This window comes from Notothenia rossii, assembly GCF_949606895.1.
Source record: "Notothenia rossii genome assembly, chromosome: 1".
Lineage (NCBI taxonomy): Eukaryota > Metazoa > Chordata > Actinopteri > Perciformes > Nototheniidae > Notothenia > Notothenia rossii.
This window is the reverse complement of record NC_136912.1, coordinates 31,593,885-31,738,063: the sequence shown is the minus strand read 5'-3', so window position 1 is coordinate 31,738,063 and position 144,179 is coordinate 31,593,885. Positions and strand designations below refer to the sequence as shown.

The following is a 144,179-nucleotide window of genomic DNA, read 5'->3' as shown; positions in this document are numbered from 1 at the left end:
CGAAGTAAAAACAATAAGTGTGGCTTGATATTGAGTAAGAAAAAGGTTTATAACGCTGTGAGCATGGGTCTGCGGAGAGCATTTCTCCGCGATCCCAACTTAGTAGTCCGAAAAACGTTTACCCATTTAAACAGTCGTGGTAGATACCTTTTTTGTTTTAAACATCATAAATACACAAACAACAATGAATACTTACAGGTTGTGTACCCGAATCTCCCGCTGGTCCAAACAAAGTAGGAACAGCATCGTTCTTCAGTGACCTACGCTGTACATATCCGGCATGAATCGCTGAAATGTTTGTGAAGCTTTGTTTCGTGAAATGTGGGTGTTCTGGGTATTCCCACGTCACAGTACCCAGGAAGAAAATGAGAAATCTCCAACGAGGCTTTTTGGGTAGTATTTTCTGTGTTAGAGTTTTACTCGCTACAGGGTGTACTTTGAGGGTTTTTGACTCTGCAGACCGTTTACATGCATTAAAACCTTCATAACACACAAGGGGACGAGTAATAACCGGAAAAGCATGACATGGAACCTTTAAGATTTTAGCTCATTTAAATATAATGCACCAGCATAGTTCGGCTTATTGGAACCGGATACATCTGCATTGTTGTTGTTGTACTCTGTAAACTAGTTAAAAGGGCTATCGAGAGAGAGGCTCTTCAGAATTGATGTGGCAACTCTCCGGGGAAGTCAGAACCTCTGGCTGCTTTGAATTGTGATGTGAATTCTCCGGCCGATACTCGTAATAAACCATCAGTGTTTGACATCATAGCTCCAACTCTCCTCGTGTCTCTCTGAGTCCAGACTCTCCATTGCTACAGAAGTTTCCCTTACAAATTGGCGTTGTCGGCAGGATACCAACAAATCTTCAGAACTGGTAAGTGTAATTTCAAATCCACATTTGGATATTGCCTTATCTGCATATTTGCCTTATCAATCTGTGATTGACGGTGTCCTAAAATTACCTGTGAAACTGAGCGGCTGTGTTTCGTTTTTGGTTAATGAACATTTGGGGATAAAAAAAACCCAGGGGATCAGTGTCTGGGGACTCTGTCCTGACTGATTTCCTCTGTGTATGCTGCTCGGGACGGAAGTGGGATGTGGGATGTAGGGATGAGGGATGGAGGGATGTAGGGATGAGGGATGGAGGGATGGAGGGATGAGGGATGTAGGGATGAGGGATGGAGGGATGGAGGGCTGTAGGGATGTAGTGATGTTGAGGGAGGGAAGAAGGGATGGATGGATGTATCGCTCGGTGTGAGTCGGAAGGGGAACTGTATGGGTAGAAGGGAGAGGGAGGGTGGGTTGAAAGGATGGAGACAAGCAGTGACCGGAAGTTTTGCCGGATATATAGGGGTGGCAGTGGGTCGAGGCAGAGTTTTAGGCGTGGCCATGCTCCTGAACCTATGTTAACAATTGAACCTCATTTCACTAGCAGGAACCACGCCACAACAGTGGGATGGTTGTATGTTTATTGAAGTAACATGTGAATGATATGAGGCGGGTGAAGGGATGATCTGGGAGGACGAGCTGTGGTCCGTGCAGTGGGAGACTCAGAGTGGGGGTTCCGTCTCCGGCATGATCTGCGTGGGGTGATTACGGGCCCCCAAAAGAGTCGGATTAAAAGCAGCTGACTTGAGCGTGTGCCTGTCTGAGATCATTGAGATTGTTGCGGATGTAAGCGTGGTACGCTTGGGATGACGAGCGGCCGAGGGCCTAGATGGTTGGATAAGAGATGCCCGGTCTAGTTGCTGTGGACGCTGCGCCAATGCGGAAGGACTGGCTCGAATAGTGTTCTGAGCATATCCCCAAAAATAAGCGACACATTGTGGAAGTGTTTCTGGAACCAGAAACATGTGGCTATTTCCCTGTTTCGGTGAGAAAGAGTGGGTGTTGAGGCGTTGCGTGTGCATCGTACCTTGCGCTGAGGTATTTGGTTAGTGGCTCGTATGGGCTGGGATACGAGTTCAGGCGGAAGATGTGGATGGGGAAAGAAATTCCCAGCTGATCCGTTTTACTCCTTCGGAGTGTGAATATGAGAGAGTTGTTTGCAGTGGAGGGCTAACAGCTGCCGTTTCGTGCATCTGTCTGCCTGTAAGTAGTTTGACAAGAGGAGAGTGATGCGCTGTACTTTCTCTGAGGGTAGAGAAGCCTGGAAAGACATTGAGTCCAGGGTGATGCCTAGAAACTCAATGGAGGTTGTGGGCCCTGAGGTTTTCTCTTCAGACAGAGGAATGCCAGGGTCTGAAAAATGTTTGTATGAGTGTGCTCAGCCCGTGGCAGGGGGGTGAGGATGGTGGAATGACAGTGAGAAAGTCGTCGAGAAGATGGAGCACATAGGGGAGTCTGTGGTTGTTTGTCGAGATCCGGCACAGAGCTTCTGAAAGGGAATCAAAGATTTTGGGACTGCTTCTGCAGCCGAATGTGAGGCGTACTGAGAAGTAATAGGTTCCCTTCCAGTACGCTCCAAAGAAACGCCAGAAGTCTGGGTGAATAGGCAAGATCTTGAGTGCACTGGTGATGTCTGCCTTAGAGAGCCATGCTCCACGGCCTGCTGAGCGGATGAGGGTGATGGCGTGGTCGATGTTTGCGTATTGCATCGAAGAGTCTGGGCTTGGAGTGACGCTGTTAATGCTCGGGATGGCTAAGCCGTGTGGAGAAGACAGATCTATTATGAGCCTCTTTTCCCGGAGTATTTCCGAGTAGCTATGCCTACTGGACTGATGCGGACACTGGAAAGGGGGGACTATCGAATGGCCTATCATGAATCCTTCTTTGACTTGGTGAGAAAGTAAACAAACTATCTGGATGATTCACTGAGGCGGGAACTAAATTGCTTATCTTGACGGGTGTGCTGAGGTGCCGTGCTAGTCAATCTGCTGGTGTAGTAGAGTAAAAGAGCAGATGTGCATGAGGCGGCAGCTAGAAAGAGAGCAGTCTAGTTCATTGAAATTGTTGCACACCATCCTGCCTCCCTGGTAGAGGATTGGCCTTCCGCGTCTGTCGACGCCCTTTGAAACGGGGGCGTTGGCTGGTGAACGTTTGTTTGCGGGCCTGGAGATGATGGGAGGTGGGGGTGCGGCAGGTGACAGGTGGTTGAAGGTTGAGGCGTTGCCTCTTGAAGGAAAGGGGAGTGAGCGGGGTGGCTCGGGTGGTGGGGCGCTGACTAAGCACGCTGAGGCCGGGTGGGAGGGGGCTCCGCATAATTGGCAAGAGAGGGATGCGCGTGCTGCGAAGATGCGGCAGTAAAGCTCGGAGTCCAGAGCGCCCCAGTATGTTCCCTGGTTGAACTGGTTGAACTGCTTGATGCGGGCGGCGGCTTGGCTAACAAAGTGGACATGGTCTAAGGCTCAGTCAGTATCTGGTGTGACCACCATTTGCCTCACGCAGTGCAACACATCTCCTTCGCATAGAGTTGATCAGGTTGTTGATTGTGGCCTGTGGAATGTTGGTCCACTCCTCTTCAATGGCTGTGCGAAGTTGCTGGATATTGGCAGGAACTGGAACACGCTGTTGTATACGCCGATCCAGAGCATCCCAAACATGCTCAATGGGTGACATGTTAGGGTTAGGGTTAGGGTTAGGGTTAAACTGACTGGTTTTCGGATCCCCCAGACCCCCCCAATAAAGCAAAAATGCATGTTTCAGAGTGGCCTTTTATTATGGCCAGCCTAAGGCACACCTGTGCAATAATCATGCTGTCTAATCAGCATCTTGATATGCCACACCTGTGAGGTGGGATGGATTATCTCGGCAAAGGAGAAGTGCTCACTATCACAGATCTTTTCAGATTTGTGAACAATATTTGAGAGAAATGGTTATTTTGTGTATATAGAAAATGTTTTAGATCTTTGAGTTCATCTCATGAAAAATGGGAGCAAAAACAAAAGTGTTGCATTTATATTTTTGTTCAGTGCATGTTCACAATTTAACCTCATATCAGTCCATAGCCAGGGTAAAATAAACTAAACTTTAGTTAACTCACCAAAAGTAAATGAATTGAGAAAAATAAATAATATAAAGATGTAAAGCAAAATTCTGGTAGTATAAATGTGCTGCACAATGAAAATAAATAGCAAAATAGTGTTTTTATGTCCTGCCTCTGAGTGTGCAGAGGAAAATGTAAACAAGAAGCACACTGTTCAGTGTGTGCACTGTAGGTGTTAGAAGAAAATAAGATTACAGTATATTGCTTTAAGAATACATTCTTAAATTGTATTGCTGGTATGTTAAGATATGTTTGTGACCTTGTATAAACCCTATGCCCCTCCTTACACCCTGAGACCCTCAGAGGCATCACTGCTGGTCGTAAACAACCTGCCTGAGGAGATCAGGGTTGCAAAATCTGTCTGTTCTTTTAGGTCAATGTTGTATTATTTGTTTCATTTATTCTTAAATCTATGTATTATATGGTAATAATGAAAATAAAAAAAACATAATGTATTGAACACCTTCCGAAAGAAAAGCTGATAAGAGAGAACTAGACTCAGACATAATACGAATTATTGTAGAAACATTTTGCGCTGTTGCTGCAAAATGGAAACTTTGTTGATTATCTATTCCAACTGGCCACTGGATTCAGATAATTAATATAAATTGAAGTTCAATTACAGTTTTAAATATAGTTTAACACTCTTTATTAAACTGCTTCAAATTATTTCTCGTATCAACCAATTGGTCTCCATAGACATTACTAACATTCTAATAGTTGTTAAACTGCTGACAAGTTTTCTGAAACGAAGCTTCTGAACAACAGAGTAAAGGTCTCTGTTAAGCCAGGATCAATATATTTGTTGAAGTTTTTATTGTGTGCATAATAAATGTGTTAAATGAATTGAACAATTCTTTAAAAGGTATAATGTTGCAATCTCTTTAAAATAAGTAATTACCGTTAAAAGAGAGATGTTGTTTTCCATGGGCCTCTCCTTCACAGGCCCACACAATAAATCATGAGACTTTCAAACAGACAGAGATCAGTATCACTTTGTGTTGCAAGCCAAATCCATGTAGGGGTTCTACTTGAGCCCAATTTGAATACCATAAAGAAAGTATTGAACCCAGCTCAAGCTAAATGTGAAATGTATTTAATTAATGTACAAGTATTTTGATTTATTTAAAATGTTCCACTCTAGCTTCCTTCAAGTTCAGTCTAAGCAACAAATTGTTTCTCATAACATTCTCACTGCTGTCCCAAATGTTTTAACCTTGGGCAGACAAGCTGTTCACACACATAAGCATACACACATCCACATACACACACACACACACACACACACACACACACACACACACACACACACACACACACACACACACACACACACACACACACACACACACACACACACACACACACACACACACACACACACACATATGCAACACCACAAACACACACACACACACATACACACATACACACACCTCATCCACATTGTAAATAGTTGCCTTCTTTAAAGTTATTAGCCATTCAAGATTAATTATTAAATTAAATATGGTACATAGGATAAAATAAATAAAATAACTTTGACTTGTTAATTTTGTTCACAACATTAGACCTGTTCTCTAATCTCTACTAGAATGAGATAAATGTGCATGTTGTTTTAACACTCCTGCAATGTAATCTTGTTATCCTTTTCATTACAGAGCTGGGAAAATGGTGTATTGATTAGATTCTGATGCGTGCACGTCCGATTTTGACTGACTTTAGTTCTAATGTTAATGTTAATTTGACTTCAACCCATAAGTAATTATTTAAATTAACTCTAAATTACACGTGATGATGGATTAGTGTTCAACATTTCTTCCACTAATTTGTTTTACAATTAGGCCAAAGGTAAAGAGAGACATTGATGACCTTGTGTCCCTTTTGTTAGTACGTGGTTCCATTTTGTCTATGGCCTTGGACGGCTTCACTAGTCACCCAGTTCTGCCCTGCTTCAGTCCGGCTGAGTGCAGTCACAGAGATGCTATGGCTGCTCAGCCTGCTCTACATGCAATGATATTAATGGTCTGGTCCGAAAATGGTCACCATTTCCTGCTCCCAGAGAGAATGACACTCCTCAAACTGAACATTACAGCCGTTGATACTGTCTCACGTGGGTCTGCTCCCCCCCACGAGCCATGGACTGAAAGCATGACATCTGCTTTAAACACTTGGAAGCCTCCCTGTCACACCAGCACCAACCCTTGGGTCAGTCAGATGAGACTAACGGCTTCACTTAGGGCATTTGGTTCAGATACATGACTCTCGTTACCGCAGAGTGTTTTTTTTTTTTTTAAGGCTATTCGTACTGCTATGCAGAGGATGCCTGTAAGTTGGCTAGCTGTTAAAAGCCCCTATTATTGTTTAAAATAGGCCTAATGTCAGGGGCCTCTTAATGTCTAATTCTACATGTATTCACATTATATAGACAATGTTTCCACCTGGTAAAACAAGAGGCTGCACGAAACTCAGGCTACAATACAACCATTCTGTTCTGCTCTGACGATTCGATTTATAGATTCTACATCAAAACAATTAGCTTTTATTGTTTCCAATGATAACGTCACCTTAAGTGGAGGAATGCAAACCTGTTTTCAAATTTAAGGTTTTCATTTTGTTTGACGTTTCTCAGTAATGACATCCTCAGACACCCAATTCCATTCATGCTATGCCTTCGGTAATAACACGGATGTTAAGGGGATGGAGCTTTTCCTCCCTACTCAGATATGCTCAACAAACGTCTCAATTTCCTGCGTAATATATGTTTCTCAAAATTGTTTTTTGTAAGCTCCACACAGGTGATACTGAGTCTTCTCGATTAATAGATTATAAACTGTACCATGCCTAAATAGACTCCTAAATTATTATTTCATATGTGACATATGTAAGAAAACAGGGGGGAGAGTCAATTCTATTGAGTAATTGATTTCATATTGGAACATTTATTTCTCAAACCTATGTTTTATGGAAGAGGAAATGTATTTCTGATAAACTAATCTTTTATCAAACGGTAAATGGTGAATTAATATAACATTTAGAATCATTGAGAAGGGGTTATATCCACAGGGACAAGCTCACCTTTAACTTAAAATAACATTTCTCTGCTATGGACTGATGAGTATATGATTTTTGCATGTTAAATGACTAACAGACCTCCTAATGCTAACCTTGCTTATTTAGAAACAGTATGTCAAATGTTAGATAAAGTTTGTGATCTTGATAGAGAGATTTATTTTACAGGTGATTTAAACATAGACTGGAATATGTCGCACTGTGCCCTAAAAAATAAGTTGCTGACAATTACTAACACATGTAACTTAGTACAAATGGTGACTAAACCTACTAGGATAATCAGAAAGAAAGATGGATCAAATAGTGCAACTTGTATTGATCATATATTTACTAATTTCAGCCATTTATGTTCACAAGCAATTTCAATCCCGGTAGGGTGCACTGATCATAATCTAATCATCATTGTGAGAAAGACAAAGGTGCCAAAACCAGGACCAAAAGTAATAGTTAGAAGATCAATGAAATATTTTTGTGAAGAGTCATTTATAAAGGATGTTCAAAAGATATGTTGGAAACAAGTTCTTGAGAAACTAAACCCAGATGATGCTCTTGATGGCTTTAATTTCTTATTCAAGCAAGTGATTGATAAACATGCACCACTTAGAAAGCAGACTGTAAGGAACCTTAGAACGCCCTGGTTAGATGATGAGCTAAGAGAACTAATGAAACAAAGAGATGATGCAAAACTTGTAGCTATCTCATCAAGTTATGAGTCAGACGGGCACATTTATAGAAAATTGAGGAATTATGTTACAGCATTAAATAAAAAGAAAAAACGAGTGTATTATGGAAATAAAATGAAAGCTATTAATGATGATAAGAAGAAGATGTGGGATTTAGTCAATGGCATGATGGGCCGTAAGCCCAAATCCACCTCAACATATCTTGAAGTGGAAGGGAAATTTTTGACTAAACCGGTACAAATTGCTAATTATTTAAATGATTATTTTCTTGATAAAGTGGATACTTTGAGGAGAGATATGAAGCAACCTATTAACAGGAACTCCACTTTTCTAATAAATGATTTAATCATGGAAAATAAGAATTGTAAATTTAAAATAGAGAAAGTGTAAATTGCAGATGTTGAATGTCTACTAGGTAAATGTAATGATAAACCACCGGGTGTTGATAATCTAGATGGTAAATTTCTTAGATATGTTGCTAATTTGGTTGCGGAGCCTATCTGCCATATCATCAATGTAAGTATTGAAAAGTGTATTTGCCCACAGGCATGGAAAATAGCAAAAATTATTCCACTTGCAAAAAATCCAGCTGGATCATTTTCTGGAACAAATAGTCGCCCGATAAGTTTATTACCAGCGTTAGGAAAGATAATGGAGAGAATAATGTTTAATCAAATACAGAAATACTTTGAAGGTAACAATCTTAATACTGCTTATCAACATGCCTACAGACCGGGCCATTCCACATGCACTGCTTTAACACAAATGACCGATGACTGGAAGGTGGAGGTAGATAATAGGAAGTTAGTGGGAACGGTACTACTTGATTTTAGTTCTGCCTTTGATGTCATCGATCATCCATTGTTGTTGAACAAGCTAGAGCAATATGGTTTTCATCTGAATGCACTGAGGTGGATAGAAAGTTATTTGACCAATCGATGTCAAACTGTTTTTTTCAATGGAAGTCTGTCAACTATTAAGAAAGTCAGTTGTGGAGTTCCTCAGGGGAGTTGTTTGGGACCACTTTTATTTTCTATTTTCACAAATGATCTACCATTGGTCTTACAGGAATCCAAAATTGTTATGTATGCAGATGACTCGACAATATATGGAGCAGGTTCATCTACAAGGGAGCTGAGTCACTGTATAAATAAGGATCTACAAATGATTTCAGAGTGGGTAATAAATAATAAGTTGGTACTTAATGCAGGAAAAACTAAATCTTTAATAATTGGGTCAAATCATCAGTTAAAATGTGAACCTAAATTGCAGTTACATTTAAACCATATTGACATTAAACAAGTCAAGGAAACTAAGTTGTTAGGGATAACTCTAGATCAAACACTGTCTTGGTCTAAACAAATTGATAATGTTGTGTGTAAAATGGGAAGGGGTGTGTCACTCGTTAAAAGAATTGTAAAACATTTGCCAATAGATGTCAGGAGACAAGTCTTGGATGCTTTGGTGCTATCACAGCTTGATTACTGTTTTGTTGTTTGGTCTAGTGCTTCAGAAAACGATTTAAATAAACTACAAGTAGCACAGAATAAGGCAGCACGATGTGTTCTGCAGTGCTCCTACAGAACCAGAGTGACTGAAATGCTGGAGACACTGAAATGGATGAGTGTTAGACAGAGGTCCATTTATTCTCTGTTAAATTTTGTAAAGAATATTACAGTGACACACTTACCACATATATTGTCACAAAAGTTCATAGCACAGTACTCTACACATAACTATCAAACCAGACATGCAATAGAAAAAAGGTTCATTTTACCCAAATCAAGATCAAATATCAGACAGAAAACAGTACTATACAGAGCAATGGTCAGCTGGAATTCGTTACCGGTCCATATCATTCAAGACAACTCAAACATACATTTCAAACATTTGCTAAAACAATATCTGAGAACTACAAATTAAATTTGAACTGTACTTGTGGGTCAATTAGTAATTAGTAATTAGTATTATCATGTAAATTATATTGTTGGTAAAATTTTGTTTAGGTTTTGACTTGATGATGGCTAAAATGTGATGACTATTTTTTTCTGTTTTGTTTTTGCTTTCACTTCCTTACCATGCACTTTTCATGAAATGATGAGTTGTTCCGTTCTGGTTTGTATTATGTATGTTTTGTGTGGGTGAGGACCCCAGGAAGAATAGTCAATGCTCATGCTAGTGCTAATGGGGATCCTAATAAAAACTAAACTAAACTAAACACATGCACAAATGTGCATGTGTCAGGAAGGCTCCCAAATAATTCTGAGGGGTCTATCCTATTTTTGTAATTAAATGATGAGGTGCTAATCCATTACTTTGAGTTGTCTTCACTCAGAAAAACATCCCTATCAGTTGTTAACACAATAACTAGGACAGCTCTCAAGGCCAAGGGTCAGAGAGAGAGGGTCACACTCTCCGGCTGCAGAGAGCACTCCCAGCCACGTTCAAGGAAGCACGAGGTTGTTCGAGATGAGAGGATTCTACTCTTCAACTTTCTGATGATATGGGATGCTTCACTTCACCATTCTGCTAAGAGGGGACTCTTCTCTTCACCTTTCTGATCAGATGGGATGCTTCACTTCACCATTCTCCTCGGTGGGCTCAAGCAGACAACCCTGCAGGACGAGCGAGGGTTTCAGAGGCTTCTATAATACAAGGTTCCTTGTTTCTTGGAGGAGTTTGATGTCTTCCTAACCTCTCCCATCACGGGGGGACACCTGGATATGCCACTAGGAATACGCAGTTGCACTGCTCTCAAGCAGATAGCAGAAGGAATGCAGGCAGATGAGCCACCGTTTCACTGGGGGATTAACTACAGTGCTCACTGAATGAGCCACACAAAAGCAGAGAAATTGGGGGGGGGGGGGGGTTGAAATATGGCGCTCTGATGAAGAAGAGTTTGAGCCAATCAGTACCTCAGTGCTAATCTATACAGTATCAGGATGCCTTGCCCTTTACACACCAGACCTTCTGTGTCATAAAGAGAGGAGGAAAACGCGTCAGCAGGACATGTTCTTCCAGCTCTCATACAAAGATAACATTTGAATTGAATGACCAGATGTTTACAGATGTACAATTAATGATTGTTTTTTATATTTCCAATGAACAGGCATGTGTTAAATAGTGGTGACAAATATATTTTGTCAGATCAGATTACACTTTCGCACTAAACAAAATAAATAAATATTTTCAGATTATAAAGTATTGAATAAGATATTTCTAATATAACAGAAAATGTTAATATCCCTAATTTTCCAGCAATCAGTCTTAACAACACTACTCTTCAATGTATTACCCATGCACAGACAGATCTAATAAGAATAATTGATAGACTTAATATGGTACAGATCAGTGGTAGCATTTACAAATGTATGAATTGAAGTTTTAGGAATGTTTAATCCTTCCTTTCCAAAAGTCTTTGACTATTTGCCTAACTTCTCCTTTTCAGGTTGTTAAACATTTTGAGAATTGTTTGATTTTTCCCTTCAGATTTTGAAATGACATAATGATTGATAGTTGAAGTAATGTAATTATGTTATCATGCCATAGTCTTTTGATTTAATATGTAATGAAGTAAACGTAAAATAATCCTAAATTGAAGACACTGCAATTTGCAGATTACAGATTGATCAAATCACAACTGTGAATTTGATACCTTAGCTGGATCTTGTTACGACTGATTAAACGGGTATGAACTCAAAATGCACAACTCACAGAATTTAACAAAAAAAAAGGTTTTATTCAAACCAAAGCTCAACGATAGTGGTACAAAATCACTCTTAAAAAGGAAAAACACTAGGAGCATGAACAACAAAAATACTTAAACAAGACGTGGCTCAAAGCTCTGCTTGGGGTTAATCCTGGATTGCTAATGCTGGTGGTAGTCACAAGGAACGAAACGAACTGGCACAGGACAAAGGGAGACGAGGACAATAAATACACCAGGTAATGGAGAACAGGTGGAAACAATCAGGGGCGGGGTCGACAATCACAGGAGTGGGAGACACACAAGGAAGGGAGGTCAGAGTATCTGAAACGAGAGGGAAGGTTACTATTCAAAAATAAAGGGGAAAATCACTAGACCAAGACAAAAACTAACTAACATAATTTGCGAGACATGACAGTACTCCCCCCTCTAGGGACGACTCCTGACGGCCCAGGAACCTGAGGGTGCTGGCGAAAAAAGTCATTCATGAGAGTTTGATCCTCAACAAATCTTGATGGGATCCAGGAGCGTTCCTCTGGTCCATAACCCTCCCAGTCAACCAGGAACTGTCTCCCTTTGCCTCTGTTGCGGACCGCCAACAGGCGCTTGACCGTATAGACCAGGCCGCCGTCGAGCATTCGGGGGGGTGGAGGGGGTTTGGCCGCGGGAACCATGGGGCTTTCCTTTACCGGCTTCAGTCGTCCCACATGGAAGGTGGGATGAACCCTCAGAGACCTGGGGAGACGAAGGCGAACAGAGACAGGGTTAATTACTTTGGCCACTGGGAATGGGCCTACGAACCTAGGTGCCAATTTTCGTGACACCACATGAAGGGGAAGGTCCCTGGTAGAGAGCCAGACCCTCTGGCCGGGCCTGTACTCCGGAGCTGGCCGACGCTTCCGATCTGCCGCCACCTTCATGCGTTCCCCACTCCTTAGAAGAGCCCTGCGGGTGGCGGACCAGATCCGGTGACAACGCCGAACCAGGGCATGGGCGGACGGGACTGTGACTTCCTTCTCGAGGTCCGGGAAGGTAGGAGGTTGATACCCATAGGCAGCCTGGAAGGGAGTCAACCCAGTAGGGGCCGTGGGGAGCGTGTTGTGGGCGTACTCTACCCATGTGAGATGCCTGCTCCAGGAGGAAGGGTTCTGGAAGCTGAGGCAGCGGAGCCCAGTTTCTAATTCCCGATTAAGGCGTTCGGTCTGGCCATTGGACTCCGGATGGTACCCGGATGACAGGCTCACCGACGCCCCGATGAGGTTGCAGAACTCCCTCCAGAAGCGTGAGATGAACTGCGGACCCCGGTCTGAGACAATATCTTTGGGGAAACCATGGATACGGAACACATGAGTCATCATGATCTCTGCCGTCTCTTTGGCAGATGGCAGCTTGGGTAAGGCAATATAATGAACCATCTTAGAAAAACGGTCCACCACCGTGAGTACGGTGGTGTTACCTTCTGACATTGGGAGCCCAGTGACGAAATCCACGGAAATCTCAGACCAGGGCCGGCTGGGAACCGGAAGCGGCTGGAGCAGCCCCATCTGTGCCCTGGAGGATGTCTTGTTGCGGGCGCAGACAGGACAGGCCTCCACATACTCCCGGACCTCACGCTCCATGGATCTCCACCAAAAACGTTGCTTGATAAAGAATATGGTCCTCTTGACGCCAGGATGGCAGGTGAGCAGCGATGAGTGAGCCCAATGGACGACCTGTGGACGTACAGTAACAGGCACAAACAGACGGTTTGGCGGACAACCACTAGGTGCTGGGCTCTCACCGTTAGCTTGCTTCACCACAGATTCTATTTGCCAAGTGACCGCCCCTACCACACGGTTCTGTGGCAGGATGGATTCAGGCTTCTTGGCAACCGGCTCGGGGTCAAACAAACGGGACAGGGCATCCGGCTTGGCGTTCTGGGACCCCGGCCTGTAAGACAGAGTGAAGTTAAAACGGTTAAAAAACAGAGGCCATCTTGATTGGCGAGAATTTAGTCTTTTAGCCTTCCTAATGTACTCGAGATTATTGTGGTCGGTCCACACTATAAAAGGGAGCTGAGCCCCCTCCAACCAATGTCTCCATTCCTCCAGAGCAATTTTTACCGCCAACAACTCACGGTTCCCCACGTCGTAGTTCCGCTCTGCAGAGGAGAGTTTCTTGGAGAGAAAGGCACAGGGATGAAGTTTGTTGTCTTCCTTGGACCGCTGCGACAGGACAGTCCCCACCCCTTCATTTGAGGCGTCAACCTCTACAACGAAATGACGAGTTGGGTCGGGGATGATGAGGATGGGGGCTGAGGTGAACCTCTCCTTGAGACGGCGGAAAGCCTCCTCGGCCTGAGGAGACCATACAAAAGGCACCTGAGGGGACGTGAGAACATGAAGGGGAGAAGCAATGGCGCTGAAACTTCTGATGAAGCGCCTGTAAAAGTTAGCAAAGCCTAGAAAACGTTGCACCCCCTTGCGGTTGTCTGGCGTAGGCCACTTAGCCACCGCACTGATTTTGGCCGGGTCCATCTGGATCAGACCAGGAGCTATGATAAAGCCTAGGAAGGATACAGTCTTAGCATGAAACTCACATTTCTCTGCCTTCACATACAGTTTGTTCTCCAGGAGTTTTTGGAGGACCTGACGTACATGGTGAACATGAGAGTCTTTGTCAGGTGAGTATATTAAAATATCGTCAAGATATACAAACACAAAACGGTTTAAAAACTCCCTTAAAACATCGTTAATGAGTGCTTGAAAAACTCCTGGAGCATTGGTGAGACCAAATGGCATGACGAGATACTCATAGTGCCCTGTGGGTGTGTTAAAACCAGTCTTCCACTCATCCCCCTCACGAATTCTCACCAGATGGTAGGCATTACGCAAGTCTAACTTGGTAAAAATGTTAGAGTCTTGAAATTGTTCAAAAGCAGTAGCCATGAGGGGGAGAGGATACCTGTTCTTTACCGTAATGTCATTTAAAGGAGAATAATCAATGCATGGCCTAAGGGACCCGTCCTTTTTTCCCACAAAGAAAAAACCCGCCCCAGCCGGGGAGGAAGACGGGCGGATCAGACCTGCACGAAGAGAGGTGTCAATGTACTCCTTCATAGCCTCCTTCTCCGGACCCGAGATGGAGTATAACCTACCCTTCGGAATTGGAGCCCCAGGTAATAGATTGATGGCACAATCATACGGCCTATGAGGAAGAAGGGAGGTGGCGCTCACTTTACAAAATACCTTGGCCAGGTCATCGTAACAGGGGGGAACAGAAGTTAAATCTGGGGTTTGATTCTTGCGGTCCAGGCTATGTTGAGTATTAGTAACCCGATCGGTACTACATTCCCCAGAAACCCCTCCTACTGCCATGTTTCCCACACACTTAAAACAATCCTGTGAACACTCCTGCCCCCACCCCTTAATTTTACCTGACCGCCAATCAACATAGGGGTTATGCTTGGTTAGCCAGGGAAAACCTAGGATGAGAGGATGTTGAGCAGAATTAAACAGGTGAAACGACATGAGTTCACAATGATCATCAATCATGATAGTGACGGGTTCGGTCTTGTGTGTGACATGAAATAGAAGTTTGCCATCCAGAGCACTGGCTTTCAAAGGGGACGACAAAAGTTCAGTATTAAGTCTCAGTTCATGAGCTAATCCCCAATCCATCAGGCTTTCGTCAGCCCCAGAGTCAATTAACACTTTTTGAGAGTTACTTCTTTCATGGCAGATTACCTTTATGTTGGTCAACTTGCGGGGAGGAAAGTCTGCCGTGGAAAGACGGCTCACCAGTGCCCTCCCTTTCACTGGTGAGCCCCGTCTTTTACCGGGCATCCAGAGAGAAGATGACCTTGTTGACCGCAGTAAAAACATCTTCCCTCCAGCAGGCGGCGCCGCCGCTCCTCCGTGGACAGCTTGGCACGTCCCAGCTGCATTGGCTCCTCGGCCTTGTTGGGGGACACTGATCTCTGGGATGGAAGGAAAGAGAGACGTGGCATGGCAGTCTCCTGAGAGTGAGAAGAGTAGGAGTGCCCTCTAGGGTGGAAATAGGGTAGTGCAGCCCTGTCCTTCTCCCGTTTCCTCTCAGCAAGTCTGTTATCAATCCTTATGGACATGGCAATGACAGAGTCTAGTTCCACTGGCAGATCCAAGGGTGCCAGCTGATCCTTAATAGGGTCAGAAAGCCCATTAATAAAGGCATCGAACAAAGCAGAAGAATTCCAGCCACTATCGGCCGCAATGGTGCGAAATTCCACTGCGTAGTCTGACACACTGCGTCTTCCTTGACTTAACTTGTAAAGAGCCCGAGCTGCTTCCCTGCCTGGGGACGTGTGGTCAAAAATGTTCGTCAGGGAGTCCGTAAACTGTCCCAAAGACTCGCATATCGGCGAGTCACGTGACCATTCAGCCGTAGCCCACGCCGCCGCTCGTCCGGTGAGATGGGAAATCATAAAAGCCACCTTGGATCTCTCCGTGGGAAAGGCTGTCGGTAGTTGGCTATAATGTAAGCTGCAATTCACCAGGAATGGACGGCAGTCATGGGATTCCCCGGAAAACTTCTCAGGCGGAGCCAGGCGGATTGACACGGTGTGGGAAGCGGGCGCCGGGTCCGCATTCGCTTCGGGTCCGGCCGGAGGTGGGTGTGAGGGCTCAGTCTTGAGGTGAGCGAGCAGGTGGTGGATCTGCCCCGCCAGGTGGTTAATCTGGTTTGTAACAGATGACTCGAACTCCCTCTGGCTGTCTGTGACGTGTGATACTCCCTGCTGGATGGCCGTTAACTGATCCTCCTGTTGAGCGAGGCGGCCTCCCTGAGAGCGAAGCGCTGCTCTCAGCTGTTCAGAGTCGGCTGGGTTCATGTTTAGGCCAGTTCGTACTGTTACGACTGATTAAACGGGTATGAACTCAAATGCACAACTCACAGAATTTAACAAAAAAAAGGTTTTATTCAAACCAAAGCTCAACGATAGTGGTACAAAATCACTCTTAAAGAGGAAAAACACTAGGAGCATGAACAACAAAAATACTTAAACAAGACGTGGCTCAAAGCTCTGCTTGGGGTTAATCCTGGATTGCTAATGCTGGTGGTAGTCACAAGGAACGAAACGAACTGGCACAGGACAAAGGGAGACGAGGACAATAAATACACCAGGTAATGGAGAACAGGTGGAAACAATCAGGGGCGGGGTCGACAATCACAGGAGTGGGAGACACACAAGGAAGGGAGGTCAGAGTATCTGAAACGAGAGGGAAGGTTACTATTCAAAAATAAAGGGGAAAATCACTAGACCAAGACAAAAACTAACTAACATAATTTGCGAGACATGACAGATCTCTATGATCCTGAGTTTTAAATGTTTTTGACTAGTGATTGCCTTAAAGTAAATCTTTAAACTGCAAGCTGGTTTTGATTTTATAGTTTGATAAGTGAGATTAACTCATGGTTAAATGTTAAAACATATTATTTTAAAATAGATGTTTTTGCTATTATGCATCTGTGTTTTATGTGTTCATTATTGTGCTTTTGACAAAAGACGATCCAAACACTGATGAGAGATGATTTTTCTATTATGATTGGCTGTATCAATCATTGTGATTGAATGTTTCAATCTTATTCTACTTTGTGATGAAATCAAATCTGAAGACGCCTATAGATTTAAGTATTGACCAAATTATTATTAGACTAATATTTTAAGGTTATCATAAATGATAAAAAGAGTGAAACTGTTAGAGAATAATTCTCCTTTACTCCTAAGATATTTCATATTTTTGCCTGTTGACGTTTATGACCAACCCTGACTCTGTTATCTCCCTTAAGGAATATGCTGCTGCAGCTATAATGTTGTTATTCCCAGTTTATGACCGGCAACTCTCGGTCACAAATGATTTATGATTGTGAGAACGCTGGCTTCAAGCCTAAGGGGCAGACAAGTGATTCGGTGTCTCCAGATGTTGGGGCTATCTCCAGTGTTCTCAGATGTTTACGTTATCTCCCCCAATATGTTGATTAACTCTGTAAACTAGTTAAAAGGGCTATCGAGAGAGAGGCTCTTCAGAATAAGAATTGATGTGGCAACTCTCCGGGGCAGTCAGAACCTCTGGCTGCTGTGACTTGTGATGTGAATTCTCCGACCGATACTCGTAATAAACCATCAGTGTTTGACATCAAAGCTCCAACTCTCCTCGTGTCTCTCTGAGTCCTGACTCTCCATTGCTACAGAAGTTTCCCTTACAGTACTAAGTTTGTATCTCTGTTCACTTTGGATAAAAGCGTCAGCCAAATTAAATGTAATAATGTTTTAACTTTAACTTGGCTGAAAACGTGTTTAATGTGGTCCCCAATTTCATAATTTCATCAATACTTTTTGTTTTTGGTATTTGGGAAAAACGTAATCTTCCTTACTACATAAGGTTGATGTACAGGGTTTTTGAGGGTTAGGTGCTCCTTTAAGGCTGTTTGAAAATCACAAGCAACTGAAGCTAAATAATTAATAACAAATAAAAAATGAAATCACGTGAAATTCTATCATCTCCTCTCACTTTCTTTCTTTAATCGAGCTGCAGCTGCATGGGGGTCGTATTGATTTCCAAATGAATAACTGAGAAACTCGGCTTAACTTTTCTTTTCTAATATTCACTTCACCTTCCTCCCTCTTTTCTTTCTCCCCCTGATACATCTTCCCCTTATGGTTCCATGTCCTTCCTTCTCAACAATTCCTGTTGTACACCTTTCCCTCCTCTTGTGACCTTCCCCTCCCTCCTTTTCCCTCTCTCACCTCTCCTCTTGTGCTCTGGTGATGTGGATCTTGTTCTGTGACGGGTTGTTCAGGAGGGAATGGGCTGCTCGCATGACTGGCCAGCCGGCCGCTGCGTATTATCCGTCAGCAGGACACGCTGTTGTTTTAGAGTTCTGCTGGGAGCTGTCTCCTTGTCTCTGTCTCTTTCTCCGCTGCTTCACCGTCCTCACACACACTTACTGCTTCCCAATCTCTCTCTGCTTCATCTCATTCCCCTTCATGACATATTTCCAGTGTACATCTTAACTCAAACACACAGCTGATCAGCAATTTAAAATCAACTCCAGGCCTTTCGCTCTGAGTGAATCGATCGACTCAGTTAGACTTGCACTGAATAATCCCTATGTGTTAATTCAACAGAGCGGGCCAGTGGAAAATGTCTGCTTTATTTTGGGATAAAGGCTCCTTAAAAAAAGATCAATTTCTTCTGTACAGGTGTTTCAAGTTTATTAACAGCAGGGTTTTTTTAACGTGTAAATTCGCATTTCTTTTGTATTTGTTACCGTATTTTATTGTATTTGTTTGGTAGCCCTCCTTCTCAGGTTGGCCTTTTTGAACATGCTTTATGTCAAATGACCTTGCAATAACAGATAATGGAAAACATCCGATCAAATTAGATAAATACCTCGTTGATGAATGATGGAATGATTTAAATAACATACTAGGATATGACAGTTTATACAAATTTGCTTCTGTGCAAAACTATACTACGACATTATATAAGAAATGTTTTATCAATTATGTTATTAGAATATTTTGCAAAGTATACCATGACTTTCTGTGATTTTGTATGACATTAAAAATACTTTCACCTTTTCCTGGCACATATTAGTTTGCCATTATTAGGGCAGAGCAGAGTCAGAACCAAGGACCCATTGATATTGTTAGGATTATTAGGGCCTGAGCACCGAAAATGTCGGAGCGAAGCAATAGTGAAATTTAATGAACTCCTCACACAGTTTTTATCCGATCGACTTCGAATGTGGTCAGAACCTTTATAAGACTTTGAAGATCTTAATCTATCAAGAGTTTTGATCCTCAAAGGGGGGACCCTAAAGAAGTAGGTTCCTGACACAAGAGGGGACCCTTATATATAAAGTTCACTTTTACACAAGAGGGAACCCTTATTTAGAAACTCAGTTCCGACATAAGGGGAGACTCTTATTTAAAAAGCTAACTTTGAATATAAGTGGGGACACTTATTTAAAGATGTATTTCCGGGCATTAGAGGGGACCCTTATATAAAAGTAACTTCCAGACTTAAGGAGGGACCCTTATCTAAAACGTTTATTTCTATATATAAAGGCGGAACCTTATCTCAAAAATGAGTTCCGACATAAGGAGGAGCCTTATCTAAAATGTAAACTTTTAATATAAGGAGGGACTCTCATATAAAAGTTAGTTCCGGACACAAGGGACCCTTATCTAAAATTGTATGAACAATGCCGTTAAATGATAGCAGTGGCAGGAAGTAGCTTATTTGCGCACATCAACGAAACAAATCGGGTTTCTGATATGGATTGGTTAGTGAAAATGGCGATTCACTGTTGCCTTGACATGGATCGTGGAAGTACCCTGACCGTAGTGGATGTGCAAGGGCCAAATCACCACTGATTGCAGCTTTAATTTATAAAAAAAAAAAAATAATGAAACATTTTCTCACTTCTGTATGACTTTATTCTTGGGATTTCTTTTAGACATACTGTAACAGAAACTTCATTAACTAGGGCGACTTTTGATGAATGTAGGAGGAATCACAATCAACTTGACAAAGCAAAGCAAAAATAACTTTGAACAACCAGCCCCATGTAGCTCCTTTGTCGGTCGACCTTCCCTATCCTTTCACCATTGATGTCAGTTTAATGACCTCCTTGCCATGGAAGGGATTGTTAGTTTATGAGTGAAACAAGAAATTATATTATCCATAAACATACAAAGTATAAGCACGTATTTAGCTATCTAGCATTTTACTAGCCACCTCGCCAGGTAACTTCTTTAATATACTCAAAGTTGAACTTTCTTAAAATCTTTGAAGTCATTGCATCTTATTAAAAGTTTTAATAGAGTGTCAGTTTTATTTGGAAATATTCCCCAGCATGATGTCATTTTCCACAGCCTGGAAAAACCCTTAAAGTTACAGTTCATAAAAGTTAAGTGCAGCATGATATTACATAATATCCTGCATTATATCAGCGTCTCGTCGACTGGTGTGTATAGACCAGAGAGATTTCTCATTCTAGCTAACCTAGCCCATGGGTTGGAAAACAGACATAAGATAGGAGATTAATGTGAACGAAAGATACTGTTCCTTTTTTACAAGCAGGACCAAGATAAACCAGGGACACTGTGTGATCTATACGAGTGTGTGCCGGTCACATTTCAGCACAGTTGAACTTCCTGGGACACACACAGGGCAGAAGGATGGGTAAGCAGGGGGGATTAAACTGCCAGACTTGTCTTTCTATGTTGTTTCCCCCCACTGTTTTTCATGATTTGCATCCAGACTTTGAAATGTATGACTAGCTCTGAACCAGACAGCATGACAATAAGCAACAGCTTTTTCAACACATATAAAAAACATTCTCCTTGTACTGCAGGTCTCAGAGGATGCACTCCATTCTCCTTCTCCATACATACATTTATAACAACTCAACTGGGTTTCCAACTGTTTTTTCCTTGAGAAAAAAGGTAGCACTCACACACACCTTGTAACAGTAGGTGTATAAGTGGAGCCTTGACAGATGCGTTCCCAACATCCTCTCTAATCAAAGTGCCATGAGGCCTTGGCCCATTTCTCACTCTCAACGTTCTTGGTGTTGTTATACGTCCTGATGTTTTCAGACACTTCCTCATGTAACACTGGCACCCACCTGTCACCCCTCACTGCTGCTCCCCCTGCGTCTAACACCAAGCCTGCTCCATCGTTCTCTTTCACGCTTTCAGTGAGCTGTTATTGAAATATTTAGCAACCACTTCAGCTCACAAGCATGTACAGCCTTTCTTCTGCCTGGCTGGAAAATATACCGACCTCACAGTAACTTGGAGCTGTGCAGCGTTGAGGGGCTTTAAAATCGGATTTGACTGTTAAGGATCTGATTCTGGGTGGATGTGCAGCTAAGAGTCTGCCGCTCTCCATGGAGTATATCAGGAGTGTGTTGGACCTGAAAAATGATGTCATTATTCTGTCCACTAGAGAAAAGATGGAATAGATAAGTGTCATTAACTAGCCAGCTGGTGATCAAAGTCTAACCATTTCCATCTCGTTTGAATCTTTAGTGGCTGGTGATAGTGTTTTCAAATCGTAGTTTCCCCCAACTCACATTTTTCAGATCGATTCTCATCTCAGCGTGAGTGCTTCACTTGCTAAAGTGTAGATTTTCCAAAGTCACTAGGAAAACAACATTTTTAGTGGTACAGCTGAATGTTGCAAGGAGGAATTGTTCAAGATGGCATGACAGTGAGGCTGGACCATAACAACAACAAACAGGGAGAAAGTCAGTGAGGCTCATCGCATATTCAGTGTAGCTGATGAAAGAATACATGCGTACCCTTGAGCTGTCGCAAATTCTTCAAACTGAATACATTTCATCCCCTTGGATGCATCAACGGTCTTTGATGAAGAGAAAAGTGAAGAAGGCAGTGTAAGTATGAAAAATTGAAGGATGATTGTGAGTGAAGGGGATTGTTCAAGACTGTAATGTGAACATTTCCAGCAAGTAAATATAATGGCATTTTTATATTAATATCCACAAAACTATGCACATACAAAATACTTATATGGTTGGGTAGTATCATACTTAAAGAGCAACTTGCAGGTTTTTTTTTTTACTAGATTTATGCTTAACCTTGCCTGAAAATTACAATTAAAAAAGTGAATGCAGGATTTGATATGTTTTACAAGACATAAGGGCAAGAATTCAGAGGGAAAGGAGCCGTTTTGAGCTCTGCTACTAAAAACAGCTTTTTTAACGTCAAACGCGTCATATTACATCACACAGGGGAGCAACTTTCTCGGACTCCTTCTCTGCCCAATCCGCGGTAGTAGTTTGTAGTTGGTTTGAGTGGTTGTGATTTAGTGAGCTGGTATTTTTCGGTGATTTTACATTGCATTTCACCATTTTGAATCATGGTGAGCTTGTGTTTGTGCAGGTTGCACAAACTTCAGCCTGTCAGGACATCAAGTCCACAGTTTCCCAACAGGAAAAGGACCGGAGCTAGCTTTCGTTCCTGGGTGCCTTGTGCGAGGTGCATCCACCTCCCTGCAGCACATACTCTCCTCAGCTGAGGCCTATCAAACAAAACGTTTCTCAGGAAACCGTATTTCATCTCTCTCCCCCCCTTCGCTCCTCTATCTCTCCCCTCCGGTACACAGCACCGTAAGACGTAGTGTGGAGTTGCATTGGGTAACGCTGTGGCGGCTGTACTCCTCCAGCCATGTTTGTTTGTTTGTTTGCCCCTGTCTATCTTGTTTGTGTGGGCGTGGTGGCTGCCACTCCTGGTTCCCGGCTCAACCTCCACTCACCTGCTGCAATCAGCTGTGCACACTCCTCGACTACACACCTGCTTTCCATCAAGCCATTTACAACGGCATATCAGCGCAGGGGTGGACTGGCCTTTTGGAATACCGGGAGTTGCCCCGGTGGGCCAATGCTGTGTGTGGGCCGGAGGGCCAAAAAAAATAAATCTTTTTTTTTGCCTAAATCCTACCGGCCCACATTTGTAAGTGTTCCGGACACTCCCTTTTTTTTTTTTTGCTTACCTAAATCCTACCGGCCCACATTTGTAAGTGTTCCGGCCCAGCCCAGCCCAGCGCAGCCCAGCCCGGCCCAGCCCTGCCAGTGGGGTGTGGCCCACTGGGCTGGGCTGGGCTGGGCTGGGCTGGGCCTTTTGATAGGCTACCTTTGTTCTATCTACCAGTTTCAATTTCAGACATCAGGCCCGTAGCAGCTGTCACTGTGCAGTGAACGATCAGGAGTGAGTGACTGAGAGACCTAGCTGGCAGTTGCTTACAGATGGATAAACAAGCTCCAAAGCGTAAAGGCGCTTTTGTATAGTTTGTGTATACAGTATACAGTATTGTAGTGAGCCCTGGGTTCAGAGGGAGGGGCTTGAATAGGGGAGGGGTTTGGCAGGAAAACAGGGTTCAGGGGGAGTGGCTTTACGGCTGTACCCGTAGGATAGAAAAGGGGGAAGTGACGTCTGACTCAGAGGTTGCGCGGCTGTGGAGAAGAACGTGTTGCCCACATTCTGTTACTGAGTTTAGGCTAGTTAGCTAGCAGGTTTATTGTTTTGGGTGCAGTCACTTTTGCCTCCACTTGCTGTTCAAATAAATGTTGAAAGAAAAAGTTAATCTGTTTACAGTTCTGTTTTATATGGGTGTTGAAGAAGAGGAAGAAGAAGAATTGGGAGGGATGAAACCCTCTTAAATAGTCACACATGCAGAGCACACAGCACACACAGTGAAATGTGTTCTCTTTTAACCCATCCTAGTACCAGGAGTCTAGTACTAGGAGCAGTGGGCAGCTATTGTACAGCGCCCGGGGAGCAATGGGAGTGAGGGGGGAAGGGTGATGTCCGGTGCTTTGCTCAAGGGCACCACGGCAGGGCAAGAGGTGAACTGGGACCTCTCCAAGTAGAAGACCACACTCCAAATGAAGGTCTGGTCGGGGACTTGAACCGGCGACCCCACGGCTCACAGTCCAAGACCCTACTGCTTGCCATAGATTTAGTCCCTAATTTTGCTCTCAAATTCCACCAGATTGATGGATTTAACTTCAACATTTAAAAAAAAATCTTCCCGGGGGACCTTGTCCCCGGACCCCCCTAGAGGAAGTGAGGTCCACCACCTGCCCACACCCCCTGTTAAATTGTCTTACCCACATTGAGGATGCTTCCTACGCCCATGTTTTATTCCATGTGTCAAGTCAGGCAAATTGGGTCCAAATGTTATTGCATCAATGATCTGTTAACATTACAATCACTAAATATATGCTGTAACTATTTTGCTCTATAACTCAAGGGCTCAGGTAATGTGATTACTATATGAATAATTGTCCAAAATAACATAAAATGCATAGGGTTTTTTGTTAAGTAACATACTTTCGTCGCTGGCCGGCCAATACATGCCGCGTATTAAGTGGGCCTGTCTGTCAATTAATCCCCGGGCCACTTTTCCCCCCTAGTCCGCCCCTGGGAGGCTCCACAACCTTTCTCGGCCAGATCGTTGTAAAACCACAGTGGTATAACTTTAAGGCTACTTAGCATTTTAGCTATTTTCTCATACCTTGATGTTTTAGCTAGTGATGGCGAGATGAAGCCTTATGAAGCTTTGAAGCTTTCCAGCCAATTGGTTCACGAAAGGGTTCATCTTAGGCTAGGTTTCTTCTACAGGAACAAGTCCTGTTTCTCGCTTGAGGCCAGGAAAAGGCTAGTCCCTGTGACGTTTTTACCTGTGCTGGACTATGGTGATTTGATTTATATGAATGCACCTGCCAATTGCCTGGTAAAGTTAGATGCTGCGTATCACAGTGCACTAAGATTTGTGACAAACTGTAAAGCATTAACACATCACTGTACCCTGTATGCAAGGGCTGGTTTGCTTTCACTAACTGTACGGAGGCTCAGTCACTGGTACATTTTTATATACAAAGCCATGTTAGGGAAACTTCCATCATATATCTGCTCCATGATCTCACGGAAAATTGTAAGTGGCTACTGCCTGAGATCGAATGCTGTGGTTTTATTAAATGTGCCAACTGCTGGGACTGTAGGGAAGACAGCTTTTAGATGCTACTCAATTGGAGGCTATTGGTACCTGTTTATGTGGATAATTATGTAAATGATGCTGTATGATGTCCTTTTGTTGTTCTATTTATGTTTTTATGTTTCATGTGGAACTACTTGAGCAGGTCTCCCTTGAAAAAGAGATCAATGATCTCAATGGGATTCATCTGTATATATAAAGGTTTGAAATGAAATGAAATCTCATGAGGCTTCATCATGGGCTTCATTTGAACACAAACCCCCTGTTGGTCAAAGTGTGTAAAACAGGCAGATTGGACATCTCAACAGTGTGCTCTATCTCATACCGAGTTCCCAATGAGTAAAGTCTTAGAATAACTCTAAACAACGAACATTAAATCATATGTTCATGTTAACAATATTGTTTTTATTCCAGTTGATTGTGATTGAAAAGCCTAAGGAGGATGGTAAACATTGCAAAGAGGGATTTGTATTCCTTACTAATATTCATAAACTTAACCATGTTGTAGCCTGAGAAAGGCTTAACCATATCAAAGAATACATTTATTAACTACATTATCCCATTTAGCTGTAGCTTTTATAAACAACAAAAAATACGTATTGACGAGTCGTTGAACCAGGGACCCTACGGTCGTGAGTCAACTGCTTTCCAGCTGAGCCACAGCACACACGCTGAATCTCCCTGAAAACACTGGAACATATTTATTCCTGTATTTATTCATTCATGTTTTTATTCCTACATTTATTTATGCTTGTATCTATTTATACTTATGACATGTTCCGACCTCTATATAAGTGAGGTTCTGAGCTCTTTTAATTCCATCGTGTCACCAGCGGGCCCGGGTACAGGAGGGGTAATATGGTTTTGTTATACATCCATGGGTATTATGAGCGTTGTGGTTCAACGGTTCAACCGATCTGAATCGCTTCCTGAAGCAGTCACGTGGTATCGACAGGCAGCGAGGCTTCGTTTGTCATCGATGATGTGACTGGCCCAAAACGATACAAGCCTTGATACATGCTTTACAAAAAGCTTCGGGGATTACTCGACACACGCTCCGAAGCCTCGGCGCAATACATCACTAGTTTTAGCGTCTAACTTGTTTTCTTCTTGTGGTCCAGGATCATTCTCCGACCGCCGTGTTGCCGTTACCATCCGCCACGCCCTCGCCACTCCAGCGGGATTCTACTCCCCGCACCTTGTCCACTAATAAACCCTTTTTCAACACTCTGCCGTGTCCTGCGTTTGGGTCCTCTCAGATACCGTAACAAACGCGAGATACGGCTGATACTTGCGCATTAGTTTCTGTTATGGATCAGTATCAACAGTCCTGCCAGTAACGTTACTGGCAGGACTATATTAGGACTATATTATCAATACTACTTTAGTTATAGCCTGATATATGATAGCTAACTTTACAATGTTGTGATATGACCGACGTTAGCTAACATTAACTGTAGCTAATGCCGGTTACTCACCAAGACAGCTGCCCTGTTCTCCACTGATTCTCCTCACACCACAGCTCCATGTCTCTCCGATGGCCGTTATTTATTCTAATCCTTGGCTGCTCCTGGTCCATAATTATATGGTTGTGATCCGTCATATGCATTCGAATATTTATTTTCAACCTATTCTGTGTCAAAACTAGCATTGTGATCCATGTTAACTAGGCCGCTCTCCCCCATGTGACGTCACATGCGGGAGGTCAGATGGGGAGGCTTTTTTTATGCGGAAGTAAAAATGTCTTACAAAAACGACGCCAGATGTCACTCACTGTAGTGTATATTTATGTATATTTTTGGGAAAATAGCTATTCATCATTTTCCTACACATTTGTTCACTGGTGTCTCTAACCTGCAAGAGTCTCTTTAAATAAAACAGATTAAAGGTCAGATTAGGTAATTCATCATATCATTTTAAGGACATTGCTGCTGATGTTTTTTATTGTCATGTCGTAGCTAGTCAAAAATATCAGAAAAAAACTCATATTATAGTATCTCGAAAATATCTGAGAAAACGACATAGCCTAGAGATGTATGCCGGAGATTTTAAAAAAAAAGGGACATTTTATGATTATAGTTATAAGTCTAGTACAGGGGTCGGCAACCTTTTTGATATGAAGTGCCATTTAAAAATGATGATGCCGAATTTAACAAACACATTTAAATAATTGGTTTAAACGGCATAATAATAAGGACGATCGTCCGTTCTGTGATTCTCCAGAGCACACCTGTATTAGGGTCATGCAGACTGAGATGAGATCGCTGTCTCTTTAAGAGAGAGAGAGGGGGGTGTGGCTTGTGCATGTGTGTTTGTGGATGGTAGAGCGACAGTGAGGGAACGTGTGTATGTTTCTGGAAGTGAAACGAGGAAGCAGAAAAACAGAGGTCTGTGATGTATTTTGTGAAACAGAAGAACAGCTAAATAAATGCAACGGCCTCCCAAGAAGAGCTCGCCTCTCTCCAGTCATTTAAGCTAAAGTGGGTTATTGAACCTGAAGCTTGTTGCTTCTGCCCTCCTCGATACGGTCTGGGAGCCGACAGGAAAGTTCAACACACAGATGTCCAGTTCGCCACTGGGCTTTCAACTAAATACACAGCCACGCAAAAACTGCGGCATTTGTACAGCTCCTTATGTGTAGGCCTACTGCAATTAGTGAAGTGCTTTCCTCCGTGGTGAAACGATCAGCTCTAGACCACGGAGGAAAGCGGCAGAAAGTCGCTTGGAGTTAAAGAGAGCGGGGCTGCGTTACGTGCATGGCTTCCTTCTGCAGGTAACGGGGAGACACGCTCTGGCGGCGGTCTCGATCAGGATCCGAAAATACAATTTAAATATTTTTGCACACTTATTCCACTTATTCCTAGTGTGCCACTGGTTACGGTGCCGCGTGCCAATGCTGGCACGCGTGCCAGGGGTTGCCGACCCCTGGTCTAGTAAATACACAATGAGTACTGCAAGTAACGTTTTCTTCCAGTTACACATCTGTTAAGTCCACTCTCTGTAAATAAGTGCTGTATACTTAGATTTGCACAGCAGATGAGTGTGGACTAAGTTGAATTTAGTTTTGGGAGTGGGTATTTTAAGAGGCAGCAGCATTAATATGCAGTTTTCAGTGAAATGAGGTTCATGGCAGGACACAACCAAAGCTCAGTTTAAGAGTCCACATTTGCTGTAAAGTCCACTGGTGTTTGTAATTTGTAAGTCGGATAAATTCAGTGTGGATTTTGTCCTTCTCATGGTATTTTTCAATTACACAATATCATTTCACCAATGAAATCCATTATACTGAAATAAACAAGTCCATTCATCTTTCAAATAATCTGTTTTGCCCCCGTTAAAATGGGTGTTATAAAGGTGCAAAATGTGCAGGTTATTCATAAGCGTAATTTTTTCATTGCAGATGTAGGCCTATTCAGTGGTGATGGGCGCATACCTTCCTCTGCTCCCCGTGTGCGGATGTCCATATTACCGCGGTGAAAGAGATGCCTATTATCACTGTTACTACAACCTCTCTCCATTTCAGGGGTGCTAATGAATAAAGCCACATGTGTGTAATTGAGCTGGAGTTAAAAGCATAAGATGATCATCCGAGTGTTTATCTGCCATTTATCCGAGTCATTTCCTCCCAACATCAGCAGGATAGCTTTTAGTGTTTCACAAACATAATGCTGCTCATCCTGCCGCTGCGGATGAACAAGGCCGCACATTTCACACTCTGCATGTGAACCTGCACGCAATGTTTGTTGCTTCGTCACTTACCCCGGCAACTCATACATGCATAGTTCAGAATAAGCTAGGACTAATTAGACCGCCTGTCCCAAGTCTTATGGGACAGTAAAAGGGATCTGTTACCACTATACTGCTCCTTTGATCAAGGCCTGTCAAACACTCTACAGCGATGTGTTATGGTAGAAAGCCTCGGGGACTTTCACAGACACAGATAACAAAGTGTAACTGCACATGTATTTATGGGTGAACAGTACGACTAGGTTGTCACGTTTATAGGAAGTCATCATTCATTTTAAATCCCCTGTGGCCGTGTATTAAAGAGCCGTGTTATGATGTGGGCGTTGGGTGAGAATTTCTGTGCGAGTAAAATTGTTGAAGCTAATTCGCTGGAAAACATATGGGAGCAACTAGCTGTATCCTCAGTTTAAGATTCAACTACCGCAGTTTCACTGAGGGAAATACGTATGGCATGAAGTGATGTTTAAAGCGCACAATTATTTCCAACTGAGGTGTTTAAGGAGCGGCCTTCAGGGAAGGATTTTCAAGTATTGAGTTTAGTCGTTTTTTTTTTATTTCATTCATATTTATCAGGGTTTGGTGTTGCTGAAAAAATTGATAATATCTATCACCTTGTAAAGCTGTATGCTAAAGTGTTAGCGCACATTTGTTTATTTTCCTATCCATCAGGCACGTTAAAGACGTGTTTCTGACCACCTGACAGATGAACGTTCATTATTCATTCTCCTTTTAGCCTCTTCACTAACTCCTTCGTAAAATATGTTTGTTTAGCTGCTAAATTCTGCACTATGTACATCAAATAGTTGCTGACAGCGTTTTTCTTCCGTCTGCTGTTGAGCAGGCTGGGTGACAAAACCTCCTTCACTCTAAAACTCAAATTATGTCTCAGCCAGACATCTACACTGCTTTTAAAGTTGAACAACATTGCTTTAATTACAAAATTATATTATTAAAGCAGTTTAACAGTTATTTAACGTAGGTCCTAAATGGCCTTTTTTTTAAATTAAGTACAGATACATACATAAAATATAGTGTGTGTGTGTGTGTGTGTGTGTGTGTGTGTGTGTGTGTGTGTGTGTGTGTGTGTGTGTGTGTGTGTGTGAGTGTGTGTGTGTGTGTGTGTGTGTGAGTGTGTGTGTGTGTGTGTGTGTGTATGTGTGTGTGTGAGTGTGTGTGTGTGTGTGTGTGTGTGTGTGTGTGTGTGTGTGTGTGACATGTCCCAATTTCTATTGTTAATTGGAGTCAGTTTGGTTGGATTTTGGTACAAAAGTAGTACATTATCTTATTTATTTCTTAGACAATAATAATATATATTTTTTTATAGCACCTTTCAAGAGACCCATGGACGCTTTACAATGGGAAACAAAACAACAAAAATAATAATAGTCACAAGGGTATCCTTGTGACTATTATCATTTTTGTTACAGGTTATAAAAAAATAATAATAATAACATACAATAGATAATTATAATAATAATAATAATAATAATAATAATAATAATAATAATAATAATAATAACAATAGAGAGCATAATTGCGCAGAACTTTTTATTGACTTGTCAAAGGCTTTTGATACAGTGGATCATGCCTTACTGTTACAAAGACTCGTTAGTATCGGTCTTTCAGGTAAGGCTGTCTGTTGGTTCGAGAACTATCTATCATGCAGATCACAGTGTGTGCGGGCAGAAGGCTTAACTTCAACATCTCTTCAGGTATCCAAGGGTGTGCCACAGGGATCTGTTTTAGGACCATTATTATTTATAATTTACATTAACAGTCTTAATAACAATGTTTTGAATGCAAATTTGCATTTTTATGCCGATGATACAGTTATTTATTGTTCTGCATCCACCCCGAAGCAGGCTCGTTGTCAGCTCCAGAATGCTTTTAACATTGTACAATCCAACATGAGTGAATTGAAACTTGTTTTAAATGCTGCCAAGACAAAGCTAATGATGTTCTCGAAAGCAAAACCCAAGGTCTTGAACCTTCCTCCTACAGTACAACCCTGTCTCATAAAAATTACGTTCCCACAGAACTAAACTGCATTCTCAATTACGTTTAGCTAGAAACTTATTTTCTCCCACGTTACGTTCGTTATTAACGTATCTCAAGCACGTTTATTTTCTACATCTTCTAGAAACATATTTTCTCCCACGTTACGTTTCTTATGAACGTATCTTACATACGTTTATTTTTTACATATCTTTGCCATTTATTGTCTTGCTTATAATAATGATAATAGTCATTTATAAATATCATTCTAGAGCACACATTTGAAATCAGTAGGCGAGGCTGTAATTTCGCCAGCTGTTACTCTCATGAGCGAGGCAGAAAATAATAGTTTTAACATGCCAAAAAGCTGCTGTGTCGTTTATTGCACCTCAAACATTAAAACAAATACAGAGTTACGTGGTTCTGTACTTCCTCTAAGAAGAAAGGACAGTAAGATCTCTGTGGTTTCAGGCTTGATCGCCGTTCAAATGACAGCGTTGGTTTCCCCAAAAGTGGGCGGGGCTGTAAAGTGACGTAGATTTTACTCATCTTTAATTCAAAACCATTCTATTTCTAACGTAAATTACATGCCAGTGTTTTATCTTTTTATTTATTTGTTTTTATTTTAAATCGTATAATGTCAGACTTTTTTTCCCATCTGTGAGGAAAATAAGTGGGACTTAGAGCCTCAAAATACTGAAATCTGTATTTTTGAAAATCTTTTTTTCCTTCTAATTTGTTATTCTTTTCTAAATAACAAACTGTTATTTACTCAACAATAACACATAATTACCCTTGTTTTTATTTATTCGTTTAATTCTATAATCTTGGGCTTTTTAGCATGCTTTTTAGCCGTAAATAAAGTCACCGGAAACAGACATAGGCCTAGGGACATTTAGAACGTACACACCACAAACCCACTGAACAGATTACCCAAGATCCTCAGCTTGAAGCTCGTTGATTGGATGTTTTAGCCGCAATGCATGTTGGGATATGATGTTAATGTGATATGTTATCCGAAAACATAAAAAAAAAAAATAATAATACTTTATTCCGAGTGTTCTTGCTTTTCTCTTTGGAAGTCATCACATAATGGCATTGTAATACACGGTTCGGCTGCATTACATATTACACATCTGCCGTAGTTCTTTATTTATAGAGCCCTGATGAGAAAACTTCTGGACAAACTTGAAGAACTGCCGCCCAAACTGAATATGTGACGTGGATCATATATATATATATATATATATATCAACAATTAAACAACATCTTGCATTTCTTTTCACAAAATATGTCTCCTCTCAGTATCAATAGTAATTCGGCTGACTTTTATATTTGATCCAATTGGTAGATAGGCTATATTTACACCATAACGGTGCACAGCTGATAGAAAAGGACTTGTAGTTTTTAAAGATATTACTGAATTTCTTTGAAATATAAGAATGTAAATACTGAGTTGAGAGAATATTCAGGGGATTTGGGTGATGGGAGACACATCTATGGAATCACAATTTCAATAACTGATATAAAATGACGGATATGCCTTTCTGTCTGTGATGTTTTACAAATCAGATATTAATGTGTAGAAGTAAAACATGAGAAATAGTATAGCAATAACCTGGACAATTATGTAAAAACATGAATAAAACTACACATCTTCAGATGTTACACATACATAAGTGTCCTATAATAATACAAAGTTATTATTAGTACCTTGTGTGTACCTTGTGTGAACCGCCTAGTGGTTAAAGCACGTTATTGAATTATTTGTGTTGAATAATGTTATTTTTGTTGAATAATGTTGTTTGATGAAAAAGATATTAAGAGTACATGCTTTCATAGGGGGAAAGTAGAAGGTCAATGATAGAAATATAAAAAATCAAGAAGATACTGTAAGTGATCTCTACAATAAAACAGTTTAGTGCTGGATGTAGCCTACAAAGATATTAATAGGAGGATGTGCAAAACAGACAAACTAATTAACCATTAAAGAATACTTTAGGTTAAGGTCTTCTTTCAAATAAGAAAAAAGCTTTGGGGGTATCTACAGATAAATATTAAGCCTGACAAAGTACTTAACGTCTAATATATTGCTTTCCTGTAATGGTAACTATGTTGAAGCACTTATTTTAACTGATATTATACACATTAATTATACTCTTATGTATGTAGATAGTATAAGAAATGTGCAGAATATGACAGTTTAATGGTGGAGGTATACACACATATTGATAGATGTCTTGTAATGCACTGTTGAGGAACCTGTGTCCCAAGTTTTTCATTCATTGCATAACTACACCGTAGTTGTGTATATGATAAGTCAATAAACCTTAGAAGTTCTTGAATTCTTGAAAGGGATGTGCAACATAGCAATTATATACAGTTTTTAATTAACTATTAGTAGAGAATAACGAGTAACTAATATACTTTATAGAGATCTGCAGATAAATGTTTAGTCTTCTCAATCACCAACTATCAAATATCTCTCCTGATTGTTGGCACTTGAAAATCACCTTTCCCTGAATTTTACTCAGGTGTAACTAAAGTCTGCTTTAAGGGTTGTTTATATTTCACATCATTAATCAGAATCTACAAAGTAACTAAAATAAATGTAGTGGAGTAAAAATACCAGGTTAACCTTTGAATTGTAGTGGAGTAGAATTACAAAGTAACAATGAGCTGTCATGTGGGTATATATAATGCTGCCCATTATGGATAAAAGCGATTTTCACCCATTTAGTAATTACATGTTTTAAATTTGTACACACCAATTTGTTTCCTATCGCCTAAACCTCCAGGGCTGTAGGCCTACACAGTTTAATACTGTCAACTTCTAATTTTGGGAAAAGCGAAAACGTCTTTTAAAACTACAATTCCCAGTAGAGACGTGCCATAGAGAACATGTTGCGAAACACAATAGCCAGCATGTGTATTTATGGGGGGGCGTTCGAGTCCAGTTTTTAATAGTCTGCCGTGGTTTCGTTCCATTTATAAGAGATTGACGCTCGGCGTAACCTTGGCGCACTGACACTCCAACATCCAATCCCAGAGCTTGAAGATTAATCACAGGGTTTGTCAACGGGACTGTAGTCCCAAACAATAGCTGGGGATTATGGGTGAGAGAGACTAGTGTCTGCAACCTTTCTGTCTTTGCTGGATTATGGAGATGTGGTTTATATGAATGCATTTTCTCAGTGCCTTCACTCGCTGGACACTGTCTACCACGGTGCACTGAGATTCATCACAAACCTCAAAACCTTGACGCACCACTGAAATCTATAGGCTACACTCGTGTTGGATGGTCTTCCCTGACCATGCGTAGACTGAAACATTGGCCTATCCTTATATATAAGGCTATTCTTGGTGCTCTTCCCCCTTATCTAAGGATGTACATAAACAGAAAATGCACTGGATCTTATCGGCTTCGCTCCGAGAACTTTTTCCTTTTAACTGTACCAAAGGTCCGTACTGAACTTGGGAAAAGGGCGTTCAGTTACGCTGCCCCTCAAGCTTGGAACCTGCTTCAAACTGAGCTGAAACTCAGAGAGCTGGTCTCATTAAACACACTCAAAGAAACTTTAACTGACCTTGAAGCAGGCCGCTGTGTCTGTAAGTGCTTTGGCTAAACTTGGTGTATGACTGTGTTGTGATTGTGTGTTTCTTAATTGTCTGTAACTGTAAAACTGTCTGAAACTGTGTTGTTATCATTCTTGGGCCAGGACTCTCTTGAAAAAGAGATTTTTAATCTCAATGAGACCTATCCTGGTTAAATAAAGGGACAAATAAAAAATAATAAATAAAATAAATAAATGTCCAATTTAATTACAAAATATTAATTTATATGTATATTCACATGAAAATCTATACACATAAATGAATCTTTTGTAATTCAATTGGACATTTATTTATTGAATTTTTTATTTTCATGCAAAATAGGTCCATCCAACCAGCCGACACATTTTTCTCACCTTCTTCAGGACAAAGCCTGGACGTGGCAACACTGAGGGCAGGGAGTTTAGAGTAATCTTATTATAGCTTTCTATTTCTCAAAAAAAAAAACCTTGGTAGTGCTAGAAACAATGCCAATGAGAGCTGTAAAACTAAGCCTTAACAATGGGCTGAAAGACCCAAAACACTCCCTAGAGCTGAGGGGAACTGCTGAGTCCCAAGATGATTTGTTTTTGACGCTTTAGGCGACCCGTTTTACATTACACATAGCCATTAAATCGATTATTAATACAAAACTTTGATTGGTAGTGTTGCTTTAATGGAATTTAAATCACATTTTGCTAAGCCTTTCCTCCGTGTAAGGATATTTTGAGACATATAAGGAGTTTAGGACAAGATTCATGTTTAACGAAAAATATTCTGTATTACATGCGTTATTTTACCTGGTTAATTTAACTTGGTCTATATTCACAACAGCAGAGTAATGGTGGAAAGATGCTTCAGCAGGTTTCAAGATTTGAGTCCACATGAGCTTTTTTTCCATATAATTTTATTTCCAAAAAGCAGTCAGAGAAAAGTAAGACAAGCCAGTCAAGAACAACAAAACAAATAAAAACAAAAGCTGATAAAGACATAAGGCCTGATGATATATACATCAGCAGACATCTTTTTGGTGTTGCAGTACCAGTGAACCACTCCACAAACTCATGGTATTCTTCCCATCAGATCAAAAAACAAATAACAAAATAAAAGTTTTTCCTTCTTTTAATGGACAGAGAACGTACTAAAAGTCAGCTAAGGCACACAGAGCCTCCCCGGAAAAGATAACGGGGGGGGGGGGGGAACGTCAGTTCAAAGAAGTTTGTGCAACAGTTGCTCAACAATACATTCCAGCAAGAACAACAACAATCTGGCATGTGATTTTCTCTGAGAGGCAAAAAGGACAAGGTTGTTGTCACAGCTGTCCAAAAAACACTGAAACAGGTTATGTACTTTGATCAATGAACACCATCAATTTACTCTTTGTGCCCAGTTATTAACACTTCAGAAATTCTTAATAATTAATTTTAACCACATCTGTATTTACATGTACAATACCTTTTTTTTTAAAACAATATTTCAATACAAAATACCTATGTACATCTTCATTTGTTAATCATTTTGTTACAAAATAGGACTTCCACATTGACTTACATTTATTTAATTCACCTTTTTCCAAAACTGTCATTGAGCTTACATAATAATATGTATTGTGTGATGTAGTTGTTCTGAACAGGGAGGCATGATAAGTTAAAAGCTGGCAGCAGAAGCCAACCAGTGAAAAAACTAAAACTGTCCTTTTCATCTTAAACCCCATAATGCGTTAAGAGGGAAGGAGTGATAGCATTCGACACATCCGACAAGAGAGGCAAGGTGAACTTGACATTAATGAACAGAAATGTCTCTTAATTAGCCTGTGCAGAAACACTCACTTAGCCCGTGTGGTGGCTAAACAATGTTGACAATCACAGATTGAACTCTAATTGGCTCCAGATGAAACTTATTTCAAAGAAAAACAAACATCTGAGCGCACCTGTTGTTCAGGATGAGTTATAAATTGTTGTCCGGAGATTGTCTCAATGGCAGAACAAGGGTTGATGGATCATGTAGGAATTTATGCATTTTGCAATCAAATACAATATAATATTCACTTGAAATTGTACATTATGGTCACAGCATGAAGATCACCACAATCATTCTGAAACTGACTTGAACCATGAAACACCAAAATGCAAAGTTTCTTCTTTGACTCAGACGCTGTCCAATGTGTGTGAGGTTTGTTCCCCTTGGCTGCTTGGTGAGGTTGTTAGGTATAGTTGACCTCTGACCCCGCAGGTCAGTGTCTTTCTCTTGGCAAACAGCCATGTACGAAACCAAGACAAGGAGATCTATTCAGACAGGACAACACGGACTAACACACAGGTGCGGGCCGTAAAAAGGTACAAGTTTGGGGTTAGGGCCTTTGTAAATAAAGGCGGCTTTCTTTACAAAAAATATTATCATGCTGCCAAGGCAGCGTCGCAGTTATTTAGTCACTGACTAAAAATATCAGTATTAATATAAACTTATAAATAAATAGCGACTCATGGACTCACCCAACCCCCCTTCCTCATTCACACATTTTTTTTGAGACTTGTATAATCTTGTACAACATAAGGTGGAAGAAAGTAAAAAAAGATGAGGATGATCATTTAAGGTCAGCTCGAGTGTTTCAGTTGGAGGCATGTCGGTGAAAAAAACAACCTGTTGGTTTTTAGTAAAACAAACCGAAACTATGTGAATGTGAAGTCTTAAAACGCTATTGTACAAAGAACAAAAATGAAGCTTTTATGAATTTACAACACTAAAACTAACATTAGATTTCTATTATAATCCAAATAGGTTTCATTATTCTGAAAAGGCCTCTTTATTTGCATTCTTCTTTTTCCATATTTTAACGAAATGTTACTGCAGCAGTTCCACATCCTGATCAGCCACTGAACTGAGAGCAGTTGTGCTGCTGTTACTGATCCGTTCTACTGATTTACAAACTGAAGTCATCCAACTATCTCTTGAGTTTTGAATTGATTTGCTTTGAAAATGCTAAAATATTTCTCCATAAATGGGACATTTATAATCTTAAATGGTGCTGCATTTGAGTTGTATCAAAATAATCTTCTCCGACTGTTTGGGTAAATCTCAACACTCAGATGTTGTCTAATTTTGTTTATGTTGACACACACTTAAGGAGGCACATTTAGTTCAGTACTAGGCTTCCTCCTCATGCATGTCTTTTTCTGCAGCAGAGCTTCGTCTGTTGCCAGTGTCACATGACCGCTGTGCCCCGTTCAGGGCTTTAAAAGCTGACTTCATAATTCATTCAGCAGCAAAAATAAATGCTAGAAAATTGCAACGTTTGATCACAGTAAAATTCAGCCATGAGAAGAAAAATAAATACACTGAGAAACTGAAATAGCAAAGCCAGCATAATCCCCTAAAAGGAGAAACCCCGTGGGAGGATCTGAAAATTGTTCCCTTCGCTTTCTGTCCAGACACCCTCGCCAACCCCCGAGAAAATACACTTTTTCCTTTGTTTCCCTCTCCTTCAGAGACAGAGATCACGTTTCCTACCCCCACCTGCAGCGAACCCCTTAAATAAATAAAAATCAACAGTGAATCTCCTGCGCCGCGGCCTCCTGTCCAGCTGGAGGCCTCGCTGCTACCTGATGCGCCCGTCTTCGCGCGCCACTCCCATGTGGGACTTGGGGTCTGGGCTCAGGGAACTCCAGGGGTTCTTAGGGCAGGCCTGCATGACGGGGCAGGCGGTGGGGCCCACGGCGCAGACGTCGGCCGCCTCCCACATCTCGCCCACCAGGCTGTCTGACCAGCGCTCCAGCTCGGGGCCGGTCAGGGCCGCGTTCCTCTTGGCCTGCTCCACGAAGCCCAGGCTGACCGGGATGTTGAGCACCGGGTTGAGGCCATGGAAACTCTGCTCCATGTAGCTGTTCTTAGTGGGCCCGTTGTGGAGCTTCAGAGTATCCTCTGAAGAGACGTGGGAAGGAAGAGAGAAAGAGAACAGAGAAGGAGTTGATCATCAGTGGTCAGACGGAGAGAGGGAGACATGAACGGTAAGATATCAAAGCAAAGAACGTGTGTTGCTTAAGTATTATCTGAACCGGTGTCTTGGTACTGCTAATTTTGTTGGATTAATTCTCACAACTAAGTCTCATTCTTTCATGTGGTATTTCAAGTTACTGTGATGCTGACTGTGTGGAAACGGTCAGACGCGCCCTCATTCTTTCTTCCCATGACAGACAGGAAGACAGAAAAACGTAGACACACTTTCCCCTTTAAAACACTTTCTCCACCCTAAACTCCACTGAGGCTGTAAATTCCTCACTGCTACTCTAACTGGGGCGCTAGCCAGCCTCTCTAACCATGGCTGAGCAGCGCTTTTCATGCACCGGTGACAGAAAAGATGCAGTCAGACATGAGGTGCACCGCCAGGCAGAGAGATGGCCATACCATGCCAGCTAGCTTTGTGGTGGCAGAGTGTGTGACTGTACACTGTGCATTTGTGTGTGTCTGCTTCTGCCAATGCGGGTGGAAGGCCACGTCATAAAGTTTAACTGGCATTGCAGGTAGGAGAGAAACTTGGTGCCAGACATGGCAGTGCAAAGTAGATAACTTTATTCTACTGCTAAAAGTTAGGAAATATTTTCCTGTACAAATATATGTTAATGATTTAATCCTACTTAATGTCAGGTATTTCTTATTATGTACTGGTATTGTAAGACAATAAGGTCTTTACGGTGTTAATAATGAATTCTAAATCATAGCATAATGGGAGCACTTATGGACATAAAACTGACATAATATTTTCCGTTATACAGAACTATCTATTTAACATATGCCAACGTTAGCCACCACAAGCTACTGGTCATACCAAATGGAATGTTCATTAGTATACTGAATGGAATACAGTTAGATTTTGCTGCTTAAAACAGCTGTTCATTTAAATTCAAAGTTACATAATATACATACATATGCTTTACGTTTGCAAACACAGTAGCAATGCTATGATCGATAAAAAAATGTAAAACACTATCAGTTAAACAGTTTAATCACGAATGACTAGATCTCTTATTCTTATAAAAAATGGGTCATATGACCACCTCATTAAATATGATGCATTGTGATATAAGAACTACTGAACAGTACTTGAAATGACATTAATAAGGTGCTGCTACACATAAATGCATCACTAATCCAACTACATATACAGTATAATAATTTCTCATTCGGAAACAAGACATAATGAGTCCTTTTGATCAGAATCAGAATCCCTTTATTCGTCCCACAGAGGGGACATTTGCATTTGTTACAGAAAAGAGCCATGGCAGCTTCAAATTACCCAAGAAGCATGAATAAATTATAAATCTAGCCGGTAACAGTGTTTCTAATATTTACATCAACAAACCAAAAAAGTACAACCTACCAGATAAATGGACTTTATCTGATGCTACTCATCTGATAACTGAGGTACAACACTATATAAGATAACAAACTTTGGAGCGAAACCGTTAAATTAGCATTAGGGTAAATGTGTCTCCACATACGTCAATAGGAAGCAAGAGAAGATTGAACCTAAACAGCCGTAAACCCAGAGATGAATATTTAACTCACACTTTTCCACAAAAGCCCACTGAGACACAGGTTGAAGACAAAGCTGTTACTTTACTTGTTGTTTGTCTCCATCATTAAAACGGCTCAGTAAGATTATTAGACGGAGAAAGGCCCGATTAAGCCAAACCAGCGTCTCTACTCTCAAGTGATTTCAGATCAAAGTGGCTGCTTACGGAGTTAAACAATGCGATGTCCCTTATCCACGCTGCCTGATTGATTTCATTGTTTCATTGTTTTTGGACGGCTAAATGCGCTGTTGTTTAACACTCTTGTTAAGTGTGTATGAGCAGCAGCCGGGTTATTAAAGGTGACTTGATGACAAACAACCGGAGTCTGCAGAGGCCCAGAGGCTTGATTAGAAAGGGCATCAAAGCAAATATAAGGCTGCGCGTGAGTGTGTGTGTGTTTGTCTACAGACACTTAAGAGCGCTTATCGTTGCAAACTATGTGAGTGTCAATTGAAGAAGATACTAAAAACTGTTTTTCTCATGTTTAACATCCAGTATTTGAACTATTGATCTAGATAAAGCAGGTGATTTTTGTGTTTCAAAGCAAAAATAAGCGTTACATGGGTTTATCACAACTACAAGCAGCAGTTGCTTCTACTCTAAAAACGTGACAACAAAAACGCTCACAATGTTTGGTTTGAACACTAAGTCTCATTATGTGACGTGTTCAAAATGCAAGAGGGGGAAGGGGAAAAATGTGTAAGTAACAATACTGCTCTATACAAATGATCCATTACAAGAAAAAGTCCTTTATTTGAAATTGTACCTAAAAGTAAGCAACTGTAATTGCCAAAATGCTGCAAAAGTAACAGTACATATTCTCCATAACAGCCTCTTTCATAGTGAGTTCATATTTAACATTATTTGATTATTATTATTACCTGTGCCTTCCCATTTGAGCTCATTTTACTTTATTTCTAAGTATCTTAAATCATATTATGATCCTAGTATGTTTCACATTGTGATTTTACTTCTTACATTTTCAAAACAGTTTTGTTGATTTAGTTTGAATGTGTGTTTAGTGGCGTGATCATTATTATTTAGAGTCATTGCGTGCATGTTGATTTGAACACGATCCGTGTATCCATCATTTCCTGGTTTCTCTAAACAAGAGCGACCATTGAAATCGTATCATTTTGCCGTTGTTCAGCATCAAAACATTCGTTAGCTAACAATTCCATTATTGTTCTATTATTATAAAGGGAGGTCAGGTACTCTTTAAAACAGCTGGTAGCTATGGGTACTTTTTTACTTAAGTACATTTCAAAGCCCATACTTCTTTATTGTTACTTGAATAAAGAATTGTAGTCACTACTTCTACTTTTACCAGAGTATTTTTAAACACGAGTATCTGTACGTCTACGTGAGTAAAGGATGTGCGTACTTTTGCCATCTCTGCACAGAAGAAGGAATGAACTGAATGAATCTTACCTTGTCGTATGGGCTGGTGCTTGCTGTAGGTCAGCGGGGCGATGAGGAAGCGCATCTCGGCCACGGGGCTCCAGTGGTGCAGGATGCGGACGCTCCACACGCCGGGCCGCAGTGGCAGGTTGAGCGGCGGGCGGTAGTGAGTGAACTCTGCCCCCGCGTCGATCAGGATGTCATAGGTGGCCGCGATGACGTTGGTGGGGTCGATCCACACGACCGTGACCGTGACGTTGGGCCCCTTGCTCCACTTCTGCATGCCCACCGTCTCGTCCATGGGGCCCATCAGGCCGCCGAAGTTTCTGAACATGCGCTCTTTCGCATCCCACTCAGTGCCAATCTGAAAAAGATAAATAAGAGTGACAGAATGAGGTAAGTCGAGAGCGAGATATAAATACATACTCTGGGCATGCATCATCATTTGATTAATAAAGGTCCCCTATTATGCAAAATCCACGTTTCCATGTCTTTTATACTTAAACATGTGTCCCCTCTGTGTAAAGAGATTCTGAAAGTTTCAGGAAAAAAGATTAGCTCACTTTTTGTCCTGATCCATTTATATAAAAACATGTCTGAAAAGGAGCTGATCAGATTTTGGACACTTTATGATGTCATAACGATTGTTTGGCTTGTGTAACCATTAGCCAATCACCAACCAAGGTAACCCCCCCCCACCTTATCACCTGAATTGTGTTGTTTTTAGTCAAATATCTCTCAGAGGGTTCTGGCTCATTATTTTCAAAGTAACAGACAGAGAATCAGCACTTTTTCACGGCTGAAAGAAAGGGGGTTATGGGATGCTGCAATGCACGATCTGTTAGGTATTTCGAGCCTAAAACTTCAGAGACATGTTTTGTATATATAGAGACCTATAATATCTTGATGAAAAACAGTATAATAGGGGACCTTTAAGATAACCAATATCTGCACTGAATTATCGAGGGGATTCATCTCCAGCATGCATTTTCTATCAAACAGACACATACTGCAGCCCAGCCCTCCACAGCTGTTATGTAACGTCATAATGAGCAGAGGCTGACAGCAGAGATTGTTTCTTCCTGCACATTTTGAGTCTATTTGTCTGATTGAGCTGTATTCCCGAGTATATATTTTACAGGGAAAATGAGAGGCAGCCCGAGGACCGCACATGACTAGACCCCGACCACATCCCCTTGGGGGGGGAGGAGATAAAATGCATCCGTGGTTTGCTCTCAGAACACATCTCAGAGATCGAAAGAAAGAAGAAGGGCAATAAGCAGCGGGATCCAGCGTGAGCAGTATTTGTCCTCAACATAAACTGCAGAGGAGACGATTACAATCTGACATCAGTGGGAAAAAAACACTGACATTATATGAAGACAGCGTTTTGACCAAAGAAAAAGGGATGCTCGGAGCAAACTCCCGTAAGAAAGGTCTAAGTGCTGCAACAAAGATAGAGAATGCTGCCTTCTCTGCGACAATTTTGCGGTAAATAAACGGAATATAAAAACGTAACAGATAATACCAAAGTCAAATATATCTCATGTGAATATATGAGACATGCATTGCCTCTGGCTGCAGAATATAGAATTAGCTGCCAGCATGCAGCACACTGGAGGACTGCCAGAGGAACGAGGAGCCAATTTAAGATTATTATGTCCTGTAAACTTACATAATGAACATTTAGCAGACACATGTTTGTTTCATTTAACTTAGATCTATAGGTCATGTATTTTTGAACTTATGATTTGACGATAAAGGACATTGAAGGACTAAAAAAAAAAGACTGTAAAAGGAAGGGGAAACAAATGACGAGAACAGCGTGAATACATGAGTATGGCTAATTGCCTTTAATGTCTCCATTTCGGTAAAAGCTGTAACTGAAGACCTGCGTGTGTTGGATTGCAGAGATTGCAAAACGGTGCTGTATGCACAATGAGACACGTGGAGTGATCGAGATTGATGGGGGAGATGGGGTGATAGAGAGGGAGGCCACACGCACGCACACACGCACGCACGCACGCACGCACGCACGCACGCACGCACGCACGCACGCACGCAGGCAGGCAGGCAGGCAGGCAGGCAGGCAGGCAGGCAGGCAGGCAGGCAGGCAGGCAGGCAGGCAGGCAGGCACGCGCACACACACACACACACACACACACACACACACACACACACACACACACACACACACACACACACACACACACACACACAGAGACAGTGAACGATGTCTGAGGGTGTTGGCAGAAACGTGAGAAGGATGGCGTCTTTAGGAAGCGCTCATCCTTTACAATGGTAGCTGATTAACACCCCTCACCCTTCTGGACGATCAATGGCTGACTGGAACTGACTCTGTACTGCATCCTTCGAGAATTGAGATTGCGATGTCCAGTATAAATAGACACTGAACGCATAAATTAGACTGCGTGGGTCTGTCTTGGTCATCCGTGAAAAGACATCTCGCTTTCATCTCAATTATTGGACTGACCTCTGGCCATTTCTGCCCCATGGACCTTGGATCTTTTCTCTTTAAATTACTGCTCAGGTTTGCTGTCCTCTGCAGCTCACTACTTTATTCAAGCCTGGCACACGCTACATCCACCAATTGATTGGCAGCGCTCTTGTTCGGAGCCCGAGAAAGAAATGAAGATAGTATTGACGGAGGAATCTCACTGTAATCCACTGGGAGAGAGGAGGCAGAAGGCCGACTAAAGTCAGAGTCATGAGAGGGAGATTCTGACAATATGCAAAGGCTGTGGGTAGGAGGGGACCCACGAGACCTGCTTTTGCTTCTTGCCTAGAGTTGATTTGCCAACAAGCGTCGACAAAGTGCATAGTCAATTATGCAAAAATTGGTGGCAGAGCAGTTCCTCTTTTTTAAGGAGGAAGTATTTTTTCACTTTCTGCACTTTATTTTCTTATCTTTTTGGAAAGGTCTTCCTTGGATATGTATTAGTGCAGCTTAAAGTTTAGAGTAAATTGGTTTTCAATATTTCAGTGATTCCTTTCTGTGACTAAGGCATCAATGACTGGGTTAAATTCAACATATATCTGCAGGTAATACGCAAAGGAACCAGTAGAGAGAAATCCATTCCTCCAGTCTGACGGTGGGTCAAACAGGGATTAACTAATGGTCCATTTCAGCCTCCAGCTAGCGATGAACTCCACCCTCAACCTGTCCCTTGTCTGCTCCTACACCATAAGCTTTTGGCTTAAGACCAATACCCAATCAAGCCTTATGACTGCTCACCAAGATGGAGGCTTATGACCTTTTTTTGCTGATAACTGTACTTGGGAGAAAATGCTTTTGTGGAGGTCATGCTGATCTGGCAACCTCATTGTGACCTCTACTTCACGTTTTCCCATCCCGCTGCCGGCCTGTTTACTCACACTGTTTACTCACTTCAACAAATTACTCAGATTTTCCACTCATCACCAGTAATTAATGAATTTCAGCAGATTTAACCCTCCTTTGTCCTCTGCTGTTGACCTAACCACTAAAGGTGAACATTACACATATATAATTGTACTTTTCTCCATATAAGCTTCTTCCTTGATATTGATTACCCATTTTATTCTCTGCTAAATCTCTAACTGATTTAATGGAAAACATAAAAGGCTCCCATCTCATAATCCACCTGTTCCATCTTATTCCTTCTGACCCTGAATACCTTTTCACGACGTCGCCAGCTAGCCGGCGCCAACACCTCCATTAAATGAGATGGGTCAATTTAATCAGGCAGCAGCAAGGACAGTCCCAGTAGTACATCTGGCCCTCCTTAGAACGAAAGGGCATCAAAGCCCCTCGAGGCCCCGTTCAGAGGCTGATTCGTGGCACTTTGTGTCAGGGTAATCAAACACAGGTGCTCAGCAGCAGACCGGAGGACTCCCCGGGGCCACGTTTACGAGAGTAAGGGACTGTAAGACAGCGCTCGCTAATAAAGATGCACCGTGGAGCGATGGATGGAGGAAGGAAGGGTGGAGAATGCCTCAAAACAGAAGCAATAAACCTACAAAAGAGCAGATGGTTAGCTTAGCTTAGCATTAAAACTAAGCTTATAAAAAAAGTCAATATACTACTTTTACTGAATACTGCCTATGCCAACCTCTAGTAAATGCTTAGAAGAAGACATCTGGGAGCTAGGTTTAATGTGTTTACATTATCTAAAAAGAAAATGGAGGACAAAGGCTCAGCTTGAAATATATCGTGTTGAAATAAAACTTGATCTCCGATAATTCAGAACAATTAGGATTTTATTGCATATTTCAAAATGGACTAGCGCAATACCCAAATCGCAGGATGTGCAATATTTATTGTAAGGGGGAAAATATGTCAAAATACCATTCTAAAATAAAGCTTTGACCAGGAGTGCAAATTATATACCACACTCAGCAATACTAACATCAGTAAAAAAGAAAATCACACTTCCTCTTTAATGACCACTCTTAAATGAAAGACATCTTTGAAGCACATAATATAACAGGTTTGAAGCTTAATCCTACAAATTCATAATTTTGGAGGCTGTAGGTGTTTGTATTTTGTTTAATTTCATCATCACGTGTCACTCCCTCTTTTATTAACAGTATTATTAATGGGATGACATTTTTCCTAAAATAGGCTTTAATGATTTATGATAAACCAAGCCATTAAATGCACAGACATTCAGCAGCCCCATATAGCCAGAATGGATTTTTCCAAGCACTTTTTTCTTGACAATATGACTGTTATATTGCCAGGCCAAACAGGGTCAAATCGTCAAAGAGTCAACTACTCTGATGACGTCCACTAGAATAAGCCTTCTGGTATAACAGCTGTAAACCATCAGTCAAAGTCAGTCACTGTAAAAGATTTGTCAAACTAAGAATAATATACCTCTCAATGTCAGGGCTGACTTAAGGTGAAATACTAATTTTAACTGTGGGGGCTGTAAGTGGTCCAACAGTAAATCATGCTGTAAAAAGGCACATAAAGGCAGCTGGGAGGCGGCAGCAGAGGAGTGAAAGGAAAGCCATATCTGTCTTACTTTCTATCTACAGGAGGACAGGCATCGCATTGTTAAGCCAACCATATGGTCTATCTCGCAAACTCCAGCACATAGTGTTCAGTGTTTCCCCTAGGTTTACTGCCTTGGCAGGGTGCTGCTCGGGTACCCCGAAAAAATGTCGGGGCACCCAGATTTTTGTCATTCTCTTGAGCAGAGAGAGGAGCTGTGGATTATTGTTATTGATATCGTACAGTAACAAAGTACATTAAAAAGTAATAAAGTAGTGTTTCACTGTACTTTATTACTTTTATTCAAACTGTATTCCCTTCTTATCATGTAGCCTACACTTCTTCCTTTCATTGATACATTTAAATCACCTGACTACAGCATATAACGTACCTGCTGCAACCCTGTGCTGCTGCTGCTGCTGCTGCTTCTCTCTGCCTCATCCTCTATTGCTGGAGGCAGCTCCACCTCATCTGATCTCTGATATGAAAGCAATCGTGTTATGATCATATTGAGCTATTGGTGTGAGTCTAACATTAAACAAGCAGTCTGCTTGTCATACATTGCTGACGATACATTTTAAGTGGCAATTTGTTGAGTCACTGCCGCTAAATGCCGGTAGCATCAAGCTAGCAAATCCTGCATTAGCCTCACATCAACAAGTGACAGAACATCCAATTATCCTGAGCTAATTTACTGAATAAACCAACTCACATCTCCTGTCTTTTTTTTCACCCAACTCATTAGACTATTCTTCTGCTGGCGTTTGATTGTTGTTTTCTGTCAAATTCAATACTGTAGTTCAAAACCGCGGTACCTGCTCACCATCTGTGAGCTATTTTTAGAATGCGCACGCTACGTTCGTTGTCGCGTTCGCGCGCGTCCACCTGGGCAGGCTGTGTGTGTCCTTCTCCCGTGACGATAACGGCTTGCCAGGGCCGTGGGAAGTAGGGGTGCTGCAGCACCCCCTGGTGGAGGACAGGGGATCTGCACTTCCACAAGATTAAATACAAATATAATACAAAAAAAATGAATTTTCAGTTTTGATGTAACAACATTCATAATTAAGTAAAGATATCACCCTTTTCACCCCGGTTACATTTTCCATTTGCCCTGTACGATGGGCGCTGTAAGTGATGAAAGTAGGGGATGTTGGCTTATCAGGCGCCCGCAGCTCACAGCCAGCGTGAGAGAGAGAGAGAGAGAGAGAGAGAGAGAGATAGATAGAGAGAGGGGGTGCACCGGTACCGGCGGGAATGTTGTTAGCTTCTGCTGCGCTAACGGATATAAGAAGCTGTTTCTACAATAATGTGGAGGGAGAGCTCTCCTGTCAGACTGAGAGGCTCAGTGAGGTAAAGGACTCTGAGTGTTTAGATAGTTCACTTTAGTCTAAGTTATCTCAGTGGGTCTCAAACGTTTTGATCACAATTTATGTAAACAAATATTTCCAAGGCACTCCTTTATAATTATTAGGATAAATAAAAACAGGTTTGAAATCATTCCAATGTATACTATAGGACAGTAAACCAAACATATTGTTTAAAACCGGAGAGATTTAAAAATATGCATAAATAAATAAATGTTAAGTTGTAAAATAACATATAAATGAACCACAAAACAAAACAAGTTAGCCTACATTTATTTGTTATTGGCTATGGTAGGTTATCGGTTATGTTCACATACTTATTTGATTATTAAAATGTAAACCTATCTTTTTCATATGGGTGTTTTAGAGTTGTACCCCCTAGATCAGTCTCTAGTAATTGGGCGCTCAAAGTGCACCAGATTGAAGCATTTTACTTAAAATGTTAAAACAAATCTCCCCCGGGGGGCACCCCCGGACACCCCAAGAGGATGTAAAGTAGGGTGTTCAGACGTCCCCGTTTTCCGGGGACAGTCCCCGTTTGTATGGGCCTGTCCCCGGTTGAAACTGTCCCCGGAAATGTCCCCGTTTTTTAATATATACGTTAAAAACACATAGCAACGAGAAATAAAACGTTTCATGTCAGGAAACACTGGGTAAACAGACTGTGGTCAAGCCAGACCCCACTTCGGAAAACACAGTCAAGCCAGCCCGCACGTTGTATTGCGGTGCGCGAATAGATAGGTAGAGGCCTGTAAAAACTGCCTTCAAAATAAAAGTATTTACTCGGTCAATAACAAATATACCTAAAAAACACACCAAACATATTCATATACTGGAGCTTAAATTAAGAAATATGTACTATATAATGTGATCAATAATAATTTAAAATAAACTACGTATAACTACCACATTATAACTGAGTGAATGTAAAATGTAAGGATACAGTTATGAAGACATATCTGACATTTCCACTGGGTGACTAATTTCAATTGATGTTGACACCATCTCACAACACTCCTAAAATAACATTACTTTCTGAAGCAACATTTAAAATGTATGCTGTTTAAAATCTCAAATTAGATCTATTGTCCATCTATATTTTGATTATTATTTAATGGAAACCGTCCATAATCAAAGAGTCATTCGATGTCAATCAAATACTTATTTCACTTCAGGGTGATAACAAGAGACCCCATCTAGTCACTCAGAGAAAATCAGGACAATCTGATGTAGAGTTTCAAAATAAAAGACCTTTGAAGTCTCATATGAGCTATCATCCCTCTGTTTTTAGATAAGAATTAAACTAAAACTATCCAGTATCAAAGACTTATTTCACTCCAGAGTGATAGCAGGACACCCCATCTAATCACTCAGAGAGAATCAGGACAATCTGATGTAGAGTTTCAAAATAAAAGACCTTTGAAGTCTCATATATGAGCTATCGTCCTTCTGTTTGTATCCAACAGTTACAATGTTCGAATTACATTGAACCAGAATTGTCCCCCTTTTTTCTTCAACAGTGAAGAAAATCGGATATGTTAATGATATATTGACCGCAAAACTCAAATTGTCCCCGGTTTTGATTTTGAAAATCTGGTCACCTTAATGTAAAGTCCACCGCCCAAATAAAACATGTTCATGGAATACTAAATACATTTGAAGCCTTTTTATAAGCTGTCCACCATATCAATCATTTCTCTGTTTGTAGTGTAGTGGTCTTTTGTAGAGGTTTTTCATTGCCAGCTAAAATCTTGCCTAGGGCAGCAAATTGGTCAAAACCGGCCCTGGTGTCATCCCCACAGCACCCCCCATTTGAAACATGTTCCCACGGCTATGCGGCTTGCGGTTAAAAAATTATAATAAACAAATTTGAAACTGGGGGGACACACAAACGGGCAGACAGCAGAGCTGTTGTTCTCCTCCTTTCCTCTGCTCTTGTCTCTGATTGTGAGTGTGTGCATTCGCGTGTGTGTGTGTGTGTGTGTGGGGGGGGGGAGCGGAGGGAGAATGTGAATACGCAAGGCTGTGGACACTGAAACATGCACATTGGATAAATAACATAGGCGTTTAGTTTATTTAATAAAAGAGCACATGTTCAATGTGAAAAGCGACCGTAGATAGATTACTTCAGTTGCAATTTGGTGCTATATATATATATATATATTTATTTTAAATAATACAAAAAAAATTAAAAAAAAAGAAAAAAAACACCTTGAATTTCAGGCAGGGCGCGGGGCTCCGTTGGCAGGGCGCAGTGCCCCGCCAAGACAATGGTAGGGGAAACACTGGTGTTCGTATAATAGCTTGTTTCTGCTTAGTAAATAAAAAAGCGAGTTGCTGCTGCTATGCCGTACTCTCCGTGTTTTTGAATGACACATGGACAAACTGACTGACTGACAGCCATCGCACAGTGCCAGACAATGAAAGCTTTTCTCAGGCTGAGCAACCAGATAAAAGCCACAGCCAACATCACTTCACTGTCACTCACGATTTGTATAGTCTAGACACATACAGGGCTTAGTGAGAGGGACCTTCATGAGGTCAATTTGAAAGTGCTGGAAGAGGTCAAATCAGGTGTAAGTGTGTCTGGTTTTCGAGTGCGGTTCACTTGCAACACCAAACAGTCAGACATTTCTGCCAAAAAATAGGTCTGAAGGTTTCTAAAAGTTCCTTAAAAGTTGGAATGAAACCCCAATATAAACCTATGCCCCTTACATCACCTGGATTCAGTAAGACAAATAACAACCGTTTACTACATGCTTGGATGCGCCAAGCTCTGGGGCTGAGCAGCGAAGCCTATGTGCAAGAGCCAAAAACTGCAGGTCATTAAATGTCCACTTTGGGCCAGGTCCAAATGGCATTCAATCCCCAAAGACCTCCATGCAAAAATAAACATGTTTACAGCCTGGTACAACAAATGTTGTTGGTCCCTGTAGCTAATTTCCCCATTTAACTTTGAGTGGGCTGAATCTTTACACAAGTAATCAATTTAAGCTTTAAATGTATGAGTGATTCTGGCTCTTTGAGTGACAGTTGGGTGCTGCCTTAGTTTGCTAGCCGTAGATGAGAACCCTGCCCGCCACAACTCAACCAACGGTAACCATTCTTTAAATAGATTGGAGTTACTGGGGGCCAACAATAAGATGGTCGTCACTGCCCACCTTGAGTTTCTCCTCACTGGTAAAGTCAGGATACTAGGTGTATTTTTCAAAGAGTGTTGTTATTGGTCGGCGTGGTCAAGGAATTCTGCTCTTTACCTGTAGTGATACAAGGAGCTATAGCCACTTGCTTTGTATCAAGGAAAAAGCATTCTTAAACATTGAAAATGTATGTTCTTTGCTTCAAGATGATATTAGTTTCTGGTATATTCGTGTTTTAAATCACACTATTTCTTCCTGTCAATGCCCCGACATGAACGGTCGCCCTAAAGAATATTTTGTTCTAATGGTTCTGATAAACTCTATACATTTCTCCATCCAGCAATAAAACCAGGGAGATTGTCTTCAGTATCTAGTTGAGCGAAGTGAATCTACCCATAAAGCTGCTTCTGATTAACTGGAGAAGAAGGTCAATTTACATTCACTCAATTTGATTCAGTTTGATTCAGTTAATTTGGTCCCTTTTTAAAAAGGCACTCTGTGTCCGTCTCATCACAGCAGAGCTGCTGTATCCCAAGCAGGCATTGTAGTAAACAGGAGCACAGATTAACATAACAAGACAATCAAGGGAAGCATTGCAGTGTGAAGGTGAGAAGACGTTCTATTAGGAAACAACAAATAAGCAGCACATGGATCGCTCATCCCTATAAACTTGGTTGAATTCAATCAATTTACATTTTACAAGGCCATTACAGGCAACAGTTTAATTGTGTGGGGATGCACTGCTACAGTGTGAGCCTCTGCAAGGTCGCCATAGCAATGAATATAAGGCCACCCTGGCAATGAGCTGTACGTCTCACCTCTAATTACACGCTGCAGAGATGTGTTTTTCCTATGTGGTGCTTACTGTTTTATGATTGCCGACTGATTGCTTCGTGACTCAGGCCAAACAAATGACTTCAATGTAAATTAAAAACAAATGCTATGCCACACTGGAGAATATAAAGACTCACCTCTGCAAGCTGCAACCTGCTGAATGTGCTGCTGGCAGGCGTGGTTAGCCTAAAGTTCTTCTTGGGAGCCACCCAGGTCTCCATGGTCTCCAGTTTGCTCGTTGCCAAGTTGGTGGCGTGGTGCTTCACCAGGTAGCCCTGGAACTGGTCTGCCTGGAAGTAGAGATGCACTGACACCGGATGACCCATGGGGAAGTACCTGGCAGAACAACGAGATAGAGAGCTCCCATTAGTAAACCGGATACCTGCTGACCTACCAGCTGTGCCGCTTTCCAGAGCCAATGGTGTGAGGGACAGAATATCAAGATTCATGTGGATACTGTCTGGAAGGAACCAGCCTTGGACATGCTAATGCATGCTCGCATTGAAGATTAGTGGGGGAGTCAATGCGGTCTGTGATTGTGTGACATTAATTCAATGACCTTTAAAAGAAAACCAATTGGTCAAAGACATGTGTCCACTGTGCTGATAATCCCCATTAAGCATTGCCTTGCCAACACTTAGATAACCAGGGCTTTTTCAAAAACAATTTTAATGCTTGCACAGGGCTATTGTAGTAAATTAAATGTAAGTAATGGACTAGTGAAACATTTATTGAAGCAAAAGTACCTCTAAGTAAGTAAATGACAACCTTCTTCCATGATAATGATTGCTTTACTGTGCGGTGTGTGCTCCAACATGTGCTCTGCTTTTAAAGTGGAAATGATGGTTACAGAAGACATGTGGCAGCAAATTCAGATTAGTCAGAGTTCTGAACACACACACAGACAGACAATCCAACTAAACGCATTATGAGTCTGCGGAAACAAAAGTTGAACTGGGTCAATTCAGTCAGCTGAAGCCGTATGAAGGTCTCGCCCCTGTGATTAGTCAGTTGTTTGTTCGTGTGTTTCTCCGTACGTGGCCCTCAGGGCAGCTAGAAGAGCGACTTCTGGAAAACACAGAAAAAAAGAGGCCAGGGTGGGCATGGATGGGGAACAATCGGCAGCTGCTCTTTGCACATGTCCTGATTCCTTTCACTCATCCTTCGTCTCTTCTGCTTCCTTGAACTTGTCTTTATTCTCTCACACACACACACACACACACACACACACACACACACACACACACACACACACACACACACACACATACACATACACAACACACACACACACACACACACACACACACACACACACACACACACACACACACACACATACACACACACACACACACACACACACACACACACACACACACACACACACACACACACACACACACACACACACACACACACACACACACACACACTCCGCCCCTCCCGGCTCCCCAACACCCCTCATCAGTATTCTACTAAAGGACCAGGAGTCAACCCGTCCCGGTAAATGCTACCCTGACAAGCAGAACAGCAAATATTTACACCCACAGGGATAGCAGAGCTATCCTGCTCCCTTACCCTCTGTCTTTCCCCCCTTTTTCCTCTTCTTTTATATTTTTCCATCTGCCTTTCTCTCTTCTGCTCCTCTCCACTCTTCCCCCTCTTTCATCCTGCCTTTTGTCCTCGGCTCTCGTTCCCCCTGCCCCGTCTTTCCCAAAAGAGATGTGGCTGCCAGTGAGAGAGGCGGTGAGGAGGGGTCTGGGCGTAGCGTGCACAGAAGCTCCATTCAGGCTTTCACTCCACATCTCTCCATTGGAGTCACAGCGGGTTGCTAAAAGGGCCAAATCCCTCACTCTGGCCTTTTCCTTTTATAGTGAAGCTGACCCAGCCGTCTGTTGGTTGCACATCTAAATTGTACATGCATGTCAAATATTCAAGGCATACCGAATGAGGCCTTACTTGAAACCAGGATTCTAATGAGACTTATGTTGAGAGGGAGGAATTATCTGCAGTTAAAACCTTGACTGGTTTTAATAATCTTACCTGAGAAGTAAACATTCCATATCAATAAAACACAAGTAAGGCCACAGGTGACTTGTTTGGTCATTCCACACATACATGGTGCGTTTAATTCTTATAATGCCAATAAACCAGAGTTTGGTTCCATTAAAAGAAAATCCTGAGAGGCTATTTTTAATTTTATTTCTCCTTTTTGTCCAACTTGATCTGTGAAGCTCACATTTTCTATTTGCGATTTCATGATATTCATAAACATCCTAATCTAGTATAATACACTTATCTAGCTCTCAAATAATTCAGATTAATGGGGTTTTATTCATGGCCTTAAGTGATTTATTAATAAAATGTTTTAATTAATTCAGGAACACAGCATACACCGTGCAGGACTGGTGGTTTTGACACTGTGTGTTCACTTTTGACATACAGGTCAAATGTACGTTAGATATTACATGGGTATGATATATTGGGTTAACCCCATTTTAGCCTAGTTTATTATCATTACATTCAAGTCAAATAGCATTTAAAAAATACGTTATTGTGTCTGACATTATTTACAACAATCGCAAAGTCTTATTTTGACCTATATCTCAAGTTAAAAGTCTGCTGCCTTATCCAGATGTCCTTGCTTATTTTGTAAAACAGAGTCACAATATAAATGCATTACTCAAATTGAGAAGAGGTAAAACTTCAGGTTGAAAAGATTTGTTTTAGTCTTTGAAAAGAATCCTGATGGTTGCGGATTAACATTGGGAAAAAAAACATTATATAATCCTGCTGGGCTTTTAGATATTTCAGAAAGGTGGGCACATACCACCTAAATCATTGTTTTTATTGTGAACCGGCATTCCCATCTGTGTTTAATTAGCTGCATCCCAAATAAATTGCAATGAAAAGACGTGGACTCAATTATGTGAAAAACAACAGTAAAACTGCTTTGCGAGCTTTCAGACACCTCGTAGAATTCATCCTGACTTGCACGAGTAGTTAAGACGCAAAAGGCTAAAAGGAAATCTTTATCCCGAAAACTGACAATTGTATCACTTTCTCCCCCTTTATTATGTTTAATTCTAAAAGTGAAGGTGTTTTTAATCTCCTATGACACAACCGTGAACAAAGGATCTGACATTTAAGAAGATATTGATGTTATAAAGTGAATGGGGGTTGCAGTTACGACAGCAAATCTATCAACACAAGCGGGTACACACTGCAGTATAATCCAAGTCTTGTGTATCCAGTGTCATTCACTCTTTCCCAAATACATGCATTTTCACTAAAAACATTATTGCTTTAAACACTTGCACATCCTCAGTTTCTCGCTTGCGCAGAACTGCTCCTTCTCGTCCTTTAATATAGTTTGGCTTCAGTTAAACGAGGCTTGCATTTATTTCAATTATTCAAGATTTGTTTGTTTGGTTGTGTAATTGATATGATAATTATGCAGTATAGTGTATATATATATATATATATATATATATATATATATATATAATTGAATACAGCAATAACAAATGCAGATGTGTCACCTTATGTGTGAGTTACACATCTGCATGCATTTGTTAACTGGATCCCTCATGGGTTGACAGAGACATTTATCTACACCTAAGAACAACTCCATTTAAGGCTAGATCACTGATTTCCTTAAGGATAGTGAAAACCGGAGTTTGTGTGTAAGCAGTTCATAGTCATATGCATACACATTTACACAAACAGCATCACTCTTGAGTTGCTTTCCTAAACGCTCACACACATACACAACCTATACATTATACACAGACATTTACATTAGTTATCTCTACTTCCTGCCTTTTGACTTTTGGCCTCTCAGTTTTTTCAAAGTGCTTTAACGTGTAAATGTTAGAAGTTAGCTTGCTTGCCTTGAGGGCATCTGTTTTTCTCACAGGCCCATTTCCTGGCAATGACGGAGATTTCCCTCCCTCTGTTAAAGATGCAAAGACACACACATACAGACGTGCATGTATGTAACCAAGTTGTCCTGGGATTGCTCTTGCTCTCTCTTATGTATGAGTAGAAACAGCTGTAGCCGATAAATGGCTTTGAGGCTTGACAGATGGAAACATGCTTCCTTTCTCTGCTCGGCTTTCGCCGCAGGACTTTACAGAACATCCACAATGCAGCGGTGCTCTAAATGGTTCTCTCCTTACGAGGAGAGAACCATTTCAGTTTATAAGAGGCGATCGCTGCTGCGTTTCCTCCTTCAGTAGATTTACTCTTTAACATTGTCATTCTGCACTCCAAGATGCCATCAGTCAGTTTACCTGAAGAGTTTTGAAACCTTCCTCATTACAATAAACAGAATTTACAGCAGACCCAACCTCAGTGCATCTCCATGTATTGTTAAAACGACTTTGTGCCTTCATGCTGTGTTCCGTATATCTCCCGTTCTCCTGCCTGATGCAGGAAAAGAAGTAATGTTTTCGTTTAAAGATGTCATTAAGATGAACATAAAGATGTCCTCTTAACGTTTGCCGCAACTGTAGGTGTCATTTTTGTTGTTTTATCCCTTGTTTCAAGGCAAGGTGCCTTTTTATGAGACACACAGCTTTCCGTCACATAAATTAGCAGTTTACACCTCTGCTCTCTGTTCTGAAACAGAATATGTAGTTTGTCACTGTTTTTTAATCACTTTGTTTCATCGCTTTGCAAATAAAACGACAGCAGCGCTAAACTAACATGCTCCTACGACAGATGCTGCTGAGAACATACTGTATGCTGTTAAAAACCCTCACTGAAGAAGCATGCATGTTCCATTTGGCAATTAAATATGAAAGCATAGTGTGGTTCTCCCCTTTCGCTTCAACCACACTGGAATTCATACATATCCACTAATAATAAACACGCCTGAAGGGACAGCTTGTAATGCTATGACCATGTTACAAAATAAATAGCATTACCGTGAGTTCCGAGCTGCTTATTGGAGCTATTCATTGTTATCCTATTTTCAATGACATGTGACACAAAAGGTTTTGATATGTTGTGGTTTCTTATGCAAACATGGGTGTGGCTGCCTTTTGAAGTGCACCTGTGGATGTTGTTGCAGGTGCGTCATGATGTTCTAATCTGAGGGAGTATTTGCATATGTGTGTTTACGAGACTAACCTGCAGCTGTGATCCTTTGGGTTCCCCTGCAGAGAGGCGGCCGCTCGGGCCAGACCCAGCCTCGAGAAAGAGTGGAAGTACGTGAGCTGCGTGTCCGAGAGGCTAGCCACACCATCGGGCTCGTCGTAAACGTTCTCCCAGTAGGAGTTCAGGCCCTGCGTCCCCTGGGGGAAGGGTCCGTACAGGTAGGAGTCCAATTGGTTCACTATCTCCTGGTTCACGCTGGCCTCAAACTTCCTGGCAAAGAAGGTGGGCCGCACCGTTTGCTGCAGAGGGAGGAAAGAGATAAAGAAGAGGAAATAAAAAGGGGGGATTAGGAAATGTTGGTGTGTCAGAACGGCAGGGGGACAAATATGATGCGTGAGCAGAGGGATGAAAGAGAAGGTAGCAGGTGAAGGAAGTAAAGGCTTTCCGGATGGATTTGTGATTTAATATTACACACATTAAATCATAATTACTCAATTCAACTGTATGTATTAACATAGCAACTTTCCTAAAACAGGCAGCCAAAGTGCATTACATAACAACAATAATAACCATCAATAAATACAATTTAGCAAGTCTTCAAATTACAACTAAAAAGTTACAAATCAACAAATAAATGAAAACAGATTTTAATTTTTTTAAAACAGGAGGTATAAAAAATGGTTTTGATCAGGCTATATATGGTAAGGTTACTCCAAAAACACATAGAGAACTTGCCTTTCTAATATCCAGAGGCACTGAGTTTTACATTTTAAGTGAATAAAAACAGGAAGCACTATGAGAAGCAAAAGAAACATATACACAAAGGTAAGGAATCAAGTGATCTTGCTGGAACGTCAAATTAAATACATTTCTGATGTTTATCAAAAATGAATCTCTACTAAGTCCCTTTTTTTCATTTGTTACAGAACATATGCTATATTGCATGTTGTGTTCTCTGTAGGGGTCGTGAGGTGAGTAAAACAGCACTCCACCGAGCATTGAACTTCTACTATTCATATTAAGTCTGACCTCAATATGATATTCCTCAGAAGTGTGGAGCTGATCACATTTTCTAAATGCTAAGGAAATAGTGCCTTAATACCATATTTGTTTGCATATTCTTGACCATGTCTTATGAGGGAAAAGGAGAGGACCGTCCGACCATTTTGCTGTCTAATATCTTCTTTCGCTGTTTCACTGTAAGATATTGACATCCTTTTCCTTATCATGTTTTGAACACGAATCCTTAATTTAATTGTACAGAAGTGATTTTTTCTAAGGAAAATTATCTGCAGCGTAGCCTAGTGTAAGTTCGGTCGGATCTTTTAGCACCTAGCTGTCTTTGTGATGTTTCCAATCGAGGTTAAAGGTGGGGTAGGTAAGTTTGAGAAACCGGCTCGAGATCTTAAGTCCATCAAATCCATAAAAAAATGTCATCTGTGAAAAGTACGACCAATCATATTTATAGCCTGCCCGGCTAAAATAACCGGATGGCCTACCTGCCTGTCAGCCTTCCATCTGTACACAAACTTATCTCGTGCCCTCATTGGTCATGTGTGCGTTCGTGTGTGTTGGAGGAGGGGCTCTGTAAGGAAGTAGCAGATTTTTCTGGTCGTGTATTTTCAAATTCTAGCGCACTCGAGCTGGTTTCTCCAAAATTACCTACCCCACCTTTAAGTTAAAGTGGTTAGGAAAAGACAAATTATGTAATCTATCTTTATTCCATGCATTCTTCTTCCTTTGGAAAACCTGGTTCCTCCACTCCCGTCAAGCTTCCTCTGGAGTCCCAAAACGCTTGACACATTGATTTCTTTTAACATAATAAGTACGTTTTTACCATAGAAGACATGTCAAAAGATGGGTACAATTTGGCACCGTTCCCCTTTGAGAGACTGAAAGCATCACATTTGTTTGCATTACGCCTTTAGAGCATTAGCACTGTCCCTTTTCGTGAATTCATCTATCTTTTATCAACTGTTTCTCAAGAGCTCCTTGTATTAGTCCGCCCATGTGTTTCTCACACTCTGTCCCTGCCACACTGCTTCTTGTGTGGTTGATGGTGCATCATAAAGTCTGCCGCCTCCACATCTTGGCCTACACACAAAGACATCTTTTCAGACCCAGACACAAAACTATTTGTTGGTACCGTTACCAAGCACAGGACACCTCGGTGCTACCTGAGGTAAACTGAAGTAAACTGTTCTCATGCTGGAGAGATGACTGTGGGTCAGTCTGAGGCTTCACCTGGTACCAGATGATGCTATTAATAATTCACCTTAAAAAAATGACCATTTGTTTATCAATTTCCCACCCTGCATTACCGTTGTGACAAAGACAACTTCCTTTCTCCTACATGCATCCACAGGGAATGAAGAATCCCAAAATTGTGAAAGGTCTAGACTCTAGATGAATTGAATTATATTTATTACCAACTCTGACATTACTCATAGTAAATCCAAGTTGTATTTATCCAGTATGCTCACAGCTTCCCAAATACATGCATTTTCACTGAAATCGAACTATTTAAAATACTTCCTCATATACATCTTATGTGTCAGTGCAAACACTTTTTATATAAGTGTTTTAAATAATATGATTTTGTCAGAAATGTGTTTGGGATGTTTTTTTTATATGGTTTTGCTCTTGCTAATCGCACCCTGAAGAATTTTCTCAGCTTTTGGATTCTTTGTTCATTGTGGATGCATGTTTGACAATCAAGCATTTTTGTTACAAATTCAAGGTAACACGGATCATGTAATTGGTTATACATAAGATAATTTTTGGGGTGACGTATTCCATCAACCCTTTGAGACAATATATCAAAACAAAATCACATGATAGTCTTTAGAGGTGCAGTGAGCTGAAAGAAGCTACCGTCACAGCCTGGCTTTCCAACCCACTTCCCAAATGCACCTTGTTCTGAAACTCGCTACTAAACAATGACGCACAAAGACAAAAGGCACTTTCTCCAGAACAATCCGTCCTCCCCTGGTGAGTGCACTTCAAAATCACTGTGCGGGGGAGAACTCGACAGTTGTACCTTGAATTATTCTTGTCATCTGCAAACCAGATTGAAGCCTCCTTTACTTGTCTTTATCTTCCGCGGTTTCTAAAGCTCAAAGGCAGACTTGGATTGCCACTCAATGGGATAATAAGTCCTATTAATACCTGGCTGCTTCTTGGTTACCAAGGTTGGACTTCATTGATACTAGGGTGCCAACCAGACCCCGAGGCAGAGCCGAGGACTGTGGGTAATGTGTTCCTCCACTGACTGTGGACAGACAACCAGGAGAGCTGAGGTCAGCTTTGAATTGTGTGTGAAGGACAGCAGAGTGAGTCAGAGCACTTACATGACTCCAAGTGATATCTAACGGTAACAGAACACTTTTACTTTGTACCTTTAGCTTCGACTTCTTAGGAGCATATTAAAAGTCAAACTGCGATACTGACTTTCTCTTGGGGTCACTGCCACTCATTCACTCTCATTTTGAAAAGCTAACTAACCCTCCTCTCCCGCTCGTACTGAACACAAAGACGATAATTACTATTAGGGTTTTTTTCCCTCTCAGGGTCATACTAATCGAGAAATAATTTTGCACATATTGATTGTGAAAGCTGTGGGAACGGGCTGGAGTGTGGAGGTTTGGAGGAGAGACCTTGAAGGTAGAGAATTTAGAGATTGCCTGCAGCTGATTTCCCACGACATACTGAGGCAATGTGTGTGTGTGTGTGTGTGTGTGTGTGTGTGTGTGTGTGCGTGTGTGCGTGTGTGTGTGTGTGTGTGTGTGTGTGTGTGTGTGTGTGTGTGTGTGTGTGTGTGTGTGTGTGTGTGTGTGTGTGTGTGTTGCAAACATCCTCTAAAAGAGATGTATACCTTTTTGACTTTAATTTTCTCTGTTTTGTTTGTTTGGTTTATGTGACGTCCAAGACAAACCAAACAACCTTACCTTTAACACCTACTCACAGGTGCAAGAAAAGCCTTTTGGACGCTTTATTTTGAATTGAAAAATGCTCCTGAATACATTTAGAATTTTTAAGCAGAATATATTCTTTTCAAATCATTCTTCTGAATGCCAAATTGCATTTCACTACACATCCATGTTTGTGTATGAGGCAAATGTACCTTTGAGTCCCTTTGAGGCTATTCCTTGCTAACATCTCATGTAAGATAATAGCTACTAGACTAGAAGTATTAAAATGAACAATAAAAAATGTTGGGCAAATACATGTGTCTGACTGATTTTAATGCTTTGAACCTAAATGTGATTAACCTTGTCGACTTTCACTTTTAGTAAGATTTCTACTTCAAAACTCTCTCTCTGCAGCATTTTTCTGCCTCGCAATCCTAATTGTATTGATATTTTAATGATAAAAGAGAGTGCTGACACGGGCAAGACAATACAAGATCCAACAGCGCCTAACAGTGTCATATGATATGGGTTGCATCTTTTAGGCACATATATATATACTCTATATAGACATATGTATATAGATTTTCCAGCATTTCACACAACGTTTGTATTGTGCCCTTGAGATAAAGGCCTATTAATCAATTCAGTTTCACTGGCATTGTCTTTTGCAGTACAATTGTCCTTGCTTGGAGGGTTTGCCTGCAGCCATTTCGTTTTTTCTACTATTTCAGAGATGCAACGTAGAAGAAATAAAATCAGATTCTGAAAATTCGAAAATAAAGGCCACACAGGGCTGTAAGGACGTTAGCAGTACCTCTGTACTGAAGCCCTGCTTTTGGACGCATAATTAATTATAGAAAATTGGCAAGCCACATTTTTTATTCCACCTTATTGTTTTTTACCTGAAAGCGGTGGAAGTCGGCAGGCTTGAAGTCATTGGGGGAGCAGCCGCACCAGTCCACGATGTGCTTGTACTGGCACTTACAGCCCAGTTTGCGGTTCCAGTTGGTGATGCGCAGGTTGTTATCCACCATGCTCTCACAGTGGGCGCTGTTCTCCAGCACTGTGTGGAAGAACGACTGGTGGGGGAGACGTGGGAAGAGGGAGAGGGCAGAGAAAGAAAGACAATATTAGAAAGTAGCACACATTTTTTTCAACATTAAATTCACAGAGAGGAAATAGAGTAGCAGCGACTTCAGCTATTTTCCAATTCTCGTATACGCTTGGAAAGTCAGCTTTCATGTTATGCTTTTATTTCTGCCTATGAGTTTCCCTACACATCTAATACAGCAATGATAAGTAAAAAGTGTATTCTGTTTCTATACGTGACAAAGGGGAAGAGCAAAGCCTGTGAGTTGAAGGTTAAGAAACACTTGAATGTGTAAAAGTTGTGTGTTTGTAAAAGTGGTGAGTGTAGATGTGTGTTACCTCGGCCGGCAGCAGAGTGTAGGCGTAGAAGCGCTTCATGCTGGTGACCAGGTCGTCCTTGGAGTTGATGACATATTCCACAAACATGCGGTTGAGGAGGAACCAGTCGGACCCTCCATCCACAGAGATGCCTTCTGCGATTTTACGGTCGCCCAGTCTCCACATGTGGGTGTCGCATTCGAAAAACAGACGGTCCAGACCCTGCTTACGGATAAACCTGGCGAGCACACGCAAACATATGGTTACCCCGCTGAATGTAATTAAATAAACGAAACAATGAGAACTTTTATTTTTCAGTAAGAGAAACAAACAAGCAAGCAGGTGAAAATTAGACTTTCAAATCACCATTTGCATAAAAATAAGCACTCTTTAGTTCTTGTTTTATATTTAGAGGGACATTTGTGTATAATCAAAAGCTATTTTTTATTTTTTGCCAATTCTATTTTTAATTTCCAATAAAAAGCGGATCTGTGCCTGTCACAAGAGGCCTTTGTGGACTTCAGTGAACATTGTCCTCTTCCAGTGGGAGAAAAGGAATGCTTATAATAATATCAGGGGGAAAATTTGTTAAAAAACGAGGTGAGCTAAAAAAGAGAATACTATAAAGCAGGGTTGTCAAACTCAAATACACAGTGGGCCAAAATAAAAAAAATGGGTACTAGTCGAGGGCCGGACTGGTTCAATGTTTATTGCAAAACTTATTGAAATGAACTTATTGCACATATTAAACCTGGAACTAACAAAGCTTAAATGATTGCCTATAAAAACAACATTAAACATTAAATAATCAGTTGCATTCATTTCTTATGGCTCTATCTGCAGCTTCTTATGATTACATTTTTCCACAGGCCAACAACAGCTTCACAAAAACAATTTCCCTCAAAGAAAAAACCAAACATGCCCTGCTGTCTCAAGAGAAAAAGTGCAGAAGGAAACATCCATTGAAAATCAGTTTGCTCTGTGATGCTAGTTCAAGCCAGATACTTGGCATCTCATCTTGGGTGCAAGTTCATCAATGTTTGGGCTCAGGCTCTGAGCTGAGGAGATCCTCAGGGTTGAGTGAAGGTGTGCGTGCAATATACCGGCGGGCCAGATCTAATAGTAATTAGAAATTATCCTGCGGGCCGAAATGAAATCCACCACGGGCCGGATTTGGCCCCATGTGCTGTAAAGTATGTTCAGCTAGACACAACTCTACAAAGAGAGATTACAGATTTGTCATGTTGATATTTTAAGCCCAAAAGCAAAAAAAATTTTAAACTGTAAAGAAAAGTCCGATATTACAATATATTTTCTACTTTCTGATTGTATTTGAACACATGTTGTGTGATCCAGGCTTCCATCAGCAAACTAATTACCATATCTATGCTAAGTTATAATAATACATGTAAATAGTAATACATTTTTGTCCTAACCAGGTCCTGTAGAAAATATAACATTTTGCAAAGAGCCATTAATCACTCAACTCGACCGACAGTGACGTGAGAAAAACGCAGCAAAACTTTGACTGAACTACAGACTGTTGACACAAAGCACAGAGTGAAGGGCTAGCGTGGTTGTAAACATGTAAATTGTTTACTCTATACAGCATGTGGAGCCCCCCATTTCCTCCAATATTGGTAAGACACGAAATAAATTATGAAAGAAATTCAAGTTGAGTTTTTTCTCTTTGATTACTGCGTTGTCCTGCACAAAACACATTTTTGAGTTCTCCTTCATCCAGCCCTTATTGTGTTGTATCCATAGAGGAGCAGGACTATACATGGAAATGAGTAAAATGTGACAGGAGCAAAAAGAGTTTCAGGGTTAGGGTTCAGGGGTTAAACCCTTATCTATATTATGTTAGTATTTAAACATTACATCCCAAAATGACTTTACTTTAGCAGAATCTTTGTCCTATCCTTGGCCTGAGACGACAGGAGAAATGTGTCATTTGCACGTTAACCAGCAACAGGCCGAGTGACACCCTGTATGCATAATGGATGGTGTTAGTCCTACTGACGGATCGAGTGTTGATGGAGGGAGTCAAATTCTGGTCAGCCGGGTCAGACTGATCCCTCTGTTACCTGAACGCTGACTAACACTGATGTGTCGACCTTGTGGCTTAAACAAACATACGTGGAAGACATTTTAGAAATGCACTCATTCTGTGGTGTTGGTAAATATGAACATACAACCCCCATATTTAAAAAACTCAATCTATTAAAATGTGTTGACAGTAAAGCTTAGAACAGTACTGATTATGCACAACATTTTCCATAACAAAATGCCTAATAACATTCAAAAGCAGTTCCAAAGCACAGTCAGGAAATACCCAACTAAGCATCCTAACTGGCTGTGTAGCAAGCCCTGTAGAACAACCATCAAATCACAGAGCTTATCCATAATCGGAGTTAGAACGTGGAATGGACTTAACACAGACCTTTCAAGTATTACTTGTCATCAACAATTCAAAACTAAATTAAAAAAATTAATATTTGCAGATTACTCCAGCTAACAAATATTGGGTATTCCCAGAATCAATTATTTGTTTTAGAAATATTAACTTCTCAGTTTGTTTATTTATTTAATATTGTTTACATTACTTTTTATTTATTTTTTCCTTCTTATTTATTTTCATCTTTATGCGGTTGAATTATTATTTCAGAACTGGAAATTGCCTTGTAATATTTGCATTGGTGTATATGAGTGCATTTGTGTACTTATACACCTTAACATATGGTGCTTATGTATATGTTGTGTGAACATATGAATGTAAAAAAAAGTCACTTGAAAATAAGTGTCCACAATGTGTATATGCATATATTATTATTATTATTTATTTGCCAAGTACATGTGTACATATATATATTTTTATATATAGCATTTTCCTTTTCAAAAAAGATAGTCAAATGCTATTGACATGTGCAGAAAATGACCCTATATCTAGTTTTCATATACATACCTGTATATATGCATTTACTAATTTTTCCCTAACTTCAATTTATTTCTTTGTACTCCTTAATTTCTATACGTTTATGACACAATAATGCCAATGTTATATTAGGATGATTCACGGGAAGGCTACTTCCCATAAGCTATGCTTCAGCCCTCCCACTTCTACTCATTTTGTTTATCTTTGTGTCTATGAATTATACTTTTTTATTTTTTCTATGATTTAGTAGAATAGATAATTTGTCTTCGGCACACAAGCTTCTGTGTAGCTGTTGGCAATGGAAATCTTATTTTAGGCCCCAGGCTAACTCCGAACATGCAACATACAATATCACATTTCATTTAGCTAACGCTTTTATCCAAAAAGATAATAATCAGTTAAATAAAACATGTTTTTCTTCAGAGGTACATTAGCTTAAAATAAACAAAACCACTGTCAGTGCTGGTGCATTAGTTTTAAAAGGGCTAAACCCCTTTAAGCACTTCAATTTTGTTTTTGAGTTAGGTTTGGACAAGATATAAGAACAACAGATGGGTTTGTAGTTGTCAATATACTTACATAAAAGAAAGAATATATAAAATAGTGCAAATAAAATGATGGTGCAACTAAAATCGCATTTGCACATAGAGGTTGATTACTGAGATCATTATTGTTGTTTAAACTAAACAAAATCAGGAACATAACAGCACTCACATACTGTTGACTGCAAATAGAAAAAGGAACTGCTGAGTCACGCTGACTCATGCATCCATGCTGAAAATAAATATATCTTTGGATTTTCAAGTGTTTTTTGGGTGTTTCTTTTTGCCCACGGTGTTTAGCGATGACTGGTTTGTCGCAGTGTTGTGATGATGCAGGAATTAGAGGGTGGCAGCAGGAAGAAGCCGCTCTGGCAATGACCTCGCTAGCTCACGCCACCAAGAAGGTTAATTAATGAAGCCACAGATGGGAGCTAATTGTATTATGATTCAGTGACCACGCCATGTGGCAGGAGTACGGCGTGGTGCTTAGGTGCTGCTGTGTGTGAGGGAACCAGACAGGCCAGAGAGTCACAGAGTGAAGAGGAAGGTTAGGGTGTTAAAATGAAGTTTAAAAAATGTGCTTCTCACCTAGCGTTGTCCCTGCCGTGGGACTTGATGAAGTTCATGTCTCTGTATTTGGACAGGAAGGCCACCAGCTGGTTGTTGGTCCTGAAATGGAAGAACAAGGACTTAATGTGAAATAACTCATATTGTTTAAATGTTTTCATCACTTAGCCACATGTTACATTGCTCTTATATTTAAGGTCTATCCAATCCTGTCCAGTCTGCGCCTGTGGATAACACTCCGTGGAAAGAACATGATAAATGGCATTTGCCATTAGGGTCTGGCAATGTAAAGCTTATTTTATCTCCCTCAATGAAAATATTACATTTTTCCAAAATTCACTACATATAGTATGTCACTATATGTTCCGTTTTCCACATCAGACTTTGCACAAGTTGCATACTGGACCATGACTCTCTCCAATCTAGAAGTGATGTCATCAAATTCAGATTCAAGACCTTCAGCAGGTCAAACAAACTCATCACAGTAAAGTTCAAATATCAGTGTGAATAAGCAAAACACGTTTTTGAGTCACAATCACAGACATCGGCTGCCCAGCATCAGACCCTCAGCCCCTTCACGCCGTTAAAACTATTTAGGATTATACAAAAGATTGTGCTATCCATGATTTTGATGAATGACTCCATGCTGCTCTTCCTTTATAGAGCCGTCCCCGTGCTCTCACACGGCAGGCTAAAAGCTTGGCTCCGCGGGCTACGCCACAGTCAATGGCGCTAACATCTCTTCTGTGGTGGAGCTTTTCATGATGGCTTGGCTTGCATCGTTAAAAGAGCAGCGAGGCTCTGGTAAAAAGCTTGAGGATCATTGGGGGGAGGGACAAGCACATATTAATGTCATTTTCTCTTCAAGGAGTAATTTCACAGCCTGGGGGGCTTATCTTAGGAGGTCCTGAGCCATAAAGCCTAACTGATGATGTGCCGCACAGACACATTCAGGCTTCTCTGTCTCTACTTCCCACACAGACAATGTACAGGCACAGAGGCACACAAATGCTTGTAGGCACGAAGCCACACACACACACACACACACACACACACACACACACACACACACACACACACACACACACACACACACACACACACACACACACACACACACACACACACACACACACACACACACACACACACACACACACACACACACACACACACACACACACACAGAGCGAGGGGAATTCATGTCAAGCTCCAGATTTGCCACCTGAGTGGTCACCCCGTCCACTGGGTCTAGTTTGCTTACTGTCAGCCCTGTGGCTGCCCTGTCTCACAGCGGTGTTCACACGCACATATTACTGTAACACACACTCTGCCGTGAGCTTCAACTCCGCCTGGTATCTATGAAATGTGCACATTTTCAATAGCACTGCAAGGTACACTTCAAGATTGTGCCACTATTTCCCTATCATGGTCTAACTGGTAAATCAATTATATGCATTCATATAAAAAAGACTTTCAATATACCAGTCTAGAGGGGAATACCAGTGGATCACAGGTTATGAATGCATTAACAGAGCAGTGTTGCTTTATTTATTTATTATGTTTGTCCAACCTGCAAAAAGTTCTGCAACCTAATTTAAAAATACTTCTTGTTTTTACTACTTCTTGTTTTTTTGATATAGTTCTAATACAGGCTTTTTTCACAGCAGGGAATGTCACCTATCACTTATGGAACAAAGCCAAAATATGAGATACAACTTTTTCCCCGAGACAGAGATGACAAACTGACAGAGATTAGACGATACGACGCCTGCAACCAGTCATTGTCTCAAAAGCTCAAAGCTCAGACTTCTTAAAAGCCGCTCTGAAGTCTATGAAAGGGGCTTTTAAGAGAAGAAAGAGGTAAAAGAAGGAGACTGTGTAGATTAAAGCTGGGAAAGAGGGTTGCACTCTGACAAAGCAAGCGTGTAACTCATCCTCTGGCCTCTCTGGACAGAAACACACACACACACACACACACACACACACACACACACACACACACACACACACACACACACACACACACACACACACACACACACACACACACACACACACACACACACACACACACACACACACACACACACACACGCACACACACACACACAGGCACACACACACACAGCATCCCCCCGCAGACTCAGCCCCTGTGCTGGTGTGAGGGGCTCTGGGTTTGCCTTTTGAGAGCCATCCATGCGGCAGGACAGACATTATCAGGGAATTAGAGGGGAAATAATCCATGTCTCCAGTCCCACTGATAACAACAGCAGCAGTCAGGGCAGCGTGCCACCCCCCCACACCTTTAGTGCCTACTGTTTGGTCAAAAAAGAAAAGTATGTGACCACAAATACTTAAACTGCTCTTAAGAGAGTTCTCATAGGTCTTAACTTTGCGGTGTTTCAAAGTCAGTGTATTACCTACAGTCAATGACGGCCAGTTTGGAGTAAGAAGGGAGTAGCAGTACAGTAGTAAAGCTTTATACTTGTGGAAAAGGCTGCAACAAAGCCTTATTTTGGCCAACTACAAATAAATCAGTAGCTGTTTAGGTGTAAGCTTTATTTACAAAAGAGACCAATATTTTCCCGGCTTTGCCATTCTTTTATACAGACCTTTCAATGCCAGCAGACTACATTGACTAATATTGTGTTCTTACCTCCCAGAACATGCTAGTCTACCGCTACCTTGATCGGTTAGTTAGTTTGGGTTATTTTGTGACTTCCGTGTTTTCAAGGGTTGGTTCTGATTCACCAAAGTCATACAATAATACTAATAAACAAATCGATGGTCGAAGCGTTAGACCAGCGGCTCCCGAGGTCTGCAAGGGAAAATTAGTTTCTGTTGATGGAGACTGGAGAAAAGATCGTAGATAATAGAACGACTTTCCTGCTTGAGATGTATTTCTAATGGCAATATAAAACTGTAGGGAACACTTAGCGCACACTAACCCAAACTCTAACCCTGTAAGGAAAGACTGATGAACATTCAGGATATATTTTCTTTTTTTATGACATTGGAGTCATGAACCGGGATGACTGGAAGCGACGATGGAGGGCTCGTCTGAGGACGACCTAGAGAGAGTCATGGAGAGAACTCGGTGTAAATGTAAACTTTGGACACAGCACCTTGAGGTGTGATTGAGGCATCTGCTTATTCCAACACGTTCTTCTTCCTCCGTGCAGTAGTGTGCTATATTAAGTTCATAATGACAATGTAATGCTGTGTTTATTCTCGAGGGGGAATGTCTCCGAAGAAAATCAGAGAGGATTATCAGCGACAAAACAGCTGAGTGGGTTTGGGTTTCTTGCTTGAGGAGACTTGAGAAGGAAGCCCCCTAGAACAGAGGTCTGAACCCCGGCCTGCCACTTAAAAGGACCACAGTTCAAATGAGTAAATAGACAGTCAAATCTAGCTGTGGTTTTGAATGCACTTGCTAAGCAAAGATACAAGATTTGCATTTACATATTTCTAAATTGCATGGATCTAAAACAGGCGGTTTCCTCTTGTTCTCCTTTCCTATAACTGCTTATTCTCGCTTCCTCGTCTCTCCCTGTCATTTCTGTCTCTCGGCTCCGTCTTTCCCTCTATCAATCGTTCCGTTTCCCAACAGATGGGGCTTAAAACCTTCACTGTCAGCCTTTTTCACAACAACATCACCCTCATGCAAATGAGGATGCAAAACACGGGAAGAAAACAGTGTCTCGGTTCATGCACTCGCAAATACCTTTAATCATGCGCTGACAGACGTACGGACAGGCATACAGACAGGATAAAATATGCACACATGTACACAGACAGATGCTGAACTTCATCGGTATATGTGAAAACATCCATACATAACAAGACTGAACCCATCTTTGAATACAATCCACATTTGCCCATGCATCCTCGCTCCAGCTGTGGAGACATCAGATCCAGCTTCTTTCTGCCCAGCGGCCATTACAGCCTGTCTAAACTCAACTGGTGGACATCTGGCTGCGCAGAAGAGATAACTCTCCCCTTAATAGGAGGATTTTAATTGGCTGCTGCAGAGCTACATCAAAAACCCAGCAGACCCTGAACTCCCCAAAGGACTATAAACTCGCCAAAAAAAATCAAAAAATAATAATTGTCACAAGATGTCTCGTCCAATAGGCCATTTCCATGAATTCATGTCCAGTTCACGTACACTTAGTGGCTTTAATTACATTTTACAGCCTCTTTAAGGGGATGTTTTGGAGTGGTGTGGAGATGACTTTAGTACCGTACAGTAGACAACAGGCCTGGGGCGTCGATAGGTATTGACCCCGTGCGTTTCAATTCTAATCAGTTCAACATGTAACCCTTTCAATGGAGTGTGAGCAAAGGAGCAGGTATTCGAAGAGAAGGTGTGAACGCATAGTGTTTGAGAGAAGCAGAGGTTCTACCTCATTGATCTGTTTGGTGTGGAGTGACTCTTTATTTAAAGCTCACAGTTAACCGCAGGAACCCATACCAGTGTGTATTGAATTACTGCTAGCATATTGGCTGAAAGTGCTCTGCTATTGTTGTGCCTTTGTCACAGATATAACTGTACACTGCTTACACCTAAGTTCATTTCCTAACAGGAACATTCTCCTGTCAGGCTAGCAGAGAACTCACAGTTTCATAGTTTCCTTTTTCTTTTCTTGACTCCACCTTTAACAGAAACATTTGCACATAATGTACTCACAATACCTCACTGCATCTCAATTTTAACCTTAATTAAAAAAAAATTACTACTCTGCACACTTTTGTAATGTATATAGTATCCTATCTATATAACTTTTGTTAATTGGTCTATTATATAGAGTATTCTTACTTATTCTGTATATTTTATATTGAGTATTCCTTAGAAAATCCATTTATATATTTGTTCTACTGTTGATATATATATATTTACTGTTTATGTTTGTTTATCTTTTTTCTATTCTCTTTTATCTTATTTTATTTAATGTCTAACTCATGTGTAATGGACAATTTACATGTTGCTCTGATAAAAATAAATCCAATTTGGGATAAAAAAATCTAATCTAATATATATAAATAACCTCAGTCAGATCTCCACTACAACCCTGTACTAAACTCCAGTTGCTGTAAAAAACCTCTCTGTTACCTGATGGGGTAGTCGGCAGCACTGAGGTTGATGAAGAAGTCCCAGCTCCAGTCCCTCATGGCCAGCAGGTCGGCCATGCTGCGGAGGTACATGGTCAGCAGACTGGCCCCCCCCCAGATGGTGGCCATGCGCCAGGGTGTCACCCTCACATTGGGATAATGGGCAGCCATGGCTTGAATCTGCCTATGCAGATAGTTGGAGCGCTGGAACAAAACACTCTAATTAATCTAATGTCCGATAGCAAGACAGTGATGTTATTGACAAACAAAGAACATTGTAATTAGTGTAAATCTTTCAGTATCTCCTGTATCGAATAACAATGTGTTATACATAAGGGAGTTTATTTTATGATCTACTCTTATTGTTAGTAAATGCAGTATGGAAAATGATGCCATGAAAGCAGAGTATAAGAAAATAGTTTTTATATATAAATAAGCTATCATAAATTCATAGTAGTAATTCTAACACAAAAAAGCTCACATTTATTCATATTTAACATGCATAAACTACAGTTTAAATGAAAAAAGAAATGCTGCCTGTTGCATTTATTATAATAGTGATATTTGGTGGGATGTCTCAAATTATCGCTGTAAAAATTGTATTTAGTGCAATGTTTTTAACCAATCACACAATGTGACACAACTTTGGCTGGATGTGTAGGGTTACTGTCCATCAGAAGCAATTTATAAGTTATTTTGATTTTTGTAAATTGGGAAACGATTAAGAATCCTAGAACATCAATTCTTACATGAAGCAATTTTTACCGACCCCCAAGTTTAGAAGTCTATTCAAACTTCCATCTATGAAACGATTGATTTGCAGGTACATCATGTTTGTCCCCTCTCTGTGCTCACCTGATCCACGTGTATGTAGTAGTAGTGCGAGCTGTGGAAGATGGCTTTGAAGAGGCGTTGAAACTGGCGGGAGGCTCGTCCGTGGACCACCAGGACAAATGCTATTCTGACTGGTTTTATAGGAAAGATCTCCACAGAGTCTTCATCCCACTGGACATTAGTATTGGCTTTACCTGTAAGGTAAGATAAGACAACATTTATGTAACAACACCAGGGAACATACATCTTGTATTAACGACATGTTCACACAGCATTGCATCAGTAATATAACTAGGGGTTGTTTGCATGTTTGATTGCCAAATCAAATCTGTAATTTACATGATTATCTATGAGAGGCTGCACAAACAGCGCCATATGTTACTGTATAATGGGGGAGCACCTATAAATATCTATGAGGGATAAGGAATATAGTAATAAAATGTCATTCTTTCAATAAACAATAAGGGAAATAGCTTCAAAACAAGGTTGCTCAGCAACACGGTAAGTAGCAGAGTGGTATGATTAGCATATTCATATTACTTAACTGCTATGTAACAAGTGAACATAAAGTCGATATTTTACATTGTCTTTCCTGCCACAGTCGGAACTGGGGAAGTGCCTATATTTCTAAATGTATGCTCTTTTGAAGATATAATATAGGACTATTATGTAGCCATTATGGTTTGAGAAACACTTACTGAGCAGGCTGTGATTTTATAACTTGTGTTTCTTTTAAAAGGGATAGTTTGGATCTGGGGCTGTAGCAACGGTTTCACTTTAGCAACGGTTTGACTTACAAATAGATCAAAATCAGTTTGAACTGGGCTATATTTCAAATATCTTTGCTGCTTTACCTTCCTGTCAAACTGAATCTTTTACCTTTGCTTTCACCAAGGCAACGAGACTCTATTGAAAAATAAAAACATTTGCTTTTTGCAAACAAGAGGGTTGCTTTTCTATGCTGCCTTGATTGTTTGGTTTGTAAAACTAACTAATTGAAGCAGTGATAGACCAACCGCAAGGTAAAATATTTGTGGAATCTGGTAGATTTAAAGAGACCATAGATAGCTTTAACTGCCTCAGTGCACCCTCGGAAAGAATAGTGTACCTAAAATCTGATATTGATTTCCATGCTGGTATTCCTGTATGCTTCTACGAGCTTGTAAGGCAGGCCAACAGTCAGGTAGCTAACTGACTATAGATAACTACTTCATACAAATCCACTTTAAAGAAACCAAACTATCCTTTAGAATACATCAGATGTCATGCACAAGGAACACAAGTAAGTTGACAACCAAGATATAAAAAACAAACTTAGTAAAAGAAAGTCCGACAGCTCTTTCAGCCCTACTGTGGAAAAAGCATGACCACAAAATCTCTTATCGGTTTTTCTTCAGTGATTGAACTTGAACCATGACAATTTCAACCCTTACACACTGTAACTACTATCCTCATTCAGATCCTTTTGATCCTATAAACGATTCCTCCGGGGTTTCGGGGTGTAGCACTGTTTGACAATGTGCCATCATTCCTCTCAGGCAAAACTCATAGAAGATGCCTTGGATGTCACACAAATGACAACAATAACCATGCAAAGCAAACACCGCCCTGGTCGCGGCCTGCCAAGCCACTATCAAATTAAACAATTCCAACAATCTGTGAAGAGCCGCTGGTAACCTCACATAGCTCCATTGTGCGGTTTTGTACCACCCTAGACCGCACTAAGACAAACAATTGCACTTCAAAACTTGAGAAGAAAAAGTTTATCGAGGCAGCTCTGCATGATCAAGTCCCACAACGTTACATTACACACATTGTTTGTTTTTAACCTCAGTTATTACAGCAAATGTGGGCATGCAGCTTATGAGACATGTTTGTTTACAGAACGTGCCTTAAGTATATTAATTACTTTAGTTTGGGACTTCAGTTCCCAAGAGCCTGCAGTGCTGAAGAAGTAGATGAAGCTACAGTAAGGGAGTTCTGAGGTGATGGGTGTTTATTCCCCTGAGCGCACATTGAAACAAATTACCCCTCCCGGCTCCTCTCCCAGTCTGGCCCTGAGGCTCCTGTAATTACTCAAATGTTAAAGGCGAGTGTCAGACATGTCGGCTCTTTATGAGTCGACAGCGACCGGCTAAAAGGCCTCTTCCCCACTGTTTAACTAATCTCATTCATTCAAATGTAAGGGCAGGTGTCCAACATGGCTTTGTTTAAAGGTTGACCACAAGGTTGGGTTAATGACAGGCTCCCTTGACTCCAATTGGCTGTGGCTCCTGTCAGTCACTCATACTTATTACCCACTTATTTGTCTCTCTCTCTCTCTCTCTCTCTCTCTCTCTCTCTCTCTCTCTCTCTCTCTCTCTCTCTCTGCATGTGTGTGTGTGTAGGTCTATGTGTGTGTGACAGCTCATGGGGGAAATCTGCTGTGAGCCGTATCAGATTGAGCGGTAATTGGTGGCCAGCTAAGAAGGTTCACTGGTTTGCTTTGCACACGGATAATTGGCCAGTCGTTTCACAAAGCACTTTGAGAGTGTGTGCTATGCTAGCTAGCTGAACTAATGAGCACTGCTGTGTGTGTGTGTGTGTGTGTGTGTGTGTGTGTGTGTGTGTGTGTGTGTGTGTGTGTGTGTGTGTGTGTGTGTGTGTGTGTGTTTGTGTGTGTGAGAGAGAGAACTTACATTTTACTGTCAGTTTTGTCGAGCATGTGTGTTTATCTGCAGAAGAGCTTGACATGTAGTATTTTTCTGCACCTGAAGGCACTGCGGGCCTTTTTCCCAAAGGAAAAAAAACTCAGAAGCCCTCTTCTTGAACTCATCACTCTTCATCATGCTTCCCATCGCCATCAATCTTTTAAACTGCGTCTCCCTCATCTGCTATCACCCCGCTCTCTTCCTCCATCATCTTGTGTAACTTCGGGCTCTTACCAACCCTCCATCTTAACTGCTCATATGAGAGGTTAGAACAAGAGCTGAGCTTTATCCCAAAGGGCTTGTTCCAAATTGCATTTGGAAATGTCTCGGGGATGGCGTCTGCTACATCGAAACATCAGCAGAGCCAGCTCGGCAAACATAAATCATATCCATGGGTTTGATTTTTAAGAATATAATAAAACACTTAATTTCCTTTTCTTTAAAGATATGTTACACTTTTATTGATCCGCAGTGGGGAAATTCAATAAAGTACGTTATATATGTAAAGCTGAAATAAAGGCCACTTGGAGGAACACTGAAATATTATCCCCTCTTGAGTTGAAATTAAGAACGTTAGCAAAAAGTTGCCTATTTGTATTTACACATCCAGCAAAAACAGGGCAAACTAGTTAACCAGCTACATGATAACCTTTAAATGGTTTCGGTATCCTGCGGGATACAGTCTTTTGACAGGCAGTTTCCATGTGTAAAACATTCCTATCTCCAGTTAACACCTTCACTCAACAAGATGCTGGACGACAACAACCTGCCAAGCGAAATATGTGGCTCTTTGTCAGCTAAATGCTTTACTAACTGAGCATCAAGCTGCGTACAGCTGACGGTTGTGGTGTGAAATGATGCTTTGAGAGCAGCGGATAAAAATAATCAAAGACACTGAGAAACAGTAAAAGAAGCTATAAAGCTCGTAAGGCATGATTTAAACTTCACAGTATGGTTTGTCTTTAGGTGTGTCACAAATTCTTTACACAAATGTGTTGGCCGTTAGGTTGAAGCTATTGCTGAAAGGTCACTGCCAGCCAGCACTCCTGCGGGAGCAGCGCAGTCACATTACTATTAGGCAAGTTAGCATATGGGAGGCAAATAGATTAAACATGTTCCTGCTGTATTAAATGACGCCAATACCCGAGCTATCACAATTGCTAATCTAGCCAAGGCCTCAAGGACGGCATACCGATCAAACCAAATTGAACAATTTTCTGCTAACAAGGTTAGGACTTGAATTGGCATGTGGAACAGAGGAGGGGAAGAGAGAGAGAGACAACACATTGGCAGGCAGGCAGGCCGAGAGTAAGAAAGAAAGTGATTTAATTTAACTGTCGTGTTTTTGCAGCCCGCCACCAGGGAAAAACCTTTTTCAATTTCTTTGTCTCCTCTGATCAAACTGTCAGTGTGAGTGGGATGATGCGTTGCTGTGTGAGATGGCAGTAGTTTGGGCACAGAAATAATTCTACTGCTCTGAGAAATGTACAAAAGTTGGTAAGTCACGGTGCCTCATCGAGCTCTAAAAACAGGGGAGAGGGAGGGAAGTAGAACAGGCAGGATGTTAAATAGCTTTCTCCTCCTTCCCTGCTGTCCGCGCAGCATTCAGTCCACTCCCATGTGTGTAAATGTACGTGTGTGTGTGTGTTCTGTTAACTTCAACATGGTTGCTGATGTGAGCTGCCCACCGACGGCGGCAGCCGCAGCATATTCTGTTTACAGATCCACAACCGGACTGCAGATGTCCATCATTTCATAGAGAAAAGGAAGCCAACGTGTGTGTGTTTGTGTGTGCCAGCTTGAAGAAAAGAAGATCATCTCTGTACTGTGGCCAACCCAACAAAATAAATGAAAATTGGAAACCAACTTGAGAGAAAAGCAGCATCCCCATTTTCTCCAACAATTTACTCCACTAATTATATTTTGGCAAAAAAGGCATTTGCTGCCTTTGACAAGAATAAGATGTTTTCTTTGAAAATAATTTACTACTGCAGAGAGTAAGAGCAAATAATGAGAGCACAATGCAATGTCAAACTTTATGAAGAGCGGACATTGATAACCTGTTAGCATTCATTTCCAGGAGATTCTATTTTAGTGAGTCTGCCTCATCAACTCAAGGAAAAAATGATTGATTTGAGATGACCAAATGTTTGAGGAGCACAACAGTAGGAAGCTGTTACAGTTGGTTCCTGTGTCCCAACTGGGACATCTTAAAATATTACGAGTGCATACATACTGTACATAATGGGTTTCAGAAGAAATGCCTTGAACAGAAACTCTAACCCAGTGTTAAGTGTTTCTTCGTCCACTGAGCTAAATAAGAAAATGGTGTCAACTGAACCAACATTTTGTTTGTAAGACGTCAAAATAGAGCTATGAAAAAGAAACTGAAACTCAACATTTTGATATAAGCTGTGGAAAGGTTTTCAAATCCAATATTGGAGATTAACTGTAGATAATTTATATTCTATAAAATGTGTTGGAAAAAAACATTAAAAACATGTCTGTATATTGGTAAAGGCATCTGCCAAAAATCGTTTGGAAAATATCAAATATAAAAAATCTAGGGTCTTGTACTTCTACTAACAAGCCATTTTCTACCAGATTCTTAAGCAATAGGGTCTTACATAACCCAAAACCTTTCTGCCAAAGTGGTTACTTTTGTATTTTTCAATGGTTAAAAGTAAAGCTAAGTTTTGGAAATGGTTATATCACATATTTCTGTGGTGGAATTTTACACGACTGAATGCATTGTTCAAACAAAGATCATGAAATAGAGGGCGAAAAAGTATCAAATTGAATAAACTCAATTTATATTGAGTACTTGGGAGGGTAATGGTTTGGTACTTGTATGGTAATGATCCAAACCATATCAATCCCCATTTTCTTTTTTCATTCCAGGCAACTTTGCTTATTTATACATTATGAAATGTCATAGCAAGATACTTTAGGTTGTATCCGATTTTACACACTAAACGCGTTCACATCCAACCACTTGGAACTCAAAAATCAGGTGCCCTCAGGTGTTAGGAATCTCGATAGATATCGACCCATTTTGTCATACGATTTGTGTGAAAAATACAAAGTGACTGCCCAAACCACATATACTAACGATTTGCATTAAATTAAATCAAATAATCAATCAAACTAATTCAAATGATGGACTCACCCTCGAGAGGGCAGTAGCGAGTGACCTTCTCGGGCATTAATTGCCCTTCCTTGTGTCTGCAGTACACCTCTGCAATCTGTTGCCGGCACACCTTGCTCTTGGCTCTGGATAGAGCTGAAATGGCTTCCTTCCCGCTGATCTCACACTTGGGCGGCTCATCATAGTTCACCTCCAGCGGCGCTGCGGTTGCCTGCCTCCTGTGCGGATACTGATGTCTGTGTTGTGACTCGGCCTGCTGGGCATGTGAGGCACGGTAGTGTTGCTGTGACACTCCCCCAACACCTCCATGGTGGGAGGCATTGTTTCCCAGCGCCAGCGTCTGGTGGCCTACAGGCAGAACCTCGTTGGAGTTTCGGCTCGGGGAGGTGTCCCGCCAGGCCTGCTGCTGGGCATGCGCTTTTTCCTGCAGATGCTCCCGCTGCTGTTTGCTGCTGGTGGCCCCCACAGACTGCCGGTGGGGCTGCGAGCGCGCGCCAAAGTTACTATTGTCTATATTTTCAAAGTCTTTGGGTACAGAGTTCTCGTTGTTGCTGTCCACTCTATTTTTCTCCTTCGGCCGGTGGGAGTAATATCCATCCTGGAGGAAGATAAGGAAAGCAATTTTAGTGGTGGGAAGAGAGAAACGAGGAGGAGGGAGGACACAAACAAGAAATCAGAACTGAGTCAGCGCGGTGCATATCAAATGTCGGATTAACAATCAATGTGACATGTATGAGTGGGCAGCGCCGTATTGAACCATGAGGCATGAAATGAAGTAGCAAGGTTTTAAGTGCAAGGACTACAAGGTGTAAACTGACTAGAGGTGATGCAGGGCCGAGGGGGCTCCGTCGCTCCGTGCCATCATCAGATTAGCCTCAGTTTCAATTAAATTCTCCCTCAAATGGGCAACACACTCCGTAAACAGATGACCAAGAAAGGATAAAGGGCCCGAACATGACTGTGTGAGTTTGTGTGGTTGTTCGTTTTTATTTGTGTACACCTTGTACAAGTCTTTTTTTTTTTGAGAACTTGAATAAATGGTGTGGTGTGTGACTGTAAAGGCTGCACTTGTCAGCTCCGTGCGTCTGTAAATGTGAGATAGTGTGAGTATGTGTGAACGTCTGAATGTACAATTTCCGTATCTTTCCAGCAGAATGGGCTGAAAGCGAAGGAGGCGCACAGGGGAGAGAGGGTAATGAGTGAGAGTGGTGGAGTGCAAGGAGATGGAGCGCTGACACGAGGCATGAGTTCTGCTCCCGGGAAGCGCTGGCTTGTTCCAGTGAAATGTGCCACGGTGCATCAAACAGGAAAACTAAGAAAGCTGCCTGCCGCTGTTGCACACCTTGCTAGACACAAAAAAGGAAGAGGCAGAGGGGGGTGGGGGAACGGAACGACAAACAGCAGCAGAGGAGAGATGAAGCTCATAACAACAGGAATCCCTGATGTGTTTCTCCATTTACAAGACACAAAAAAAGAGAGGAGGGGAGAACATGTGGAGGGAGAGCTAAGTGCAATGTGAGGTGTGTGAGAGAGTGGTAGCAGGAGAGGTGAGAGACACACGGGGACCAAGTGAGATGCTATTGTCAAGCAGGCGCTCGCTTGGCATGGAAATGTCTCTCCACCCCTAAAGCCAGGCCTGTTATCAGCCCATCAACCTTCCCTCTCTCCAAACACCTTGTACCATCACAATTACAAAGGTGGCTGGATGACACACTTACAGAGAGGCAGGAGGAGGAGGATTTTCATAGAAGTGAACACAAGAGCTAAAAACAGAGAAGGACACAAAACAATATCGTCATTGTCAGCTCCTTTTAAGCTGCTGCCTTGGCAGAGGTCTGAATCCGCCACACCGGACACCTTAGAGCGTGTGCCTCTCCTCTTCTTTTCTCTCCATGCATCTCTGACTTATTCCCACTCTTTGCCTTTTCCCCCTCTCCTTCCCCTCTTCACACACCCCGATTCAGCTCTCATCCTTCCTCCACGTCTCACTCCTCTTCCCTCATCGTCTCTTCCCCTATTTTCACGTCTTTCGCACCTCCTATTCTCTCTTCAATTTCGTCTCATCTCCTACCTTTCATAACCTCTCCCCCACCCTTCCTTGTCTTCCTCTGCTCTCCTCACGCTGCCCGTTTAAACAGAGCATGTTGTCTGAATGGCAGAACCTGTTAATCCTGCGTGTAACAGCTGCTTAGGCCACTGATCACCTAAAAAAAAAGAAATCCCTACTTGCCGAGTTTCAAAGGGAATGCTTTAGGGGGCTAATCCATGCACTGCAAGTCACTGGATGTTTGCAGAGGTAAAATGAGTCTGTGTGCATTCACGATTATGTGAGTACAGGGAATGCTTCTTGAGGCTTTTTCTTTTTATAAAAGTGTTCACGTGTGGTGTGTTGTGTTGTGTTGTGTGTGTGTGTCTGTGTGTGTATTGTGTGGGTTTTAACGGAGGAGGGGTAACAGCAAGTAAAGTAGAGGCAGCATGTGTTTGCCCTGGAGAAGCGGATACTCGCACTTTGAGTCCCACTGCGAGACATGAGACGATGAGGGACACATTTTAATTGGAAAAATGCCCAAGTGAGCAAATGTTAAAAACAAACAACAGCAACACATCTTTGTTTACAGCACGTAGATATCAAATGTTGGCTAAAGAAGGAAGCGTTACTCTAATATGAAATCTTAAAAAAGCCTGTCTTTTCACACAGCGTGGCTTACTTGAGGCATGTCTGTCTGTACAATATTAGGAAACTTATGGATTTATGTAGGGCTGAAACTAATGATCATTTTACTATCAATTACTGAAATTGTTTACAAATTATTTAGACTAAATAAGAGCAGATAACTGTTTAAAAAAACGTTTATCACAGTTTTAGAGAGCAGCATTTCCAGCAGAATTATTTAAGGGCATCCCACCTTGCCTTAAGGAAAAAAATGATGACATTTTAAGGAAATAACTTCTTATTAGAGGATATATATCCCTCTCATGTATGTCAGTATGCATGAAGGTGTAGTCCAACAGAAACTGAAGCTGACTGGGTAACACACTAATATTTTGCTGCAGTGAGGTCTGGCATACAAATCTGTTCTACAGACTTCTGTTTGTTATATATCCTCGCAGAAAAATAACACCGGGTTCATTATAATGTATGTAAATGAGAATCATGTATTAATAATAGTAATAATCACAGTCAAGTGTTTGTTCCAACTCATTCAGCACTAGTAATACTATTCTCATCCAATCTGACAAGAAGTGAGATAGCAAATTTCCTAAAAGTTTGAACTATTCCTTTAGTCAATCCGAGCAGTGGCACTATACCAATGGAACATGTATTGGATAAGTGAGGCGATTAATTCAATCCACAAATGTAGCTGATAATAGCTGACACTTCTGATTCATTTCAGCAGGTGAAATGAATGGATCAATCACATCATGTGTTTTCTTGCAGTAATTAATCAGAGCAGCACATTGCAATGTTTGGAGGAATAAAAAACATTTGGAGCCAAAGCAAGAATCCCAATCAGTCACAATCAGTTGCCTGATTGTGCCAAACCAACCCTCTAAAACCCAAAGATATTTAATTCGCAATCAAGTACAAGACAAACAAAGGCAGAAATGTGTTGGAAATGTCATCGTTTTGCTTGACAATTGAGTCATACAAAATTAACCAACCACTAAAATGACTCTAGAATTTTCACTGATGGATTAATAATCTAATTTACATTTTACAGAATGTTTAAACATTTTGTGTCAAACTGCTTTCTGAATAAATCCCAGCTGGCTGTAATTGTTTTCTTTTTGGGGAGAAAAAAAAAGGAACAGCATCACAAAGATGTTGATTTGTTGCAAATTCATTGACACGGATAAGAGTTGAGGTTAGCCCCCATGTGGCCCTGGAGTGGAAATGAGTAATATTTGTAAAACTGGCACTGAGGAGATTCCTCCGGATAAACAATCTTCACACTGTGCTCCCTCCCTCCTGTGAGCAAAGGACTCCGGTAAGTGTGTGTGTGTTGCTCTTTAATCTCAGGGACCAGCCTCTAAGCAGGAAGCGGCGGGACACATAACTAATAGTAGTGGTGGCCATTGAGGATAGAAACTGCAGATGGAGCTGGGAGCTGAGGGTAGCTATCGATTGATTCAGGGGATACGTTTTCATACTCATGGGGAGTGTCGGAGGGGGGGGGCATGCCAGGATTGCCTGGCATGTGGTGGGCTGGCTGCGCACGCACGCACGCACGCACGCACGCACGCACGCACGCACGCACGCACGCACGCACGCACGCACGCACGCACGCACACACACACACACACACACACACACACACACACACACACACACACATACACACACACACACACACACACACACACACACACACACACACCCCTCCCTTACCTCTTCTGAGGGCTGAGGAAAAAGAGGGGTAAACGTTAATATCATCCATCAAAAGTAGGTACATTAGAGAGGGCTGTGGGGCTGGGACTTTCAGCACCCCCTCCGGGAATGGTTTCGTCCATTTCTCAATACGGAGCTGGCCCTTTTCACTTTTTCCCCCATTTCCTCTGCCACAGGGGGAAATATTTCACCTGTCCTCTTTCTCTCTCTTTCCCTTTCTCTCCATTCCCCCCAATCTGCTGCGCAGCAGAAAAAAAGCACATATCTCTCTCTCAGCACCTGTCCAGCTCTAACCCCCCTCCTCTCCAGGCCCAGGAATCATCCCTCGCTCTACGATAAAAAGCAGTACATCTGCCCCGCCCCCTCCCGTCCCCCCTTAATGCCATCATTTACCGTTCCAGTCCCATGGTAGATATGAGGGAAAGCAAGGTAGAACATATCAGTTTCACCCCCAACCTCACAGCCCGCTTCCCATAAAAAACATCATTCGTACAGGGGACTAGGTGAGATAAGCTACCGTGTGTGCCAGCAGTGATCCTCAGTCAACACAAGCTGGTACAGAGACAGCCATGCAGACAGCAGCCATGCACATATGTTTAAGTTACTGCAGGTATACAGCACTTCATGTATGTGAGTGGGTGGCTGACAGACTTCTGCTGCGACCCGCCTGCCATGTGGCTAACGAGCTCAGATTAACGACCTGGACTGAATCCCTGCGATACTCGGAGCAAGATGCTGCGTCTGGCATGACACAGGAGACAGATCCACTGACAGACTTAGTTCACAGCTGCTCCAGCACCTCAGGACACCTCGTGGAGAAATGAGCCGGAGTATAGCGGGGACGACCTAAATGCTTAGTGACTTCTAAGCAGTCGTAGTTTAGCAGAGTTTAGGGGCCAGAGCAGCTGCTACAGTTTGGGTATCATTTACTATACAATACCAAAAAAGAACGATACATTGACTAATCCATCAATCGATTGAAAGAAAAATAATTCAACTTTGAGAGATTTTTATCCTCTCAAATATGAAAAATGTACTACTTTTCTCAGATTATAATCATGTTAAACTGGGAGTATCTGGGATTAAGACTGAATTAACAAGATATTTAAAGATATCAACCAGGACTTTGAGAAACTTCAGATGGACAATTTTCTGGACCAAAACATTTATCATAGAATCTAGAAAATAACCAGAGGATTCATCAATTATTTGAATAATTGTTAGTTCCAGCCCTTACAGTATACAGAAAAAAAAATGGTAACACTGATCTCCACCTCAGTTCAATGACAAATGGACTGCAGTCAGAGTTTCAGCCAAAGTGCCTAAGCTGTACCTGAAGGTAAGAAAAATGAAGTTGGAAAGCAGATAAAGAGATACAAAGATGAGCCAAGGAGATATATTCTGATTTCATGAAAGATGTTGTGCATGGTTTCACTTTCTAGGCTTTTTATCACAATGTATCTTCTGTTCATGAATATTTCAAGTTTTGCCGCTACCTCCCTCTATTATTTTTCTCTCTTTGTTCAATCTCTTCAATCCCCTTTCTCCCCCGTTGGCTAAAACTGCAGGAATGCTGGTCACATGTAATGTAAGAAGGTACGTGAGTGTGTGCACAAATGCACGATTAGCGGCAGCTCTGAATGAACAGTCTGGGTTTGGTATGCACAGAAGCCTCTTATTGTGTGCCCTGCCTGAGCACAAGTGGTAAAAAGGGAGTGTGTCTTGTGTGTGTGTGTGTGTGTGTGTGTGTGTGTGTGTGTGTGTGTGTGTGTGTGTGTGTGTGTGTGTGTGTGTGTGTGTGTGTGTGTGTGTGTGTGTGTGTGTGTGTGTGTGTGTGTGTGTGTGTGTGTAAATGCGCTAAAAATACCTAGGGAAGACAGAGAGCGGGAACCTCTGAAAACTGCTTACAGGCTTTAGGTTTGGGAATGACATTTGGAGAAAGATGCATTATCTTAAAAGGAGGTGAACATAAAAAAAAGACAAATGATTGCAATCAGCTACTCATGGATGAAGCCATTAAAGGCCCCCTATTATACTGTTTTTCATTATAGGTCTCAGATATATACAAAACATGTCTCTGAAATGTTTGGCTCTAAATACTAAACCCATAAACCCCTCTGTTTCAGCCCTGTTTAAAAAGTGCTGACTCTCTGTCTGTTACTTTAGATCAGTGGTCACTGACCAGTCGATCGCGAGTGTGGTGCGAGTAGATCGTGCACCGTTAAAAAAAAAAGTTACAAAAGAAAGAAAATTTAAAAAAAGTTTTTAGATGTAAAGCTATCATCCACCACTCCGTTAGCAGGGGCCACTTGATTGACGTATCTTTGAGACATTCCTTGTCGCTCCCGAAAATTATAGACTGACTTCAAGTGATGCTGCATATTTTTAAACTCACTGCACTTATTGTAGAATGAACATATTTTACCGTGATTGTATTGTAATACACGTTTCAAAATGATGCCGGAATAACTACATGCTGATACCGGTTAGTAAAAACCATGAATTAATGCTTTGACAAGTGTGCAGACAAGACCGCAGGCGAAAAACCTTTAAAATGCGTTTTTTCTGAATGGAGATCGGATCGATCAGGCTAAACTAACGTTGTAGCTGCTCCGTCCAAACTCATAAAAACATGAAACAGACACAGATACAACAGCGACTGTATTCGCCATGACACAGACAGTCTTTGTTTTGTTCATGTTTAACTTGAGTCCAGTTTCTGAATATATGAGAAGCTGTTAACTCTGAGTGCTAATAGCTAACGGCTGATGTTTTGGTTTTCTGATTCAACGTCAGTGATGGCAGGCTGAGATCCTCACTGCTGATTGGCTACCGCGCGAACGCGTCATTCGCATCAACCGCATCTGTCCGCGTCTTTGCATTGACTTTACATGTAATCGCGCAGAATTTGTAAGAATTGTGTTAAAAATAACTAGTTTTAATGTTAAATATTGCTTCAGTGGATAAGCCTCACAGTTAAAATGGCACTTTATGTTTTCTGCTCACTGCAAGATGTTTTTTTTTTCTTTGTTGTTGTTGAAACTTAAAATGATAGGTATGATTATAAATATATATATTTATCCTTTTTGACATGTTAGTTGTGCTGTGTTCTTGGATTAATGAAATTGGAAGTTTCACAAATTGATTTGATGTAATTCAGATGCAATTAGCCTACATGAAAGGCCTCAAATTGGAAGTACTGTCTGGGCTGTCTTTTTCACTCAATTCTGCAATAAGTAGATCTTGCCTTTCACCAAGCCCGAGGTCGGGGATCTTGGGCTTAAAAAGGTTGGTGACCACTGCTTTAGATGAAAATAAGGAGCCCCTCTGCGAGATATGGCAAAATGGTGCTCTAGGAGGAGATTCGGGTGATAAGGTGGGCAGGGGGGGGGGGGTTTCCTTGGTTGGTTATTGGCTAATGGTTACACAAGCCAAAAAATCGTTATGACATCATTAAGTGGCCAAAATCTGATCAGCTCATTTTCAGATTTTTTTATATAAATGGATCAGGACAAAAAGAGAGAGAATCTTTTTTCCTGAAACTTTCAGAATCTCTTTACACAGAGGGGACACATGTTTATATATAAAATACATGAAAAAGTAGATTTTTTTTTATAATAGGTGACCTTTAAACAAATGACACTGGGTTTGAGACTCATAAGAGAGCAGAGGGGACTTCACCAGTAGCTGCTCATTTCCCACTTTTTCTTGGCTATTCTTGTATTGTGATTATAATGCTTTGATGGGTGCTTTTGCGTGCATGAACTTCAGCTGGGCAAGGATACAAAGAAAACAGATGTCTGCCCACCTAACCACATACACTATAAAGATAGATGAAGATCCTCTTTCTTTATCATGTAACTTCTTTGCAAAGTGCTGCATGAAAACCCCCCCACATTATGGAGAAATGTACTAACTGTGAGGGGAATCTCTGTGGAGTCAAAGTGGGCACAGTGGAATAAAAAACACTTCCTTCACAATATGTTTGCATGCCATTGCAATACTTTCATGCTCTCTCTCGCAACAGTGTTTTCCTCAGTTCCTCTGTTTGAGTTAAGATGATGCTCAGCCCACAGAACGGGTTTATGTTCTCCGATGGCCTTTTGATATATGAAGCCCATAACTGTGCGGTCAAAAACATCCTGGGATACTAAAAACAAGTGTGTGACTGTACTTGATTGACATCTCCTTTACCCTTTGTTAGCCTTGTTTGTGCTATTCTCATGCACTGTTGTTCATACTTGTACTTCCATGTAATGCACTATCATTCTTATATAACCCACAAGATCGTGAGTCAGTAAGCTGATTGTTTTGGTGTTGAAGCAGAAATCAACATTGACTAATTTCTTACGTAATTTGGAGCCAAATTTACAATGTTTTCCTTAAAGCCCCTGTCACACTGTCCCAAAATTGACACCAGATGGACACACGAATATGGAATTGTGAATTTCGCACGAAGATGGCCCCGAACTTGGTCAACAGCCAAGAAAAAGCCGAAGCAAGTACAATGCCTACAGAAGGCCACACGATGGCACCCGAACCACACACGAAAATATGGTCGTAGACTTTATTGATGATTTAGAATGTATCCAGACTCAACGTAAGAGCTTGTGCCTCTTCGGGCATGCTAACATTTAAACATATACTTTATTCTTTACTTTCTCCGTCTTTATATGTAGATTAGAAGATATTACTTATCTCAGTCATGTTGTTTCCATAGCAACAACAACTTCCTGTCAACAGCGTAAATTTGCCTTCAAAATAAAAGCATCTAAATAAAACAGGAAATTAACCTAAATTACATTTAAGACATACAACTGCAACGAAAGTAACAAAAACAATGTAATATCCTTTTCAGTGTCACAGAACACAAATTGGGATATTTTCTCTGGAAGTTTTTCCTTGTACGATGTGAGGGTCTAATGACCGAGGGTGTCGTATTGTCATACTGATATTCTGTACAAACTGTGAAGATCACGGAGACAAATGTAACATTTGTGATATTGAGCTATATAAATAAACATTGATTGATTGATGATTGATTACATAATATGTTTACATGATTTTGCTGTGCAAAAAATGCAATCTCGATGTCATCGTACTATAATACGATGGCTACATGACGGCATTGCGAGGGCTTCACGTAGTCGTGTTGCTTTCCTAAGACAATCGGGAAGCTTCTTGTTTCCTTTGTATTGTCTTCGTGAGGCGAAAAATGCCCGATGGCACCGATGATCAGACGAAGATGACACGATTTGACGAAGGGCAAAATGGACCCACGAAGTCAACACGAAAATGAACCTTTGCAAGGTCCTTCTGCAATTTTTTGGCATGCCAAAGATTTTGCCACCGCTCAGGAAGTTGCTGCCGGAGCCTGAGAAACTCCACCGTCGGTCACACGATGGCTTAAGATACCCTCACGAATGGCCCAATGTTGTTACGATCAGAGCCGAATTTGAACATTTCCTTTATCGTCTGGTGTCAATTTCGGCACAGTGTGACAGGGACTTAACCTAACCAAGTGGTTTTGTTGCCTTAATAGGTTCTGCACTGCAAGGGATTATTCAAGCGCATTTATTACTAGATATTTATTGGAAAATAGGCAAAACACATCAAAAGAAAGTCATAGGACATAAAAAACATTTCAATCAGAGTACATCTCTTTTTTTGGATAAAAGTCCAGTAACATCAGACGGTAAATGATCAAAACGCATAATCTACAACCACCCTAAAATAAGACCTAGATACAGAAGTCACACTTCCTTATTGTCCAACATTACATAATCAGGGGATAATGCCACATTTCGATGCCATGTTGACCATGTGATGTTGGGCTAATGTTAACAGCAAAGCCTTAGAGCCTGGGGAAGCAGACATGCCTTGTTCACACATTTTGACAATATTTGATTAACAGAGCAAAACATTTTTATTTCTTCCCGGCTAGTAACACTCAAACGATTAAATACAATTATCTTTGTTAGAGAATCTGGAATATAGGAATACAATCTTATTCAGGCTAATCAATAACCAGTCACTCTGCATGAGGGCATCAGATAAATGTCTGAACTCTAAATGAGTCCCTTAATGCACCATCATTTCATCTGGAATATGCTCACTTGAAATGAACTGAAGTGAATGCTACAGTGGAAAAAACTGTGAATACTGTAAATGTTTTGATATCCTCTGGAACTCCCACCTCTAAATTGGATTAAGACGAAAGAGAGTTGAGTGGCAAACTCCAATAACCCCAGAGACTTATTCTGTGTATACCGACAACAAAATAACCCACACTGAGAACAATGATAGAGCTGAAATCCCCAAAGCATGTGGCAAAAATGAAGCCAGACAGCCTGAGAATCACAAGGTTTGGTTTGCCTTTTCCCCTTAAAAATATTTACTCGACATCCCATCAGCTTACATAGATGGATTACTAGACACACACACACACACACACACAAAAAGGACACATACATACATTTCAAGAGTCACTGTAAACACACGCACCAACACACTTGTCCCATGTGAGACTGGTTTAGTGCAAGTTGCATTGTCCTGGTGTGTGTGTGTGTGTGTGTGTGTGTGTGTGTGTGTGTGTGTGTGTGTGTGTGTGTGTGTGTGTGTGTGTGTGTGTGTGTGTGTGTGTGTGTGTACTACATGACTTCTCTACTGTAGAGGCAGCAGAAGTCAGAACCCAAAGCAGGTGTTGAGTCAAATGCCTCAGCGTTAATTTACAGTATAGAGTTTGCTGAAGTTTACACAAAAACAACTATTACTGTTTGCATATCCACGCCCACCCAGACTTTCGTTATTCATTACATGAGTCTGACATGCAAAAACAAGAGGGCATTCACAAACATGTTAATCCGCCACATACAAAACCCATTTTCACAACAACATGAAATTCATTTTTATGGATTTCCATTTCTATGTTAACATTGTGGCAACCATGTACCAGGGACATTTAAATGTGTCTATCTTGTGCTCAAGAGGTGAGGCCTATTAACGATCAATGCGAAATGACAGCAAAATGATGGTGATTTAGCAATAAATGGGTGCATTTATGTAAACAGGCATCGTTTTATTTTAATATCCTTTGATTTTAGGAGCATTAATACACGTTCATAATATCTAAAGTGGTTTTGTAGTCCAGTGAGCAACAGTAGCAATGCTGCCTGAATCAGCAAAAGCAAACATTAGCAACCCAGCAAAACATGACTTACTGCTATAAGACCTAAGCACAGCAATGTACGCTAATGAAGCATCTGTGACAACTTTTGAAAAAGAAACTAAAAGCTGGGGTGGAACTTTTCTTTTGCTTTAAAATGTAGTTAAAACATTCCCCTGAGCTACAACATTGGAAAGTTTCCAAACTACCTCCTGGGTATTTCCAAAAAGTTACACAGAGTAACGTCCCAACTGACTAACAGCTATTGAGGCTAACATGAGTTATACTCCAACTTCTCCTCCAGAACATACTACTATCCCTTTTGCGAACATCAGGAGACCAATTTGTCTAATCTTTGAGGGTCCACAGTAAAAACTCAGAAAATAATGGACCGAATAAAGCTTTACGGTCCTTTAAAAGTAGTTTGATTATCTAAAAGTCCTGGAAGTTTTGGAGGGAAACTTGTCTATAGGTGAATACAGGTAATCTGATTATTTTGCAGCTCGGTCAGACACAGTTCTGACTTTAATATAAAAGGGTTTAAATCCCGGAACCTCACAGGTTATGTTTTGAGGTCTGCTTATCAAGACAGAATGCTGAATTTGACAAAAAACAAATACAACATAGCGTATCAGATCATGTAATACGTTTTCCCAGGGCAGAAACACATAGATACACTGTTTGATTGACACCAAGAAAACCAAATTCCCCTAAACAAATAACTTATTAACATATTTAACTACTTTAGTCAATGTCCATTTGTGAAGTAGAGTGAATATTATGTGTGCCCACTCTATCGTATAAAACGTCTTTCTTTCTCTTATATTCTCCAAACCACTTCCTGTTCCTGCCCTCCGCTGCCTCCCCGCTGGGCGAACCCTGGGAGTTTCCACATGACAACAGGAATCTAAATCATACGGCTTACATACAGTATATTAGCTCTATATCTCTCAAGGGCATGAAAGCCCTTTAACAAGCCTTGAGGAGATACTGGCTCTCCTCTTACTGTGTCCCCTCGCTCTTTACCCCCGCCTTGCTCTCGTATACCGGCCTCTTATTTCCCTCTGTGAATAAACCTCAGAACTTTACATCTCCAGCTTTGAATGGGGCCCATCAGGCGATTTCTGGGCCATATCTCACAAGAGCATGAAAAAGCCTCACCCCCTCCCTCTCCTCCCCGCACACCTCCCTGTTCATCCATGAAATGACACCCCTATTTAATCAATTGTGAATCATGAAATTTTGCACAAGAGACCCCTTTTCTTTGCACTTGACAGTGATTGAACCGCACAGCCATGCAATTCCATTCACCACGGCGATGAGAAGAAATGGGAGCGCGGGAGGGGCTGCGCACTGTGCATTTTGTGTGTGTGTGTGTGTGTGTTTGAGAGATGAAGGTGATTTCCTAAGTGACATCATGGGCCCCATGCTGAATGGCGATGCAACAGAGGGTCCCTTCTGTGCATTGAGGCCACGTGGTCCGGCAGCACAGTGGGATCCTACAGCTGATCTATAGGGGTGCAAAGGAGGTGTGTGTGTGTGTGTGTGTGTGTGTGTGTGTGTGTGTGTGCACGTGCGTGTGAGCTACAGAGAAAACAGCCCTTCGCATAAAGATTTTATAGAGAACATGGGTCAAGAATATTAAAGGAGAAAAAGGGGGTTTCAAGAGAGAGACAAGTGGACGAGACAGAATAAGAGTAGAAGAGTGGATAACAGAAGAAGAGAGTTGGAGTAAGAGTCCCCTGACTGGAAAGGCCCCCCCGTCCCCCTGCCTTTCTTCTGCATGAATGGGCTGGTGGGAACGACATGTGAATGTGTGATGTAAGGTCTGCAGTGTGTGTGTCGTGGAACATAGCTGAGATTCCAAGCGTCTGTGTGACATAGCGTTGACACCGAGCGACCCCGACTGCAGAGGTCAGGGTGAGTCAGCTCCTCTGTGACATGGCAAGACAGACAGTGACAAGCTGTGGATTTATTCATTCGCACACCATGTCATTCAATGTATAGGATGACGTGGATATAAGTCTGAGGGTGTGTGTGTGTGTGTGTGTGTGTGTGTGTGTGTGTGTGTGTGTGTGTGTGTGTGTGTGTGTGTGTGTGTGTGTGTGTGTGTTCCTCTCATGAGACAGTGTTTGAGTACAGCATGCTAATGATGTGCAAATATATCACAGCGGCGAGAGCTTTGGTTTCACTTCCACAATGAAACTACAAAGTCTGCCGGCAGGACAATCCAGTCATTTCCTATTTTAAGTATTAAGGGAATAGATCACAATACAAATTAGGACTAGACATCACCCATTAACAGTTAACAGTTGAAACGCTTTTATTACTTTAATTGTATTTATTAATAATGTTCTGGTTGCCTGGTTGGTCTAGTGTCCACAACACACACCTACGCATGGGTTCAGACGAGGCTCATGCCATGTCACACATCAGCTTGCTCTCTGTCTCATCTGTATGCAGAGTCAAGAAGAATTCAGGTCTGGCAAAATAACACCCAAACGCATCAGGCCCCGGCAATAACAAGAGGTACATTTATGGGAACACAGTTTTGCAAATGACACAAATTGTTCATGACAAAGAACAAACGCTCTGTGCACCGGGGTTATGACCCTATCTGCTCTGTTTACAACTGCAGAGGAAATTAATTTTATTGCACTGATAGACTGATAGCGGGTCGAAAAACAAGATGAAAAGATGGTGAAGAAGCACACTGTTTATCACCTCAGGATTGATGTGTGTGTGTGTGTGTGTAGACCTGAGCTTCTCCGGTGAGCCCAATTTCAGAGAGCTGCAAGTTACTTCAAGAGATACAGACAAGAAAGATTTTCAGTTTACCACAATTAGAGTTTGGGCACACACAGACATTGAGCCAAGATAAGATGAGACACTGATAGCCTGGGCAAAACAGAACCAACATTTCATTCAGTGGAGAGTACCGGATGGATGACTGAATCATTGAGAAAGTTTAGTTACCTATACATTCAAACCTCAGTGAGAGACATTTTGCTTCAATAATTGTTATGAAGGACACAAATGTATTGTTTTAAGTTATTACCTTAATTTCCAAATGGCTATATGCGCCAACCACAAGGCTTGTGAACAGTGATCAGTCCAAAAACCCGGAGAATTGTTATAAAGAACTAGCTTTAAGTCATTGTTTGAGGTGTTTATATCTGGTCCAAATGGTCTTGACTCAAATGTGAGATGTCCCTCAGAAAGAAAGGCAAGATCTAATAATCGTAAGTGATGGAAGTAGTCATGTTAGAATGAAAAAGAGCTTGAGAGAACATTTCAAACCCTGTATACTTTCAATCCTGTGAACAACTGGCCGATTACCCAATTGCCAAACCAAAATGCTTGGAATCGCCAGAAAATAATTGTGTCTCTGAATTATGTTGTTGTAATGGTGATGGTTTATCCTGTTTTTCTTTTTGGCATTTCAATAGGCATTCTTCATATGCCATACTGATGTCTTTTGTGATTTGTTGCCATATGACAAAACCTAAGCTGTCCTCAATGCAACAAAAAGAGAAATAGATAAAAACACGACTTTATTATTTACTTAGCAGCAAAGGTAATGCATTACATTATCACTACTTACTGAGCTCAGCAAACATTCAAATAACGTTCAAATAACGTAAATGTTGCATGTCTTTTGTCTTTACCACAAAAATAGAAAGACAAAGAAACCCAAAATAATATATTGTGAATTATGGAGTAGCCCTTAAAATTGTGGATGCATTCAAAGACTATCTACTAGCTAGCTTAGGGTTAGCAGCTAGGTGACTGCTGAATGCACCCAAAGCCACACAGCTAAGAACATACACAAAATGACTTGGAGAAACTAGGCATTCAACTAAATGGGACGGTATAGTGCTTAGCCATCTGCTATATAACAGTGATATTATTCTTAGAATAATGTAGAAGGCACCAGCAGCGCAAGTCATACACAGAGGTGTCATGTATGCATGATGCATTACAGCGTAACTGAGGACCCCATAGGGCTTCAATTCATTACAGAGGGTATATTTTGAATTTGGTCACAGTGATTATGATCACTTCTTGTCTGACAGGCAAAGATTCTTCAAGCTGTGTTTCAGGAATCAGAATTAGCCCGTGGAGACATTTGTTGGTTGCGTATCCAAACTGGGGGTGAAAATCTGTCAGGGCGCAGAACAGAGGTTTACTGAAGCAGAAGCACACCAAAAATTACTTTTTCAAAAGCGTAAATGGTCCAATTTACATTTTCTTTAATGCATTTTGCATGCTGAGCAGTTAAGGATTTGTCTTGTATATCATCATCCAAATGATTGTAATCACTTAATTTGTAAGTAACATCATGTGGTCAAATTTGCATTTAAACAACACTTTTACGAAACTGATGGCTTTTCTCCAAAACAGCTGTGATATTCCAGCGAGGAAAACTCTACAGTTATCTGTGTGATGGAATGACACAAAGATAAAGATCATGGGGAAGGAGGGAAAGAGATGGGAGGAGGAGAGAGTGAAGGTGAGAAGTTAAGCACCTAAGCTAGCAATAAAGAGTGAGAGGACGGCTGATACGATCTTTTGGTCCGACACCCAGATCATTAAAACTTCTAAATGATTGAAGACCCCCATGTCCAACACAGCGCATCCTGAGGCAGAACAGAGAATTCAGGCTGTTTTAAAGACAAATACTTCCAAAGAAGAATTTGTCTAATGATGAGGGTGTAAATATTGTATGGTCTCTTTGCAACAAAGCCAATCTTTAGAGTATGTGTGACAGAATGAGTTGCTGTAGTGCAATAACTACAGCAACTGTGCTTATCAAAGGAGCTATTGATTCATACTAATCCTTTTTCGAAGGACACTGTCAGAGATTTCTCTGCTTGACCCCAGTATTAGTTTTGGACTGGTTACTTCCATTTTTTATTTTTTCATTTAAAAACAATAGACATCTGAGGCTTACAGTATTTTAAGATACATTGTTAATGTATGCCTGGATTTCAAACCATTGCATTACTTTATCTGTTGTCTGAAAGAGAAGACAGGGCAATATGGATATTTTTGATTGATTTAAATGTACTGCCTTTCTTCAAGTTGAATTCCAATAAAGCAGATATATTATCATGAAAAGTGCGAAAAAATAGACATTATAGACAGAGAGAGAAAGGAATTATGTAAAATGTCTAATGTCTTATGTCTACCACGTTCATTGTTTAGCATGTTTATATTTTGCAGTGTACAGTAGCACTGAACCCAAACTAAAGCTGAGGCTAACAACAAAACATTTATTGAACTTAAAGTTTGCCTTTATGATGCTGCAGAGTACAAAGTCAGTGGATCACTAAGTGTCAATCCATCCAATAGTTGTTGAGAGGTTTCACCCAGTAGGCAGCCATAACATTATACCTGACCAGAGTTGTTGGTTTCACTAAGAATAATTGCTACAATGTTCCCACTGGAGGACACTATGATGTTAGGATAACAACATGTTGTAGAATGAATTTATTGTTTCAATAAAACAAAAGTGCCCCAAATGTGCTGCCTTCGCTTCAGTCCCTAGACTGAGTGCATTGCTACAGTAGCTAACAGTTGCTAATTCACAAATCTTAAACATTACCTGTTGTATTGGTTGGTTTTCAAGGTACTATGTCAATGAATGATGCCAGTAAAAACAACACGTTTTTCCTGACCATTAAAAAACGTGGACATTGCACAGATGTTGCACATAACAGTGCCAAAAGTCCAATTTATTTATTGTTTTGGTTGTTTGGTTTTATTCTCTTCTTAAAGGCCACAAAATATCAGCATTAAAAAAATCAATGGATCAACAGTCATGTTTTAGATTTCAAGCCAATCCGTCCAGTTTATGCAATAGTTCAGTCTGAACAAAAGTGGTGGTCCGACCGTCCAACCAACATTGCTGTCCCTGTTTTACATGGGAGAATTCAGTAGTAACTGACTGGCCGGGTGGGGACATCATTGTTTAACTACATCTGAGGTATTTTTGTCCCTCTTCTCTCTCACTCTAATATGACTCTTAAGCTCGTGGCAGCAGACAACAGGTTTCTCACAAATACTAAACCCTGATTGGGACCAGTGGCGGATTTAGGATTGTAGGAGATCCGGGGCTTAGCCCAGGAGTTGTTGGGGGGTGCAGGGGTAAAGTGCTATTTTTGTTACAACTGGGGGGTGGACTGAACATGCTTTAGGGTGGTCGTCGCCTCCTGTAGGGGGGTCCGGGGGCATGCTCCCCCGGGAAGATTTTTTTTTAAATATTGAAGTTAAAAGCATCAATCTGGTGCAATTTGAGAGCAACATTAACCCTACCTTAATAATACCTTAAAGCGAACAAAAGGCACTGGAGAACACTTATTCATTAACATCCTTTAATGAAGCAAACTAATGCCTTAACTCACTCAAATACAGTCGTTTACTTATTTCGGTGAAACGAATGTGCGTAGAGTTTTAAAGGATGCGGATAGTCTCACCTTGATTCTGGCGCATTGTTTATCGTTTTATAGATCTATTCTCATCCACCATCTTTGTTTGTGACGTAAAGAGTGTAAGAGTCACGTTTCTGAATCGGACACTCTGAGTGGATGCAGTCACAGCCAATCGGAGTCTGATTCAGAGGGTTGCCTGTCAGTTCCGTTGCCTGTCAGCTCCGTTGCTATGGTTCCATTCTTAAGTGTACTGAAACGAGAGCCGGTATAATTCCAAAACAATATAAAAATTGGAATACGTTATTTTAGTGTCTTAAAGGTAGACTGAGGTATGAAGGGTTAACGTTAAATCTTAGGGTAATTTTTAGTCATGTTCTGTATACATACTAACATACAGTATAAGGGTATAATTAGTGTGGTTACTCCATGTTTACTAGCTATAACATTAACATTACATCACTCTTTTTCACTTCTTACTCAGTCAGCCTGAGTGCAGATATCACCATTAGATTCACAAACCTGAAACATCATCCATTTCTTCACTGCTGGGGATGAAATTGTTGTCAGCTGCTGATACTGCTACTGCTGCAGCTTGTGGCGCCTTTTTCAATGAGAATAACTTTCTAATATCCATAACTTTATAGGCTATTAGCTTAAAACTCGTCAGGCACTAGCAGAGCCAAATGGCGCTGGGCACTATGGATCACTTCTTCTTCAGGGCAGGGAAGGCTACGCAGTACGCAGGCTCCTGTCTCGCAGCGGCTGCCTCTCTGGTGGAAATCTTTTTATTTTTTTATTTTTTTTAAGTGAAACATCCGGGGCTTTTCAGAAAACATCCAGGGCTTGAGCCCAAGTAGCCACCCCCTAGCGCCGCCACTGATTGGGACATAGAAGATTGTCTTCATTACCCAGTGGGTCACCCAATCATTGTTAACTCCATCTTAACCAGGAATACAAGCCTACTCTGTGTACCAACAGTACCAGCTTTGGGTAGAGATCATGAAAGAACGGGGATATTAAAAATGGAAATGTCCTTTTGTCTAAGATAAAATGACAGGAAAGCAAAGACTTACTAAATAAATATTGTTGCTTCTCCAACACTGCATGCGTTCCTTCATCTTCATAATCTTAACAAACCTACTTCCCACAAACTTTGTGAATACAACACAAACATTTTCCAAACATAGCATCCACTTCTCCAGTAATTACAGCTAATCAGGTGAATTGCTGAGTAGCTTGAAAACAACAAGCGGCATGCGTTTCTCTTCTCATTGTTGACTTTCAAACACTAATCCCACCTCAGAACAGCGTGATGTCTCTCTAAAATCCCACCAAACCTTTTAACCCTAACATCAAAAGCCATTTGTTGCCAGAATGGCTGCCGGACCGGGCCACACCCAAAACAAGTCGCAACACAATCGGGTCGAAAATTACAACGTTCACCTCCCCCATTTCTTCCCTTAAAAGGGCACCTTAATATCCTCCTCCCCTCCACCACCTGGCTGGCATCAAAGCCCAGAAACCCTGTGCTGAGCGGGGAGACACATCAGCAACATTTTGGGCTTTCATTTCCTTCCCCGCAGCAAGTGTGCACAGGGAGTGAAGGAGAAAGAGACGGAGGTAGACAGCGAGTCTCTTTTGCAGCTCATAATGTCTGTAATTTGTCCACATTGAGAAGAGTGGAGACGAAGAAAGGCCCACAGACACCACTCATTCAGCACAGTTATGCGATTGTGTGTGTGTGTGTGTGTGTGTGTGTGTGTGTGTGTATGTAATTAGCAGCGTTACAGCTCCCTTGCTTGGCTGCAGTGTTAGTGGACACCAGGAGTCCTTCTCCTCCTCCTCTTCCTCTCCCACCGCCCCCCGACTTCCATCCCTCGGCTGCAGATGTTTCACTTGGCATGACAGAACAGTGGACAGATGTTTGCCCACATGCAGATGGATATGTGATGTAAAACCGAACTGAATGTGATACCCTCTTCACAAAATCACACACGGAGAAGAGACACACATGCGATCTATTTTACTGCCTCTCTCCCAGTCTTGCCTGCTGGCCTCGCCTGGCCTCTACACCCACCATATGCTAACTGCTGGAAGAGAGCTGTAATTTGTAAATGATTTAACCTTTTAATCGAGAAAAGATGAGGTTGGCTACAGTCGAGTCCCCCTGGATGTGAAGCCAGAGAAGAAAAATAGGGACTGGAGCTGTGATTTAGACATCATTTAATCGTACTGTTTAATTATCTATGTGCTTCATGTACGGAAGTAATTTGTCTGTTGTTTATGTGTGTATGCGTGTGTATGTGTGTCAGTCTGTCTGCCTGAGTTAGCACTTGTTGGTGGATTCTTACTTGAGGATAAAAGGGAGTGCATGGAAATGTGTGTGTGTGTGTGTGTGTGTGTGTGTGTGTGTTCGTGTGTGTGTGTGTGTGTGTGTGTGTGTGTGTGTGTGTGTGTGTGTGTGTGTGTGTGTGTGTGTGTGTGTGTGTGTGTGTGTGTGTGTGTGTGTGTGTGTGTGTGTGTGTGTGTGTGTGTGTGGTTTTCAAAACAAGCCGGTGCCAAGGCTTAGCTGATAGGCTAATTAAGCTCACCACAGGGAATAAATGTTTCTTCACTGCCTGCCATTTGTCACACCTGGCACGGAAATGTCAGTAGAAGAAGAAATACACATGCGCGCGCGCGCACACACACACACACACACACACACACACACACACACACACACACACACACACACACACACACACACACACACACACACACACACACACACACACACACACACACACACACACACACACACACACACACACACACACACACACACACACACACACACACACACACAAACACACACACACACACACTGGGCGCAGCAGACACACACAGTGGGGGAAGTGCTGAGGCAACAGAGCTACTGCGTGAAAGTCAAGGGAAGGAAAAAGGAAGAAGAGGGACACAGAGAGAGGGGAAAGAGACAGATATTCTCAATATGAAGAAAACAAATAAATACAAAAGGAGTGAAAAGTGGAGGCAGAGACAAATCTGCAAGACAAAAGCATCCTTTTTTTATTACGTTACATTTCAGGAATAATAAAATGTGAATTATGCGTGTACGTTTCCTTTAACTACCGTTACATTAAATATATTCAGGAGGATATCACAAGATTACATAATTAATTGAGCACCAGTCACTGATAAACTATGACATTTCGTTGCTGATTCAAATCTGAAAGGGCATTTGTGTTTTTAATATTTCATGATTATGATGTTTTTATCAGCTGCTATGGTGGTAAGAGGTCGGATTTGACATAGATTTCCCTGTCTGGCAAGTTGCAGTGAGAGTATGTACAACCATACTTCTTATTCTACCCTTTTTTTGGCTTTCCCAGATGGCAGCACAACATGAATACTTAATCTTCAGTATAGCAGATACTTCAACATCAAGGTTTCTCTCCTGCAATGTAACACGCTTTCCACCTTCAGCAAGATCTCGTCAACACATTCTGAGTTTCAACCGAAGCGAATACGAGGCTTGACTATAGTTAACCAAATAAAATGCTTATCATCCAAAGTTAAATTGTCGATAGTAAGAACTTCTTATTTTGCATTTTTGCAGACATATTTCCTGGTTGAGCAGTGGTGGAGGGATTTTTTTTGTATGTAGGTTGTTTGCCTGGATACAGCCCAACAAACAGCCCAACAAAGAACCCACTCCATTTGGCTAACTCCGATGAAGCTTCATTTTAGATTTCTCTGAACTTTGGAAAGATGATTTTGTGGATTTTACAGCCAGTATTACCAGAAAGAACGATTACAGCGAATAACTATTTCTGCCATGTGAATAAATTTTTTTACAAGATGAATGCCACTATGAATTTCACACTTGTGTCAAAGCTCTCTGACTGATAAGTGGCCGTCCGTGTTTTATATTTTAATAGCTACTGTAAGCTTGCTTGTAACTTAAAACAAGCAAGAACCAAAACAGAACACATTGAGTAGAGCAGTGCTGTACCATGCAGTGGTAATGCTGAGTCTGAAGTTTGAGCTTAATGCCAACATCCTAGCATGCATGTAATGGCAATGCTAACATGCTGGTTCAGCATATTAGTTTACTGTACTAGCATGCTAACATTTGCTAATAAGCATTAAACACAACATTCCAAAGTCAGGTCGCTATTGTGGCGAACATTTGTTTCCTTTATTTAAATTAACAAAGCACATATCAACAGGTGAATGGAAACAGAACATGGTAAACAACAACAGTTTCTACTTTCTAAAGTCAGCTACAATGTTTGCTTTGTAATGCTTCAGATTCCCCCTTCTTCTTCTCTTTTTCAGACACACACCAATAGATGAGCTGCTTCACACTGAAATCTGCTGTTCATTAAAGGCGTGACAGCTTAAGTGGAGTGTAGCCTCACAGCCATTGTTACAATATCAGCAATAACCACCAACACAGACAGACCTGCTGCAGCCTGGCACTGCACAGGAGAGCAGAGCACCACACCTGAGAGGCCACAGGAGACGTAAGGTCATGATAAGGAATGCTGACAGAAATTATGTAAAGCCTCCTCCGGCTGATGCAAGGTTTTGGAAGGAATTGAGAGAAGCAGAAAATAAATAAATAAATCATCCTCCTTTGTTACAAACATCTCTTGTTAGATTGAAACAAACGAGCTGTTGTTGTTGTTGTTGTTGTGGAGTGCATCGCTGAAATGGATGCCTTCTTAACAAACAATATACGCCTGGATCCCACAGTGTGGTGGTGGGGGCTACAGTGCGGCATGCAGGTGTTGGGGGGGGCAATTCACTTTCATTTCAGCTTGCTCGAAAATATAAACTAAAACTGCTGTTCATTTGCAAGCGATTACTGTGCAACAGATTAGATATAGCGTCCTTTTTCAGAGCATACGTTTTTCATTGTTTAAACTTTGATGAGATCCAACTCTCTGAATTGATTGCAATTGATAGTACAGTGAGTGCTGATTTCCCTGACAGTGTGAAGTGCAGACTGTGGCAGTCAATGGAGACCATGAAGACTCAGCTTTAGGGATGCTGCACCAGAACGGATTATTTTTCATCCAGTGCTGAAATTCAACCATGCCACATGATGTTATTTCCATGGATCACTTCAAAGGGAAGGGGAATCAAAGATCTCATACTATACTAAAGCACACTGGCATCAGAAGCTCACTGATTTTCGTGTTATGCCACAGAGTCCTCTCATCTGCCTCTTGTCAGCATGTCACTTAATCATCCTTAACTAACACCAATATTGGTACCAGCTGTCCTTTCTTCCTTCTCTCCCTCCCTATTATTGTTTCTCCCATCTTTGTCCTCCTTCATGTAGACAATCGACACAAGGCCCTTGTTGTCATCTGCTCTAATACACGCTACATGCAGTCCGACAGCATCCGTATGGTCCCATCCTGCCCAGCACCACAGGAACATGTTGGCCCCATATGGAGCTTCCCCCACTGGGGAAATGTATCCGAGACGTCTGGTGGAAGTCAGCGAGGACACTGTCTAGATGATGCTAATAAACTAGTTGCTTTCCTACCGTTAGAATACGGTAATGATGTGGAAACCTTAAGCTTCTTACACTGCAAGGTGGGACTATTTTGATGAAGCTTTGTAGCTTCCTGTCTCTCTTTCATTCTTTCTTAATTCTCAGATTTCCATTTTCATTTCAGAGGTTCCCCAGGAAGTCTGTCGGATAGAACATCAGCCGTTTCAGACGAGCTACAGACTATTAAATCTTTTTTTTAAATCATGATAAGCTCCAAACTTTCTCAACTTTAAACACCATGCCTTTCATTTCACGTATGTCATTGCAAATTGCCTACATGTACTCGAATGGTTAATATTCGGGCAACACCAACACTTCCTATGTTGTTGTTAAAAACCGATGTTCCAAACAGCAGTGAGAAATAAGACAGTATTGGAGCTCGCGCCTCTTAATCTCCCCCTCCTCCGGCTCAGCCTAACTGACATTTTCTTAATTTATTTCTCTCAGAATTCCAACATTTTAATTAGGTCATTCCAAATCTCCTCCCACGCAGCGTTATTCCCAAAAACTTTTATTTCATCATGTTTGTCATTTTGCCTCCTTCGTCTCTCATTCTCTCTTCTCGTTCTTTTTCGCACTTGTCAGTTTTGCTCAGCGGGTTGTCTTACTAATTATGTACCGTTTTTTCCCCTATCACATCCTGATGCTGCCACATTTGATACTTTATAGGTAAAGACATAATTGAATCACAGTAATAAATAAATTGGCATCTGGAAGAAAAAACCTCTTCAATGTGTCAGTGTTGGAAGAACATTTGGAGAACAAACTGTGAAGCACTCTGCTTTTGGATGTGTGTATTTTCTGCCCGATGTCAGGACGTGTGTTTATGTAGGTCAGTGTGTACAGTTTGTGTGGGTAAGTTCAGACTTTGCATAAGTGTTCTTGAGACGTAGAAGGCTCCTACGGCTTATATCATGGATGCTTATGTGTGTGTGAGTGCGTCTATTCCCCTTTTATAACAGAAAGTGTATAATCTGTAAATTGTTCCTCTGTATGCCAGGAGTCCTGGCTTATCTCCAGCCTCAATAGAAACAAGAGGAAATTACTTTTCTACAAAGCGTCTGACAAGGCAAAATCTTTTACACGTTTTCCATTGGAACAGCGGGACATTTAGTATGACTTAAGTGCTTTGCTGAGGAGGTCTAATTCAAAACTGAGGTGCCCGCTTTCTGGTTGCAATTCTCTTTTACGATCAGTTAGTAGGTGTAAGCGCCCCAACACATCAAGCAGACTGTTGGCGGTCTGCGTCGTTGGGTTGTGGTTGAAAGTCTTTGGCTGACCATTGCCTGTAATTTGGGTGGTGTACAGCACTATTGGAACAGATGGTTGGACCTTTTTATTCAGGTTAATTACGTTTTCCTGATTAAAAACAGTCTACTGTTGTGTCTGAAGTTATCAGTGGTACTCTTTGTGTTCAAGTGTGACTTGAAGCTGAGATTTAAAGCATGTGATCACTTTATGTGCCAGGTCATTAAAACCCTCCTGTTATCCTTGGGGTCAATTTGACCCCATTCAATGTTTAACGTATCTAAAAAAATGGTTCACATTATTTTTTTTGCTTAGTATTTCATGACTTATCCTAATTTAGTGAGGACTAAGGGGTAAACATAAAATGAACATGAAGATCTCTTTTGTATGTCCTGTGCGCACTTTGTACGCATCGGTGTTCCTTGGGGTCAACAGACCCCAGGCTGTTATAGTAGTATAAAACATGTAAAAATGTCAACATTTTACACATATTTGTGTTGATTGTGGAGGATGATATGGACGAGACTATTGCATAAAAATGTATCATTGTAGTTATTGGTCCTTTAACAACATCAAAAAGATCTTACTTTAACATTTTATTTCAGTCAGTGAGATTTTATGGTGATTTAAATATTTTTCGATCTTCACATAATAGGAGTTCTGGATGTATAAAGGGGTCTGTAGGGGGGAAGGTTGAGGTCAACTACGATACTGTACCTAAAGAACCAGAGACATACTGTACATTTTGGTTAAAATTTGGAATATGATCATTGTCTTGAGTTTTAAACTACTGGGGTCAAATTGACCCCAGAGGATAAAGGGTTTAAAGTAAATCTGAGGATAACAGGAGGGTTACGGAGTGTCTCCAATCAGTTTCCAACTGTTTAACACATTTGTAATAAAGTGACATACTATTTCCTTTAAGCACAAATGCCTGAAAATTGCTGCTTCTTGCTGCTGAATGTGAACAAAGAGCTAAAGTAACTCAGTCGGGTTAAGAATATTTAAGGTTCAAAGGCAAGGCATCGAACCAAATATGTCCCGTGTGTTCATTATTTTACAGGCCCATGTGTGTATCTCTGTGTAAATGAAAAAGACAAAAGAGGGAAATATTGTATTTCCCAAGAGGAATACAAAAAAAAGAAGTTATTTTTGTGCTTTAGACACAGACAGTGTCTAAACCGCTGTCTGGACGTAACAAACAACGTGTCAACGTCGCCACTAGAGAAATCCATGAAATTTCTTCTCAATTGTCTGACAGTTTACAGACCAAACGATAAACAAGCCATTCATAAATATTGAAAACCTTATTATCTCAAAGCCGATTAGTAACAGCTGGGGAAAAAATATATATGTTGACCATTTCAGTCTGAAGTCAAGCACAAGTTTATCCCACATTACTACTTTAATCTAAAAAAAAAATCCCTCTATTACTGTTAAGCATTGTGAGAAGTGTGTTGCTGGAGTAGGCAGCTGGTGGAACACTGAGATCAAGCAGAGCGATAGCAGAAAATAGCTGATTGAAATTAGAGGTAAACACATTATTTATTTATTTGACACACTAAACCAGCTCTGTTAGATCTTACATTCGTGACGGTTCCGCTCTTACTCTGATGATCAGCGCAGGAAGAATTCAAGGCTGAGAAAGTCCCTTTGTATAATGTATGACACACAGAGAGACGTTCAATTTAAGTATTTCCTGGCTGGGTTTTTCTTCTTTTTCCTGTAATGTTGAGAGAATGTAGCCAGGGGAAACATGTGTCATCGGTGTCCATCTGCTGATTCATATACAGTATATTTAAACCGATAAGGTATGAAAACGCAGACACTCAAGAATGCAGACAAATGGTTTTATACCTGGTGTTCCAACATATCCCAAAAACCCATTCACTCAGGCCCTCTCTTGCGCTGGTCTAAAATAACTCTCCAGTCCTCCAGAGGAATGCCAGTAGGATCCTGTTCCACCACCAATCAGACTTTCCTACCACAACTCTGAGCAGTTCTTTGATACTGGTTTGTTGACTGTGATCCACGAGAATGAGTCAGAACTACAAGGCCCAAGGATTGCTAATCCATGACCTTCTGAGAAAGATAAGCTGAGAAAGTCGGCTCTATCTTCACCGCACTGCAGAGCGGGGTTATGAGGGCTGAGCTCTAGCCTTGTGGTCTCCAGTGCGCCAGGGTTTCGGCTAAAGCAGCTCTCTGCGTCTGCGGGATCGTGCTTCAGCGCTGCACTGAGAAGAGCTTGGGCCAGATGAGTGCAGTCAATATGTGGTTAACCTTGGCAAGTGGTAGAGGCTAGCTGATTATTGGTGCAGCCAGAAAGAAAGAAATCTGAGGGAACAGCTAGCTGGCTACAGTGGTGCAGTGTGTGGCAAACAGAAACCAGGCTAGAGCTAGCTTAAGTCCCACTGTCTGAGAGGAAACTGTTAAAGAGCCATACAGAGCCCCTTCTGTGTGTGTATGTGTGTGTGATGCAGCGATTAGTAGCTTTGCTGAGGAGTGTGGGGAATAGCTAAGGTTCACTAGGTTCAGTCACACAGTAGATGTAAAGACCGCTTTGTGTGTATGTGTTTGGGTGTGAGGGAATGTGTGAGATTAGACTGAGATCTATCACACAATTACCAAATCACTAGCGAGTGATGCACCCAAACACTCCATTTGGATTTACTTTGTGCCGTCTACATTGACGTCTGATGTCCTTTCAACACCATTTTAGACCTCCAAAACATTGCAGACCTCTTGGTTTAAAGGGATAGTTTGGATTTTTGAAAGTGGGATTGTATGACATTGTAGGAGCTTATCCATTGACAGTGTTTTCAAGTACCATGTTTAGGGTAAATGACGAGGGTTACTGCACATAAACATAATATTGTGCTGTTTTGGAGGTGGGCTGCAGCAAAATGTACGTGTGAATAAAGTCCTACCTAATACAACATATTAACTGTTTAATTTAATTTAGAATATTTTTACCACTTTACCTTGCCATGAGACAACTTTACAGTCTGTGTTTCTGTGGGTTACTAAATATCTATCAATGCTCTGGCCAAAGCCACAAGATTCTATGGAAAAAGCCCGGTCATTTTACCCGAAGAACACAAGGGTTGCTGGTCTAACGCTGCCTCAATTGGTCTTTTTTGTTTGTAGTTGATTAATCAGAACAAAGTAGTAACTCTACTTAGAGTTTTCTCTAACTGTTGACGACCACTACTGTAAGGAATACACTGACAAGGGATAAGAAACTCAAACAACCCTACTTCATAAAATTCAGAACTTTGCCTTTAGGGCAGTGACCATCAACTGGCGGCCCACGGGCCACTCATCCGGCCCGCACGACGGGGTTGACTGTAGCGTTGGCAGAGTGGTTAGTGCGTTCGCCCCCACTAATTTTTTTTTTGTTACAACGTCTCGTGAGTAATGTGCAGTACCGGAGTCCAACAGAGAGGCAGCAGCTGCGGGACAGTAGCCTGCGTACTGCGTAACCTTCCCTGCCTTGAAGAAGAAGTGATCCTTCGTTGTGAAGAGTCTGCTTTATGCGCTCCGCAGCTGTAGCCCCGCTGCGACAGAGTCCAACAGAGAGGCAGGAGCTGCGGGACAGTAGCCTAGAAGTGATCCTTCGTTACGGGCCGTCCACACAGTGGCGTGCGTTGAAACTTCAACGCTTCTGCCCGTTCACTTTGAATGGGGTGACGTCACGCTTCGCCGAGCTGCATTGTGGGAGCGCCGCTACGCGTTGCTCGCAGCAAAAGTTGAGCAATATTCAACTTTTGAAGCTGCGATGGAAGCGTCAGCCAATCAAATCATATGCCAGTACAAGCTCTAGCCAATCAAACCGTGTGCCCTTGTGTCCGGGGCGGGAGATTCATGTGATTGGTTGTTGGTCAAGTTTTAGACACGCCCACCTGCAAGCTTCAACGCACGCCGCTGTGTGGACGGGCCGTTAGCGTACCTGAGCGTGCTCCACTAGCACCCCCCACCCCCGGTCAACAATTTCAAAATTCTGGGCTTTATAAAAATCGCTGACCCGCGAAAATGTCTATTGGATAAATGTTGGCCCTTGGATAAATGTAGTTGGTGATCCCTGCTTTAGGGGTTAACTCATCCTGCTCAATCATTTACCAGCAAAACATCGAACACACAAACTTCCCTTATTCCCAGAGAATTGTGGGAAAGATTTAACGATTATGTTTCCATGTAAAAAAAATCCTAATACAAAGTGACAGATCAAGCCCGCTGCTTACTCGTACATACTGCAACCATATGGGCTTGTCACCATAGTAAAGACAGCTTCTGCTGCGCTAATCACTCTGACATAGCAGATGCACAGACTGAGGCATTATTGGCAAAATTAAAGCTACTTTCCCCCCCCTTTTCCCAGTGTGAAACAGCTGTCCAAAAATTGAAAGAGCGGGCTAGGCAGAGAGAAAACGGGACAAAGGGAGAACAAGAGAGGGCAATGAGGAATGGAGCAATGGCAAATATCCAGACCCCGCAGCAAGTCAGATCAGATCCCCCAGAGTTGAGGATTAGTTTTTGGATCCAGATTTTAGGCCGGATTTTGGGCTTTTTTCCTCAAGCTGGGCCCATCTGACATTCTGAGTTTGCGCAGTGATGTCATAATGTTTGTATGAGGGAAACAAAGACATAGAAAAGTGCTCAGGGCCATAGCTTGGTATTCAGAGTACGTTTGTGGCCGCTGCCAGCCACAGCAGGAGCAGTTAGCCAGTCTGGCAGCTTCAATTTGTCAGCATATCCCGGCAAAAATATCCCCTTGGGCCCCTGGGAGCCAAAGCAGGGCATTGGCAAGAGCATAGAGGGCCCTGGGGTGACCCAGCAGGCACTAAATACACACAGACATACGCTGATATGAAAAGAGCACAAAGATGTACATATAATTCACAACGAGTGAACACTAATAGTGACAAGTGTGTGACAAACGTACATATTTAGTCCCACTTACACAGCCCTCATCAGCACAACACAACGGCATAAACAAACACACAGCTGCAGCGTTATATTAACAGCTGCTGTAGAGAAGGGTCAAAGGCAGTGCACGTCACGCTGCCTGTGTCCTCTGAATCATCGGGCAGGCCGCGGGTTGGGACGCCATGTGGAGCACAACACACACACACTCACACACACTCACTGGACGAGGGAGAACTGCCACCTTCCTTGACCTTTGATGGTCAATGCAGCATGCACATATCTCCTCACCCGAGTGTGTGGAGCCTCGGGCTATCATAACATCGTAATATTTCATTCATTAAACATAAGTAACATAATTCTCTGTTTCTGTACGTGATATATAAGGAATGAAGAGCACCGTGTCCGAGAGCTTGCTGGAGAGAGGACTCACATTTATATTTCAGAATATACAGTATACTGTAGTCAAAGAAAGTAAAGGAGTTTGAGTTGGTGTACACTAACACACAAGGCAAAAAGAGCATGACATCACTCACATACTGTGCCTACTGCCATACTATATTGAAAGAAAGAGCAAACAAATATATTTACATTTATTTAAATAAATTGATTTGATCTCAAACTAATGGAAAGCTACCTAACTCTCGACCTTTGCATGAATAATATTTTCAGTCAGGTGGCAAATACAACTTCATTGCAACTTAACTCTCTGTCTCCATGGTGATAACTTTGGTTGTGCTAAGGTTGTGGATTTCACAAGCATAGTGTTATATTCACCACTGATAGATTTTTGAGAGTATTCCAGTTATTATTGGGTTTTAGGTATTTCTTGGTTTATTCAGGATCTTTTAGCCGCTTTACCTGATCATAATCAATAAAATCATTCCTTAGTATAATAGAAAGTTTGTACATGACTTAACATATCTCCAACCATAATATGGTGGATCCTTTTTGTAAAAAGATATAGAGGCCAAACAACATACATCGATATTTGGGGATATAATGACCATAAATACAATTCAGGTTCAGGTTATTTATTTTTACCTGTATTTAGTTTGCAGTGAAAACACAAAGTCTCCACATTTAAACAACACAGACAGCAGACAAATCTTAAAACAATACCCCAGGCTGCAGCAAATTAATAACCCCTCCAACAAACATGAACAATATAAACAAATAACAAATAATTAAATAGCCGTCGCACAGATGCTTCCAATACATCTGTGCGACGCTGCTATAACTTGTTCATCCAAGCAATGAAAGCTGGAACAAAGCTGTGTTCATACCGCTTAGTTTTACATGTTGCCTTAGGATGTACAGTATGTTAAGGTTATAACCTGAATATAATCCATATGACTCATATGACCCCAATATAATCAAGACAAGGTAAACAATTCTGAAGTAATAGCTTGCCAAATATTTGTATTTTATTTCTTGCTGAGAGTTGGATATGTAAAGCAATATAGCTATCTTAGCTTAGCATAAAGACTGGAAGCATGGGTAAACAGTTAGCATAGTTCTATTCAAATGTAACAAAAGCTTGTGCGAGCACCGCTAGAGCTCATTTATGTGAAACTCTCACTTAAATGAGAACACTACTGTATGTGAACATGTAACTGTCTAACTCTACATGTTCTTGCTAATGTTGCCAATCACCTTTATAACCAGCTACTTCCCGACTGGGTCGAATAATTCCAGCAGTAATGATATATAAGCTCTATACCGGCTATATTAAGCAAAACAATTGTAAAGTGGAAATAAAAAGAAACCAAAGCAGAATAGTTTTGAGAAGCTAATAAACCCCACGTTCATTAATCTCCATTGCTGCCACAGAAAATAGTCCTTTGGTTATTCTTCCCACCTTAGAGCAACACGCTCACATCAGGCAAATAGTTACCAACTCATCTCAGCCTTCCTCTGTTGCTGTTAAATTGCAGTCATTTGTGTCTTTTAGGCAAATACACTGAGCCGCTAAGCAAGCGGATGTGCCCTGGCTGAAATATAATTGCCTTGACCAAATCTCTTTCTCTGTCGTTAAGACAATTATGTCTGCATATACCTCCGGAAACACGTGCATATGTGCAGGAGGCTAATACTAATGAATACATATCAAGCTTAATGCTGCTATTTTGCATGTACATGGATGGTATGTGGTTGGTGTACTCACATATCAGCCTCACAGAAGCCTAGATTACTTCACACGTATAAGAGATACCGGAGAAGAGCCGAGATTGAGCTGTTTCTGGCCCTCCGCTGAGAAAAAACACATTCATTTATCCCTGTGGATAAACTGAGAGTTACATAAAAAGATTGTTGTAGGCCTATTTGCTGGAGTGAAACGGATTTCACATACAGCAGTTAAGAAACCTTAGGACAAAGAGAGAAGTCAAAAAAAGGAGCCTTAACCCCCCTCCCCGTCTTGAAGCTAGCCATTTGGGAGGGGAGAGAGAGTGAGAAAAAAGAGCAGTATTGTTCTTTGTTTGGGCTCTCACACACACACACACACACACACACACACACACACACACACACACACACACACACACACACACACACACACACACACACACACACACACACACACACACACACACACACACACACACACAAATGGAGTACTGACACCAATAAGCAGTCAATGATTTTCCTAATGGTTCTCTTCTATGGAAAGGCAATTCTCATGAGGATGGTTAAAGCTCTGAAAGCCATGTGTAAACTCTTCTCATAATAGTAGCTCACACACACAAACACACACTAGAACACACACAAAAACACACACAAAGTCTAAAACCCGTCTTGGCAAGCGCTCCCTTTCCTTTAACCTCTTTCTCTTTACATCTGACTCTCCGAGGCGATTAACTCTCTGTCTCAGTTTTTTCCCCTTTACGCCACAAAGGCCACTTTTAATAATTTGACCAACTTTCCAAAATTGCTCAGCTACAATTCCACTCTTTCTCATCCTTTCTCACATTTACATGAGCACACACATTCCCTCACCTTTAACAAACTGGCTGGAAATGCAATTGAAGGGGAACACAGAGGCCTTTATGCCCTATGGAGGTGTTATGTGTACTTGGGAATGCATGAACAAGAACATATTTTGCAACACAATAGTGAAGGTACGAGAACAAATGTTGAAAGTGTTTAAAGGGGCCCTATTATGCTAATTTCAGGTACATACTTGTATTTTGTGCCTCTACTGTGTCATGTCTCCATGCTTTGATGTTCTGTGCTGCAGCACCTCTTTTCACCCTCTGTCTGAAACCAGAGCCCAGTCTGCTCGGATTGGTTAGCTGGCCAGCTCTGTTGTGATTGGCCAACCGTTTAGAGATGTCCCACCCCTTGGCCTATCACATACAATGTGTTGGTGGGGCCATAGAAGCAGATGTGTAACATTGTGATATCTTTATGTCACGTACATATACAAATGAGTCCAATTAGGCATTTTAGGCAGGGGGGGAGGAACTCCCTTTGGAGGGAACTTGGGGATATTAGCCTTTACAGACCAATTACATTCACAAAAAGCTATATAACACTCTTTAGGAAAGGGAAAACCCCAAAAAGCATATAAGGGCCCTTTAAGCATTCTGTTCATTTTGTGGTAAAAAGAATAAAACTGTTGCATTATAATTATCAAGCGCCCTGCCTGAAGGCCTTAAGCACTTTGAATTGCCTTGTGTTGAAAAGTGCTATATAAATAAACTTGCCTTGCCTTGCCTTAAGAACGCAGCAAAAAGGCATTTGACATTGTGCTCACATAATCACCAATGGTAATTATCCTCTCTTCCTCTGCCCCTCCCCCTCTCCATATACACACTTTTCTTTTTTGTTTGTAATTTCTGTATACCTCTGAGGCACGCCGCCAAATCAAATGAAACGGGTAAGGATGGTTGGAGCCAGATGAGAGGAGCGAGGAGTGGTGAGGACGGAGCGAGAGAAGAAGTGAAAGAGAGAGGAAATGGGAATAAAACAAGTGGAACGAGTGCAATTGACGATAGAGAGGGAGGGAGGGTGAATCGAGCGAGAGAGCGGGTCAACTCTGGCGGCAGCGGTGGCGGTAGCATGCAATCGTCTGCCGAGCGTTGCTGATGTGATGGCACGATGATGATGGTGTTGATGATTCACCGCTGGTAGGAAATCAGAGAGAAGAACGTATTATTATCACGCAGCTCAATTATAGCGCAATTTCTTCCCGGCGGCGACAGCCTCTGCAGGGCTCCTCATTGAGGCTGATTTGGGAGGCCTGTGGCGCCTGGAGGACCGGTGAACGACTCAGCAGTGCGGTGAGGCAGCCCCACTCCAGATAGGAGAAGAAGAAGAACAAGAGAGAAGGAGTGGAAGCATGCAGGGATGAAGAGGGTGAGGAAAGTAGTCAAGGAGAAGGATGTGACAGCGTTAATGCACGCGTCTGGGTTAAGACCCGGCGAGCTTCACCCTTGAGGCGATCGGCGAAGTGGAGGCAGGCAGGATCTAAATGCACTGCTGCTGGAGAAAACACCTGTTCAGTAATGAGCTCTCCGGCTGGCCCTGGTGGTTTAACATGAATACCGAAGAGCAGCTATTCATGTGGTTCACAGAGTGCTTTATAATTGTATTTACTCTCAAAGTGTATGTGTGTGTTGTGCATGAGCCAAGGGGGGAAGGAGCAGGGAAATTGAGATGTGAGTGTGTTCGAGAGCGAGATTGTGTGGGTGAGTGTTTTTCGTGATGCAGGGTGTATTTTATGATTTTATGCATTCTGTAGGTGTCGGGCACTGAGGGGACGCTGAAAAGTGCGTGGGAGTGTGTGTGCATGTGTGTGGATGTTTGCAGGTGTGTGAATCTACATTTTGATTAGACCCTCCAACATCCTGTACAGTGGCTGCCCCGAGGCAACTGCTTCACTGACCTCTCGGCGGGGGACTATTCAACACGACCTTGACCACAGACCCTAACCGCGGTTCTCTCACACATGGCTGTAACTATGTCATGAGTGTGTTTTGGGTGAAATATGAGGTAATTATAAAGCTATGACCTTACAGTTCAAACATCAACTTAATGCTACTGCAGTTAGGTATCTTAACAGGAGACTTAACACTGACACGTAAAACTGGTACCAAACCTTTAAACATCCTTTTAAGTGCAGTTAACCCCAACAACTAAAATACAGATTTGTCCTACTTACATCAATGTCAGTCTTTTACATCAAGGTACGTGAATTATCTTGAATACCCATTAGTGTTTTTTGTCTTTTGGCACCACAATCCAGGTGCAATCTAGTTCCATACTCAAACCAAATGGACAACATTTGGATTTTGGGTCACCTGCCAATTAGAAACTGTGCTACTGAGGGATTTTACTCAAATGGACCCATTAGATCTGAATACATAAATATACATTGATAAACACATGCATTTCTGTTATGGAGAGGTATCAGAGCAAACAGGCTGCCAGTTTTTCCAGCGCCAGGTAGCAGGAGATATGGTGCCTTGCTCAAGGACACCTCGGCAGTAGCCCATGAGGCGAACTGGCATATCTCCAGCTACAAGTCTACACAATGTATTTTTGTTGGTGTTGGTCCACTCGGGACTTGAACCGGCAACCTTTCGGATTCCAAGCCACTTTGAGCAGCACATTCCAGGTACAATATGGTTCCATTCTCACACCAAAATAATCCTGTTGACTAAACGCACAACATGTATGAGGAACACTTTTTTTCATCACCCGGTCATTTGAAGCTTTACTAATTAAGGCTTTTACATAACAAATGTGAAGTAAGAAATGTCAAAGATGTCGCCTGTAGCGGCAATTATACATAACTATCATGATGACTTATCTGCTGACTTGACAAAAAGACAGCTGAAACGGAAGCCTTTTTAGTCATGTATTCTGTCCCTGCTGTGTTTATTTATTTCATTACCTTTGCTTATTACGCCTGTTTTTAAATGCCTTTTTAATAATGTATTTATGCTGTATTTGTTCTTAAATGTATTTTGCTTTTAATCTGTAAAGCACTTTGAATCGCCACGTGCTGAAAAGTGCTATATAAATAAAATTGCCTTGCCTTGCCTACCAATCAGATACTAAAATAATGTGATTTTGCCCGAGGAACATTAAAAAAATGAATACATGTATTAAACAAAGGTCCCAAATTTCCAAATACAAGGAGACACACAGGAACATAAACTGTCTGATCAACTAAGTAAAGCTAGTAAAAAGTTTTTAAAAAGTGACCAGACATTTAACACAAAATTACAGTAAATGACAGTTTCGATTAGGTTTTTTTGCACATATGATTAAGATGATTATATGAATTGGCCAAATTTTCTCCTTTATTTTTTTAAGCATATGCTAATCTGAATCAATTTATTCAGATGTGTATAATACAAAAGACATATCTAACAAAAGCAAGTGTCCTTCAGAGAGGATCATTATACCAGTGGAAGCCAAACCTGTTTTAAGTGGACAACTGGGATTATTGAGCAGAATCCCTCAACCATTCTTCTCCAGAGTGATCCTCAGTCAGAGAATAAAACCTTAAACCAGCCTGATCAGTGTCTTGGCATCATCCAACCTCCAAAATCCTAAACTTCTCCAACCGAGGGGAAAATTACAGACCTGCATGGAGGCCGTTTGGACCCCAAGAAACAGTCTCCACGGTGTTTGCCAGCCGGGCCTGAGCTACACTAACAAGCCTTCAAACCAAACCGGGTTCCCCTGAGGATTACGCCGGGATTTGAGTCAACGTCGGATTTGTAAAAGGGATGAGACGTTTATCTTTTCTTTTTTTTTCCCTAAACATTTCTTCCCCCGGCTGTCTTGCGTCTCGCGTATATGTCTCTCTTTCTCTGCCTGTCCCTATGTCCTCTTTTTCCTTTCTCCTCTCACTTTCTTTCTTAATCATAGATAGAGACAAGTCTTCTGGGATGTTGGCATTCAGCTCCAGTAGTGAGAAGAAAGAAAAAAGGAAGAGGAGGAGGAGGAGGAGAAAGAAAAGCGCTGCTGTCAGTTCCTCTCCTCTTGCTCCACGGGACTGGAAGGACAAAAGCTTTCCCTGACAGGCCGGATCGCCCCTATATCTACCCAGCCAACGTGTCGTCACCCATACTGCCACATACTCTTTTCTGCTTCTGTCGCAAATTCCCCTGTCTTATTAGAATAACACAATACATGGGGATTAGTTCATGGTGTGTTGAGGAGGAGATAGCAAGGCAGTGGCTCACGCTCAGTGTCATTAGTCTGTGTGGGTGTGATTACATGTTCATGTGCATTTGGGTGTTACATGTGGATCCGCGTGTTGCATGTCAATGTAGCGGCACTGCAGCATTTTTCAGAGAACTGGGCAATCTGCCGTAAACTCCCTCCAACAACGAGGCTGTCAAGTGTTTTCCACTGTGATGTGACCATTACGGTTGAGAGACAAACACACTTCCCACTGTCAAATGATCCCCTAAAGAAGTCAGTTCACAGCCACTGCTACAGACGGTACAATATAGATGCTATAGAAACCATTCCTATGTGACAGGGGTTTAAAATATGTAACAAAACGGATATACTGTATGACTGCCACTACATCTGACCTGATATAAAAGCACTATAGCGCAGCTTCTCAGAATGTCCCACCGCGCAGACGACAGCTCTCACCATAATGAGAAAACTCACTTATGTTCCATTATAGGAAAAAAAACGTGTCCTCCCTAGAAAACAAGTCTCTACGGAAATCGTGTATCAAAATACTATCAATAAAACATTGCACTAACTACTGATAGCCCCTCTGCTGTCTATAAATAAAGATTTGTGTGAGATTGTTTTATAGCTGCAGTACATTTTTTGTTTTACTTAAGGGGAGTTTTCTATACAGAGTTTGCAAGGCATAATTAGAGATTCAGCTTAATGCTTTGAAATGTAGTCAAATGTAATTTCAACTATTGAACTTAAAAGCCCTTTAAAGCCCTTTCATATCTGAAGGAGATGTTTCAGTTAAAGACAGTTTAAAATGAAAATGGGCAAGTGATTATAATGCTGAATTCTACAATTTCTATAAAGCCACTGGAGCCTCACGTTGGTATGGCCGTCTCTAGTTTGGTAGCAGTCATGACATTCAAACTCCACCATGGATGTAAAAACAGAACTGGATATAGAGTTGGAGGCGGTACCCCGTTCATTCCAATAAAAGTTGCTCGATCGTGCATGAAGCCAGTTTATCCTGCCGAGTATAAAGTTACCCCGATCTCCCGCAATAATTTCCTTAACCTGCCTCACAGCCACTTTTTGTTGCCGTTAACATGAACAGCAACATGTAAAAAACTGTCGGTGAATTCTGCAACTTTTAGGACCTGTTGATGAAAGGGCTATTTAAGTGTTCATACTCGTAATATGACTTATTACAATACAAGTCTATATTGTAACCCAATGACAAAGGAGGTGTAATTCTTCAGTTTGGCGACTATGTTAAAATGGCTTCAAGGCTCGTGGTTTTCCTGGGGTTCGAACTCCATGCCTTCAGTTCGTAAAGCAAGCTTTCTGACTCCAACGTTGCCAAGCGTAACCCTAACCCTAATGATAGGACACTTCAGCAGGAATGTGCGGTGGTGATTACACAAATTAACAACACTGTTTTAACTTTGTCAGTTTGTTATGTTTTTTTAGGAAATTGTTACACACAATAAGAAGATGTGGACCTTAACATTTAATTTTCAGAGTTTTTCTTAGGACCCAGTCCATTTGAAACCCTGGTTGCCCACAACAACTAAAACCACATGAAAAAGCATTTTTTAAAACATTTATTTTTACATGTAGTTATAATGATACATTTTACATTCTGAACTTCACGTGTGTTGCAGCAGTTGCCACTGATCTCCATTTAAAAAATACAGTAGATCTATTTAACGGGATAACCCTGCGACTGCTAAACAGCAGGGGAGTTGAGCCATTGGCCTAATAACCCCTCCATGTGGTGGTCTGGTCCAAACCTGTGTGTGTGTGTGTGTGTCCAGGCTTTGAGCTCCACACTAAATATCAGCATGGATACCCAACTTAAGATAAAACTAATCCTCTCTCTCTCTCTCTCTCTCTCTCTCTCTCTCTCTCTCTCTCTCTCTCTCTCTCTCTCTCTCTCTCTCTCTCTCTCTCTCTCTCTCTCTCTCTCTCTCTCTCTCTCTCTCTCTCTCTCTCTCTCTCTCTCTCTCTCTCTCGTCTGCTAAGCCTCTTACCTTTGGGATTATTGGCAACGCTAGGTATTATATAGCTTCATTCATCTGGATGATGCGTTATTAATGTGCTGGGAATGAAACCATCTGTAAAGCCGGCGTGGATGATGGGAGGATGGGGGGAAGATTGTCGGCCGGAGGGTGGGGTGGGGGGGTACAGGCTGTAGTAGTTGACATGGAGCAACTCTAATTGGTGGTAATGGGGAGTTTTGTTTGAATAGACTTGACAGGAAATTATACAGATGAGGCTTTTTAAGCCCCACTCCGACATGCACATTAGTCTGTAACTGTACTGTCACAAAAAAGGCCAGAGTTGATTTTATCCATTCCTCGCCCCTTTCAGACATCTGTTGTAACATTTGCATGTTCGGATTTCTGTTGAAGTAATGGGATTTGGGCTTACAAACGCACAGACAAATGAATAGGCGGAGATTATGGAAAAAGATGGGAGGAGGGGACATGCTATCCGCCAACATCAAAACTAGGGGTTCCCTAGTCAACTTACTTCTTTTGTTACAAATCTTTTGTTTATTAAAGATCATACCTTTGTTGGAAAAAAGTCATTCAGCAAGAAAAAAAGAATTTAAAAAATGACTCATCCACTAATGAAACTTTTGTTGACTAACACCAAAACGTCCAACTTGTTGATTAATCGACTCAGACGGGGTAGCCCTAATCAGAACACCTAATGAAGCAATACAATGAGTGAATGAACTATGGTGAGCCCTTATGTTGATTTATTTTTTCAATCTGCAGGTTTCTGTTACAGAAAGACTTCATTTAAATATGACAGGAGAACTGCAAATAGAGCTCAAGCGCTGGTTTTCATTCATCTGTCAGTCAATAAGACGCCATAAAAAGTCAAATCAGCATATCAGAATTTCCCAAAGAGATATCTTCAAATTGCTTGTACTGTTTAACCAACGGTGTGAACATAAAGCAGAGAAGATTCCTCACATGATGACTTATTTGATGAAATATCCACTTCATGTTAAGTTGGCAAAATGTGACATTAAGTGACACATTCTAACGTAATAAAATATAATCATTTGGACTTTGTAAAATTCCCAATTCAGTATTCGATACAAAACATATCATACAAATACAACCCTCTTAGCAACGAGGTACTCAAGGTACACACGGATTACTTTGTCAGAGCTCCTGTCTTCTCACTCTTTAAAAAAGGTATAAAATGTTTTGAAATGGGGAAATGTTACATATATGTAATTAATGTATTTTCTATGTCTCCTCTTAGATCAGGGGTGGGGATTTTAAAAGGTTTTTCGCCTGCCGTCTTGTCTGCAGACTTGTCAAGCATTAATTCATGGTTTTTACTAACCGGTATCAGTATGTTGTTACTTCGGCATCATTTAAAAATGTGTATTACAATTTAATCACTGTAAAATATGTTCATTTTGTTGTAGTTGTAGCTCCCTAGCCAGCGCGTCTTGTTTGAATGATGCGAGTAAACACAGCCGGAAGTTGCGGTGAAACTCGAGCGATTAGAGCGAAGCGAATATCCGCATCGCTTCCGGTGTGAACGTAGAATAACGGTACGTCCACACAGCAGCGTTCAAAAAATCTTGGAGGTGGGCGTATCTGAAGCTTGGGGATTTTTTGCGAGCAACGCGACCAACAACCAATCACATGAATGTCCCACCCCCGTCTATGTTGTAATGTCTATGGTGCTATTTTATGCTATCTTCTTTTATTTGAAGATAGTTTTTTGCCCGGCGCTCACGGGCAAACGGGAGCCTGCGCGAGCAGGCTCCCGTTTGCCTTTAACCAACAACGACAACCGCCTCACGAAACGCTATGTTGTAGCGTTAATAAACGAAACAATTTAACAACATTGCTTGTCAAAGTACCTATACCACTGGACAATTTTATTTTTTTTAAGTAATATTTTTAGTGGCCCGAGCGGGCAAGTGGAAAGTACGTTATGCTGGCCCGGGGTGTCTAAATAGTGCTTCCGAGCCAGCGGGCCATTTATAATGTCGAGCCCTGCTCTCTGTCACTGTGCATGTGTGTAATGTTTGTGTGCAAGTTGTACGGGGCCTGCGTGTGTGCCTGCGTGTGTGACTGTGTCTATGAGGGAGAAAGGAAAGCTAATTTTGGCCGCGGCGGGAAATCTATTTGACAACATAATACTCGATGTTCACGATATGGTCATTTACGACATCGCATGGAGTGCAATCCACGATGTATCGTGTAAACTCGATATATCGCCCAGCCCTAAAACATAGCAATATATGCTTTTGAAATGTAACATGTCTTTGAAAAAATAATAGTATACAGTTTATATTGTGTATCACCTTTAGCTTAAAAATACATTTTAATCTATAAAATAAATAAATAGAGAGACAGACACTTTATCAATCCCAAATTGGGAAATTATTTAACAGCAGCAGTGTGTTCAGGTTAGGGGTGGGCGATATTGAAAAAGATAATATCACGATATTTTTCAAGCAGTATCACGATAGATGATATTTATCACGATATATCACGATATTTTTTCATGTTGGTTATTATGGTTATTTTTCAATACTGTACAACCACCTACAAGGTAACAAAAACTAAAATAAAAAGGAGTAACAGACCAAAATACCATTTCAAGCTGGTTTTAATTCTGCAATGAATCCCTGAATTAACAATTCAACAGGAATTTTGATATGGCTTCCTCAGTGTTCAAGTAGGTAGGCTAACTGTACACCCTACACAACAAATGTTAAAACTGGTTTCTTCACCAAGTCAAGTGCACTCTCTTGCTAAATAAAATAAAATATTCAAGGCACAGTTTCTCAGTATAAAAATGCACTTTCTGTTTTAGGAAGCACTAGCAGTGATGTAACATCAATACACATGAAAAGGAGAGTAAAACATAACTAAGTAAAACATAAAACATCAATGAGGAAAAGTAAGTGCCAAACAATTAAAATGTAAACTTTGGACTTGAAGTGCAATTAAAGACTGTAACATAACTGTACATCTGTTTAAAAAGGGAAAAACAATATAAATACCTTCTTGATAAAATAAAATATAAGCCAACAGAATCAACCAAGACAATAAATGAAGTGCAATACTGTCTGAATCCTGACTAGACAGATTGGTTTTTACTAACCGTTATCAGTATTTAGTTACTTCGGCATCATTTTGAAACGTGTATTACAATTTAATCACGGTAAAATAGGTTAATTTTGTCGTAGTTGGTTTCCACCACAGTATTTGCATGGATATAAGCCCCACCCCCTCTCCAGCGCGTCCTGTTTGAGTGACAGGAGTAAACAAAGCTGACAGCTGCGGTGAAACTCCAGCGATTAGAGCGATGAGAATATTCGCATCGCGCATACTTGCCAACCTTGAGACCTCAGAAATCGGGAGCATTTCAAAACCGGAGGGGGGTGGGGGGGGGGCGGTGCTAGTGGATCGCCGGAGCTGTAGATTAACATTAACATGCTTATTGTAGTTGTAAGTGCACTGCCTTGCGGCCTGTAGCACCATGGAGCATATGTGTGGGCTGGACCTGTATTTTACAGGAAAGGAGTGAGCAGCGGGTCGAGTTGTCGATTCTTGTTCCTTTTTCTGTGACTATCTGCCTCACCCTTTCAGACTTTCAGTTGCGCGTGCTACTAAAGAGACGTGTTACCATGGAAACCAAACAATGGTTTAGCTGTATTAAAGTCCGAGTGGAAACGGTCCTGAGTAAATCTGATTTTTTCAGAAATCGGGAGAAATGCGGGAGAAATATGACCCCGGGAGAAAACCGGGAGAGGGCAGTGAAATCGGGAGTCTCCCGCGAAAATCGGGAGGGTTGGCAAGTGTGTATTCGCATCGCGTCCGTTGTGAACGCAGCATAATCTAGTTCAGAAATCACTGTTCTGACGCTTTTAAAGCAACTTCGAGATTTTAACAGTATCAGGGGCACACAGGCCATGGAGACGGCGTGAAAATCCTACCCTGGTGCACTCGCAGCACTCACAGTGAGTGCACATTCTATGACTGAGTGACTCTCTGTATCACGATAGATATGATATCTCTGAAAAGGCATATCGTGGAGACCTAATATCGTCTCGATATATTTAAAGTTGGAATAAAGTATAAACTACACAACACAAGTATAATGCACAGCAATCCATAAGAGAAGTCCGATATGTTCATGAAAACTCCCCAGGAGACACCAACACAAACGTGGCCGAGTGGACTCCGGAGTTGCACTGTATGATCTGTGGTGTAGTGGGCTGTCACTCAAAAACTGAGCAGCCAATGGGGACACACCCCTGAAAGTCCCGCCCACATGTTTGTGTCAAACTCGAAAACAAAAAATGAGGGAGCGCAAACAGAAGAGCTGCAGCGAGAGAAAAAGTCTGATCATTGAGAAAGAAGAAACAAGAACTGCAAACAAATACCTATGTTAAAACAAAGAAAAAAATACTTATAGTTTACATGATCACACAAATGATTTGTTTGCAACTTATAGTTTTACATTTTGAATTTTTTTTTATTTTGCTTGACTCAGTTTTTTTTTCTTTTAAACTCATAGTTTTGCTTTTTTCTGAGAAAGTGTTGCTTTTTCTTTATGATACAAAACTAATCCCATACTTAGTTGTAAGCCCAGTGGCGATCTGTTCATCTGTCATACTCATCATACAGTCAATAACTTTGTTGTTATTAGCATCTGGTTAGCTAGCTATGCTAACGAATATAAGAAGCTTTTTCTACAACCAGTCACCATCATTATAGTTATACAAAAATAAGAGAATAAAGTAAACTGGTATAAAATACTATAATACAAAAAAAGTTGATATTAATAAACAAGAATACAGTTTAAAAGGGGAGTGATTTGTAAAATATCCATAAAGAAAAAGAAAATCTGCTTACAGTTCTGTTTCATATGGGTGTTGAGAGATGTATCCATAGAGCTCCTAATGTTGCTCTCAAAGTGCACCAGATTGATGCTTTTAACTTCAATATTTAAAAAAAAATCTTCCCGGGGGAGCATGTCCCCCGGACCCCACTAGAGGAGGTGAGGTCCCCCCCTCCACTTAAATCTTGTCCACATGGGTAGGAAACTAAATACATTTGCACACATCTTGTGTACATATCTTTCTGTTTTGGTGGTCATGCCACAACCGTGCACGTGCATGCATGCGCGAGTCATGGTAAGATATCTGGATTAAGAGGTTGCTTTTTATTTGCACAGCATGAAAGAAAGGCCAAATGAATGGGCTGTGATTTTAGTATTTTTAAGCAGAGGTCAATAATTTGTACCGTCCTCGGAGGATGTTGAAAAATTGTAAATGGCCCTTGAGAGGAAAAAGGTTCCCCACCCCTGTCTTAGATTATCTCAATTATTTTCAACAATTCTCAAACCTAGAGAAATGTGTAGTTTCCATTTATACTCAAACATCCAACTGAAAGAATCTTAACGTTATGTTGAGCTTGTCATGAAGTATCGTGGGATTGTCTTTTTCTTCAGCTGTCAAGAAAAAGACAATCCCAAGATACATCATGATAAGCTCAAAATAGTTTTTTCATTATTTTGACCAGTGCCATTCTTCCGGACTTCTCTACTTCCAAGCCATTTTTATTTTAAAACTGTTCATATTGTGTTGACGTTAAGCCTTCAACATAGTTTTCCATTAACTTGATGATGCATTTACCCATTTGCCCTATTAGACATATAATAGGAAAATAGAACTTGTTCTTCTCTAATTTTTAAGCAGGAGTCAACTTATTCGCAGGACCACACTTGAGTCATGCCAGCGCGTTTTCTGCTCCTGAGTGTATTATTTCTAACATCTTGACACATGTTGAATAGTTAAATGGTTCTTCCTCCGTTTATACACAGTCAGCATAGAGAGACAGAGGATGTCAGTGAGGGAGAGAGAGGCTGTAAATGGATTACATGGATACTACACTGAAGAGGCCTGAAGTTCTTTCAGCACCTGTGCTCGAAGAAGTGCTTCGCAGGGAAGTGTCCATGTTGTGATGTTTGAGCTGCTATGGATACCTACTAAATCATTCAACAAACTAAACATAGTGTGGAGTTTTGGGATTCCATACTAGCGCTGACTTTTTTTTTGCCTATGATCAGCTCAGTGAAATAAAATGACAGTGTTTTAACAGTATACTGCAATATGATGATAATAAAAAGTCTTCCTGTTGCAGGTTTTGGAAGACGGATGGTGTCATGTATACAAATTACACTTCAACATCAAAGTGTGTTGGGTTTTTCGATGAGTCTCTTTCAAGTCTGAGATGTGCACTTCCTCCCTCAGATCTGAATACGTTCACACCTCCATGTGAAAAAAAGAAAAACGGCACTTGAAAAAAAAGCTCTCCTATTTGCGAAATCACAGCAGATGGACGGACTGATGTGCAGGCTGTACTTTACTTTTCCCTCATTACAGGTTATACAAAGTAACACTTTATTGATGTAATGATTCGGATGTTTGAGATTTTAAATCACAGTGCATCTTCTGGGTGTCTCTGGACTGTAATTATGTATTTCAAAGGTCTGTTTAAAGCAGAAATGGCTCACACTCAAAGGCGATTTACTTTCTGGGAGTGACAATTTACCTGTCCATTACCACAGCTAAAGTGGCTCTGCTATGATACAAAAACCACACTCTAAAATGTTTGGTTGTAAAATTACAGTAAATTACTGTCTACTAGTTGCATGGATTTCACAGTAATTTACTGTAAATATTTCACAGTAATTGACTGTAAATATTTCACAGCAAATTAGAATAAAAGTACAACTAAATACTGTGACTTTACAGTTGCCATGCCCATGGAATTACTGTGATATAGCAGTAGGGCTGTATTATTATGTTACCTTGCTGAACATACATTACAGTAATTACCTGTATTTTCATACTATTACTGTAGAAGTAATGCAACACAGTAGCCAGTAATTTACGATAATATATTGTACATTTGACTAGTTAACTGGGATTTTACCATAGCTACACAATTCAATCAGCTCAATCAACAAAGAAAAACAAAGAAAATGCCCATTTTAACTTTGTATTACTCCATTGAATTGCAAAGTACATTTCACAGTGTCTTGGACATGTTGTTACGGCTCCAACCTCTACTCCGCGGACCTGGCTCGTGCTGAGACCCGCAACATGAAAGAATACACGCAATAACTGGTACTTGGTAACAAGCATTTATTGATAATCAGCCGTTTGCTCACACAAGCGAAACATGAAACAAAAAGAGGTCTGCAGGACTGGCCAAAAGGAACAAACAGAAGGAGGAACCCGAGCCAGCCACAACACGGACCGTAGGACCCAGAGCTTTCCCCTCTAACCAGAAATCAATTATAAACCCTATGGGAAACAAAATAAATCAGCGAAAACTGGACTACCAGGTCCTCCAGGCTAAACATAAACACATTTGCAAATATATGGCCGACAGCTCAAAATGGCAAAGAGGTATTCTAAGGCGAATGTCTCCCGGCGTCAGGATAGGCGACACATCCTTCTCCTCCAGCTTCTCTTTATATATACAGACGGCTGAGTGGAATTTGGAACACCTGGGCAGAGGCGGAGCCAGGGGCAGACCAGGTGCACCTGGGCAGAGGCGGAGCCAGGGGCAGACCAGGTGCACCTGGGCAGCAGGGAGACAGAAAAGAAAACAAGGCGGGGAGCACTTAACACATGTCTTCACAGACATCCACTCGAAGTCAACCATTTTTCTGAAGAATGTGCTGACATGGGGGCTAAATTGCCATGCCTCTTTTTGGCTTTCGAGCCCGTCTCAGGATTAATGCCCAGGAAGCACCTGAAAACAATAAGCCAAGACAACAATTTACATTTTACATAGATTTATATGTTGCATCGTTTATTTGAAGGCAGATGCAGTGGTGCCCCTTTCAATTTAAGTAATACCTGCACCAAAGAAAGAAATTAATATTTAAAGCCAAGCAAGAGCGATAAAAGCAAGAAAATCCCTTAATTTGTTGTGTTATCACAGAGGATGGTCTGAATACAGTATTTTACTGTGAAATAATACAGTAACATGTTGTGAAATGCTGGTAATCATTTATCCTGTACATTTACAGTAATTAACTGTGCCTGCATAGATTTCACTGTGAAATTCAAAATGACAGTATTATATTGTGAACATTACAGGTAAAGACTGTAAAGTGGTAAAACAGTAATTTATTGTAAAATATTACAGCTAAATATTGTGAAATCATGGTAATATTTTAAAGTGCAGCACAGAGAGAGACTGGCAAATGAAACGGCATTAGAACAAACCACACCATCAAGAACACATGTGAGGACTTGGAAAATGTGTGGAAATATATAGTAAGAAAGGAGGTTTTGATACAAAGTGAAGGTCAGGTTTGAGGGAACAAAAAAGGGGAAAGCTGGACATAAGAAATGTTACACCGCAGCCAATAGCAAACTTTTATTCTGTATTATATCTATAGTACATTATAAGGACAGTCAATGCCATTAAATCCAGTTTGAATAAATGAAACCTAGGGAAAAATAAACGGCTCTGATATATTTGAACGAAACACATAACAATGTGTTTCGTTCAAATATATCAGAAGAACCGTTTATTTTTACTGGCTTAGAATTGACATTTTTGACATGCTACTATAACTGCCTGACATTAAGCTATCGTTAAGGTAATGAAGTTGCATTTTACCTTGCCTTTATCCACTATTCTCTAATCTTAGGTGTTCAAATCATTACCTCCATGTTGTCGCAGTCTGTTAATTGCTATCCGACCGCTTTTTACTAAATTTTACATTGGCAAAGCAGAAAACAGTAGCCTAATTGCTTTCTTTGGGAAGAAGTCTACATTAAATAATCCATAAGAGTATGTGCATCAAAAGCCTGTGAATATACAAAAAAAGGCTTAACATTTAAATAAAAAAATACAATGTAAAATACATAAACCATGTGACTTTAACAGCCACAGAAGCTTCTCTTCCAAAGAAACAAATGAAAAATAGCCCCATTCAGATCAGGGGGGTAGACTATGAAGCAGGATTTTCGCTTAGCCGGCTAACTTCAGGGAAAACTTGGGCTTTCCGGTCCTACGAAGCTGGTTCTCTTTTTAGCAGGCTAGATCTCCATGGTAACTTATGCTGTGCGGCTAACCTGGTCGGGACCAGGTTAGGTTGCAGGCTAAGAGCTCAACTCAGTGAAAGCACTGCCTGCTGACCAATCAGAGCTCAGTGTGCAGAGTTAAACTTTAAAGCGATCAAGTCATATTACAGGAGAAAGGAAATGCAGGAAAGACGGCCGGCAAAAATCACCGACTGTGTGAACGTGAACATTAATAGAATATCACCTCCCATCTTCAGAGCAATCTGACTATTATAACATTAGCGTTAAGAAAGCTTACTTAAATATCTGCCACAACATAAGTAACCGGATCAGAGTAACATTAAGTACAGTACAGTCCGCGGCATATCACATCATAATGTATCATATATTTCCTTATCTGAGTCAGCTGAGCCGTATCTGGCCGTGCAACACTCACAGTGTCACATACTGTATGCAGAAGTATTATTTTAAGCAACACATTAAGTTGACGAAACACTCATAAACCTGTTAATGTACGCATTCAAACGCTTTTTCTTTTACCAGCTGTATTCACCTTGCAGGTGCAACTATGTGCCTTTTATCCTGGATAAAGTGTTTAAGTCATGGATGTTTAAAGTTTAACGTCTTCATATTTGTCTAATTATATAGTTGACTTTTCATTCCGCTGGGAGTCCCGGCAGCTTCTAATGAAGCCAGCCCCCAACTCCGGGGACTTCCGGCCGGGAACTTCGGGTGCCAGTATACGCAGTGAAGTGGTTTGCGGCCTGCCAGTAAACCCAAAGCAGAAGAAGACGAAGTGACGTCAGCGGCTCATTTGCGTAATCTTCCCTCAGGGAACTTATTCCGGTGTGAACGCGATCTGCTCTTAGTGCTCTGGGGCAATAAGTGCCGGGGCACTAAGTACGGCAAAGCACTTGGTGTGAACGCGGCTATTGACACATTAATAGAAAAGTCATATTTCTATTTAGTTTTCTACATGTGTTTTCACAATTTTCTTGTCGCTTAATGTTTTTTAGAAAAGACATTTGGCACTTTTGCTTATCTCGGCGACTCAAATCCTTAAAATCATACGACTGCAGCAAATGGAACCAAACTGTTTTCCCATTTTCATTTGCTGACTCATTTGCAATAAGTTTGGATAAAAACCTGACAAATGACATTGTCTGAAAGCCTGTTGTGCTTGTACTCTAATATTTAGAAAAGAAAAGAGGATGTTGCACGTGTGTGTTACTATAAACGTGTAAGTGGGTGTGTGGAGTTGCTTCCCTGCATCCACGTATATAACATCCTGTGCATGATTTTGGGTGTTTGGGTGAGTCAGCACTGTGATCATGTTGGGGTGAATCACATGGTGGTTGTGGTGTTGGTTGGAGAATAGACTGGAAGCTACAATGAATTTCAGTTAAGCTCCTAAATGCAAAACATATGTTCAGTGCATTGTTCCTTGTACTTGTTAAAATGTAAACGATAATCCCAGCATGACTGAAGCGTTTCCAAATGTATTTAATTTCCAATCCCCTTAATGTTAATTCTGACGGTCTTTACCAAACATCTAAGCGCTCATTTATTCTCATTAATCCTGAAAAACAGCTTGAGAGACCTTGATTGTGGTCAGTATAATGCCACCACAATACAATAATAAGTGTTGTATAAAGTTACAAAAGAACATTGATATCAGGCCATTTACTCTCACATATGGGAAACCCCTGGAAGCTGAATTCATTCCACTTTTTGCTTCTCCAAATCCGGCGTTTCTCTCTCTGACACTGAACAACATTTTCTGTCAGTTTCAGACTATTAAAGTAATATATCTCCTGGCAGTCTTTGCATCTGCAGCAAAGCCAAGTGAGCCTGTGGGAAAATAACTGTGGTGAACATCTTTATGATAAACTATGATATAAATATTAAATATATTCTGCAATTTAAGCTTGTCAATGTATGTATTATCACCATACTGTGGGAAGATGTCGAAAAAACTGAGCATTTTCACATGGATTTTCCTCTTAACCGAAGCATTAGGAAAGCTCAGTGCGATGGAAAACGTGTACATCAGAGGTAATGTTACATGTAATGCCATGAGTAACAGGGAAACTCTTTACAACATGTGTGAGCTGGCCACCCGCTGGGCTCCTGGGGATCATGACAGTATATGACTACCAGCAGCAGATGGAAAGAAACCGCTGACAACCAGATGTGACCATTTTCAAAGCATTACTGAGACTCCTGCTGGAATTAGGCTGGTTCAAATCTGGCACATGAACAGTTTTTGTAAACCAGGACCGCCTTAATAAGCACCTATTAATAATGATTTTGATGCGATTGCCTGACATCAACTGATGTCAGGCAAAACAAGACAGACTAATTATTAGGTGTAGACATTTCTGATTGGGAATATTAAACAGGTAGCCACAGCCAAAACTTAAAAGACTTAAAACTCCATATTTTTAACCATTAGATTCTTAGTACTATTTAACAATAATCTAAATTGTTTTGGTACCGTGCGTTGGAGATTCTCTCGAATATAATAATTATCTTTCTAACAAATTACACCCTCTAAACGTATTATTGCTCAGTAGAAAAGCATACATCTACACAAGGACAAGATGTTCATGCTCCCTATGAGTGTGGTTTGGTACAAAACAAATAGTTCCTACATGAAATAGATATTTCCAATGAGTAATCTGCAACAATCTGCCACAGCCAAGAATTAGGGGGACAGTTCACCCAATGTTCATATGTTTAACTTGTACCTGTTGTGCTACAATCTAAATCATTTCGGTGTAAATTGTAGAGTGGATACTCTCACAAATAATAATGGCAATCAAAAAATATACATTGTAAAAACTCAAAAGTAATGTGTCTTTCCAGAAATAAGGCCCAAGTAACTCAAGATATTAAACAGACTTTGTTGTGAGCAATTTCATGTAGGAACTATTTTCTCTCTGACAAACTACAACGCCCACCGGCTCACCTCGAAGAAGCAAGTGTGCATCTACTTGAGAAGGCTCATGCTCCGTTTGGAAGAAAGATAAATGACCAAACATTTCCTACAAAAAACAGCTCACAACATGATCTGTGGGTGTCTTGACTCTGCAGGTCATGATTCCTGGAAAGAGACATTGCCGTTGAGTGTTTTTAGATGGACTTTCTTTTTTTGTGCCATCATTATATTCGAGAGAATCCAGTCTCCTACATTTTGCAATTTATACCATAACAATTTAGATGGTTAAATAGCAAAACAGGTAAGGGTTAGGGTTAGGGTTCAAATATGGATATTTGGGTGAACTGTCTAATTTCTTTATATATATTTTTTGCAAAACAAGCCTAGTGCCGTGTAGTTCCATTATATTTGAGACTAGGAAGACATCTCCTCGACCGATATCCTCCGACACTGAAACTCACACAGAAACAATCTAGATTGATAAATGGCACTACATGTAAGAGGAAAAATACTTATTTTGAGGTAAAGAATCCCTTTAAAGGCCCAGTGAAGTGCATATTTTTGCACCAAAATGAAATGGCAGTTTCATTCCTTACATATCATTGTGCCTGTTCATGGCTAAAATAATTTTTAATAATTCATAATTAATGAATTAATGAATTATTAATTTTGCCGTCTGAGCCTAACGGAAGTTGCAGACGATAGTGGCTGTGACGTCACAAGATGTACCCAGTTGCGATTGTAAACATGGCGGAGACTCTGGAAAGTGATACTAGTGTGAGAGAAATGATTGATTTGGACAGCTTTTCGGACAGGATAGATGAGGAAAATGATCAATCTGGTGCACTTTGAGGGCAACATTAAGAGATTTACGGATACAGCTCTCAACACTCATATGAAACATATATTTCAATAATCAAAAAACATTGGAATGATTTCTTAACCTATTTTATACAACTAATATTACATAGATGGAAATATTTGTTTACATAGATGACCAAACCCACTGAGATAACTTAGGCTACAGTTTACCTCCCTGAGCTGACGTTATCTCTCTCAGTCCCACAGGAGAGCACTCTCCCTCTCCTTATTGTTGAAACAGCTAATCTCCGTTAGCTCCGAGCTAGCACCAGATGCTAACAACAACCCTGTAACTCTCTCAGTCTCTCTTTCTCTCTCTCTCGAATCGACCAGTGGCCTTTATTTATCATGATCAATCAAAGAATCTCCGAAACAATGACACCAGCCAGGCTCACCTTCATCTTTTGGGAACAGAAACATCGCCACTTCGGCAGACTTGACATTACTACAGCCAGCGGCAATGCATCGTTTCCCCTGTGTTTTTCATCCCTCTTTCTTCACTGTCGCCTCCATTGTCAGGTTTTCTCGATTGGCAATCACTTCCAGTCGACTCCGACACACTTTCCAGGAAAATACTAGCTCAAAAACGTTGAGAAATTCGACTTTGAAAAAGAGAAAAAACGAACGGTGGTGAATGTAAACAGTGCAGCGGCGTCCATCTCGTGACGTCACGCAGTAGATCGCAAGCCACGCCCACGAAGGCAAAGGTCGACTGCAGATTTCCCCGGAAAATTCAAAACTCGTCAAATTTGTTGCTATTCCAACATTTTTTGATATGGGTTCCAATGGACAATTTTGGTCATTACTATACGTATTAGCATAACAGATCATGCACAGGTGCACACTTCACTGGGCCTTTAACGCTCACAGTTAATCATCTCATAAACGCGATTCAGATACATAAGGCATCTGGATGAGAAAAACAAGCTGTGGCGTCTGTTGGACTGGAGAAGACAACATCTTCGTTCTCGCAGCATTTCCCTGGAGAGACACAGCGGGACACCACTAATGACATCTGTAGCCCCGGCCTGCTGTGATGACACATCCAAAGCTATGCACAATGTTTTTGGTCCAACACAAGTTAGAATATAGAAATTCTGCCATTGTCATACTATAGTTTTTGGCTCATTCTATTCTGGATCTAAGTGCTGCTCTCCCCTCTCTCAGGCGCGGTGTCTGATATAGCATCAGTTGGCGCATACGCGTCACCCTTAGGCTGGTCAACTCTGCCGTGCCATCCCACACACACACACTGACGGAAACGCACACAAGGGGAGAAAGAACAGAAACGCAGTGATTAACCAGTTGAGGGGAATGCATGTGGCCCAGGGCGACCAGTTGAATGTGAGGAGTCCGTGGGGGCACAGAACTGCAGAGCGCTGGATGACAATCTGACAGGCGGGCAGGCTGGTGGACTGACTGGCATACAGGCTGTGTGAAGTGCCCCGAGGTGATGGAGGATGCAAGCCCTTTCTTTTAAAAAGGTCATGGGTGCAGATCTAGTGTGTCTTAACAGCAAAACATATTTGGACAAACCGGTGTTGACGTATTCTGAGACTGACTGATCCTCCCGTTATGTCATTGCATTACTAATTAATGTGCCATCCTTATTGCAGTTATTCCATGCAGAAAATAATAACACCCTGAAGTGTCATAATGTAAACTCTCTAATGAGTCCCTGCTGGACTATTATAGTGATATTACAGTGATTTTTCCTTTAGAGGATTTTCCAACAAATACAAGCCGTCCTTAAGGGACTTTGTGCTGTGGAGACGCCGGCAGGTGAGAAGAACAGTGGTACCAGAAGAAGCGAGTGAGTCAGTGTGAAACCTACGGAGGAGACAGATGATACAGTGCACGGCTCCGAGTGACTGGCAGGGGCCACAGTGTATCATGCTACACCACAGCCGGTTATCTACTGGTTGCACTGTGGCAGAGGAGTAGGCTCTACTTGAATGGCTGGCATCTTTGGGAAGAAGGGGAAAGCGCGGCACACTTGCCAGGAACAACTATGTCCAATGTCTATAGGGGCAAGAGCCAAAGGGCTTGAGAGACCACGAGGGCAAATGTACGATTTTGGATAATTGAAATTGCAGGGATAAGGTTGTGATTTTTTTTTTAGGGGAAGCCAATTCCTAAATGCTCAATAATCAAAGCATGGCATTTACATCCCCTCTACTTTTGAAGGAGCACAAGCCATCTTTAACTTAATTTATTCATTATATGCGAATCTGTATTTTCGCTTTGGCTCCTCAATCATAACCATCTTGACCTTTGCATCTCATGCTGCCACAAGCAATCAAACTGTTTGTGTTTTCACAGACAACAGAGGACTCTAATCTTTGTACGCTCATCAAAAACAACTCTGCAAATTGGGTTATGTTTCAATTTGGCCTCGCTCAAACAGTGCTGCTGAGCCATGCAGCTAATGTATTTGACTTGAAATATCAAATAGACCATGACAGGTAAGGGCTACAACCCCAGCCAGGGAATCTACTATTAAGGCACCCCCTCACCTAGCATCTTAAGAAAGGATTCACCCTGGTTTGCTATCATCATTCTGCACTGGAGTGAACTACGCTCAGTTCAGATGCCATGCCCTGCTTATTTGACATTTTAAGCTGGAGTCTGGGCTTCAAACTGCGCAATGTGGCTCCTGTCTTCAGCGAGCATTCAGTGGAGGATGCTCGAGAGTAAACAGGGCTCGCTTGCATCTGTCTTGCTCAGACAACCTATCATTTCCTAAGCTGCAGCCTCCGTTCAAGTGACAACAGTCACACATTTATTCATTTTGAGGCCCCGATCGTGGGCTTTTCTCCCAAAAGCGAAAACTGGAGATGTTCTGACCTGCCTGCCAACCCCTCAAGGCTTAAGTCCCCGGCGAGACGGTGTCTTTTTTAGCGGTGATATGATAAGAATACATCGCGTCTCTCTTACCGGCTGCTGTATGTGGCGAGACGACCCTTTCCCGGGCGGTTGAAGATGCTGCCGCTGCCGCTGCTGAAGCCCATGCTGGAAATAGTCGCTGCCAGCGGCTTCGTTGCCCGCGACTCGGTCCCTCTTCTCCCGCACGTTGGAGCCTCCGTTTTCCCGGTCTTCGCCGGAGTCGAGGCTGCTGAAGTTCCACACTATCAGTGTCTGCACCAGCAGCACCGTGAGGGCAGCTATCAGGGCGGACCGAGACCGGCGGGCCAACCTGCGAGCACACAAGCCGCCAACCATCTTCGCACCGGGGCTGCACGGAGCTGGAGGAGCGTCTGTGCCTGTGCGCAGCGCGACGGGAGGAAGGAGTGGAAGTATAGGGAGGGAAGAGGAGGAGGAGGAGGAGGGGGAGGGAGCGAGTCTGAGCTTTTGACAGTGGCGGAGGCGATGAGGAGCATCGAGAAGGAGAGGCACAGGGCCACCGTGTGGTGGAGCTCGGAGAGGAGGTCTGCGATGCTGCAGGCTACTCTCTGTTCTGTGTGTGTGTGTGTGTGTGTGTGTGTGTGTGTGTGTGTGTGTGTGTGTGTGTGTGTGTGTGTGTGTGTGAGAGAAATTAGACTCCATCGTCTTTTTTTTCTCCAAGAGGGGATTCTGATAATGACCAAATACCTGCAAATGTTGAAATTGCATTGCTTAATATCATTATTACAAGGCAGCAGGACCCTATTATTGGGCCTCCAGGATTCTAGAAACATGCTGATCCCTCCCAACAGGGGCGTAGCCAGGATTTATGGGGCCCCTGATGTGATATCGCCCCAGGCACCAAATAACTAATTTAAACAACCCAAAGGATTTTTTTGTACGGCTTCTCTAACTTTGGAAATATAATTTCTATTTTACAACCTACTGACTAGATCCCAAATGGAATCCAAAAGCAAAAACTATTTGCTTTGCTTTCTTCCAGAATGTAAGCTACAGCTTAGTGGTATGAATTCAGAGATAACCCCCCTTGCCGGGTGTACTTGGTTTTACTGTCACTCCTTTGCAGGTAAGTGTTAAGAGGGCTTCACCCCTCATGCTCCGAGCCACTATAAAAGTTGCTACTTCAGTCCTCTTGGTACATGTCTCTCTTGTTAGATGGTTTATACAGGCCATTGTTGGTGAAAAACATATAAATGAATGGACAACCGTAACTGTAAAAATGCCATAATTTCAAAGATTAAAAGTATACATTTTCAGTGCAAAAAGCTGTATTTTCTATAAAATTATATAGAATAAATCGGTTAAATTAGGAAAAAGGAATGAAAATAGTTTTAAAGTTTGGATCAAACACATCCACATGACACCAAATATGTTGCTGCTTGCCATGTATTAGGCCTGCAATGGATGAACTTATCAAATCATGATTTGCCATTGGATTTGGCAATACGAATGTACTTGTGATTTTAGCAAAGAATCCCAATTCTGAGAAAAATTGAGAAAAAATACAAGACAACTTGCTCTAGTAACTTGCCTACTACTTGCTGGAAATGTGTGTCCTATACACATTTCCAGCAAGTAGTTTACCAAAAGTGGTAAAAAGCTTCTATGGCAGAAATACACTTCAACAAGAAAATAGTTGTATTTTTCTTTTACAGTAGGAGGAGGAAGTTAAGCTGCCATTCGGAGACCTGTTATAAACTGAATGAGAAATGCTGAGAATGATCTTAAACTCTTACTTGCAAGTTAAGAAATTCTTCCACCTAGAAGACCTTCATAATTAATACAGGTCCATCTTCTTCTTTTTCTTCTTCTTAATAGGAAGTTCTAAAATAAACTTGCAGTTGTATCCAAACATGTGACTCAAGTACTGACAGCAAGGACTCCTGAGTGCTGTAAAAATAAGGACTAAAGAAGCACTGAATCAGCAAACACAGGCCTCCAAGGGTTATGTGTCAGGGATGCATCACAACATCCATCATGGTTTAGTGCAGTGGTTCTCAACTGGTGGCTCTCCACTTTTGGGTCGCAGACCCGTTTCGAGTGGGTCATAGATGTGTGAGTGAAAAAAAAAAGTACAAAATAATGGGAGCTATCTACCCTTATCCACAATTTAAGTCACACAGACTATCTCCTCTTTACTCTTCTCTCTGTGTGGAGCAGCAAGTGCAGCTGTCAGAACAAAGTGAAACACAAACAATGGCATAAAATATTATTAATATGTTGGGTAGTAATAGATTTATTTATTCTCTTCTCAGAGTGTACCAGAATGCTTATATGTTAGTATTTCTAAAAATCTCCTGGCGGACAATCCCCTTCTGGGGTTGGGTTTTCAGCATGTCTGCCTTTTTATGTTATACAGTTCAGCTTTGATTCCATCATCTCATTAAACCTTTTTTTAAAGCATACTTTCGTTCTGTGAAGGGATATAAGAGATATATGCACTGTACTTCACTTTAATTAATATTGTATGCTGAAAAGCGTATATATTACAACACAATTCTTTATTGAATAGATTTGAATGGTTCAAAATTTCGGGTCGCGATTTATTGACAAAGGAAAAAGTGGGTCCCGAGGCCTGACCGGTTGAGAACCACTGGTTTAGTGCACACCTCTGAAAGCCCACTCATCACGTATTATATCCAGTGGTAGACATCATTCAATGCATTGAAGGATAACAACATGTCCACTCTATAATGAGACACTTGCCCATAATAATGCCCATGTTGCGGTTTGGATTACATGAAAAAAATGTAAATAAAACTGTGGAGGTCCTGCCAATTTTGCATTGTGTGCATTAATAACATAGCATGTTGTTGCTTTTTTTAAATCAACAGAGATTCTCATAATCATGACGTTAATTACCAAGTTACACAACAGAGCTAGAGAAAAACAACTGTGTGTGCGGCAAACTAACTTTTGTCCACTTCATGCCATAATACATTTCCTAAATGTATTTCTTAACCATGGATATGTTGAGTCTAAGTGTATACTCTTACATTTCAAAACAATACAAATATGGTATATCTATTCATAATTTTCCCTTAGGAACTTTATTTTGTTTACGCAGGTCTGAAAATAAGACTCACTCTGAGGAGGTTGCAGGCCATGGCAGCACTGGGCTGTGACTCAGTATACAAGGAGCTCTCTACATTAAGATATCTGCTCAACTTCAGGGTAGTGAGAGTCTGATATTTTTGTAGAATTCCCCCAATTGTTTTCTGAATCCACTTTTTGTCTGGAATTTTCCCGGTACAGTCACAAAGGGTTTTGGCTTCACACAGAGCACAAAACATTAGCATACATTTGTAGTCATGTTTGTGTCTGAGACATGAAGTCCAAAATTCACTCTATTTTTAGCTCTGTTTTGGTCTCCACTTACTCCTCATCTGGTTCTTTAACTGTTAAATACTCAACTATATTATAAAGCGAATTAATAAAAAATCAAAACAATGAGCTGAAAGGCATTAAATTGCTTCGTAGATATTAAGGGGAACTGCAGATTAAGGCAAATACTGTTCTGCTATGAGGCTATGTTTGTTTTGTTATTTTGTTCTTTAGCAGCATTACAGAAAAAACATTTCTATTAACAACTTTGTGTGAAGGAGTAGCTTTGGACCAGGAAGAACCCATTATATAAGGATGCATGCATTATTTTCACGTATCGATGGTCTTGGCAGAGGTCTGCCCTTTTAGTTTGCTGTTGTTTCATCAGCAAGGGACACCTTTTTGCCATCTGATCCATTGTTTATATGGAAAAAAGCTAGTCGCTCAAAAATCAAAACATGAGCTGAAAGGTGCTAAATTGCTCCATAGAGATGAGTCAAGGAGAGTCAGGGATAAGTCTCACCAAGGAAAAGGCTATGTATACGTTTTGATTATTTTCCATGTGTCAGCAGGAATACTGTAAAAAACATTGGCCCAATCTTCATAAAACTTTGGGAAAGGGTGTTGCATTGGTGATGGAAGAACCGATTCGATTTGGGAACAAATCCCAAATATATGGTGGATTCATGCATTACTTTTTACTTATGAAAATGGTCTTGGCAGAGGTCTGCAATCTTCGTATTCTCTTCTAGTTCTTTGTTTGGTCATCACCAAGCGACTCATTTTACATTAAATGTTGTGCATTTGATGCATTGTTTTTAATGACAATGCAGGTACCAATACATAATGGCCTGTACACACTAAATCAAGGTCCCCTCCATGAGTAGAACATTTTCTTCACTACCCTGAGTGACATCTGTCACGTCACACTGTAATATTGATCTAAAGGCTTTGAGTCAAATGGTAAAGCTCCACCAACCGTGAAATCGGTTTGCCTAATCACTCCAAACAGACATTTGTGCAATGTCAGTTTCATCGGTTTGTTATTCAAACGAGAAATGGTGCTTTTAAAGATGGCCTCAGTACTGCATGTTTTCCATTTACCAAGATCTGACACACAAGGGATGGTTACATCAGACTCTGTGCGTTGGTAAATGAAAGAACAGCCTGCCTGCACCAAGCATTTATCATGTTTACTCTGCTGTTGAATAAGTGATTGAGCTTTAGGCTACTAAAGTCTGCAGATGGGATAAATAACTATTAGCCAACAACAAGAAAGCCAAATTTAACGAGGTTTGAATCGACTGCAGGGGAAAAACTTTGAATTGATGCACTCGTCATTGTTTCTTTGGTTCATGTTTAGGCCAGACCTTGGCTAACTTAGCTTCCTGCAAATTGTAGACAAAGAATCTGTATGGTGTTTTTAACAATAAAGAGAGAGAATGCCCTCCACACTTCATTTAATGAAGTTAGAGAAACACACTGACACTTATAGAGGCTATTCAAAAACATCTCTGCCTTTCTTTGTTTCTGAGCAACAAGCCATTGAAGTGAATACATAAGATTGTAATCCTGACACAGAGAGCAGATATAGCTTTCTGACACATTGATAGCTGGTTATATGTTGAATAATAATCAAATCAAGGTAATTGCGGACAAAAAACAAGAAAATAGCTGGTTGCGATCACAGACAAAGTTTAGCATCAAGCCTTGGATTGGGAAGTTAATTAGTGGCTGCTGAAACACAGAAAAATAAGTTGTCATGTTGAGCAGCGCACTGTGGTTTTCATCTCCAGGAATGTCTCCACTGACACGCAGACAAAGCATAGTATGCAAAGCCCAAAACAACAGCTCTATAAAACACAAAGGCAGATATTTCTCTCTCGGAGTGCGCTGACCTTGTGGTTCTCAAATCCACGAGGCAATTAGACATTCCTGCCATGTCAAGAATTACATCTCAGTTTTTAACAAAAGCAGTTCATTTTCAGCTTAACTGTGTTAAGCTGATCCCTGTGCTTTTCTCCAGTATCAAAGAGTTGGAACAAGCACCACTTGAGCTTTTCTGTACAAACTTTAGGCAATATGAGGGGGAGCAATTTGTTCATGTCACCAGTTTCTATCACAGCATAGGATTATTATACAGCTGGATTGTCAAAAAGAAGAGTAGCTAAAGTATTCTGTCATCCATATCCGAGTGTATAATCTCTATTCTCATCACACAGGTTTCTTTAAGTGTTTTAGCATTTAGATCGCAGCACCAATGATTCACTTGGTGGTGTTTCTGCAGGCAAACAGAGCCAACGTTGCAGAGATAAGGCTGCAAGAGACCACAGACAGATACATTTTGAATTTCAAAACGTCTCAATAATCTCACAGACACTCATATATTTGAGCATCTTATAAATGTTAATTCTCACTTAATCAGGGAGAGTTAGGGACGAGAAATATAAGGGAGGAGAGGGGGAGAGACTGCAAAAAGGAAAAGATGTGAAGTTGCTAATTACGGCAGAGATGATAGAGGGGAATGAATTGGGGGAGGTGGGGCGTATATCCCGTAAACAAGAGCAAAATGAAAGAAGAGCTAGATGAAGAACGTTTAAAAGACAAAACTATGTTTAATTGGAAAACTGGGGTGAATAGAAAACATTATCAAATTATGATAATATATCCCGCCTATAGGTCTGCTAAATTAGTAAAGAGAGGAAGGAGGATAGATGAGGGCGAAGTCAGAGGAAGACAGGGAGAGAAAACAAAACATTTAGGAATTAGATAAGGGATCAGAGATGGGGAAAGGGAAGCGCACATGCTCCTCTGGAAACAGAGCCATGTCTTCCTCTCTTATTAGCTGAAACTTAGGGGACTGACTGTCGCCACAACAATGGTTACCGTTTCCTGCGGCAACAAATGCTGATTTTAATTAGAGCTGAACTCTTTGTCACTCAGAGAGACGGACACACGCGCACAGACTGACCAGAGTGATCCACTGCGAGACTCCAGGAAGTATTCATGCTGTCCAAGTGTGCTGAGATACAAATAACTGCGAGACACAGGAGAAGCAAGGCACAAAGGGAGACAGTGAGACAGAGAAGAAGACAGAGAGACAGAGACAGCGAGACAGAGACTTAGACAGCGAGACACAGAAGCCAACAAAAAGACAGAGATGTAGACAACGAGACACAGTAGTAGACAGTGAGATACAGCAAGACAAAGAGGACGACAGTGAGACAGAGATGTAGACAGAGAGGTAGACAGCTAGACCAGGGGATCCCAAACTTTTCAGCCCGCGACCCCCAAAATAACAGTGCCAGAGACTGGCGACCCCCTGTCGATGGGGGGGTGGGGGGTGCTAGTGAATTAATTTCAGCTTTCCGCACTCTCGCGGGAGTGTCATTATTGTCTCACTAGTCCGCCCCTGAAAATGTCTATGCAAACGTTATTATTAATAATAATTTAAAAAAAAAGATTATTATAAACATGAATCAATTTTTTTTTTTTTTTTTTTTTTCCATTTTTATTTTGTTATCATCTCGCGACCCCCCACTCGGGGGTCCCCAGACACTTTGGGAACCCCTGAGCTAGACAGAGACGTAGGAAGCGAGACAGAGACATCGAGACAGAGAAGAAGACAATGAGACAGAGACAGCGAGACAGAGAAGAAGACAGCGAGACAGAGCCGTAGACAGCTAGACACAGAGAGAGAGACAGAGACTTAGACAGCGAGACACAGAAGAAGACAGCGAGACAGAGACTTAGACAGCGAGACACAGAAACCAACAAAAGGACATAGACGTAGACAGCGAGATAGAGACAGCAAGACACAGCGGAAGACAATGAGACAGAGATGTAGACAGAGAGACAGAGATGTAGACAGAGAGACAGAGACACAGCTGATCAGCCAGCCGGTGCAGTGAGCCTGGGACAGGGGAAAGAGAGGACCTCGGGGGGCGCTGCACCACAGGACTGTCAGAGCCTGGGGCGTCCCCCTGCAGGACTCTCAGGCAGTCTGTGTGTTATGTAACTAGGCAGCGTGCTGACTGGAGTGCAAGAGTACACAGAAACACAGAGACACACAGCACCAGACAGGTGTCCTTGACAGCGATGCCCCGGGGGACCAGAGGGAGACTTTTTTCTCCCACTGTGATACGACAAGCGACTAAAGCAGCACACGTGGTTCGTACATGGCTGATCCTCCTGGGAGCCAGCCCATTGAAAATGTCCACTGTAGTGGACATTTTGTTAACATGCATCTCCTTTGACTCTTTTGAGCTACTCTATCAATCCCTGATGTACAGAGGACATCCTGGTCTTTCCAGTGATATGTCATTGGTACAAATTGCATGCTGGGAAGTTCCTCTTTCTTTTCATCCAAAATGGCTGGCATACCAAAAACAAAATGTTATAGAAGCAGGAGAAGTCAAATATTGTTGAATAATTGTAATTTTTTCCATTAAAATCATACATGTTCTTGTTTATTAACATGTGAGGAACTATATAATTTGGTCTGAAAGCAATTCAATAATTCAAGTTTTCAAATAACAGCCCTTTTATAAATGTCCATTCTAGTGGACGTCAGGACCATCTTCATGGACTTAATGACTCAATACTGTTGCAGGAGACGGAACTGAAGCAGACATTTTCTGTAACAGATAGTTAAGGGAGATTCAGATTTGGAGCTCTCAGATGATGAGAGAGATGAGGATTTCACACCTGGGATAGAAGAGGGTCAAGAAGAAGGGGAGGAAAGATGCAGGAGGCTCCATGAGCGCACAGATACAGACAGAGAGACAGATAGGGACGAGCTGGAAAGACATGGCCCTCTGTGGGACAAGAGTAGCACGCATGTCTTATTGTTGTTTTTATTTTAAGTGGAGCCATGAAAAATGAGAATTGCCTCAGGAATGCAAGCTTTGTTTCTCTGAGCTTGGTCAAATGGAGACCACATCCATACAACTAGTCAAGATGACCCTACAGCCCGTGCCGACTGGAGTCAATGAGGTACTTTTCCCACTACATTGACTACAAAGTCTTTGAAGATCTGGAAAGATTCAACAAAAACCAAACTAGTTTTTTAGTGACCAAATAAACAGCAATGTTCAGATCAGTTACTTATTCATGTTTTAAATAAAGGTGAATGTATTATTGTATTAATATCACTCTATAACCATAAAACGTTAAGTAGTCTATCTGTTAATTTTGGCTGTCTTTTCAAACTAATATGGTCCCGACGTCCTCTACAGTGGACATACTGTAACATTTTTAAAATAAAATAAAATAAAAAAAGTCTAAATTGCAGGATGTTTTCTTAACCCTAAATAAGTAGGAAATCAAAAAAAAAAAAGGAAATTGGAAGACACTTTTTTTCCTCGGGTCCCAGGAGGATAATGTATTCACGAGAAAGGGGAACGATTTAAACATTGCCTTTTTTTCGATGTAACTTAAAAAGCTGTTCAAAGTTCAAGCACAAATCTCAAGGTGAAGGGCTCTCTAAACCCCTCCCTCATATGCCAAATGTCCATGTATAGTTAAGATAAGATAAGATAAGATAGGACTTTATTTATCCCTAAGTAAATTGTTGTGACAGAGTTACAAAAATACAATAAACATAGCAGCATAACAATAAAACTGTACACTAACAGTGCAGTAAAAAGAGCAATTAAATATCTACAGGAAACATAGATGGTCACATAATTAATGTAAATATTAACAGTATTTAGTAGTGGCAGATACGTTATTTCACGTTATTATAAAACATTGTTAATAATAATATGTTATAACAGAGAGTGTTTTGTAATGATGGTAATGGTATTTATATTGCACATAGTGGTGGTGTGTTACTGTATGGAACTATACTGTTTGTACTTCTCCACATGTCAAAATGATGAGCTTGGCTTGCTAATAATTGAGAAATTCCTCCTCCTGCTCCATTTACTTATTTTTGAAGGCCCACTGTTTCCATCGAAACGGTGACAGTAAACCTGCCACCATGTTGTTGTACATTTTTGGCTGGCAAAAGTAACTGCATGATGAAATAGAATGCCAGGTGGTAACCATTTGTTGCACCAAAGACGGTTTAGAAAGATGACGAGTTGAATCAGATAAACTCCAATGGGATAAATAAACATGAACACAGATTAAAACCCATTCTCCCGCCCCAGTAATCAAGGTGAACCCATTTTCACAAGTCACATTATATATATTTTACAAGCATTCTGACACTAACATTCTTCAGACCAAATCAGGAAAAAATGAACTGTGCTGCTCAGAAAATCTAATCTGAACAATTATGTCTCGAGTTCAGGCAACACAGTGTCAATTTAAGTTAAACCGTGATAAGTGTCAAGCCTTACAATCGACTTACATCGACTTACAATCGACAGCCATAGCTTGCTAGCATTCATAATGGTAAACATGTTTGTTAGCTGTTTGCATGAATAATATAATGCTAGCACTTAAAAATATGAGGATACAGGAAGTGACGCCATTCCATAACATTGGCGCAGTTTGTAATCTGTCATTGCAAATCCGCAATCCTCATCATACATTTGGGAAGCACCACCAAAATGTGAACTTAATTTATAATAAGTAAGTAATCTGGGACGCAGCCTAGGACCTATAACAGTTTTTTTGTCCCTGAGCACCCACCATCCACAGTTAAAAATGTCCCTTCAGAGTTGTTAAAAGGTCAAGGGTGTTGAATCAAAATATTTCCCCAGTAAGTGACAGTGCCATTAGCACCATGGTGACAGCTTGATCTTGTGATCGGCTCATTCGGTAGCTGAGCCTGGTGATTTTAAGTCAGTTACCTTATTCCATATGGCGAGAGGCTGTGTGTCACTTTCCACTGGCACGTGTTCACGTTCGTGAATGTGAGCGTGTTCAGAATGGATGTATTCTGGGAATCTAAGCTTTTTTCACATCCGACAGCTTATCCTGGAGGAACACAGCACTTCTTATCAGGTACAAAGCTGAAATCACCACCAGGGAAAACAGACCATCCAGTACAATGTGAAGCCGCAGCTTCAAAAGGGCAAACAGATAAAGAAAAATGAAGCCAGCTGAAGGAACATTTCTACAAGACATGCTGTAACGCCATGTGTCTTGTGAAGTCAAAGACCATCAAAAGATGTCGAAAAATATTTGCATATCACAGTGGTTGTTTGATGTGTTGTTTGGAATGGGACTGGTTCCCGTATGTGTCATGTTATTGGGTTTTATGAGCAGTTGCAAAAGTAATCTAATTACCATAGCAACAGTTTTTGGTCCTTATGTCCGCAACTGTCAAGTTAGTAGAAGGTCAGATCATAACTGTTACTGATCCAATACATGCTTTTGCTGCTAAGCAACACAAAAAGGCACATGTAGTGTACGCAAGCAAACTCACACTTCTTGGAGACATTTCATAGACTCCTGTGTTACAAGAAAAAAAAAAAATGTCTATCTCTATTTTGAAGGGTGTTTTTCCCCTGTGATTTATTATTTCTGAGAACTGGGAACACATGGATAATGTCTCAGGTGCATGTAAAGCATAATTACACATATTTAGCTGCCTTCTAAAGGGTATGGTGTTAAAAAATGATTCACATCGGGAGCCGTCTAGACAGCACACCGCATCTATTTCTGTCTGCTTTATCCTCCACCTGTGAGGATGTGAGATATGCTATAGAGTCTTTTTCACACTTTTAGAGAGAGCTTTCAGTCGTAGTAAAAAAGGCAAATCAAAACTTCATACAAAATGAGAGCTTATTAATGCACAGAAAATCACAACAAATCTAGAGTTCGAAAGAACAACCTAATTTGAAAAGATTGCCATTGAAATTATAGCAGCCTCATTGGAAAGTGAAGTACTGCTGGTGTTATTTAAGATGATAAATTACATAAGACAGCATCATTTGAGAGAGTGAAAAAGAAATAAGGCCGTGCATGGCCTCTCTAGCCCCTGTCCTAGTCAGATAATTCAATTTGTGGTGTAGGAACATAATAATATGTAATCTGTGCTCATTTAAAAAAATGTAATTAGGCTCGACTGCAAATACATCAGTTGGTTTAGTCTTGTCATGCGTTTAAGGGTGATAAGAAGCAAGTAAAATGACACTGGGTCCTATGGAAGTCCTAACTGACAGGAAATTAACAGTTTCTTTATAAAAACAATATAGCTATACCCATTATACTGTAGCCAATGGAGGGATTTAGTTTTAAAATAAAATGCTGGTATAATCAAAGCCTACATTTGTTCTGAATACTAGCAGTCTGTAAAGAGATAGTG

General features: G+C 41.2%; 1 protein-coding gene across 2 annotated transcripts; it reads right to left on the bottom strand.

The window, feature by feature from the left end:
- Positions 1-35,222: 35,222 nt before the first annotated feature.
- Positions 35,223-133,136, bottom strand: xylt1 (xylosyltransferase I). Of its 2 annotated transcripts, XM_079682775.1 has the most exons (12): positions 132,626-133,136; positions 77,911-78,487; positions 72,073-72,245; positions 71,219-71,421; positions 66,124-66,204; positions 62,080-62,296; positions 61,554-61,730; positions 56,774-57,039; positions 51,772-51,970; positions 46,688-46,774; positions 41,328-41,661; positions 35,223-38,244 (listed from the first exon to the last, which is right to left on the bottom strand). In XM_079682775.1, exons 1-12 carry the CDS (start codon positions 132,908-132,910, stop codon positions 37,922-37,924), a joined length of 2,922 nt encoding a protein of 973 aa, XP_079538901.1. In that variant the 5' UTR covers positions 132,911-133,136; the 3' UTR covers positions 35,223-37,921. The 2 variants fall into 2 exon arrangements, with proteins under 2 accessions (XP_079538901.1, XP_079538902.1); XM_079682776.1 differs by lacking the exon at positions 46,688-46,774.
- Between the last annotated feature and the right edge of the window lie 11,043 nt (positions 133,137-144,179).

Excerpts from the sequence above, each read along its gene's own strand:
- xylt1 (XM_079682775.1), bottom strand. The coding sequence starts at position 132,910 with ATGGTTGGCGGCTTGTGTGCTCGCAGGTTGGCCCGCCGGTCTCGGTCC. Across the intron at positions 72,246-77,910 it reads TCGCTACTGCCCTCTCGAGG|GTAAAGCCAATACTAATGTC; the intron begins GTGAGTCCATCA and ends CTTACCTTACAG. Across the intron at positions 71,422-72,072 it reads ACTACATACACGTGGATCAG|CGCTCCAACTATCTGCATAG; the intron begins GTGAGCACAGAG and ends GTTTTGTTCCAG.